Below are 144,179 nucleotides of genomic sequence, written 5' to 3'. Positions count from 1 at the left end.
GATTATGATTGTTATTGTCGTTATTATTGTTCTTATTATTATCGTTATTATTGTTAATATCCTTATTATCTTTATTATTAATATTATTATTATTGTTATTATCCTTATTATCGATATTATCGTTTTTTCTTTATTATCGTTATTATCGTTATTATTATTATCGTTATTATTGTAATTATTGCTATTATTACTATTATTATTATTATTATCGTTATTATCTTTATTATCGTTATTATCATAACCATTGTTATTATTATTATTATTATTATTATCGATATTATCGTCAATATTGTTATTGTTATTATCGATATTAGCGTTATTATCGTTATTATTATTATCCTTATTATCATTATTATCGTTATTATTGCTATCATAGTTATTATTATTATGATTATTATTATTGTCTTTATTATTTTTATTATGATTATAATTGCTATTATTATTATTGTTTTTCTACTTATTATCGTTATTATCATTAGAGCTATTATTATCATTATCGTTATTATAGTTATTATTGTTATTATTATTATCGTTGTGACCGTTATTATCCTTACATTCGTTATTATTAATATCGTAACTATCGCTGAAATCGCTTTTATCTTTATTATTAAGTTTATTATTATTATTATCGTAATTATAGTTATTATCGGTATTATAATTATTATCGTTATTATCGTAATTATCGTTACAATAGTTATTATTATTATTATTACCGTCATTATCGTTATTATTATTATCGTTATTATCGTTATTATGGTTATTATTGTTATTATTATTATATTATTATCTACATTATCGTTATTATCGTTCTTATCCTTATTATCGTTATTAATGTTTTTATTGTTATTATGATTACTATTAATATCTTTATTATCGTTATTATTATTACAATTATTATTATTGTAGTTATTATTATTATTATTATTATTATTATTATCGATATTAACGTTAATATTGTTAATATTATTATCGATATTATCGTTAATATCGTTATTATAATTAATTTTATTATTATTAATATCGTTATTAACTTTATTATTATTAGTGTTATTATAGTTATTCTCCTTCCTATCATGATTCTTATTATTACTATTATCGTTCTTATCGTATTTATTATTAACGGTTTTATCGTTATTATCGGTATTACTGTTATTATCGTTATTATCGTTATTATTATTATTGTCGGTATTATCGTTAATATAGGTATCGTATTTATCGTTGTTATCGTTATTATTGTTATAATTGTTATTATTACTATTATTATTATCGTTTTCATTGTAAGTATCATTATTATTATAACCATTATTAGTTACATTCTTATTATCATTATTACCGTTATTATCGTAATTATCGTTATTGTTACTATTATTATTTCCATTATAATCTCTATTATCGTTATTATTAATTATATTATTATCTATATTATCATTATTAGCGTTATTAATTTTATAATTATTATTGTTATTATCGTAATTATCGTTATTATCGTTATTATTGTTACTACTATTATAAGTGATTTTATCGTTTTTATCTTATTATTTCTATTATTATTTTGGTTATTTACGTGATTATCATTATTAATTATATTTTCATAATCGTTATTATCGTTTTTATCGTTATAATCGTTATTATTGTTAGTCTCTTCATCACTACTATCGATATTGTTGTAACTGTCGATATTCTTATTCTTATTATTATCGTTTTTAACGTTATTATTATTAACGCTATTATCGTTGTTATCCTTTTTATCGTTATTATTGTTATTGTTATTATTATCGGTATTGATATTATCGTTAACATTGTTATTATTATTATCGATATTATCTTTAATATTTTTATTTTTATTATCGATATTAATGATATCTTCGTATTTATTATTATCGTTATTATCGTTATTGTCGTTATTATCGTTATTATTATTATTATCGATATTATCGTAATTATTAATATTACAATTATTTTCCTTATCGTTCTTATATTTATTAGCGTTATTATTAATACAATTATTATTTTTATTATCGTTTATGTCCTTATTATTGTTATTATTATTATCGATATAATCGTTATTATCTTTATAGATGTTATTATTATTATTTTTATTATTGTTATTATTGATTTTATTTTTATTACTATTATAATTATTATCATTATTACCGTTATTATCGATTATAACCTTAGTATCTTTATTATTATTATTATTATCGTTACTATCTTATACATCGTTAGTATTGTGATTGTTATTATTATTATTATCGTTATCATCGTCATTATAGTTATTATTATTAACTTCAATTTCGTTATTATCATTATTATCAATATTATTGTAATTATTATTATTGTTATTATTGTTACTATTGTCTCTATTATTATTATTATCGTTATTATCGTTAATTGCGGTATTATATTTATATTTATTATTATTTTTATCGTTATTATCATTATTATTGTTATTATTATTATTAATATTATCGTTATTATAGTTATTAATATTATTGATATTATCGTTTTTATCGATATTATTTCATATAATTATCATGGTTATCATTATTATCGTTAATATTGTTATTATCATTATCGATACTGTCATTATAATCGTCATTACTGTTATCGTTATTATCGTTATTATTTTTATTATTGTTATCCTTACTTTTATTATTATTGTTATTATCGTTATTAACGTTAAAATATTTATTAACTTTATTTTTATTCTTAATGTTATTTCCGTCAATATCGTTTTTATCACTATTATTATTAACATTATATTCGTTGTTATCGTTATAATCCGTATTTTCGTTATTATTATTAATATTATTGTCGTCATTATCGTTATTATCGTTTTTATTATTATTATTATTGTCGTTATAATCGATATTATCGTTGATATCACTAAATCGTGAATATTATTATCGTTACTACCTTCATTATCTTTGTTAGTGTTATTATTATTATTATTATTATCGTCATTATCTTTTTATCGTTATTATTATTATTATTATTATTATTATTATTGTTATCATTATTATTATTATTATCGTTATTATCGTTATTATTGTCTCTTTATTATTGTAATTATCGTTATTAATGTTATTATTATTATTATTATCTTCATTTTAATTATTATCGTTATTATCGTTATTATAAATATTATTGTTATTATTGTTTTTATTACTCATATTATTATCTTTTTTATCGTTACGATCGTTATTATTATTACTATTTTTATTGTTATTGCTATAATCGTTATCATCGTTATTCTTATTATTATTATTATCATTATTATCGATATCATCGTCGTTTTCGATATTATCTTTCTTATCGTTCTTCTTATTACAATTATTATCTGTATTAACCTTATAATCATTGTTACTGTTATTATTATTACTATTATTATCATTATAGTTGTTAATATTGTTATTAATATTAACGTTATTTTCGTCAATATCTTTATAATTGTTATTATTATTATTATCGTCATTATCGTTATAATTACTACTATTTACATAGTTAATTTCGTTGTTATCGTTAGTATCGTTAATATCTAAATTTTATTATTATCGTTATTATCGTATATAATGTAATTATTATAATCGATATTATCGTTATAATCGTCATTATTGTTATTATTATTCCCGTTATTATTATCATTATTATTATTTTTATTACCGTAAATGACGATATTATTATTATTAATCTTATCGTTACTATCTTTGTTAGTGTTAATATTGTTATTATTTTTGTTAATTATATTATAATTAGCCTTACAATCGTTTATATTGTTATTATCGTTGCTATTGTGCATACTTAATTATTATTATCGTTATAATCGTTGGTATCGTTATTATGTTAATTGCTATTATCTTTATTATCGTTATTATCGTAATTATTGTTTTCTTTATTATAGTTTTTATCGCTATTATTTATAATATTATTATTATTATTATCGTTATTATGGTTATTAACGTTAATATTATTTTTATTATCGTTATTAGCGTTACTATCGTCATTATCGTTCTATTCGTCATTATTGTTATTATTATTTTTTTTTTAATATTGTCGTTATTATCGTTCTTATTGATATTATTCTTATTATTATAGTTATAATCATTATTATCGTTATTTTTGATATTACTATTATCGCTATTATCGTTAGAATCCTTAGTATCATTATTATTATTATTATAATTATTATCGTTATTATCTTTATTATTGCTATTATTATTATCGTTATTATGTTTATTATCGTAATTACTGTGATTAGTGTTATTATTACAACTATTCTTTTCTTTAATATCGTTATTATCGTAATTATCGTTATTATTTTTGTTATAATTATTATCGTCATTATCGTTATTATTATTATCGTTAATATCGTTATTTTCGTTATTACGTCATTATCTTTATAAATATTATTATTATCGTTATAATCGTTATTTTTGTTTTTATCGATATTATTATTATTATTATTATCGTTACTATCCTTATTTGCGTTATTACTATTATTATATATATTACTATCGTTATATTCTTTATTATTCTTTTTATCGATATTATTATTATTATTATTGTCGTTATGATAGTTATAACCTTAATTATCGTTATTATTGTCGTTATTAATGTTATTATTGTTTTTATCATTATTATTTTTATTATTACCATTATTATGGATTTTTAACATTGTTATCGTTATTATTGTTATTATTATTGTCGTTATTATCGTTATTATCGTTATTATCATTCTTATCGTCATTATAGTTATTATTGATGTTATCGTTATTATTATCGCTATAATGGTTATTATTGTTGTTATCGTTATTATTATCGTTATAATGCTTATTATCGTCAATATCGTTATTATAGTTATTATAATTATTATCGACGTTATCGTTTTATTACTATCATTAATACAGTTAATATCGTTATTATCGTTAGTATCGTTAGTATCATTACTTTTTTATTATCGTTATTATCGTTGTTGTTGTTAGTATTAATATAGATATAATCATTATTATCGTTATTATTGTTATCATTATTATTATTACTATTATTATCGTTATTGTCGTTATTTTTGTTGTTATTATTATCGTTAATATCGTTGTTAGTGTTAATATTGTTATTATTGATATTTATATTAATACTATTATCGTTATAATCGTTTTTATTGATATTATCGTTACTATTGTTATTACCATTATTATTGTTAATGTTATAATCGATGATATTTTTTTATATTTATTTTTATTATCTTTTTTATCATTATTATCTTTATTATTGTTATTGTTATTATCTTTATAATCGGTACTTTGTTATTATGGTTATTATTACTATTATTATTATCGTTATTATAGTTATTGTCGTTATTATTTTTATTATTATTGTAGTTATTATTTTTATTATTATTGTTGTTGTTTTCGTTCTTATTGTTATTATTATTATTATTATCGTTATTAATGTTACTATCGCTGATTGTGTTTTTATATTTATTATTATTATCTCTATTTTCTTTATTAACGTTAATTTTGTCACTGTTCTTATAGTAATTTTCTTTATTATAGTTAATATCGTTATTATTAATATTATTTTTATTATTATTACCGTTGTTATGGTTATTATCGATTATATTAATATTATTATCGTTATTATCGTATGATGGTTATTATTCTCGTTATTATCGTTATTATTATTATTATTATAATCATTAATATCGTTTTTATCGTTATTTTCGTTATTATTTGTATTATTATTATCATTATTATCGTTATTATTGTTATTCTTATTATCGTTATTTTCGTTAGTATTGTTATTATTATTATTATTATTTTTATCCTTATTATCGCTATTATCGTTATTAATTTTATTATTATTATATAGTTATTATATAATATTATACTATTTTATAGGCATATCTGTATGCTGGATACGGCTGGCAAGTTCCTGGAGAAGCTGCTTAGGCCAGAAGTTGCAGCCGTTAGGGTAGCGGGGGATCTTATTACCCGCCAGTATGGTTTTCGATCCGGCCTCTCCACCATCCACGCAGTTCAGGAGGTTGTCACCGCCGTTAAAACGACTGAACGCGGGAATCACCATTTTCGCCCTTCGTGTCTGCTGGCTACATTAGACGTGATAAATGCCTTCAACTCCGTCAGGTGGAATTTGGGAATGGAAGCGCTCGAATGTAATCTCAGAATTCTGGCGTACCTACTCCGAATTCTCGGGGATTATCTGAACGAGCTCTTCCTAGAATACAATACTGGCAACCGTCCAAGATGCTTGGAATTGACATCGGGGGCAGCTCAGGGTTCCATACTAGGACAGAATATCTGGAATATTTTCTACAATGATATCCTACGAATGGCAGTCCCTGGCGGCGCTTTCTTGGTTGGGTACGCAGACGACATTGCAGTTGTCATAACTGCAAGAGACACGGAGGAGGCACAGCTGCTAATCAACCAGGTCATGCGTAGAGTCATCTCCTGGATAGAAGAACACGGGCTATCCTTAGCAGCCCAGATAACAGAAATCATGCTACTCACGAAGAAGCGCATCAACAGCTTGCGCTGCTTCACCGTAGGAGACGCGAAGGTCCGGACTAAGCCGTCCGTCAGATACCTACGAGTAATGCTCGATTGAAAACTAAATTACGGAGAGCAAATAATAATGGCGTCCGACAAGGCGGCAAAAGTAGTAGCCACGCTGGGCACACTCATGGCCAATGTCCACAGTCCCCGGCCGTGCATTAGACGACTACTGATGCGTGCCGCCGACGCAGTGATGCTGTACGTCACGGAAGTATGGGCTGAGGGGATGCGAAAAGAGAAATATCGCAAGCGCATAGCCGCGGTACAGAAGAGGGGCACTCTCCGAATCGCGTGCTCCTACTGCACGGTCTTAGAGCCCGCATTGCTAGTTGCCGCCGGGGTAATCCCGATCGACCTACTAGCCAAGGAGAGACATTTCGTCCATCAGCAAAAGCCCGTTCTGGGGATGGAGGAGGCATAAAAAAAGCCAGGTATAACAGCATTGAGACCTGGCAAAGCAGATGGGAGCAGGAACCTAGGGGCAGATGGAATGCCCGACTCAACGTGATAAACCGATAGGCGTGTGAGGTCAATTTCTACCACACCCAATTCTTAACAGGGCATGGCCTGTTCCTCTCCTACCTCGCAAAAATGGGGAAAGTAGCAGACGGCAAATGCCCCTATGGGGACTCGATCAATGACGATGCACATAACACTTTTTTCATATATACCCGGTGGAGCGCCGAACGTTTTGTCTTGGAGCAGGAGCTCGGAGACATCTCGCCGGACATGTTTGTCGAGAAAATGCTGCGAGGGCAGAAGGAGAGTAACAGGGTTGCCTGTTATGTGAGGGCAATCATACGTAAGAAGAAGAAGGAGATGGGCGGCCCATAGACGTGCCACCAACGTTGCTCCTGGTTCCTGCCACGCAGAACCGAATTGAGGGAGTCAAATAAATTGGATATGATGAACTGGCACCATCACGAAGTAATGTCACATGGCGGTACCGGGATGATTTCACTATGCCACTAGGATGGACATGAGTTTAGTCGATAGTGCCTATTCCAACAGTGAGCCCGACACACCTGTGACTTTAATAGGGGACCCAAATGGGAAAGGGTTCCGATAGCGTGCAGGGTCACTGGTTCAGTGCGTAAAGTATGGCATTCTCAGACCATCAAAAAAAAATTATCGATGTTATCGATATTATTGTTATTATTATTATTATTATCGTTAATATCGTTATTATTGTTATTATTATTACTGTTATTATCGCTATTATTGCCATCATTATTATAATTATTATCGTTGATATCATTATTATAGATATAATCGTTATTACTATTATTATTAATATTATCGATATTATTGTATTTTTTTTATCGATATTATTGTTAATAACGTTATTGCCGTTATAACTGATATTATTGTAACTATTACTATTATTATTATCGTTATTATCGTTATTATCGTTATTATTATTATTATTATTATCGTTATTACCGTTATAATCGTTATTATTGTTACTATTATTATCAATATTAACGTTATTATTGTTACTATCGATATTCCTATTCTTATTATCATCGTTGTTAATGTTATTATTATTAACGCTATTATTGTTGTTATCGTTGTTGTCGTTATTATTGTTATTGTTATTATTATTAGTATTGATATTATCGTTAACATTGTTGTTATTATTATCGTTATTATCGTTAATATCCTTATTATCTCTATTATTAATATTATTATTATTGGTAATATCGTTATTATCGATATTATCGTTTTTATCGTAATCATCGTCATTATTGTTATTGTTATTATCATTATTATCGTTATTATTATTATCGTTATTATCGTTATTATCGATATTATTATTATTATTATTATTATTATTATTATTATTGTAGATATTATCGTTAATAATGTAATAATTTTTATCGAAATTGACATTGTTATCGTTATTATTACTATCGTTAATATCGATATTATCGTTATTATTATTAATATCGTTAATATTACAACTACTATTATCGTTATTATCGTCAATAAAGTTATTATTATTATTATTATTATTATTATTATTATTATTATTATTATTATTATTAATAGTGCTATTGACGTTATTATCGTTATTATCGATATTATTATTATTAATATTCCGTTATTATCGTAATTATCGTTATTATCGTTACGATTATTTGTTATAATTACCGTTATTATCGCTATTATTATTATCGCTATTATCGCTATTATTGTTATTACTATTATTATTATTATTATCGTTATTATCTTTATTATCGATATTATCGTTATTATTGCTATCACTGTTGTTAGGATTATTAATACTATCGATAATATCTTTATTATCGTTATTAATATTACTACTATTGTCCTTATTATCGTATTTATTGTTATTATTGTAAATGTCACCACGATTATTATCGTTATTCTAATAATTATCGTTACTATTATTATTTTTATTATTATTATTATTATTATTATTTTTGATGTTATCGTTATTATTGTTATTATAATTATTATTATTATTACTATTGTCGTTAATATCGTTAATATTATTATTGTTATTATATTTATTATCGTTTTTATCGTCATTCTTAATATCATTAACATCCCCATTAATGTTATTATAATTTATATTATTATTATTAGTATTATTGTTATTGTTATCGTTATTATCTTTATTATTATTATTTTTTATTCTTTATTATCGTAATGATCATTATTAAAGTTATTATTTTAATTATTGATAATATTAATATTTATATTATCGTTATTATCGTTATTATCGTTATTATCGTTATTATTGTCATTATTATTATTACTATTATCGATGTAATCGTGAATATTATTATTATTATTATCGATATTATCCTTAATATCATTATTATTATTATCGATAATATCGTTATTATCGTAATTATTGTTATTATTATAATCGTTATTATCGTTAATATCAATATTATCGCTTTTACTGTTATTATTGATATTATTACTACAATTATTACCGTCATTATCGTTATTATCTCTATAATTGTTATTATTGTTCGAATTAATAACATTGTTATCGTTATTATGGTTGTTATCAGTATTATTGTTATTATTATAAACATTAATATCGTTAATAGAATTATAATTGTTATTAATGTTATTATTGTCATTATTATTATCGTTATTAACATTATTATAGATATTATCGCTATTAATGTTAATATTGTTATTATTATTATCGTTATTATTATTATTATTATTATTATTAAATCGCAATTATTATTATCGTTATTATCGTTATTATCGTTATTATTATATCTTTTTTATTGTTATTATCGTTATTAATGTTATTATTATTATTATTATCTTCATGATAATTATTATCGTTATTATCGTTATTATTATTACTATTGTCAGTATTGTTGTTATTATTGTCGTTATTATGGTCAATAATGTTATTATTATTACCGTTATTATTATCGTTATTATTACTTTTATTACCGTTAATGACGATATTATTATTATTAATCTTATCGTTACTATCTTTGTTACTGTTAATATTGTTATTATTTTTGTTAATTATATTATGATTACCTATACAATCGTTAAAATTGTTATTATCGTTGCTATTGTGAATACTATAATTATTATTATCGTTATAATCGTTGGTATCGATATTATATTTATTGTTATTATCTTTATTATCGTCATTATCGTTATTATCGTTACTATCGTTATTATCGTTCTATTCGTCATTAATGTTATTATTATTATTTTTTTAATATTGTCGTTATTATGGTTCTTATTGATATTATTCTTATTATTAAAGTAATAATCATTATTATCGTTATTTTTGTTATTACTATTATCGCTATTACTGTTATAATCGTTAATATTGTTTCCTTTATTATAGTTATTATCGTTATTATTTAAAATATTATTATTATTATTACCGTTATTATGGTTATTAACGTTAATATTATATTTATTATCGTTATTATCGTTACTATCGTTATTATCGTTCTATACGTCATTATTGTTATTATTATTATTTTTTTAATATTGTCGTTATTATCGTTCTTATTGATATTATTCTTATTATTATAGTTATAATCATTATTATCGTTGTTTTTGTTATTATTATTATCGTTATTATTGTTATAATCGTTAGTATCGTTATTATTATTATTATAATTATTAGCGTTATTATCCTTATTGTTACTATTATTATGACCGCTATTATGTTTATTATCGTTATTACTGTGATAATTATTATCGTCATTATAGTTATTATTATTATCGTTATTATCGTTATTTTCGTTATTACGTCATCACCTTTATAAATATTATTATTATCGTTATAATCGTTATTTTTGTTTTTATCGATATTATTATTATTATTATTATCGTTACTATCCTTATTTGCGGTATAACTATTATTATATATATTACTATAGTTATTATCGTTATTATTCTTTTTATCGTTGTTATTATTATTATTATTATTATCGTTATGATAGTTATAATCTTAATTATCGTTATTATTGTCGTTATTAATTTTATTATTGTTAATATCGTTATTATTGTTTTTATCATTATTATTTTTATTATTACCATTATTATGGATTTTTAACTTTGTTATTGTTATCGTTATTATGGTCATTATTATTGTCGTTATTATTGTTATTATCGTTATAATCATTCTTATCGTCATTATAGTTATTAACGATGTTATCGTTATTATTATCGTTATAATGGTTATTATCGATGTTATCGTTATTATTATCATTATAAAGTTTATTATCGCCATTATCGTTATTATTGTTATTATTATTATTTTCGACGGTATCGTTATAATTACTATCATTAATACTGTTAATATCGTTATTATTGTTAGTATCGTTAGTATCTTTACTTTTTATTATCGTTATTATCGTTGTTGTTGTTAGTATTAATATAGATGTAATCATTATTATCGTTATTATTGTTATCATTATTATTATTACTATTATTATCGTTATTGTCGTTATTTTTGTTGTTATTATTATCGTTAATATCCTTGTTACTATTAATATTGTTATTATTGATATTTATATTAATATTGTTATCGTTATAATCGTTTTTATTGATATTATCATTACTATTGGTATTACAATTATTATTGTTAATTTTATAATCGTTGTTATTGTTATTATATTTATTTTTATTATCTTTTTTATCGTTATTATCGTTAATATTGTTATTGTTATTGTTATTATCGTTATTAATGTTATTATCGTTGATTTTGTTTTTATATTTATTATTATTATCTTTATTTTCTTTATTAACGTTAATTTTGTCATCGTTCTTAAAGTAATTTTCTTTATTATACTTAATATCGTTATTATTAATATTATTTTTATTATTATTACCGTCATTATGGTTATTATCGATAATATTAATATTATTCTCGCTATTATCGTTATTATCGTTATTATGGTTATTATTATCGTTTTTATCGTTATTATTATTATTATTATTATTTTTATCGTTATTATCGTAATTATCGTTATTAATTTTATTATTATTATATAGTTATTATATAATATTATACTATTATATAGGCCTATCTGTATTCTTGATACGGCTGGCAAGTACAATAATCACGTTAACTACGATAATAATGATAATGATGATAATATCGATAAAAATAAAAACAATATCCATGATAATTTCGATAATAATAATAATAATAAAAACAATAATACCGTTTATAACGATAAAAATTACTATAATAATAACTATAATTACGGTAATATTTATAATAATTATAACGATAATATCGACGATATTAATAATAACATAAATAATACTAACGATAAAATGATAATAAAGATAATAACGATAATAAAAATAATAATATTAATAGCAATAATAACGATAATAATAACAAAGATGATAACGTTAATAACGATAATAACGATAATAACGACAATAACGACAATAACGATAATAATAATAATAATAACAATAATAATCTCAACAATAATAACGATAATAACGGTAATAACAATTAAAATAACGACAACAACATTAATAAAAATTTTAATAACGATAAAAATGATAATAATGATAATTACGATAATAAACATAACAATATAAACGAATATAACGATAATAACGATAATAATAATAACAACAATAAAGATAACAACGATAATATCGATAATAACGATAATAATATTTATAATTACGATAATAACGATAATAAGGATAGCTGCTATAATAACATAAGGATAGTAAATATAATTACATAAGGATAGTAACTATAATATTATTGTCAACAAAAATATTAAAAAAAGGTAATAATGGTAATAATAATAAGAACAATAACGATAATAAAGATAATAATAATAAAATTAATAGCGATAATTACGTTAATAACGATAACAATAATAATAATAATGACGTTTATACGATAATAACGATAATAAATGTAGAAATAATAATTATAAAAACGATAATATCGATAATAGCGATAATAACGATTATAATATTAACGATAATATCGATAACAATAATAATAACACTACTAACAATAAAGTCGATAATAATAATAATAATAATAACAATAATAACGATATTTATGATAATAACAATAATAATAATAACGATAATAAGGATAATTTACATAATAATAGTAATAATAATAACAAAAATAACTATGATAACGATAGTAACGATAATAACGATAGTAATAACTCCAATTATAATAACGTTAATAACTCCAATTATAATAATACTAATAACTATGTCGATGATAATATCGATAATAATAAGAACGATAATAAGGATAGAAAGAATAATAATAAGAAGGATAAAATGGATAATACCGAAAATAACGATAATAAATATAATATCGATAATAATAGTAACGATAATGACGACAAAAGTAATAATAATAATAATGATTATGACGATAATAACGATAAAAACGATAATAATGATTAAAATAAAGACAATAATAACGATAATAACGCATAATAATAATTAGAATAATAAAAATAGTAATTATAAAAATAATAACGATAATAACGATAATAACGATAATAATAATTATAATAAAGACAATAAGAACGATAATAACGCATTATAATAATTACAATAATAAAAATAGTAATAATAAAAATAATAACGATGATAACTATAATGACGATAATAATAATAATAATAATAATAAATATAATGATGATGATTACAATAATGACGGTAGTAAAGATTATAATGTTAAGGAAGATAATAATATTAACAATAATAATATTAATATCGATAATAGCGATAATAACAGTAATAATGGAAGTAATAATAACAATATTGAGAATAATAATTACTATATCGATAATAACGATGATAATAATAGTAATAATAACAGTTATAACAATAATAACGATAATAACGATAATATCCATTATAACGATACTAACAATAAATATATTGACGGTAATAATAATAGTAATAACGAAAATAATAACAAAGATAGTAACGTTAATCTTGACAATAACGTCAGAAATAATCGTAGTAAGAATAATAATAACGATAATAACGATAAACATAATAACGATAATAACGATAGTAACGACAATAATAATAACGACATTAAAGATTATAAAGATAATAACGACAATAATAGTAATATTAATAATAGAGATACAATATTGGTAATAATAATAGCGATAATATCGATAATAATAATAATAATAATAATAAAAGCAATAATAACGATAATAACGGTAATGAAAATAACAATAATAACTATATTAACGAATAGAATAATATCAATAATTACGAAAAGAATGATAATAAAATTAATAATAATAAAAATAATAACGAAAGGAAGGATAATAATGGTAACAACGATAATAGTGATAACAATATTAATGATAATAACGATAATAACGATAATAATAAAAATCATTATAAAGCTAATAAAGATAATAACGACAATAAAAATAATAATAATAATAACGATAATAACGATAATAACGATAATAACGATAATAATAATAATAATTGTGTTAACAATCATAACAATAATAACGAAAATAACAATAATAATTATAACGATAATGACGATAAAAATGATAATAATATTAACGATAATAACGATAATTACGATAATAATAATAACAATAATAATAATATTAATAACAATAATAACGATAATAACGATAATAATGACGATAATAATATTAATAACAACCATAAAAGTGGTAATAAAAATAACAATAATAACGATATTAACGAAAATAATAATAACAAAAATGACGATAACATCTTTAATAACATTAATAGTGACAATAAAAATAACGTAAGTAAGGATAATAAGGGTGACAACGATAATAATAATAACAATAATAATGATAATAACGATAATAATGAAAATAACAATAATAATAAAAGTAATAATAAAGATTAAACGATATTAAAGATTCTAACGATAATAATATTAACATTAATAACGATAATAACGATTATAATGATAAGAACGATAATATTATTAATAAAAATAACATTACTAACGATAATAACGATAATAACGATAATAATAAGAGTAAAAATAACATTGCTAAGAAAAATATCTCTTATAACGATAATAACGATAATAATAGTAGTAATAATTACAGTAATAACAATAATAACGAAAAAACCGATTATAACGATAATAAAAATAACGATAATTACGACAATATTAATAAGAGTAATAACGATAATTGCGATAATAACGATAATAAAATTGACGATAATAACGACAATTGTAACATTAAAAGTAACGATAATAACGTTAATAACGATAATAACGATAATAATAATAATAATAATAATAATTTCGATATTAACTATAATAATGATGATAATGATCATTATAATAATAATAATAATAATAACAATTATAACAGAATATAACAATAATAACGATAAAAATAATAAAATTAAAAATGATAATTATGTTTATAATTAAAATAATAATAGCAATAATAACAATAAAACCGATTATAATAATATTAATATTAATAATAACAATAACGATTATAACGATAATAATAATAACAATGACGATAAAAAAAAAATAATTATAACAATAAAGACGATAATTAAGATAATAACGACAATAATAATTACGATAATAACGATAATAAAAGTAGCAAGAATAATGATAATTACGATAATAATGATAATAAAAATAATAAAGATAATAACGGTAATAACAATAATTATAATAAAATTAATAACCATAATTAAGTTAATAACAATAATAATGATAGCAATAATAACGATAATAACAATAATAACAATAATAATAATAATAGTAATAATAATAATAATAATAATAAAGGTAATTGCGATAATAACGATAATAATAACAAGCATAATAACGATAATATCGATAAAAATAATAATAATAATAATAAAAATAAAATCGATAATAACATTAATAAGAAGAACAACAATAACGATGATAAAGATAGTAACAATAATAATAGCAAGGATGGTAATGATAACAAAGATAAATACGATAATAATATTTTTGAAGACAATAACGATAATAACGATAAGAACGACAATAGTAAAAATAATAATAATGATATTAATGACAATAACGATAATAACGATATTAATAATAACGAAAATAACGATTATGGTAATAATAATAATATCGATAGAAACAATAATAAAGATAATAAAGTTAATAGAAATAATAATAATGACAATTACGATAATAACATTAATAATAACAACAATAATAACAAATAATGAAGAAAATAACAATAATAATAAGATTAATAATGATAACAACGATAAAATGATAACAGTAATATTAATAATAACGTAAGTAATGATAATAACGATAACAAGGATTATAATTATACTAGCAATAAAGATAATAACGAAATTGCCGATAATAACGATAATGACAAATATAACGATAATAATAATACGATTATAACGATTACAGCAATAATAATAACAATAATATTAGAAAGATAATAACAATAATAACTATAAAGGCGATAAAAATAATAATAACAATAATAATAATAACTATAATAACAATAATAACAATAATAACGAAAATAACGTTAATAATAATAATAATTAAAATAACGATAATAACGTTATACATGATAATAACAATAATAATGTTAATAACGATAATAAAGATAATACCTATAATATCTATTAAATTATTAATAATAAGATCGATAATAACGATATTAATAATAATAATAATAATAACAATAATAACGATAATTACAACAATAACGATAATAAAAATAATAGTAATAAAGATAATAAAAATATTAAAGATAACGATTATAATAACAATATTAACGATAATAATAATAACAATAATAACTATAATAAAGAAAATATCGACAATAATAATAATAATAAATATTAATTACAATGAAAATAACGATAATGATCATATCAATAATAGTAATATTAACAATCATAACAATAATAATGATAGTAACGATAATAATAATAGTAATAATAACAATCATATCAATAAAATCGATAATAACAGTAATAAATGTAATAATAATAACAATAATAATGACAATAAATATAATAACAATAATAATAGAACTAATAACAATAATAACAACAATAACGATAACAATAATGACCATAATAACGATAACAACGATAATAACAATATTAATAATAGTAATAATAAAGATAATAAAGATATTAACAATAATAACGATAATAATTGTAACAATAATAGCAATAATCTCGATAATAACGATAATAATAATAATAAAAATAACGATAATAAGGATAATAAAGGTAATAAATATAAAAATGATAATAATCATTATAATAATAACGATACTAACGATATTAATGACAATAATAACAAAAAAAATAACGATAAAAACGAAATATGAATAATAATAATGACAATAAGAAAGATAATAACGATAATAACAATATTATCGATAATAATAATAATAATAGTAATAATAATAAGGATAATAAGGATAATTACGATAATAACGATAATAACGTTAATGATAATAACAACAACAACAATAATAACGATAATAACGATAACAATGATAGTAAAGACAATTATGAGAACAAAAATAACCATAAAAACGATTTTAATAATAATAATAATAATAATAATAATAATAATAATAATAATAACGAAATAACGATAATTATAAGAACAATTATAAAGATAATAACAGTATTAAAGATAATAATAATAATCATAATAATAATAATGATAAGAATAATAACGATAATATCGTTAATAACGATAATAACGATAATGATAAAAATAATAATAACGATAATAGTGATAATAGCGATAAATATAGTAACAGTAATAAGAATAATATGTATGATAAAAATATTAATAATAACAATAAAAACGATCATAACGAAATAACGATATTAATAATAACAATAATAAAGACAATAATGATAATTACGATAATAATGGTATTAACTATTATAATAATAGTAATAATAAAGATAATAAAGATATTAAAGATTCTAACGATAATAATAATAACAATAATAATGATAATAACGATTATAATTATAAAAGCGATAATAAAATTTATAATAATAACAATAATATCAATAATAACGATAACAACGATAATAATGAAAGTAAAAATATCAATATTAAAATTATTAACGATATTAGCGATAATAATAGTAATATTAATTACAGGAATAATAATAATAACGATAAAACGATTTTAACGATAATAATAATAATGGTAATATCGATAATATCGAAAATAATAATTACAAAATTAACGTTAATACCGATAATAATTATAATAATACTAACAATTATTCCGATAATAACGATAATCATAATATTGATAATATGGATAATAATCATAACGATAATAACAATAATGTCGATAGTAATAATAGCAATATTAACGTTAAAATCGTTAATAATAATTATAAAAAAACAATAATATCGATAATAACGATAATAAGGAATGTAGTAAATAAGATAATAACAATAACAAAATAATAATAATATCAATAATAACGATAACAATATTAACGATAGCAACGATAATGTCGATAAAAATAATAACAATATTAACAATAATATCGATAAAAATTATAATTATAATAACAATAATAACGATAAAAAAAGTTAATATCGATAATAATCATTACGATAATAACGACAATAGTAAAAATAATAATAATGATATTAACGACAATAACGATCATAACGATATTAATAAGAACGAAAATAACGATTATGGTAATAATAATAATATCGATAGGAGCAATAATAACGATAATAACGATATTAGCAATAATAATAATGATGATAATAACGATAGTATCAATAATAATAAGAACAATAATAACGATAATAACGATAATAATAATAATAAGAATAATAATGATAACAACGATATTTACGATAACAGTAATATTAATAATAACGAAAATAAGGATAATAATGATAACAAAGATAATAATAATACAACTAAAAAAGATAATAACGATTACAGTAATAACAATAATATCGATAGTAACTATAAAAACGATAATAATAATAATAATAATAAGATAATAACAATATTAACGATAAAAGCGATAATAACAATAATAACAATAATAATGAGAACAATAATAAGAATAATAACCTTACTAACGATAATAGTAATAACAAAATAAACGACAAAACAGAAAATAATAATAATAATAATAATAATAAAAATGAGGATAATAACAATGTCAACGAAATTAATAATAAGAATAGTATCGATAATAACAATAATATCGAAAAAAACGTTAAAAAATAATAAAAACGATAATAACGTTATTCACGATAATAACGATAATAATAATAACAATAATAACAGTAATAACGATAATAATGACAATAACTATAATAAAGATATTAACGATAATATCTATAAAAATATTAACAATAAAATCGATAATAACGATATTAATAATAATAATTATAACAATAATAACGATAATTACGACAATAACGATATTAATAATATTAATAATAACGATAATAAGGATAAGAACGATTAGAACGGTAATATATTAACATTATTGACAATATTAAAGATAATAACGACAATAAACATAATGTTAAGTACGATAATGACGTTAATAAAGAGAGTAACGATAATATTAATAAAAATAATAAAGATAGTAACCATATTAAAGATAATCGCGATAATATCATTAATAATAATAACGATAATAACGATATTAACGGTAATAATAACAACTATAATAATAAAGATAATACCTATATTTACGATAATAACGATAATAACAATAATAATATTAATAGTAATCGTAATAAGCGATAATAACAATAACAATAATAACAATATAATAAATAATAACAATAACAATAATAATGATAATAACGATAATAACGACAATAATAATAATAATAATAATAACGATAATATCGATAATAGCGATAATAATAATAATAATAAATACTAATAAAACTAATAACTATAATAAAGATAATATCGATAATAAAGATAATATCGATTATTATAATAACAATAATAAATACAATGACGATATTAATAATAATTTTAATAACAAGAATAACGATTATTACGATAATAACTATAATAGAAATAATAAAAATAACGGTAATTACGATAATGACTATAATAATAATAATAATAATAATAACGATGATAACAATATGAACAATAGTGACGATAATAATAATAATAATAGTAACGATAACAACAATAATAATGATAATAACGATAATAATTATATTAATAATAACAAAGTAGCGATAATAGCGATAATAATAATTACAATAATAACGATAATAACAATATTAATAATAACAATAATAAAATCGATAATAAGGATAATAAAGATATGAATGATAATATTAATAACAATAATAACGATAATAAACAATAATAATGATTATAATATTGACGATAATAATTATAATGTTAAGTATAAGGATAATAATAATAATAATTATAACAATAAAAACGATAATAATGATAATACGGATAATAATAATAACGATAATATCTGTAATAATAATAACGGTAATAATAATAATAATAATAATAATTAGATAATAATAAGAAGAAGAAGAATAAGAAGAAGTAGAATAAGAATAATTACGATAGTAATGATAATAATAATAATAATAACAATAATATATATAATAACGATAATAATAATAACAATAATAACGATGATAACGATAATTACGATAATAACAATAATTATAATAACGATAATAGCAATAATAATAATAACGGATAATGACGGCATTAACGATTAAACTAATAATAATAATTACGATGATAAATATTATTTGAACAAAAATTATAATAATAATAATAATATTAACGACAATAACTATAATAATAATAATAATATCGATAATAACGATAATAATCATAATAACAATATTAGTAATACCAAAAATAACAATAACAACGATAATAACAATACTAAGATTAATAAAAATATTAACAATAATATGGATAATAGCGATAATAACGGTAATCGCGATGATTACGATAATTACGATAATAATAAAAATAATAATAGTAATATGACTAACAATGATAATAACGTTATTTTTAGCAATAGAAACGATTCGAACGATAATAACGATAATAATGATAATAATAATAACGATAATAAGTGTAATACCGATAATATTGATAAAAACACCAATAATAATAATAATAATAATAATATTAATAATAATAATAATAATAATAATAATAATAATAATAATAACGATAATAATAGTAGTAATAGTAACACTAATAACGATTAAGTGATATTAATAATGATATTAATAACGATAATAACGATATTAGTGATAATAATAATAATACAGATAAAAACAATATTAATGATACAAACTATAATAGTGATAATAGCGATAATATTAATAATAATAATAACAATTATAACTATAATGACAATAATAACATGAACAATAATAACAATAGTAACGATAATAATGATATTAATATTAATAATAATATCGATAATAATGATAAGAACGATTAGAACGATAAGAAAAATGGCAATAATAATAATAATAACGATAACAACAACAATAAAAATAATATTAATTACGATAATAACGATAATAGAGAGAATAACGGTAATAACGATAATAACGACAATAATAATAATAATAACGATAATATCGATAATAACGTAAATAATTGTAGCAGTATTTACAATAATAACGATAATAACGATAATAACTATAATAATGGTATTAATAATAATATCGTTTATAATGATAATAATAATAATAATATTAATAACAATAATAACGATAATAACAATAATAGTAATAATATTAATAACGATAACAAAGATAATAACGACAATAATAATAATAATAATAATAATAATAATAATAATAATAATAATAATAATAATAGTAATAATAGTAATAATAATAGTAACGATAATTAGTATAATAACGATAATTATAGTAGTAATGATAACAATAATAACAATAATAACAATAATAACAATAATAACGATAATAACGATAATATCGATTATAATGACAATATTATCGATATTAACAATAATAATATCATTATTATTATTGATATTATCATTATTATCCTAATTTCTATTATCATAAACAGAGTTATTATCGTCATTATCGTTATTATTGTTATTATCGTTATTGTCGTTATTATTGTTATTATCGTAATTATCGGTATTATCGTTATTATTGTTGTTATGATTATCGTTATTATCTTTTTTATCGGAATTATCGTTAATATCGTTAGTATATTTATAATAATTACTATTATTATCGTTATTATCACAATTATCGTTATTATTATTATTAATACTGTCATTTTTATCGTTAAAATTAACATTTTATACCTTTATAATCGTTATTATCGTTATTATTACTACTATCTTTATCGTTATTATCCTTATTAATGTTACTATAATTATTATTAACGTTATTATAGTTATTACCGTTATTATCGTTATTACTATTGTTTTTACCGTCTTTATCTTAATTATTAATTTCGTTATCATGGATATTATCGTTATTATCGTTATAATTTTTAATAATGCTAATATTATTACAATTATTATCAATATTATCGATATTATCGTTATTATTATTACCATTATAATCGTTATTATTGTTATTATTATTGAAATTATTATTATTATTATTATTATTATTATTATTATTATTATTATTATTATTATTATTATTATTATTAATATTATTATTATTATTTTCGTTATTATATTAATTATCGTTCTTATATAATTATTATTATCGTTAATACTGTTAATATTAATATCGATATTATCGTTATTGTCATTATGAATATTAATGTTATTATCGTTGTTATCGTTAATATTGTTATTTTCATTAATATTATTATCGTTACTATCGTTATTATCGTTATTAACGTTATTATTTTTTTATTATTATCTTTATTATTGTTATTATTTTTAATTTAAATATCGTTATTATCGTTATTATTGTTATAATTGCTATTATTATTATTATTATAATCATCATTATCATTATTATTGTTACTATCGATATTATTATTATTATTATTATCGTTATTTTCATTGTTATGATTATCGATGTAATCGTTATGATCATTGTGATTTTTATTTTTATTATTATTATTATCGATATTATCGTAAATATTGTTAATATTATTTTCGATATTATCGTTTTTATTGTTATTATTATTATCGTTAAAATCGTTTTAAACGTTATTATTGTTCTTACTGTTATTATTACTACTATTATTATCCTTATTATCGTTATTATAGTTAAAATTCTTAATATTGTTATTTTTGCTTCTATTATTATCGTTATTATCTATATTATCGTTATTATTGTTATTATTGTTAATATTATTATCGTTATTATCATTATTTTCGTAATTATTGTTATTATTGTTAATATTATTATCGTTATTAACGTTAATATCATTGATATATTTATTTTTACTATTATTATTATCGTTATTGTCCTTATTATCGTTAGTATCATTATTAATATTATCGTTACTATCGTTAATATTATAATCGTTATTATCGTTATTATCGTTTTTATTATTATTATTTATTTTCTCTTTATAATTGTTATTATCACTTATATGATTATTATTATTATCATTTTTATCGTTGTTATCGTTGATATCGTTATTATCGTTATTATTATTATTACTATTATCGTTATTATTGTTATTATTATAATTATTATTAGCAATATTATCGTTATTATTGTTATTATTATTATCTTTATTATCGTTATTATCGTATTTAGCGTTATTATCAATATCAATATTGTAGTTATTATCGTTGATATTAATATCGTTCTTATCTTTATTATTGTTAGTATTGTCGTTATTTCTACTAATATTATCATTATTTACTCTTATTATCGATATTATTATTGTCGTTAAACTCGTTTTTATCGTTATTATTGTTATTACTGTTATTATTACTACTATGATTATCCTCTTTATCGTAATTATAGATATTATTCTTAATATTATCATTGTTACTTCTATTATTATCGTTAATATCTTTTCTATAGTTATTATTATTATCTATATTATCGTAAATATTTTAATTATTATAATCGATATAATCGTTAAAATCGTCGTTATTACTAACGCAATTATCGTTATTACCGTCATTATCGTTATTATCGTTATTATCATTATTATTATTATCGATAATATCTTCATTATCTTTATTATCGTTAATATCGTTAATAACGCTATTATCTTTATTATTATTATTATTATTAATATCGTTAATATCGATATTATCGTTTCTATTGTTATTATTATTGTCGTTAATATCATTAATATTATTATCTGCATAATCGTTATTATCGTTATTATTGTTTTTTTTAATATTACCACCATTATTATCGTTATTATACTAATTATCGTTATTATTATTATTATAAATACTATTAATATCGTTATATTCGTTATTATCGTTATTATCGTTATTATTATTATTAATACTATTGTGGTTATTATCGTTAATATTATTATCGTTATAATCTGTATTATCATTATTATTGTTGTTATTAATATTATTATTTCGTTATTAAAGTTATTATTATAGTCGTTTTTATCGTTATTATCGTTATTATATTTATTATTACTATTATTATTATCGATATTATTGGTAATATTTTTATTGTTTTTAACGATTTTATCGTTATTATCGTTATTATTATTTTAGTTATTAGCGTTTTCATCGTTATCATCGTTGTGTTTAATATTATTATTAATATTATTGTCGTTATTATCTTTATTATCGTTAATATACTTATTATTATTATCGATATTTTCGTTGTAATTATAATTATTATTATCTTCATTAACATTTTTGTTTTTATTATTATTATTGCTATTATCGTTTTAAAGTTCTTATTATTGTTATTATCATAATAACCGTTATTATCGTTATTATTGTTAATTCTATTATTATCTCTTTTCTTATTACCATTACTATTGCTTTTATTATTATCGTTTTTATTAGTATTATAATTATCATTATTATTGTTATTATTATTATCGCTGTCAACGTTATTACATTTACCTTCGTTATCGTTATTATTATTATTATTATTATTGTCATTATTATCGTTATTATTATTTTCTTTATTATCTTCATTATACTTATTAGTGTTATTATTTGTAATCTTATTATCGTTATTATACTACTATCGTTATTATTATTATCGTTATTATCGTAATTATCTTTGATATCGTTATTATTATTAATATTATTATCGTCATTATCATCATAATTATCTTCGATATTATCTTTATTATCTTTATTATTGTTATTAATATTATTATTAATATTATCGTTATTATCGTTATCATCGATATTATTATTTAATTATTTACTTAAATATCATTATTAATTTTATTAATATTATCGCTGTTATTGTTAATTTCTTTGTTGTCCTTATAATCGTTATTATTATCATCGTCATTATCGTTAATATTGTTACTATTGATATTTCTATTATTATTATAATCGTCAATATCATCATTAATAAATTCGTTATTATCGTTATTATTGTTATTATTAACAATATTATCGTTATTATAGTTATTATTGTTATAGTTATTACAGTTATTATGGTTATTATTGTTATAATTGTTATTATTACAGTTATAATTATTGTTATTATTCTTATTATCGTTATTATTATTATTATTATTATTAGTGACGTTATTATCTTAATTATCGGTGTTATCGTTATTATCGGTATTATCGTTAATATCGTTATTATCGTTTATTATTATTTTCATTATTATTTATATTATTATCGTTCTTATGATAATAATCATCTTAATCATTAATATAGTTATTATTATTATAGATAGTGTCATCATCATAACAATTATTACACGTTATTATCATTATTATCGTCATTATTATCGTAATTATTATCGTTATCATCGTTGTTTTTATTATCGATATTATTATTATCATCGTCATTACGATTATTATAATTGCCGTTTTTAACGTTAGAATCGTTATAATTGTTATAATTATTATCGTTACTCTCGTTAATATCGTTATTATTGTTATTATTGGTATTATTATTACTACAATTATCCAAATTATCTTTATTATCCGTCTTATTAATATTATTACTAACGTTATTATCGTTATTATTGTTATTATGTTTATTATTATTATAGTTAATGTCGTTTATATCGTTATTAACTTTATTAATATATTTACTATTATCGTTATTATCCTTATTATCTTCATTGTTCTTTCTATTATTATCGTTATTATCTTTATTATTATTTTTATTTATATTAATATTCTTGTAATTATGATCATTATCCATAAAATCGTTATCATCGTTATTATAAATATTATAATCGTTCTTATCGAAATTATCGTTGTTACGTTTATTATTGTTACTTATATTATTGTTATTATCGTTATTTTCGTTTTTATTGTTACGTTTATTAACGTTATTATCAATAATATCGTTATTATCGTTATTCTAATTATTATTTTCGTCGTTATTATTATAAATGTTATTACTGCTATTATCGTTATTATCGTTATTATTATTACTACTCTTAACGTTATTATCGTTATTATTATTACTACAATTATCGTTATTATCGTTATTATTGTTATTATTAATATTGTCATTATCATAACTATTATTATGCGATATTATCATTATTAACGTCATTATTATTACTATTATTATCGTCATTACCGTTATTATTATTATTACTTTTTTTATTATCGTTATTTTTATTATCGATATTATTGTTATCATTGTTATTATGATTATTGTAATTGTCGTTTTAAACGTTATTATTGTTACTAAAGTTATTATCCTTAGTATTGTTGTTATTATTATTACCGTCCTTATCTTTATAATCCTCATTATCGTAATATTAATATTACTATTATCGTTATTAACGTAATTATCGTTATTATTGTTAATATTATTAACGTTATTATCGTTTTTATCGTTATTATCGTTATTAATGTTATTACCATTATCGTTAATATCGTTACTATCGTTATTAACTTTATTAATATAATTACTATTACCGTTATAGTCGTTATTATAATTATTATTATTGTCGCTATTATGGTTATTATTATTATCCTTATTATCGTTATTATCATTATTGTTCTTACAATTATTATCGTTATTAACTTTATTATTGTTTTTATCTATATTAATATTATCGTTATAATCCTTATTATCGTTATTATCGATATTATATATATTATAATCGTTATTATCGATATTATCGTTGTTATTTTTATTTTTGTTATTATTATTCTCGATATTATCGATATTTTCGTTTGTATTTTTATGTTTATTATCCTTATTATCATTAATGTCGATATTATTGTTTTTATAATTTTTATTATCGTTGTTTTCTTTATTATAATTGTTATTACTGTTATTTTCGGTATTATCGTTATTATTATTTCTACTGTTAACGTTATTATCGTTATTATTATTACTACTATTATCGTTATTAACGTAATTATCTTTATTATCGTGATTATTATTATTATTATTATTATAACCGTTATTATTGTTATTATTATTATCGTTGTCATCGTTATTATCCTTATTTTCGATATTATAATTATTATTATTACCGTTATTTTCGTTGTTATCGTTATTATTTTATTATTATTATCGTTATTATCGTATTATTATTGTTATTATTATTGCTTTTCTCGTTATTATTTTATTATTATTATTATTATTATAGTTATTATCGCTATTATATTTATTACTCTTTCCGTTATTATCGTTACTATTTTTATCGTTATTAGCGTTATTATTAACCCCTGTGCGTGTGGTGAAGTATAATACTCCCTCAGTACTCTCTGCTTGTCGTAGGAGGCGACTAAAAGGGATTGTGCGAATTGCATGTGAATGTTCTTGTACGGCTATTCTATACCTTTGTTCTTGTTTCATATCATTTTCTATTCTTTCTCTCACTCTCAAGCTTCCTTCCGTTCCTTTCTTTGCCTTTGGGGAGCTTGCCTCACAATATTTATATTTATTATGATGGATAGTAGAGAAAAAGTTTAAAGCGGGCGTTGGAGGGACACCCACGATACGGCGGTGCCAGGTGGTGTTAGGGCAGGCCATCCGCCGTTGTCATCAAACAACTGCCAGGAACTTGGGGTAGGCAATATGACCCCAGCTCTGAATATTGCATCGGTAAGAGCACCACAGTTTGGCGACCTGGCCATAACGCCAGGAAGAGTAAGATATGAGGAAAACCACTTGGAGGAGTGGCAGTTGATTGCCAGGGTCGTTGATATTAAGCGGTTCTCCGTCCTGACGTCACCTATCCAGCCTGCGAATGGGACACCACAAGATGGAGAGAGTGAGAAACTCGCGCAAGCAAAATTCCTCCTTGCCAAAATGAAGTTGGCTATTGCAAGACAGCCAAATGTCAACGACCTCCGGCCGTGCACTAGGCGAATACTGATGCGTGCCACCGAAGACAGGATGCAGTACGGCGCAGAAGTATGTGCGGAGGCCCTGCGAAAAGAAAATTGTCGCAAAAGCATAGCCGCGGTACAGGGTAGGGGCGCTCTCCGAATCGCTTGATCCTACCGCACGGTCTCTGAGCCCGCGGTGCTAGTGGGCGCGGGAGTAATGCCGATCGTTCTACTAGCCCAGGAGAGACAATTCGTCCACCAGAAAAGGTCCGCTTTGGGTAAGGAGGAGGCATCATGGCTCGCCAGGTATACCAGCATCGAGACCTGGCAAAGCAGATGGGAACGGGAGCCTAGGGGCAGATGGACGGCCCAACTCGTCAGTCGGCTGGACAGCTGGCAAAACCGGGAGGCGGGGGAGGTAGACTTCTACATCACCCTATTTTTAACAGGGCATGGTCTGTTCTGCTCCTACCTCGCAACAATGAGGAAGGTTGTAGACGTTAAATGCTACTATGGCGACTCAACCGTAGACGACGCCCACCACACGTTCTTCATATATGCACGGTGGAGCGCCGAACGATTTGCCGTGGAGTATGAGCTCGGAGACATGTCGCCGGACAACATTGTCGAGAAAGAGCTGCGAGGGCAGAAGGAGTGGAACAGGTATGCCTGCTACGTGAGGGCAATCTTACGTAAAAAGAAGGAGATGGGCGGCCAATAGACGTACCACCAACGTTGCACTAGGTTCCTGTCATGTGGAGACAAATTGTGGTCGTCCTAATTAATGGGACATGATGAAGTGGCGCGATTATGAATTAATATCATATGACGGTACCGGGATGGTTTCACTATGCTACTAGAATGGATATGCGATTAATCAGTAGTGCCTATTCCAACGATGAGCCCGACACTACAGGGACTTTAACGGAGTCCCAAATGGTAAAGGGTTCCTCTGGAGTCCCTGAGACAGTGAGTAAAGCTTGGCATCCTCAGACCATCAAAAAAAAATTATCGTTATTATTATTATCCCTATTATCGTAATTCCCGTTATTATCGTTATTATTATTAATATGATTATAGTCATTATCGTTATTATTATTATCTTTATTATCGTAATTATCGTTATTTTATTTATTATTGAAAATATTATTATCGTCATTATCGTTATTATTATTATCGTTATTATTGTTATTATTGTTATTACTATTATTATTATTATTATCGTTATTAACGTTAATATTGCTATAATTATTTTTTTAATTAACGCAATTATCCTTATTAATTTTATTATTCTTATCGATATTATTGTTATTATCGTTACTATCGCTATTATTAATATTATTTTTATCGTCATTATCGTTATTATTGTTTCCATTGCTTTATTATTATTACTATTAACGTTACTATCGTTATTACTATTATTATTAATATTATTATTATAATTGCCGTAACTATTGTTATTATCGCAATTAATAATATTATTATTATTATTATCGTTATTATTGTTTTTATCGTTATTATTGTTATTATTATTAACGTTAATATAGTTATAACCTTATTTTTGTTATTATTATGAATATTATTATCGTTATTATCGTTGGTATCGTAATTATTGTTATTATTATTATAATTATTATCGTTAATATCGTTATTATTGTTCTTATTACTGTATTTATTATAGTTGTTATTGTTAATATTATTATTATTATTATCGTTGTGATAATTAATATCTTTATTATCGATAATATCGTTATTGTCTTCATTATTATGATTTTTATTATCGTTATTATCGTTCTTATCGTTACTATTATTACTATTGTCGTTCTTATCATTATTATTAATATTATTATTATTATTATCGAAATTAACGTTATTATCTTTATTATTGTTATCGTTATTAACAGTATTGTCGTTATTATTGTTATTATTACTAAAATTATTAAGGTTATTATCGTTATTATCGTTATTATCGTTATTATTAGTGTTATTATTATTATTATTATTATTAGTATTATTATTGTTATTATCGTTATTGTCGTTATTATCATTTTTATTATTGCCGTTACTATCTTTATTATTGTTATTTCTATTATCGTTGTCATCGTTATATCCTTATTTTCGTTATTATTATTATTATTTTATTTAACATTATTATCGTCATTATTGGTCTCATTATTATTGTTATTATCTTTATTATTGTTATTATAATTATTATTATTATTGTATTTACCATTATTATCGTTTTTGTCATTGTTGTAATTATTATTGGTTTATTATTATTATTATCAACATTGCCATTATTATTCATATTATCATTATCGTTATTATCGTTATTATCGTTAATATTGCTAATATTATTATCGGAATTATCGTTATTATCGTTACACTTGTTACCGTTAATATAGTTATCATCGTTATTATTGTTATTACTAACTACTATTATTAACGTTGTTATTTTTATTATTACTATTATTGTCGTTATTATTGTTTTACTATTTCTATTATTGTCGTTATTATCTTTATTATCTTTATCCTCTATATTACCGATATTATCGTACTTAATATTATTTTTCTTGTTGTTAATATCGTTATTATTGTTATTATTGTTATTATTAATATTGCTATTATCGATTTTATTGTTATTATTATATTCGCTATTATCGTTATTACCGTTATTTTTGTTTTTTTAATTATCGTTATTAACGTTAATATCGCTGTTAACTTTATTCTTATTATTATTCTTATCGTTATTTTTGTTATTATTATTTTTCTATTATAGTTACCATCGTTATTATTATAATCGTTATTATCGTTATTGTCCTTATTATTGTTTTTATTATTATTATTATCGTTATTATCGTTAACATTGTTATCATTATTATCGATAATATCATTATTATCTTTTTTATTAGTATCGTTAATACCGATATTATCGTTAGTAACGTTATTTTTGTTATTATTACTACAATTATTATCGTTGATATCGTTATTATCGTTAGTACTGTTAATTTTGTTTTCATTATTAATATGATTATCGTTATTATCGTTATTATTGTTATTATTACTATTGTTACTGTCATAATTATTATTATATGTTATTATCGTTATTATCGTTATTATCGTTATTTTCGTTCGTATTGTTATAATTTATATCGTTCTTATCGTTATTATTATTTTCGATATTATCGTTAACATCGTTATTATTATTATTATAATTGTCGTTATTAACGTAATTATCTTTATTTTCGTTATGATTGTAAATATTCTTATTATTATTATATATATTATAGTAATTATTCTTATGATTATTATTGTAATTATTACTATTATTATTATCGTTATTATCGTTAATATCGTTCTTTTCGTTATTATCCTTATTATCGTTATTATTATTATTTCTATTGTCGTCATTATCGTTATTTTTGCGATTATCGTTAATATTGTAATTATTTTCGTTATTATTTATAATAACTTTATTAATCTTATTAAGATTACTATTAATACCGTTATTAGCGTTATAATCGTTATTATTAGTATTATTATTGTCGTCATTATCGTTATTATTAATATCGATATTATCGTTATTATTAATATTGATATTATCGTTATTATCGTTGTTATCGATATTATGTTTATAATAATTATGATAATTTGTCTTATTTTTGTTATTATTGGTATTATTATTATTGTTATTATCTTTATTATTGCTATTATTATTATTATTATTATAGTAGTCAATATCTTTGTTATCGTTATCACTATTTTTAGTGTTATTATTATTATGAATATTATTGTTATGCTTATTATCGGAATTATCTTTATTTTATTACTATTATTATTATCATTATCGTTATTATCCTTATTAGTATTATGATTATTATTATTATCGTCGATATAGTTATTATCGTTATAACTGTTCTTATAATTATAGATAATTCTTTATTACTGATATTATCATTATTATTATTATTATTGTTAATATCGTTTTTTGTTATTATTGTTCCTATAATTGTCTTTACTATCGTTATTATCGTTATTATCATTATTATTGTTGTTATTATTATTATCCTTAACGTCATTATCGTTATTATCGTAATTATCGTTATTATCCTTATTATTATTACTATTATTATTATTATTATCGATAATGTCGTCTTTATTGTTATTATCTTTATAATTGTCATTATTAATATTGATATTTCGTTTTTATCATTACTATTGTTATTATTATTGCTATTACCGTTATTATTGTCATATTTATTATTATTATAGATGTTTTCTTAACATCTTTATAATCGAATCTATAGTCATTATTTTTAACGATATTATCGTTTTTATTATTATTATTATTGTCGTCAATATCGTTAATATCGTTATTATTGTTATTATTATTATCATTATTATAGTAATTCTCTTTATTATCCTTATTATCGTTATTTCTATTATTATTATTATCGTTATTATCGTTATTATTATTATTATTATGGTCGTTATATACGTCCTAATTATTATCGATATTATTGTTATTATCGTTATTATCGTTATTTTCGTTATCATCGATATAATTGTTATTATTATTATCATTACTGTCGCTAATATCGTTATTATTATTATTATTGTTGTTATTATTACTATTATATTCAATATTATCGTTATTATCGGTCTTATTGTTATTATCATTATCGTTATTATCGTTATTTTAGTTATTATAATTATAGCTATTATAATTATTAACGTTTTATTGTTATTACTATTACCGTTATTATGGTTATTATTATTATTAATTTTATCGTTATTATCATTACTTTTAATATAGATATTATCGTTATTATCGTTATTATTGTTATCATTACAGATATTATCGATAATATCATTCTTATCGTCATTATTTCTTTATATTTATTATCGTCATTATTGTTATTATTGTTATTATTATTATTAATATTATCCTTAGAGTCGTTATTATTATTATCGAGTTTTTCGTTATTATTATTGTTATTATTATTGCTTTTATCGTTATTATCAATATTAACATTATTATTGTTATTAATATAATTATTATCATCGTAATTTTCCTTCTTATTAATATTATTATTTTCGTTATTATCGTAATTAGCGTTATTAAATTTATTATTGTTTTTATCGATATTAATATTTTTGTTATTATAGTTACTATCCTTATTGTTATTGTTATTAATATTATAGTTATTTTCGTTATTATTGTTATTATTGTTATCATTACTACTATTATTACCGTTATTATCGTTATTATTTTTATTATTATTATTATTATCGTTTATATCGTAAATATCTTTATTATTGTTACTATTTTTATCGTTACAATCGTTGCTACCTTTATTATCGTTATTATTGTTATTCTCATTACCGTTTTTATCGTTATTTTTATAATTATTACATTCACATTTATCGTTATTATTGCTTTTATTGTTAATATTATGATTGACAATAACGTTTTTATCGTTATTATAGGTATTATTATTACTAGTCATATCGTTATTATCGTTATTATGGTTATAGTTATTATCGTTATTATTATTATTATTATTATCGTTATTATCGTTATTAATATTATTATTATCGGCCTTATCCTTTTTATTACTATCGTTATTATCGTTATTAACTTTATTATCGTTACTATTGTTATTACTATTATTATTATTATTATCATTATTAACTTTATTATCGTTATTATCATTATTATTGTTAATATTATTATTATTATCATCATAGATATTATCGTTAATACTGTTATATTATTGTGTATATTATCATTATAGTTTTTATTATTATTATCCTTATTATCGATATTATCCTTATTAATGTTATTATTGTTATTATTTCTTTTATTATTAACTATATTTCCGTTTGTTATCGTTACTGTTATTATTATTGTTATTATTGTCGCTGTTATCTACATTATCGTTATTATTATTACCATTATTATCGTTATTATCGTTATTATTCTTATTATTACATACAATATCGTTATTATTAATGTCTTTATTACTGAGAGTTTCATTATAATCGTTATTATCGTTCTTATCGTTATAATTCTTATTATTATTATTATTAATTTTATAGATAATACCGTTCATACTGTTATTATTATTATCGATATTATTATATTGTCGTTATTATTATTATCGTTATTATCGATATTAGCCATATAATTGTTATTATTTCTATCATAATTATTATTAGTTTCGTTATTATCCGTATTTTTATTATTATTATAATTATTATTGTCGTTTCTATCTACTTTATCGTTAATATTATTATTACTATTATTGTTATTATCATTATTATGGTTATTATCGTTTTTATTATTATCGGTATTATCATTATTATCGTTATTATTGTTATTATTAACGTTGTTATCGTTATTATCCCTATTATTATTATTAATTATCTTTATTATTTATTTCTCTTTATTATATCTTTATAATAATAACAATGATAACCAAAATAACGATATTAACGATAATAATAATAACGATAATAACGATTATAATAATAACGATAACAACGATAATTACGGTAATAACGATAAGGAATAATAACAATATTAGTAATAATAAAGTCAATGACGATAATAACTGTAGCAATAATAGCAATAATAAGTACAATTACGATAATGACGATATTAACGATAATTAATAATAACGATATTATCGATATTAATAATAACAATATTAAAGATGAAATCGAAAATATTAATAATAATAATAACTATAATAACGATGATAACGATAAAAGCGATTATAAAAATAACGACAAGAACGATAATAATAATAATAAAAATAAAAATATTAACGTTATTAACGATAATAACGATAATAATGATAATAAGGATAATAATAATAATATTAATAACAATGATAACGTTAATAACAAAAATTAGAATAACTATAATAACGATAACAACGATAATAATAATAACAATAATATGAAAATAATGATAATAAGGATAACAATGAAAATAATACTAAAAATAACAACGTTATTAGCAATAATATCAGTAATAATAATGACAATAATAATGCTAATAACGATTATATTGATAATAACTTTAATAATAATAATAATGACAAAAATAATAACGATAAAAACGATAATAACGATAATAATATTATTAATAATAACTATCATAACAATAATAACGAAAGAAAGGTTATTAGCTAAAATAATAATAACAATAATAACGATCATATCGATAATAATAATAACAAATATTAGCAATAATATCGACAATAATAATAAAAATAAAAACAATAATAACGATAATAACGATAGTAACGTTAGAAACTATAATAATAATAACAACTATAAGGGTAATAACGATATTGACGTTAATAGGATAATTATAAATAACAATAATAACGATAATACGATAATAATGGTAATAATAATGGTAAGAACGATAATAGTTATAATAATAATAAGAGTAATAACGATAATAACGATAATAGATTTACAACATAAACGATAATAACTATTATAACGACAATAATCATAACAGTATTAACGGAAACAACGATATTAATGATAATAAAGAAAATATTATTTATAATAAAGGTAATAATGATTATAAAAAATAAAATAATAATGTTAATAACGTTAATTTCAATAATAACGATAATCTTGATAATAACTATATAATTAATAATGATAATATCGACAAAAATAATAATAATAATAATAACGATAATACCGATAACTACAATAATAACGAGAATGATAAAAATAATAAAGATAATAACGATATTAACGATAATAATGATAATATTGAAAATAATAATAATAATATCAATAACAACGATAATGAGGATAATATCGATAATAATAATAATGAATATATCGCTAATAGCAATAAAAACCATAACGATAATAATGAAAATAACTATATTAACGATAAAAATGATAGTTAAGATAAAAATAATTATGATTATAACGATAACAATAATAAAAATAATATCGATAGTAAAAATAATAACGATAATGATGATAATAATAAAAATAATAATAATAATAATAATAATGATAATAAAGATAAAAACGACAATAATAATAACAATGATGACGATAACAATGATAAAAGTAATAATAATAATAACGATAGTAACGATAATCATAATAACGATAATAAAGATTACAACAATAAAAATTATTGTAATAATGTCGTTAATAATATTAACAATAATAACGATAATAACGATAATAATAATAATGATAAAATCGATAATAATAATAACAATTATCACGATAATAACTATAATAACGACACTATAGATATAGTAATAATAACAAATAAATCTATAATAATGGTTATTACGATAATAATTATAAAAAAGTAACAATAATACCGGTAATAACGATAATAATAATAACAATAATATCGATAATGACTACGATAGTAATAATAGTAATAATAATAATAACAGTAATAATAATAATAATAATAATAATAATAATAATAATAATAATAGTAACGATAATAATGATAATAAATTTTAAATCGATAATAATAATAATAATAATAATAATAATAATAATAATAATAATAATAATAATAATAATAATAATAACTATAATAATAATAATAATAATAATTACAATAATGCTAATATTAACATTAATGAAAATAATAACGATAATAACGATAATAATAATACTGACGATAGGAATAATAATATTATAAATAATAACAATATTAACATTAAAATAGATATTAACGATAATAATAATAACAATAAATACATTAATAATGACACTAATAGAAATAATAATAAACATTATAACAATAATAACATTTTTAAAGGTAATAACGATGATAACGATAATAACAATAATAACGAAAATAATAACGATAATAACTATAATAACGTTAATAACGATAGTAATAATAAAATTAGTAACGATAATTACGATAATAACGTTTAAGACATTAATAATAAAAACGATGATAACGATTATAATATTGTTTATAAAAACGACAATAACAAAAACGACAATATATATAATAACGATTATAACGATGATTATAAAAATAGTATTAAAGGTAAAAAAATGATAACGATAATAATTATAATAACAATAATAATAATATCAAAAATAACAATAAAATTAATAACGTTAATTACGAATATAACGGTTATAACAATATTAATATTTACAATCATAACGATAATTATAATAATAAGGACAATAACGATAATTACGATATTAGCGTTAAAATAGATAATAATAATAACAATTCTAACGATAACAACGATGAAAACAATAATAATAATAAAGATAATAACGATAATAATGATAATAACGATAATGACGATGATGATAAAAATAGTAATAATAATACCATTAATAACGATAATAACGATAATTACGATAATAAGGATTGTACAATAATAATAATTACAATAATAACGCTAATTATAATAATAACGATAATAACGGTACTAACGATAATAAAGAAAAAATCTATAATCTCTATAACAATAATAACGATAATAACGACAATAATAATAATAATACTAATAACAATAATAAAGTTAATAACTATAATAATAGTAATAAAATTACCAATAATAACGATTATAACGATATTAACGTTAATAATAATAACAATAGTAACGATAATAACGATAATAAAAGTAATCATAATAATGATAATTATAATAAAAATAATAACGATAATAACCATATTAACTAAAATAATAATAAAAATAATAACGACAATTACGTTAATAAAGTTAGTAATAATAACAACAATAGCGATAATAACGATAATAATAACTATAATAAAAATAATAATAAAAATATTAACAATATTGAAAGTAAAAACGATAATAACGATAACAATGATAATAACAAAAATAATAACAATAATATTCATAATACTAATAAGGTTAATAACGATAATAATAAAAATAACGATAAAATATTAATAATAACATTTATAACGAAAATAACGATAATAATAACAATAAAAATAATAACGACAATAACGTTAATAAAGTTAGTATTAATAACAACAATAGCGATAATAACGATAATAATAACTATAATAATAATAATAAAAAAAATATTAACAATATTGAAAGTAAAAACGATAATAACGATAACAATGATAATAACAAAAATAATAACAATAATATACATAATACTAATAAGGTTAATAACGATAATAATAAAAATAACGATAAAATATTAATAATAACATTTATAACGAAAATAACGATAATAATAATAATAACAATAATAATAATAATAATAACGATAATAACAATAATAACGACAATAATAATAATAATATTGATAAAAAATATAATAACGTTAATAACGAAAATAATAATAATAATAAGGATAAAAACGATAATAACCACAATCATGATAAGAATAATAGCGATAATAACGATTATCATGATAACAATAATAGCCATAATAACGATAAAACGATAATAACGATAATAATAACGATTATAATTATAATAACGATAATACCTATAAAAAGTTAATAACGGTAATAAAGATAATAAAGTTAATAACGATAAAAATAATAACAATAATAACGATAATAACGATTGTTATAATAATAATAATATCGATAATAACAATAATAACGATATAAACTATAATAGCGATAGTAGTAAAAGTAATAATCATAATAGTAACAGTACTAACGTTATTAACGCAGGTAAAGGTAATAATGACATTATAATGATGATAGTGATAATAAAAATAAAGTTAATAACGAAATTAATGTTAATAATAAGAACGATAATAACTATAATAAGGATAGTAACAACAGTAACAATAATAACTCTAATAACGATAATGAAGATAATATGGGTCACGATATAACGATAATAATTATATAAAATAATAACGATAATAACGATAATAACGATAATAAAGACAAAAACGAATTTAACGGTAAAAGCGATAATAAGCCCGTGTTCTTCTATCCAGGAGATGACTCTGCGCATGACCTGTTTTAGCTGCTTTTGTGCCCCCTCCGTGTCTCTTGCAGTTATGACAACTGCAGTGTCGTCTGCGTACCCAACCAAGAAAGCACCATCAGGGACTGCCATACGAAGGATACCTTCGTAAAATATATTCCAGATATCTGGTCCTAGTATGGATCCCTGAGCTGCCCCCGATATCAATTCCAAGTTTCTTGGACCATCGCCAGTATTGTATTCTAGGAAGCGCTCGTTCAGGTAATCCCCGAGTATTCGGAGTATGTACCCCGCAACTCTGAAATTACGTTCGAGCGCTTCCATTGCCAAGTACCACCTGACGGAGTTGAAGGCATTTCTCACGTCTAAGGTGGCCAGCAGACACAAAGGACGGGAATGGTGTTTCCCGCGCTGGGTCATCTTAGCGGCCGTGACAACATCCTGAACTGCGTGGATGGTGGAGAGGCCTGATCGAAATCAATACTGACGGGCAACAAGATCCTCCGCTACCCTCACGGCTACGCGCAGCCGTGGCCTAAGCAGCTTCTCCAGGAGCTTGCCAGCCGTATCGAGCATACAGATAGGACTGTATAACGAAGCTGCATCTGCTGGACCCTTGACCTTGCTGATGAGTACAAGCCTCGCTTTCTTCCACGAGGCGGTGAATATGCCCTCCCTGCTGCCAGGGAAGCAGTATCGAGATCGCGTCTCTTCGTTTATTGTGCTAAACAGCGAAGACTTATGCACTACTTACGAAGATCTGCGATCTCGTTCGTCCACCAGTATGCAGGACCCCTCTGCCGTTTCGTGCCCTTCTTTGGCACCGCTATCGCGCAAGCCTTTTGGATGAGCTGCATAGTAGCTGCAGTAATCATCCTGGCTTGTGCTGGTGGCGATAGACTCGCGGATGCATTTTGAAGTGATCTCCATCCTTCTTCAATGACCGAAGACAGCCTCTCTCGGTCCATTCTTGGAATGTACCACCGGAGGTGTCGTTTTGCAATTGTCACGACTATCATCCTATCGTGTACATCGAAGAGTATGTACTGATGATCGCTCCCGGTATAATCCTCTATTACACGCCAGCCTGCGACCCTTGCCACAAGTTGTTTGTTCACTAGAAAGATGTCCGTGATCGTCTCTCTGTACCCGGGCCTACGGATGCTTTATGTCGAGGCTGTATTGAGTACTGATAGCTCTAGGCTCAACACCGACTCTATGATTCGCCTTCCTCTGGAGGCCGGTCTGGTCTCCCCCCATTCGAGAGCTTTGGCATTGATGTCTGCAGCCACAATGAGATCGCCTTGCATTTCCCGCAGTGCGTCTTCCAGATCGTTCAGTTTAGACTGGCAGTCGTCTATCCGATCGTTCGGGGTGTAATATACGCTGACATAAGTCGTCGAGTTGTTTCCCACCCAAACGTATCCGCATCCGGATCTTGGATCCGACACATGTATTTGACGGGAATCTAAGATCCAGAGGGCCGCGGTGCCCAATTCGTCTGCGTACCATCCTAATCCCGCTCTGTCCTGGTATTGTTGGCTGATTAAAACGATATCAGCTTATTTCTAAGAGCAGAGCCGGGATAGGAGTTGGTGCACCGTCCTGCTTCTATTGAGATTACCCTGCAGTACACTCGGCCTGTTTTCCTCTCTTCGGCTGTTGCATGGGCCTCTTTGAACGTTTTGCAGGCCCTTGATCCCGCCAAGTGCTTCTTAGTTTCAACAACGCTATTGGAGCATAAGAAGCAAGTCGGTTCGCTGACCTTGCAGTCTTTGATCGTGTGCCCCGTGCCGCAGCAGAAATAGCAGAACCTACTGCGATCAGAGCCATTGCACGTGGCGCTATAGTGACCAAAGTTGAGACAGCGGTAGCATCTCCTGACTTCTGCTCTTCGCCTGAACCTGCAGCTGACGATGCCGACCAGCACTCGGCCGACCTTTAAAAGCTTCGCAGCTGTTTCCTTTTCTAGTCTGATGAGGTGCAAGCGTTGTTGTCTCGCGTTGGGGTTCGTCAATTTAACCACTAGTTTCCCCGCGTAGTCTGGCAGGGTCCTCTTTAGGGCCACCTCGACTTCCACCACCAATGTGTAGCAATCGCAGTCCCGTATCTCCAGCGTACTTCTAGGGACCAGTTCTATGATGCAGCTCGTTTCTCCAACTTCTTTCCTCAGGTTTTATACAAATGAGGACCTGATATGCGCAGTGGTCTTCTTAAGTTCGCGGAGAACCCTTCCAATTCTGGTCTGCCGGAACGATCTAACGTGTACCCCTGTTCCGCTGGTGGAAGTCTCCGACTACGTCTGCATAAGATTTACCTTGCGCAGGTTTCAGGAGGATCGCGTCCGGCCTTGTTCTTTCTCGGCCTTTCCTCCGATTTGCTCGGTTTCTTTTTCTCCTGCTGTGTGTGTTTCATCACTTTCGTCGCTGGTTTGTCCTAATTTCATTTCTTCTTAACGACCTCCGACCTCTTGGTGGCTACAGTCGTCATCGTTTCTTGCCTTGATCTTTTGAGGCTTTCTTGATGCAACTGCGGCGGGCTTGTGGCTACTCTTTTAATTGCGCCTGCATCAGTTAGAAAATTTACCCAAGGGCTCTGCGATACTCGGGCTAGGGTTCTCGCTCGCTTAAGGACCATTCTTCGAGATTCATAAATGAACTCGAGGCTGTCTATGATGTATTCCATTTCTGGGAGCCCTTGCTTAATAGTGTTGTTTACGTTGGGCTTTCTAGTAATAGACGCCTTCATTTTGTCAATGAGTACTTTCGCTTGAGCGAGATTCTCACTATCTCCATCTTGTGATGTCCCCATCGCAAACTGCATAGGTGACTTCAGGCCGGAGAACCACGTGCTATCAACTGCCCTGGCAGCCAATTGCCACTCCTCCAAGTGGCTTTCCTCATATTTTAGCCAACTGTCGCCATAGACAAACCGCAGGGCAGGTCGCCTACCTGTGGTGCTCTTCCTGTAGCAACATCCAGAGATGGGGCCAGATTGCCTACCCCAAGCTCCTGGCAGAAGCTGGATGACGACGGTGGGTGGCCTGCCCTAAAACCACCTGACACCGCCGTGGAGTGTAAGTCCCTCCCACGACAGCATTTAACTTTTTATGTACTATCCATCATAAGAAATATAATTATTGGGAGGCGAGGTGCCCAAAGGAAAGGCAGGGAACGGAAAGAAGCTTGATAGTGAGAGAAAGATTAGAAAAAGATATAAAAGAAGAACAAAGGTAGGATTAGCCGTACAAGAACATTCACTCGCCTTTCACACAGTCCATGTTAGTCGCCTCCTACGACAAGCAGGGTGTACTAAGAGAGTATTCTAACTCCCTCTACCCACAGGAAGTAATAATAATAGTAATAATAATAATAATAATAACGATAATAACGATAATAACAATAATAGTAATAATAATGATAAAGATAACAAGGATATTAACAATATTAATGATAATAAAAAATAACAGTAATAACGATAATAACAATTATAATGATAATTACGATAATAATATTTATAATAATAACAATAATAATAATAATAACGATAATAACGATAATAGTAGTAATAATACCAATATTAACAATAATAACGATAATATTAGTAGTAATAATAACAATAATACCAATAATTGCGATAATAACGATATTACGAATAATTAAAATCGGTAATAACGAAAATATCCATAATAATAATAATAATAATAACTATAATAACGACAATAATAATTATAATAATAATAATAATAATAATAATAATAATAATAATAGTAATAATAATAATAATAATAATAATACAAAATACAATAACGATAATAACGATAATAACTATAAAAATGATAATAATGATAATATGTATAATAATAATAACAATAATAACAATAATAACGATAATATCAAAAATAATAAGAACAATAATAAAGATAATAAAGATAATAACATAAATAATAATTACAATAATAACGATAACAACGATAAAAATGATAAAAATAATATTAATATTATCCAAAATAAGGATAATAACGATAACAACGATAATAATAATAACAATAGTACGATAAAAATGATAATAATGAGAATACAAACAATAGTGATAACAATAATAATGATAATAACGATAATATTGATAATAACGAAAATAACGATAATAATGATAATAATAATAACAATAATAAAATTAATAATGATTGTAATGAGAATAACGAAAATAATATTCAAAATAATAAAAATAATAACGATAATAAAACTAATAACGATAATAACAGTATTTATAATAACAATAATAACAATAACAATGATAATAATGATTTTAACGTTAATTATAATATCTATATTAACGATAGTATCGATAATAACAATAACAATATTACGATAATATCGATAATAATAATAACAATATTAACTATAATATCGTTAATAATAATAATAAAAATAATAACAATCATAGCGATAAAAACGATAATAACTGCTATAATAATCACGATAATAAAGATAATAACGACAATAATAATAACAATAAAAATCATAATAATAACGATTATAATGATAATAACGATAATAATATTAATATTTATAACAGTAATAACGATAATAAGGATAATAACGATATTAATAATAATAATAATTATAACGATAATAACAATAATAACTATAATATCGATAACAATAACAACAATATTAACTATAATATCGATAATAACAATAACAATAATAACAATAATAACGATAAAAACGATAATAACGGTTATAATAGTAGTAATAATATCAATTATACCAATAATAACGATAATAACGATAATAGCGATAATAATAGTATTAATAATAACATTATTAAATATAATAACGATAATAACTGTAATAACGATAATAATATTAGGAATAATAACAATAATAACAATAATAACGAAAATAAGGGTATTAACTATAATAATAATAACGAAATTATAGATAATATCGATAATAATAATTACAATAATGATGATAATAACAATGATAATAATAACAGAAATGAGGGTAATAATTATAATAACGATAAAAATAATAACGGTAACAACGATAACAGTAATAATAATAATAAGAACAGTAAAGATAATAACAATAATAATAATAATAATAATAAAGTCAACAAAGATATAATCGATAATAACGAAAATAATAATAACAATAATAACGATAATAACGATAATAAATATAACGATAATAACAATAATAGTAATAATAATTAAAAAGATAGAAACGATAATAACGATAATAACGATAATAAAGATAATTACGTCAATAATAATAATTAAAAAACATAATAATTACGATTAAAATGATAATAACGATCATAATATTAATATTAATAAAAGTAAAAAAATTAATAAGGATAATAACGATATTAATAATAATAATAATAATAACAATAAAAACGATAATAACGACATTAACGATTTTAATAATAACGTTATTAACGATCGTATTGATAATAACAATAACAATATTAACGATAATGTCGATAATAATAATAATACGAATAATAACGATAGAAGCGATAATAACGATTATAATAATAATGGTAATAAAAACAAAAACGACAATTATAATAATATTATCGATCATAATGGTAATAACGAAAATAATATTAATAATAATAAGAATAATAACGATCATAAGGAAAATAAGGTTAGTAATAATAATAATAATAACGATAATGACGATAATAACGATAATATCGATAATAATAAAAACAATAATAATAATAATAACAATAATAACGATAATAACGATAATAACGATTATAATAATTAAGACAATAACGATAATAGTAATAATAATAATAACGATAAGAACGATAATAACGATAATAATAATAATAATAATAAAGCTGACAACAATATTAACGATAATAACGATAATACGAATAACAATAATAACATTAATAATAATAAAAATAATAATATCGAAAATAACGATAATAACGATGACACCGATAATAATAATAACAATAATAACGATAATATCGATAATAATAATAATAATAACAATAATAACGATAAAAACGATAATAAGGATTGTAGTAATAAAGAAAATAACGATAATAATAATAATTTCAATAATATCAATAATAATAATTAAGATTATTAATGGTGATAATATTAATAACGATAATGACGATAATAAAGATAATAATAATAATAATAATAATAAAGATTATAACGATATTAACGATAATATCGATAATAACGTTTGCAATAATTACCATATTAACGACAATAGTAATAGTAATATTAACGATAATAACGATAACAATGATAATAGTTGTAATATTAATAATAATGAAGATAAGAACGATATTACACATAATAACAACATTAATTATAATAATAATATGAATAATAACAATAACAACGATAATTACCATAATAACGATATTAATAATAACGATAATAATGATAATATTAATAATGTTAATAACGATAATAACGATGAAAAAAATAATAATAAAAAAGATAATAACGATATTAACGATAATAATAATAATAATGATAATAATAATATTATTAATAACGATATTAATGATAAAAACGATAATTATATTAACGATAATAACGACAATTATAGTAATAATCATAACGATAATAACGATAATAACGACAAAAATAATAATAAAAATAATAATAATGATAACAATGATGATAATAGTAGTAATAATAACAATAGTATCAATATTGACGATATTAACCTTAATAATAATAATAGTAATAACAATAATTAAGATAATAACGATAATAATAGTAACGATAATAACGATAATAGTATCAACAATAGTAACAATAGTAACGATAATAAAGATAATAATTATAATAATAATATATGCAATAACGAGATTATCAATAATAACGATAATGACGATAAAAACGATAATAATAGTATTAATAATAACAATATTAAAAATAATAACGATAATAAAGGTAATAACGATAATATTATTAGTAATAATAACAATAATATATATAATGACGAAAATAATGGTATTAACTATAATAATAATACCGATGTTATAGATAATATCGATAACAATAATAACATAAATAGCCTTAATAACTATGATAATAATAACAAAAGACGGTTATAATGATAATAACGATAATACTAAAAACAATAATAACGGTAACAATGAAAATAACGATAAAAATAATAACGTTAACAACGATAATAGTAATAATAAATAATAAAGGTAGAAACGATAATAACGATATTAATGATAATAATAATAAAGATAATTAGGATAAAAATGATAATAACAGTAATAATAATAATAATTATAACAAAATTAAGAATAAGAGCGATGACAACGATGATAATAAAACATTAATTGCGATAATAACGATATTAACGTAAATAATAATAATAATAATAACGATAATAATTATAGTCATATTATGGATTATATCGATATAAACGATAATAGCGATAATAAATATAATAATAATAATTTTAATAACGAAATTAACGATAATAATAATAACTACAATAACTATATTATCGATAATAACAATAACATTAGTATAGATAATATCGATAATAAAAGTAATATTAACAACAGTAAAAATATAAACGATAATTACGATTATAGTAATAAAGAAATATCGATAATAACGACAATAATAACAATAATATTTATAACAATTTTAATGATAATAACGATAATAATATTAAAATTACTAAAAATAATAACGATATTAACGATAATCGCGATTATAATAGTAGTAATAAAAACAATTTTAACGTTAAAAAGGATACAAACGATATTAACGATATTAATAATAACGATAATTAACATAGTATCGATAATAACAATAACAATATTAAAGATAATGTCGATAATAAAAATAATATAACAATAATAATGATAGAAACGATATTAACGCTTCTAAAAATAACGATTATTACGATAAAGACGACAATAATAATAATAATAATAACTATAATATCCATAACAATAATAACAATATTAATGAAAATAACGATAATAATTAAATAACGTTAATAACGATAATAACAAATATAAATAATAGTATTAATAAAAATAGTAAAGTTATTAACGAAATTGACGGTAATAGTAACAACAATAATTACGATAAGGACGATTATAATGATAATAACGATAATAATATTATAATAATAACAATAATATAGACAATAAAGATAATAACGGGAATAATAGTAGGAATAATAACATTACTTATAATAATAACGATAACATCGATAATAATAATAAAAATAATAACAATAACATCGACAATGGTAATAATAAGAATAATAAAAATAACGATAATAAGGATAAAGCTATTGTAACAATAACGATAAGAGTAATAATAATAATAAGGATAATAATGCTTTTAACGATAAAAATAATAATAATAATAATATAGATAACAACGATATTAATGACAATAACGATGAAAATAATAACAATAATAACGTTAATAACGATAATAATAATAAAATTAATAACGCAAATAAAGATAATAAGAATAATTATGTTATTAATAATAACGATAATATCGATCATAATGGTAATAATAATAGCAATAATAAAATCGATAATTACGATAATAACGATAATAATAGTAGTAATAATAACAATAATAATATTAATAATAAAGGTAATTACAGTATCAACGGTAACAACGATTAAAACGATAATAATAATAATGATTATTACGAGAATATCCATAATAATAATAACAATAATAACGATAACAACGATAATAATATTATATAATAATAATATTAATAACGATAATAACGATAATAGCTATAATAATAATAACGATAAAAAAGATAATAACGTTAATAAAAATAATTATTATAATAGCGATAATAACGAAATTAACGATAATAATTATAATAATAATAACAATAATATTGATAATAAAGATAATGACGGTAATTATATTAGTAATAATGACAATAATAACAATTATAACGAAAATAACTAGAATAACGACAATAACAATAACGATAAAAACGATAATAGTAATAATAATGATAACGATTGTAACATTAATAACGACAATGACGATAACAACGATAATAATAATAGTAATTATAACAATTATAACAATTATTGTGGTAATGAACATAACAACGACAATATCGATACTAAAGATAATAGTACTTATATTTATAAAGATAATAACGATAATAACGGCAATTATGATAATAATAATAACAATTATAACGATAATAACGATAAAAATAATTATAACTATAATAATAATAATAATTATAAAAATGAAAATATGGATAATAACTATAATACCGATAAAGATAATAATATTAATAGAAAAAATAATCATAAGAATTATAACGATAATAATTATAAAAATAATAACAATAATACGCTAATTACGCTATAAGTAATAACAATAATAATGATGATAACGATAATAATGATAATAATATTAACAATAATATCGACAACTACAATTATAATAATAATAATAATAATAATTTAACGAAAATAAAAATTATAACGATAAGTATGATAATTACAATAACAATAATAACAATAATAACGATAATAACATTAGTAATTATAATTATAAGACCGATAAAAACGATTATTTTGATAATAATAATAATAATAACAATAATAACAATAATAACAATAATAACGATAGTAACGACAACAACGATAATATTAATAGCAAATATAACGATAATAACAAAAATAACGATAATAACGTTAATAACGACAATTACAATAATAATAATAACGATGTAAACGATAATATCGATAATAACAATAACGTTAATGACGAAAGAATTAATAAGAAAAAGAACGATAATAACGATAATAACGATAATAACGATAATAACTATAATAATAAAAATAATAATGACGACAGTAACGATAATAATGCATAATAATAATTATGATAATAAGAATAGTAATAATAACAATAATATCGATGATAACGATAATGAAGATACTAAAAAAGATATTTATAACGACATTAAGGTTAATAAAAATTACATCGATAATAATAACAATAATAACTATACTATTGATAAAAACGATAATATTAATAATACTAATAAAGATTATTTAATACTATATATAATGCTAATATCTATATTAGCGATAGTAACGATGGTAATGATATTAACGACAATAACAGTAATAATAATAATAATAATAATAATAATAATAATAATAATAATAAAGATATTAACGATAATAATGGGAGTAACGATAATAATAATAGCAATAATAACGATAATGATGATTATAATGATAAGAATGACAATAATAATAATATTAATAGCAATAAAAACGATAATAACGACAATAACGATAATAACGATAATCATATTTATAATAATAAAAATATTAACAATAATAACGATAATAACGATAAGAAAGATAATAATTGTAGTAATAATAACAATAATAACATTACTAACGATAATAACGATATCAATGATAATAATAATGACGATAACTCTGATAATATCGATAATAATAATGACAATATTAATGATAATATCGATAATAATTATAATAGTAGTTTGTATAATAAATACAACAACGAAAATTAAGATAATAATATTAACGATAATAACGAGAATTCAAATAATAATAATATTGATAGTAACAATAATATCTATAATACTAATAATAATAATAATAATAAAGAAAAAAACTATAATAAAGATAATAACGATAATATCGGTAATAACCATAATAATAATAAAAATAATAACATTAATGACGATAATAACGATAATAACAATTATAATAATAACGATAATAAAAATAGTAATAATATTAATGAAGATAACGACGATATTACCGGTAATAACGATAATAATAATAACAATAATGTCGATAATAACGATAATAAATATAATAATAATAACAATAATATCAAAAACAACGACAATAACAATAATAATAATAATAACGATAATAACGATAATAACGATAATAATAATAAAAATTATAACGCTAATAGTGACATTAACGATAATAACGATAATAATAACAAAAATATTAATAGTAATAATGACAATAACGATAATAACGATAATAATAATATTAATAATAACAATAATAATGAAAATAACGATAATAATGACAATAACTATTATAATAATAATAATAATAACTATAATAACAATAATATTATTAAAAATAGAATCGATAATAAAGATATTAATGATAATAACTAATATAATAATACTAATAATAATGATAATTACAATAATAATAGAAAAATAATAACGATAATAAGGAAAATAACGGTAATAATTATAAGAATAATATAGATAACAACGATAATAACGAAATTAATAATAATAATAATAACGATGAAACGAATAATAATGATAAGAATGATATTAATACTAACAATAGTAACATTAACAATGATAATTACGATAATAACGATAGTAATAATAACAAAAATAACGCTAACAACGATAATAACGATATCAATAAAACGATAATAACGATATTAACGATAATAGTGATAATAACAATAAGCACGATAATAATGATACGATAAATACGATTAAAGTAATAATAATAATATCGAGAGTTTCAATAATAACGATAATGACGATAATAATAAGAATAATAATAAGGTAATAAAGATATTAACGACATAAACAATAATAATGATAATAACAATAATAATAATAATAATAATAACAATAATGACGATAATAATAAAAATAATAATAAGGTAATAAAGATATTAACGACATAAACAATAATAATGATAATAACAATAATAATAATAATAATAATAACAATAATAACGATTATAACAATAATAATGAAAAATAATAACGATAATAACGTTAATAACGATAATAATAACATCAATAATGAGGATAATGACGATAATAAAAATAGCGATAATAATATTATAAATAATAACAATAATATCGATTAATAATAATAACGAATACAATATTAAAAAATAAAGAAAAATGGAGATAATTTACGAGAATAGCGGAAACAATAATATCGATAATAACGATAGTAACGATAATAACAAATTTAAGGATAATAATAATAATAAAAATAACTTTAATAACAATAATAACAGTAAAAAGGTTAATAACGGAAATAATAAGAACAATAATAACGATAAAATGATAATAATAGTAATACTAATAACGATAGTAACGATAATAACGATAATAATAATAATACTACTAACGCTAATACCGATAATAATTATAATAGAAATAATAATAATATTGATAATAGCAATATAAGGATAATAAATATATTAATAACAATAATAATAACGGAAATAACGATAAGATTGATAATAGGTATACTAATAATAAAATTAATGACTAGTATTACGATAACAACGATAATAAAGACAATAAGGAAATCAATAATAAAGATAATAACGTTAATAATGTTAATGACAGAAATAATAATAACATAAATAACAAAAAAAGGTAAATAGTGATAATAATAATAACAACCATAATGATAATAACGATGATAACGTTAATAATAACAGTAATAATAACAATGATAATAATAAGAACTATTAGGACCATAATAACGGTGATAATAATGACAAGAGTAACGTTAATAATTATAATAATAATAATAATAATAATAATAATACTAGTATTATCGATAATAACGATAATATCGATAATAATAATAACAATAAGGATAATAACGATATTAGCGACAATAATAATAATAATAATATCAATAATAACGATACTAACGCTGATGAAGTTAATAACAACAATAACAATAATTACGATAATAAGAATAATAATAATAAGAAGAACAATAGCAACGATAATAACGATAATAATGATAATAACGATAATAATAATGACAATAATAACGATAATATCGATATTATAAGATAATGACGATAATAATAATAACAAAAATAACGATAATAACAATAATACTATTAATGACGATAACGTTATTGAAGATAATTAAGAAAATAACGGTACTAATAACAATAGCAATAATAATAATAATAATAATAATAATAACAATAATACGCTTATAATGATAATAACTGTAATAACGATAAAAATAAGAATAACGATAATAACGATAATAATTATTTCAAAAATAACGTTAATAGAGATAACAACGACAATAACGTCAATAATAATGGCAAATAATAAAGATAATAACGATAATATCGAAATAACGATTATAACGTTAATAATGTTATTAATAATAGCAAATTAATAATATCAACAGTAAAGACGATAGTAACGATAATAGTAGTTGTAATAATATCAATATTAACAATAATAAAGATTATAACGATAATAACGATAATAATTATAACAATAATAAGAATAATAATAGAAGCAATAATAAAGATAATAGCAATAATAATAATAATAAAGATAATAATAATAATAATAATAATAATAATAATAATAATAATAATAATAATAATAATAATAATAATAATGATAAGTACGATAGTAACGATAATAATAGTAGTAATAATTACAATAATGACAATAATAACTAGAATAACGATAATAACGAAAACAATAATAATAATTAAAACGACGATAATAATAAAAATAATAACGATTATAACGATAATATCGATTATAATAATAAAAATATAATATCTTAATTTTTTTATTTTAACTCGTTTTAATTAGGGTGAAGTGACAAACGGAAATATGTTTCTCTGTGAACAAAGAAACGACAATTCACGTTTATTGTTCACTCTGTTAAATTTTATATTTTATTCTCGCACTACTTCTCTCGTCTACGTTCTATTTCTTACTGCCAGTTTCTCTCCCCAAATTTAAACGGCTCACTTTGTAGGTAACAAAAGAATTTGTAGATAACAAAAACAAAGGAAGAGCGGGCCATGAGACGCGTGACAAATCTACCTGGAGAAAGTATACTTTCTTTACATCTCCCCCCCCGCCCGGATAAAGTATCAACAATTTTTAATCCTCTTCTCCATCCTCTGTAATCGGAAGTAGTTTTGTTATGAGGAAGAATCCGGTTTCTTGTTTCTGTTTCCCTGTTTTTATTTCGTATATAGACTCTGAAATTTTTTTTATTATTTGGAAAGGGCCAATTCTCAATTCGTCTAATTTCTTTCTATTCAACCTATTGCCATCTTCTATATACACCAAATCTCCTGTGTTAAATTGGTGATGCTTTCTATTCTTATTAAATATTCTTTTGTTATATTCATGTGATCTTTTTGTTCTTTCTAGGGCTAGTTCTTTATCTCTTATCCAATTTTCTTTATCATTTATTCTTTTTTTTATCTCTTCGGGTAGAATGCTGGTGATTGTGCCATCTAACAAATATTTAGGCGTGAAGATGGTTACTGTATGCTCTATTTCATTGTATTTATCCAAACATTCTCTAGCGATCGTTGTCCAAGCTCTTTTTTTCCTTTCTCGTTTATTCTGCATCTTATTTTGTTTACTAATGTCTGATTCAGTCTCTCGTTCAGAACGTTGGGAAAGGGCGCATTGACAGCCGTAAAAATCAGTTTCGTATCCTTTTTTATGAGAAATTCCCTAAATTCTTTTGAGTTTATTCCCGGGTATTGATCTGCGAGTATCACTCCTATTATGTCGGTTTCTAGTATTCCACTTATCAGCTTGATGAAATCCGTTGCACTCTGGGTTTTTGATGTTCTCATGAACGCGTATCTTGTAAAATGATCCACCAGTAGATCTTAGTATCTTTTTGTTCGTCTTTGTCCTCCGAAGCCTCCGATGGTATCTATTGACATGATTTCGAACGGTTGCGTTGCCGTTCCTAGTTGTGACATTCATCCACATTTTCCTTGCCCCCTGGATTTGTTCTTAATGCATATTTCGCAGTTTTGGCAAACTTTTTTTATATTTGCCGTTATTCCTTTAGCTGTGTAGTAAGGAGATATCCTGCTTATCATTTGTTTGATGCCTATATGACACCATTCAGAATGTATTTCTTTAATTAATTTTAAGCTTAGTTCTGTAGATAAGATTATTTTTTCTTTGTTTCTAATTTTTTTATAGAATATCCCGTCTTTTTCTATTAGTTTTGATTTGGTCTTTTGCAATGTTATATTTTCTTTTTGATCTGTTTTTATTTCTTTTATTTTTATTAGGTTGATTATTCTTAGTATTTCTTCCGTATTTTCGGATGATTCCAGTACTGGATTTCTGCTTAGACTATCTGCTTCAGCGTTATCTTTTCCCGGAATATATTTTATTTGAAAGTCATATTGAGATAAATAATATGTTAATTCTCCAAGTTCTTCATCTGTTGTAGCTTTTATATTTATACTTTCTAATGGTTTATGGTCTGTGAATATCGTGAATTTTCTTCCGATCAACCAATGTTGCCAATATTTTACCGCTTCCTTGATTGCCAGGCATTCTAAATAAATTGCCTTTTTTCTCTTTTCTGAATCATTTAACTTTTTCGAAAAGTATGCTACTGGCTTTTCTTTACCATCACTCTGTACTTGCTTAAATATCGCACCAATGACTTCCAGTGATGCATCCGTGTAAATTCTTATTGGTAAATTCCTGTCAAATATTTGCAACACTGGTTGAGAGCATAGTAGATTTTTTATACCTTTGAAGGATTTCTCACACACCTCAGACCATATGAACTTTTCATTTTTTCTTAAAAGTCTATGTAATGGGTTTAGTTGTATTGAGCTTTTCGGTATGTATTCGTGATAAAAGTTTATTTTTCCAAGAAATTGTCTAATGGTCTTTTGAGTTTTTGGAGTAGGATAATTTCGTATTGAAATTAGATTATCCTTTACTGGTCTTACTGTATTGTGCTCTATTATGTGTCCGAGATATTTCACTGATTCTGTTGCAAATGTACATTTTTTAAATTTTAGTCTGAAACCTTCGTTTACTATTGCCTTCATTACTCCTTCTATGTGTTCTATGTGTTCTTCAAATGATACTGAAAAAATTAATATGTCGTCTATGTAATTCTCTGAAAAATCTTTCAATTTGTGCTTTCTTAGAATATTCGATACTATTCTCTGGAAAATGGCTGGTGATGTTTTTAGTCCGAACGGTAGACATGTCCATTGGAAGTGTCCCTCTTGTGTAACGAATCCAGTTTTTTGTCTATCTTCAATACGTAATGGAATTGACCAGAAAGCGGAATTTATATCTTATGTGGTGAAGTATTTACAGTTTCTTGCTTTTAATATTAAATCTTCTATTAATGGAAATGGTTGAGCTTGTGGTGTAACTATCTTGTTTAATTCACGAAAATCTATACACAATCGTGATCGTTTGTTTTCATCTTTCTTGAATGCCAGAGTTACTGGTGCTGCAAACGGACTATAAGATTCTTCGATCAGTTTATTTTCTAATAGTTTTGCTACTTGATTTTCTATCTCTTTTTTATCTTCTACAGTGCACCTATATGGTCTCTTACTGCAGTATTTATAAACCACTAAGTCTATTCGCGCTTCGTAGTCCGAAACGGTGCCTACATCATATTTGTCTTTTGCAAATATAAAATTATATTTTTCTATTAGTTTTTTTTTGTATTATCCAAGTGATTCAGATCTGATCTAAATTCGTCCTCATTCACATGTTCGTTAAAGTTTATTTTAACTTCTTTTATTTCTTTCTTTGTATCCAATGTACTTATATTTTCTTTTGTCTGTGTTTCTCTCTTTCGAGATATTTGTAGATTTTCATTTTGGGTTAGTTTGAATTTCTTTATCATATCCAACCCAATAATAAAATCTTCAAAGTCATTTCTTTCTACGATAAATACGTCAACGTATTCTTCTTTATCGAAAATTTTTATTTTAATGGTTACTAAACCTTTTGTTTGTATCACACCATTGACCGTTTTTAAAAATATTTTATTTTTATCTTTTATCTCTTTTTCTTTTTTTTTATTTTAACTAGTTTCGAATTTATTAGAGAGACTTGGGAACCTGGGTCATATGTTCCGTTTACTTCTAACATCTCTTCTAATATCATCTTTACTTTGATCAATGGTGTGGTGATATGTTTTTTTGTTCCTTGCATAGGTCTACTTTTATCATCGAGTTGCTTTTGTTTATTCTGGTTTCTTTTCTAAACCAACAGGCGTCCTCTGAGTGATATCTAATACCTTTGTTTAGTTTTTCACAGTTCTTACATGGTCTTTTCTCTTCAAATTTCTTGTTGTTATCTTGTCTTTCCTCTTTCTTCTTTTTAAAATTGTTCTTACTTACCAGATTTTCACATTTTTTATCTCCTGTAATAGTTCTGTCGAATTTTCACACCTTTCTCTGTCTATCTTATTTCTTATAAATTCTGGTAGTCCTGCTGCTATAAGCATTATCAGGGTCTTCGTACCTATATTGTTGTCCATACCGAGTAGTAGTTTTTCCTTCTTCATAGCGTACTCCATCAGTGAACCTTCCTTATATCTGTAGGATGTAGCGTATATACCTGTATTCCATCCCTTGTCTGCAAATGATTTCAAGAACTTTTGTTTCCATTCGTTCCAACTAGCCTCCATTGTTAAGGCTGTTAATGTTGCTGAGGGCCAATCCACATATGCTCTGTCAAGGAATAATCTTAGGGTTTCGATTTTTGTGTTATCTCTATTAATTTTGAATCTTTGACACCCTCTTTCAAATGTCTCCAACCATTGTTCTGCATTTGAATGTTTGCACACAAATTTTTCGATGATAAATTGTCCCGATATACTCTTTAAATCTATTTGGTGTTCTTTTTCCTGTGCGGGTTCTACTATGTCTTTCTCTACTACTTCGTCTAGGTATAGATCATTGAATATTACGTTTCCATTTTCGTCGAAATACGTACTTTCCATTTCCTGTGTGCATTTAATCCATATTTTTTTCTCCTGGCTACTTTGATTGAGGCTTTTTTTCATTCTCTTATAGCTTTCCGTTTTTATTAGTTCGCTGTGATTACTTACCAAATTCTCGTTTTCCGGCAATATGTATTTTTCTTTATCCTCAGTTGTGATAGAGGTTATAGCAATCACGTTTGTTTTTCTGTCGCTTGGTGATGCCACACATTTAAACGCAAACCGTAGTTTTCTTTCCATTATAAACAAAGAATTATCGTTTTATAATATCTTAATTTTTTTATTTTAACTCGTTTTAATTAGGGTGAAGTGACAAACGGAAATATGTTTCTCTGTGAACAAAGAAACGACAATTCACGTTTATTGTTCACTCTGTTAAATTTTATATTCTACTCTTGTACTACTTCTCTCCTCTACGTTCTATTTCTTACTGCCAGTTTCTCTCCCCTGATCTTAACGGCTCGCTTTGTAGATAACAAAAGAATTTGTAGATAACAAAAACAAAGGAAGGGCGGGCCATGAGACGCGTGACAAATCTACCTGGAGAAAGTATACTTTCTTCTCGATAATAATAAAGATAATTACGATACTAACGACAATAATGATAATAATAATAATAATAGTAATTACGATAAAAACGATAATAACGATTATAATATTAACGATAACAACGATAATTACGGTAATAATGATAATGATAGTAGTAATAATAACAATATTAATAATAATTACTACAATGACGATAATAACTGTAGGATTAATGACAATAATAACTACAATTGCGGTAATAACGATATTAACAAAAAATAATATCGATAATAACGATAATATCGATAATAATAATAACAATATTAACAATAATATCGATAATAATAATAATAATAACAATAACAATAATAACGATAATAATGAAAACAGTAATAACGAAAGTAACGAAAATAATAATAATAGTAACAATAATAAAAATTATAATGATAATAAAGGTTTATAATAATATTAATAATAAAGACAAGAACGATATTAACGATAATAAAAATAATAACGATAATAATAATAACGTTAATAATGATAATAGTATTAATATTAATAAAGATAATAACGTTAATAACGATAATAATGATAATTATATTAAAAATGATAGTAACAATATTAACGATAATATCGATAATATTAATAATAATAATAACAATAAAATCTATAATAATGATAATTACGATAGTAATAATAATAATAATAAAGATTACATCTATATTAATTTTAATAACGATAATAACAATAACAATAATAACGATAATATCGATAATAATAATAATAAAAATAAAGATATTTACTATATTAACAATAACAATAATAACCTTAACATCGATAATAATAATAATAATATTATCGATAATAACGAAAGTAATGAAAATAATAATAACATTAATAACAATAATAAAGAGAATATCGATAATAGTAATAAAGATAATAAAGACAATAGTAATAATAATAATAACGATAATAATGATATTAACGATAAAAATAATAATAATTATAAAAAAGATAATAACGATATTAACAAAATAATGATAATAATGATAATAACGAATACAATAATAATAATAACAATTATATCAATAATAACGAAAATGTTGTTGATAATAATAACAATTATAACAATAATAACGAAAATGTCGTTAATAATAATAACAATTATAACAATAATAACGATAATATCGTTAATAATAATAACGATAATAACGATAAAAGTAATAACGATAATAACATATAAAATCGATAATAATAATGACAATATTAACGATTATATCGATAATTTTAATATAAATAATTTCAATAACATCAATATTAACGATTATGATGATAATAACGATAATAATAGTAATAAAAATGACAATATTACAATAGTAACGATATTAACGATAATAACGATTATAATAGTACCAATAATAACAATCATAACAACGATAAATATAATAACGATAATAATAATAACGATAGTAACGATAATGTCTATAAAAATAATAACAATATTAAAGATAATATCGATAATAATAATAATTATGACAATAAAAACGATAATAACGTCAATAATGATAATAGTAATTATAATAATAAAGATAGTAACGAAAATAATTATAACAATAATAACGATAGTGACGGTAATAATAATAATCGTTATAACGATGATAACGATAATTACGATAATAACAATAATTATAATAACGATAATAGCAATAACAATAATAACGGATAATGACGGTAATAACGATAAAACTAATAATAATAATTACGATGATAAATATAATTTGAACAAAAATTATAATAATAATAATAATATTAACGACAATAACTATAATAATAATAATAATATCGATAATAACGATAATAATGATAATAACAATGTTAGTAATACCAAAAATAACAATAACAACGAAAATAACAATACTAAGATTAACAAAAATATTAACGATAATATGGATAATAGCGATAATAACGGTAATCGCGATGATTACGATAATTACGATAATAATAAAAATAATAGTAGTAATATAAATAACAATGATAATAACGTTATTTTTATCAATAAAAACGATTCTAACGAAAAATAACGATAATAATGATAATAATAGTAACGATAATAAGTGTAATAACGATAATATTGATAAAAACGCCAATAATAATAATTATAATAATAATAATAATAATAATAATAATAATAATGATAATAACGATAATAATAGTAGTAATAGTAACATTAATAACGATAAAGTGATAATAATAATATTAATAACGATAATAACGATATTAGCGATAATAATAATAATAATAATAACGATAATAACGATATTAGGGATAATAATAATAATAATACAGATAAAAACGATATTAATGATACAAACTATAATAGTGATAATAGCGATAATATTAATAATAATAATAACAATTCTAACTATAATAACAATAATAATATAAACAATAATAACGATAATAACGATAATAATGATATTAATAATAATAAAATCGATAATAATGATAAGAACGATTAGAACGATAAAAATAATGACAATAATAACAATAACAACGATGACAACGACAATAAAAATAATATTAATTACGATAATAACGATAATAGAGAGAATAACGGTACTAACGATAATAACGACAATAATAATAATAATAATAACGATAATATCGATAGTAACGTAAATAATAGTAGTAGCAATTACAATAATAACGATAATAACGATAATAACTATAATAATGATATTAATAATAATATCGTTTATAATGATAATAATATTAATAATATTAATAACAATAATAACGATAATAACGATAATATTAATAATATTAATAAAGATAACAAAGATAATAACGACAATAATAATAATAATAATAATGATAATAATAATAGTAATAATAATAGTAATAATAGTAATAATAATAGTAACGATAATTAGTATAATAACGATAATTATAGTAGTAATGATAACAATAATACCAATAATAACGATAGTAACGTTAATAATGATAACAATAATAACGATAATAACGATAATATCGATTATAATGACAATATTATCGATATTAACGATAAGAATAATAATAATATTAAAGTAAATAACGTTATTAACATTATTTTTTTTGAAGGTCTGAGAATGCCAAACTTTACGCACTGACCCTTGGAACCTGCAGACTAGAAGAACCCTTTACCATTTGGGTCTCCCGTTAAAGTTCCTGGGGAGTTGGGGTTACCGTAGGAATAGACACTACCGACTAAACTCATATCCATCCTATTGGCATAGTGAAACCATGTGACATTACTTCGAGATGGCGTCACTTCATCATGTCCCATTAAATAGGATTCCCACGATTTGGCTCTTCGTGGCAGGAACCTGGTGATACGATGGTGGCACTTCTATGGGCCGCCCATCTCCTTCATCTTTTTACGTAAGATTGCCCTCATGTCGAAGGCAATCCTGCTCCACTCCTTCAGCCCTCGCAGCATTTTCTCGACTATGCTGTCCGGCGAGATGTCTCCGAGCTCCTGTTCCAAGGCAAATCGTTCGGCGCACAACAGTGCGCATATGAAGAAAGTGTGGTGGGCATCGTCGACGTTTGAGTCGCCAAAGGGATAGTTTCTATCAGCAACCTTCCTCATTTTTGCGAGGTAGGAGCAGAACAGTACATGCCCTGTCAGGAAATGTGTGAGGGAGAAATCTAATTCTCACGCCTCCGGGTTTATCCAGTTCACTAGTCGGTTGATGAGTCGGGCTTTAGTAGTTTCCTGCTTCCATCTGCTTTGCCAGGTCTCGATGCTGGTAGATTTTGCGAGACTTGATGCCTTCTCCTTACCCAAAACGGACCTCTGTTGGAGGACGAATTGTCTCTCCTGGCCTAGTAGATCAATCGGGATTTCCCCCACGACGACTAGCACCGCGGGCTCAGAGACTGTGCGGTAAGAGCACGCGATTCGGTGAGCTCCCCTCCTCCGTACCGCTGTTATACGCTTCCGATATTTCTCCTTTTGCAGCGCATCGGCAATAATAACGATATTAACGGTATCAACGATAATAATAATAATAATAATAATCATAACGATAATAACGAAAATAACGATAATAACAACAATAACGATTATAATAATAATAATAGTAATAACAATCATAAAAAAAATATCGATAATAACAATAATTATAATAACAATAATAACGATAATAACGATAATAAAGATAACAACGATAATAATAATGATAATAGGAATAACAATCATAAAGATAATAACGGTAATAATTATGATAATAATAGAAATAATAACGATAATAACTGTAATATAAGTAACAATAATAACGATATTAATGAAAAGAACAATAACAATAATAACGATAACAACGATAATAATATTAATAATAATAATAATAGTAATAATATCGATTATAAAAATAACGATAATAACGATAATAATAATGATAATTCTAACGATAATAACGATAATAATAATAATAAAAAAGGTCATAGTGGTACAATAAATATATATAAATTATATATAAATACCATATTATTGTTATTATTACTACTATTATAATCTTTATTATCGTTATTATCATTATTATTGTTACTATTATTATTGTCTTTATTATTTTTATTATTGTTATTAATATTATTATCGGTATTATCGTTATTATTATTAACGTTTTTATCGTTATTACCGATGTTATTATTATTACTATTATTACTATTATCATTAATATCATTATTATTGTTATTATCGACATTATTATTATTATTATTATCGCTATCATCGTAGTTATCATTATTAGCATTATCATTATTACTAGCGTTATTATTGTTATTTTTGTTATCGTTATTAACGTTAATTCTATAATTATTGTTGTTATTATTATCACTATTACCGTTATTATTGTTATTATTATTATCGATATTATCGTTAATATTGATATTATTGTTATCGTTATTATTGTTATTATCAATACTAAGTTTATATCGCTTTATTGTTATTATTATTATCGTTATTATTGTTTTTATCGTTATTATCGTTATTACTGTTATATTATTATCATTGTATTATTATCCTTAACACGCCATTATCAGTATTATCGATATTATCGTATTTGTTATTATAATTATTATCATTATTACCGTTATTACTGTTATTATTTTTATTATTTATATTATTACTATTACTACTATCGTTATTATCTTTATTAACTTTATTATCTTTATGATTGCTATTCCCGTCATTATCTTTATTAATTTTATTATTATAATTATCGTTATTATTGTTATTATTATTAATATTATTATTGTAAGTATCGTTATAATTGTTAATTTTATTATCTATATTATCGTTATCATTATGATTATTATTATTATCGTTATTATCGATATTATCGTTGTTATTTCCCTTATTACCGATATGACCGTTATTATTCCCGTTATAATCATTATTATCGTTAATATTCTTATCATCGTTGTTATCGTAATTATTGTTATTATGAATTCCTCATTATTGTTACTATCGTTATTATTGCTATAATTATTGTCGTTATTATTATTTCAAATATTATAATTATTATCCTTATTATCTTTATTAATGTAAATAATATTATTATTACTATCGATATTATCATTTTTATTATTATCGTTATTATCATTATTATCCCTATTAATTTTATTATTTTTATAATAATTCACTTTACTATTATTATTGTCATTTATAATATTATTATTTAAGTATTATCATCATTATCGTTATTTTTGTTATTATTATTATTATCTTTATTATAGTAATTATCGTTATTATCGAAATTATTGTTATTATTTTTATTACCGTCAATATCGTTATTATTAATATATTTATTACGGCTATAATCGTTATAATCGTTATTATTGTTATTACTATATTTATTATAATTATCGTTATTATCGTTATTATCGTTATTATTGTTTTTACTATTATTATTATTATTATTGTTATTATCGTTTTTATTATTATCGATATTTTCATTATTATCATTATTATTTTTATCATTTTTATTATTACTATTATTAGTATCGTTATTATCGTTATTCTTCTTCTTCTTGTTATTATTATTGACTTTTTTATCTTTAATATCGATATAATAATTATTATTGTTATCGTTAATATTGTTATCATTATTATCGAAATTATCATTTTCATTGTTTTTAATATTATTGTTATTATCGTTGTTATCGTAAATATTGTTTTTATCCTTATTATTTTTATTGCTATTATCGTTAATATTGTTATTATTATTATCGTTATTAACGTAATAATCGTTATTATTGTTATTATTATTATTATTCTTATCGTCATCATCGTTATTATTATTAACGTTATTATCGTTTATCGTTATTATTGTTATTACTATTATTATCATTATTATCGGTTTTATCGTTATTATTGCTATTATTATTTTTGTTATTAACGTTATAATCATAATTAATTTTATTTTTTATCGTTATTATCGTTATTATCGTTATTATTGTTATTATTATTATCTTGAATAACGTTAACATCAAAGTCATGTACCTTATTCTTATTATATTATCGATTTTATCATTAATATCGTTATTATTATTATTACTGTTATCGCTATTATCGATATTATTATGATCGTTATTATCGTTGTTATCTTCATTATTTTTATTGTTGATATTATTATAATCGATATTATCGTGAATATTGTTATTATTATAATCGATATTACCGTTCGTATCATTAATATTATTATCGCTATTATCGTTATTATCTTTAGTACCGTAATTATCGTTATTATAGTTATAAAATTATTATTATTATCGATATAATCGTTAATATTGTGTTTATTATAATCGTAATAATCGTTATTATCGCTAATACTGTTATTGTTATTATCTTCATTACCCTTATAATTATTATCTGTATTATCGTTATTATCGTTATTATTATTATTCTTGCGTTATTATCGTTAATATTATAATCGTTAAAATATTATAATCGTTAATATAATAATCGTTAATAATCGTAATAATATATTATCGTCAATAACGTTATTATTATAATTAATAATACTAATGGTACTATTGTTGTTATTATCGTTATTACCGTTATTATTATTATTATTTTTTCGTTATTATCGTTATTATCGTTATTTTTGTTATTAACATTATTATCGTTATTGTCGCTATTATTGTTATTATCGTAATTATAGGTATTATCGTTATTATCGTTATTATTACTACTATCTTTATCGTTATTATCCTTATTAATGTTACTATAATTATTATTATCTTTATTATATTTATTATCTTTATTATCGTTATTACTATTGTTTTTACCGTCTTTATCGTAATTATTAATTTCGTTATCATGGATATTTTCGTTATTATCGTTATAATCTTTAATAATACTAATATTATTACAATTATTATCAATAATATCGATATTATCGTTATTATTAGTACCATTATAATCGTTATTATTGTTATTATTATTGAAATTATTATTATTATTATTATTATTATTATTATTATTATTATTATTATTATTATTAATATTATTATTATTATTTTCGTTATTATATTAATTAACGTTCTTATATAATTATTATTATCGTTAATATTGTTATTTTCTTTAATATTATTATCGTTACTATCGTTATTATCGTCATTAACGTTATTATTTCTTTATTATTAATTTATTATTGTTATTATTTTTATTTCAATATCTTTATTATCGTTATTATTGTTATAATTGCTATTATTATTATTATTATAATAATCATTATCATTATTATTGTTACTATCGATATTATTATTATTATTATTATCGTTATTTTCATTGTTATGATTATCGATGTTATCGTTATGATCATTATTATTTTTATTTTTATTATTATTATTATCGATATTATCGTAAATATTGTTAATATTATTTTCGATATTATCGTTATTATTGTTATTAATATTATCGTTAAAATCGTTTTAAACGTTATTATTGTTCTTACTGTTATTATTACTACTATTATTATCCTTATTATCGTTATTATAGTTATTATTCTTAATATTGTTATTTTTGCTTCTATTATTATCATTATTATCTTTATTATCGCTATTATTGTTATTATTGTTAATATTATTATCGTTATTAACGTTAATATCTTTGATATATTTATTATTACTATTATTATTATCGTTATTGTCGTTATTATTGTTAGTATCATTATTAATATTATCGTTACTATCGTTATTATTATAATCGTTATTATCGTTATTATCGTTTTTATTATTATTATTTATTTTCTCTTAATAATTGTTATTATCACTTATATGATTATTATTATCATCATTTTTATCGTTGTTATTGTTGATATCGTTATTATCGTTATTATTATTATTACTATTATCGTTATTATTGTTATAATCATTATTATTGTTATTATTATAATTATTATTAGCAATATTATCGTTATTATTGTTATTATTATTATATTTATTATCGTTATTATCGTATTTAGCGTTATTATCAATATCAATATTTTAGTTATTATCGATGATATTAATATCGTTCTTATCTTTATTATTGTTATTATTGTCATTATTTCTACTAATATTATCATTATTAACTCTTATTGTCGATATTAATATTGTCGTTATTAACGTAATTATCGTTATTATCTTTAATACCGATATTATCTTTATTATTATTATTAAGCTTATTATTACTATTATCGTTATTATTTTTATTATCGATATTATCGTCATATTTGTTATTATTGTGTTTATTATTGATATTATTATCGTTATTATCGTTATTATTATTATCGATATTATCTTCATTATCGTTATTATTATTATCGTTATTATTGTTATTATCGTTATTATTGTTATTAACATTATAATTTTTTACGTTATTACCATCATAATTGCAATTATGATTATCGTTATTATTATTGTTATAAATAATCTAAATAATATAAATAAGTTTTTATTGTTATTTTTATTATCGTTGTCATAGTCATCATCCCTCCTTTCGTTTTTATTATTATTATCATTAATATTATTATTATTGTTGTTATCGTTCCAATTGTTATTAATATTTTGGATTTTATCGTTATTATTGTTTTTCTATTATCTTTATTATCCTTATAATTGCTATTATTAATATAATTATTATCGTTGTTAACATTATTATCGTTATTATCGTTATTATTATTGTCGTTAAACTCGTTTTTATCGATTTTATTGTTATTACTGTTATTATTACTACTATGATTATCCTCTTTATCGTAATTATAGATATTATTCTTAATATTATTATTGTTACTTCTATTATTATCGTTAATATCGTTTCTATAGTTATTATTATTATCTATATTATCGTAAATATTTTAATTATTATAATCGATATTATCGTTAATATCGCCGTTATTACTAACGCAATTGTCGTTATAACCGTCATTATCGTTATTATCGTTATTATCATCATTATTATTATCGATAATATCTTCATTATCTTTATTATGGTTATTATCTTTATTATCGTTAATATCGTTAATAACGCTATTATCTTTATTATTATTATTATTATTAATATCGTTAATATCAATATTAACGTTTCTATTGTTATTATTATTGTCGTTAATATCATTAATAATATTATCTTCATAATCGTTATTATCGTTATTATTATTATTATAAATACTATTAATATCGTTATATTCGTTATTATCGTAATTATCGTTAATATTATTATCGTTATAATCTGTATTATCATTATTATTGCTGTTATTAATATTATTATTTCGTTATTAAAGTTATTATTATAGTCGTTGTTATCGGTATTATCGTTATTATATTTATTATTACTATTATTATTATCGATATTATTGGTAATATTTTTATTGTTTTTAACGATTTTACCGTTATTATCGTTATTATTATTTTAGTTATTATCGTTTTCATTATATCATCGTTGTGTTTAATATTATTATTAATATTATTGTCGTTATTATATTTATTATCGTTAATATACTTATTATTATTATCGACATTTTCGTTGTAATTATAATTATTATTATCTTCATTAACATTTTCGTCTTTATTGTTATTATTGCTATTATCGTTTTAAATTTCTTATTATTGTTATTATCGTTATTATCATTATTATTGTTGTTATTATTATTATCATTAACGTCATTATCGTTATTATAGTAATTATTTTATTATCCTTATTATTATTACTATTATTATTATTATTATCGGAAATGTCCTGTTTATTGTTATTATCTTTATAATTGTCATTATTAATATTGATATTTCGTTTTTATCATTACCTTTGTTGCGATTATTATTGTAATTACCGTTATTATTGTCATATTTATTATTATTGTAGATATTTTTTTAACATCTTTATAATCGAATCTATAGTCATTATTTTTAACGATATTATCGTTTTTATTATTATTATTAATGTCGTCAATATCGTTTATATCGTTATTATTATTATTATTATCATTATTATAATTATTCTCTTTATTATCCTTATTATCGTTATTTTTATTATTATTATTATCGTTATTATCGTTATTATTATTATTGTTATTATGGTCGTTATTTACGTCTTAATTATTATCGATATTATTGTTATTATCGTTATTGTCGTTATTTTCGTTATTAGCGTTATAATTGTTATTATTATTATCATTACTGTCGCTAATATCGTTATTATTACTATTATTGTTGTTATTATTACTATTATATTCAATATTATCGTTATTATCGGTCTTATTATTATTATCATTATCGTTATTATCATTATTTTTAATATAGATATTATCGTTATTATCGTTATTATTGTTATCATTACAGTTATTATCGATAATATCATTCTTATCGTCATTATTTCTTTATATTTATTATCGTCATTATTGTTATTATTGTTATTATTAGTATTTTTATTATCTTTATCATCGTTGTTATTGTTATTATTGTTATTATTAGTATTATTATTTTCGTTATAATCGTTATTATTGTTATTAATGTTATTATTATTATCGTTATTATGGTTATTAATGATAAAATTTTTATCTTTTTATCGTTTGTATTATTATTGTCATTATTATTGTTATTATTATTAAAATTATTATCGTTATTATCATTATCTTTATTATTGTTGTTATTGTTACTTTTGTTATTATTTTTATTGTTCTAATCGTTATTATTGTTATTATTATTATTATTATTATTGTCGTTATTATAATAATAATCTCTATAATCTTTATTGTTGTCATTATTATTATCGATATTATCGTTATTATCGTTGTTTATATTATTACTATTATCCTTAGAGTCGTTATTATTATTATCGTGTGTTTCGTTACTATTATTGTTATTATTATTGCTTTTATCGTTATTATCAATATTATCATTATTATTGTTATAAATATAATTATTATCATCGTAATATTCCTTATTATTGATATTATTATTTTCGTAATTATCGTAATTAGCTTTATTAATTTTATTATTGTTTTTATCGATATTAATATTATTGTTATTATAGTTACTATCCTTATTGTAATTGTTATTAATATTATAGTTATTTTCGTTATTATTGTTATTATTGTTATCATTACTAGTATTATTACCGTTATTATCGTTATTATCTTTATTATCATTATTAATATCGTTTATATCGTAATTATCGTTATTATTGTGATTATTTTTATCGTTACAATCGTTGCTACCGTTATTATCGTTAATATTGTTATTCTCATTACCGTTTTTAACGTTACTATCGTTAGTATTGCTATTATTAATACCGTTATTATTGGAATTATTGTTATTATTGTTATTATCGTTATTATTTTTATAATTATTACATTCGCATTTATCGTTATTATTGCTTTTATTGTTAATATTATGATTGACATTAAGGTTTCTATCGTAATTATTGGTATTATTATTACTAGTCATATCGTTATTATCGTTATTATTGTTATAGTTATTATCGTTATTATTATTATTATGATTATCGTTATTATCGTTATTAATATTATTATTATCGGCCTTATCCTTTTTAATACTATCGTTATTACCGTTATTAACTTTATTATCGTTAATATTGTTATTACTATTATTATTATTATTATCATCATAGATATTATCGTTAATACTGTTAATATTATTGTCTATATTATCATTATAGTTTTTATTATTATTATACTTATTATCGATATTATCCTTATTATTGTTATTTTTGTTATTATTTCTTTTATTATTAACTATATTTCCGTTATTACCGTTACTGTTATTATTATTATTATTATTGTCGCAGTTATCTACATTATCGTTATTATTATTACCATTATTATCGTTATTATCGTTATTATTCTTATTATTACATACATTATCGTTATTATTAATATCTCTATTACTGATAGTTTTATTATAATCGTTATTATCGTTCTTATCGTTATAATTCTTATTATTATTATTATTATTTTTATAGATAATACCGTTCATACTGTTATTATTATTATCGATAGTTTTATATTGTCGTTATTATTATTATCGTTATTATCGGTATTAGCCATATAATTGTTATTATTTCTATCATAATTATTATTAGTTTCGTTATTATCCGTATTTTTATTATTATTATAATTATTATTGTCGTTTCAATCTACATTATCGTTAATATTATTATTACTATTTTCGTTATTATCTTTATTATGGTTATTATCTTTTTTATTATTATCGGTAATATCATTATTATCGTTATTATTGTTATTATTAACGTTGTTATCGTTATTTTCCCTATTACTATTAGTATATATCTTTATTATTTATTTATCATTATTATATCTTTATAATAATAACAATAATAACCAAAATAACGATATTAAAGATAATAATAATAACGATAATAACGATTATAATAATAACGTTAACAACGATAATTACGGTAATAACGATAAGTAATAATAACAATATTAGTAATAATAAAGTCAATGACGATAATAATTGTAGCAATAATATCAATAATAACTACAATTACGATAATGACGATATTAACGATAAAATAATACCGATAATAACGATATTATCGATATTAATAATAACAATATTAAAGATGAAATCGAAAATATTAATAATAATAATAACAATAATAACGATGATAACGATAAAAACGATTATAAAAATAACGACAAGAACGATAATAATAATAATAAAAATAAAAATATTAACGATATTAACGATAATAACGATAATAATGATAATAAGGATAATAATAATAATAGTAATAACAATGATAACGATAATAACAAAAATTAGAATAACTATAATAACGATAATAACGATAACAACGATAATAATAATAACAATAATACGAAAATAATGATAATAAGGATAACAATAAAAATAATACTAAAAATAACAACGTTATTAGCAATAATATCAGTAATAATAATGACAATAATAATGCTAATAACGATTATATTGATAATAACTATAATAATAATAATAATGACAAAAATAATAACGATAAAAACGATAATAACGATAATAATTTTATTAATAATAACTATCATAACAATAATAACGAAAGTAAGGTTATTAGCGAAAATAATAATAACAATTATAACGATCATATCGATAATAATAATAATAAATATTATCAATAATATCGACAATAATAATGAAAATAATAATAATAATAACGATAATAACGATAGTAACGTTAGAAACTATAATAATAATAACAACTATAAAGATAATAACGATATTGACGTTAATAGGATAATTATAAAAAACAATAGTAACGATAATACGATAATAATGGTAATAATAATGGTAAGAGCGATAATAGTTATAATAATAATAAGAGTAATAACGATAATAACGATAATAGAAATGACAATATAATCGATAATAACTATTATAGCGACAATAATCATAACAGTATTAACGACAACAACGATATTAATGATAATAAAGAAAATATTATTTATAATAAAGGTAATAATGATAATAATAAATAAAATAATAACGTTAATAACGTTAATTTCAATAATAACGATAATCTTGATAATAACTATATAATTAATAATGATAATATCGACAAGAATAATAATAATAATAACGATAATACCGATAACTATAATAATAACGAGAATGATAAAAATAATAAAGATAATAACACTATTGACGATAATAATGATAATATTGAAAATAATAATAATAATATCAATAACAACGATAATGACGATAATATCGATAATAATAATAATGAATATATCGCTAATAGCAATAAAAATCATAACGATAATAACGATAATAACAATAACAATTGTAGTAAAATTAACAATAATAACGATGATAATGAAAATAACTATATTAACGATAAAAATGATAGTTAAGATAAAAATAATTATGATTATAGCGATAACAATAATAAAAATAATATCGATAGCAAAATAATAACGATAATGATGATAATAATAAAAATAATAATAATAATAATAATAATGATGATAATAAAGATAAAAACGACAATAATAATAACAATAATGACGATAACAATGATAAAAGTAATAATAATAATAACGATAGTAACGATAATCATAATAACGATAATAAAGATTACAACAATAAAAATTATTGAATAATGTCGTTAATAATATTAACAATAATAACGATAATAACGATAATAATAATAATGATAAAATCAATAATAATATTAATAATTATCACGATAATAACTATGATAACGACACTATAGATATAGTAATATTAACAATAAAACTATAATAATGGTTATTACGATAATAATAATAAAAAAGTAACAATAATATCGGTAATAATGATAATAATAATAACAATAATATCGATAATGACTACGATAGTAATAATAGTAATAATAATAATAATAGTAATAATAATAATAATAATAATAATAATAATAATAATAATAATAATAATAATAACAATAATAATGATAATAAATTTTAAATCGATAATAATAATAATAATAATAAAAATTACAATAATGGTAATATTAACATTAATGACGATAATACCGATAATAATAGCAAAAATAATAAAGTGATTAAAAATAATGACAATAATAACGATAATAATAATAATAATAACAATAATAACGATAATAATGATTATAATAATAATGACGATAGGAATAATAATATTATAAATAATAACAATATTGACAATAAAATAGATATTAACGATAATAATAATAACAATAAATACATTAATAATAACACTAATAGAAATAATAATAAAGATTATAACAATAATAACAATTTTAAACGTAATAACGATGATAACGATAATAATGATAACAACGAAAATAATAACGATAATAACTATAATAACGTTAATAACGATAGTAATAATAAAATTAGTAACGATAATTACGATAATAATTAAAACATTAATAATAAAAACGATGATAACGATTATAATATTTTCTATAAAAACGACAATAATAACAACAGCAATATATATAATAACGATTATAACGTTAATTATAAAAATAGTATTAAAGGTAAAAAAATAATAACGATAATAATTATAATAACAATAATAATAATATCAAATATAACAATAAAATTTATAACGATAATTACGAATATAACGATTATAACAATTTTAATATTTACATTTATAACGATAATTATAATAATCAGGACAATAACGATAATTACGATATTAGCGATAAAATAGATAATAATAATAACAATTATAACGATAACAACGATGAAAACAATAATAATAATAAAGATAATAACGATAATAATGATAATAACGATAATGACGATGATGATAAAAATAGTAATAATAATACAATTAATAACGGTAATAACGATATAGCGATAATGTTAACGATATTAACTATAATGACGATACAAGGATAATAATAATAGAATTAATAACGAATAATTACGATAATAAGCATTATAACAATAATAATAATTACAATAATAACGCTAATTATAATAATAACGATAATAACGGTACTAACGATAATAAAGAAAAAATCTATAATCTCTATAACAATAATAACGATAATAACGACAATAATAATAATAATACTAATAACAATAATAAAGTTAATAACTATAATAATAGTAATAAAATTACCCATAATAACGATTATAACGATATTAACGTTAATAATAATAACAATAGTAACGATAATAACGATAATAAATGTAATAATAGCAACAATAATAATAATAAAAAATAATAAGAATAATAACGTTAATAATAATTACAATTATAACGATAATAACGATAATAATAATAATCATAATACTGATAATTATAATAAAAATAATAACGATAATAACCATATTAACTAAAATAATAATAAAAATAATAACGACAATAACGTTAATAATGTTAGTAGTAATAAAAACAATAGCGATAATAACGATAATAATAACTATAATAATAATAATAATAAAAATATTAACAATATTGAAAGTAAAAACGATAATAACGGTATCAATGCTAATAACAAAAATAATAACAATAATATAAATAATACTAATAAGGTTAATAACGATAATAATAAAAATAACGATAAAATATTAATAATAACATTTATAACGAAAATAACGATAATAATAATAATAATAATAATAATAATAATAATAACGATAATATCAATAATAACGACAATAATAATAATAATATTGATAATAAATATAATAACGTTAATAACGAAAATAATAATAATAATAACGATAAAAACGATAATAACCATAATCATGATAAGAATAATAGCGATAATAACGATAAAACGATAATAACGATAATAATATCGACTATAATTATAATAACGATAATACCTATAAAAAGTTATTAACGGTAATAAAGATAATAAAGTTAATAACGATAATAATAATAACAATAATAACGATAATAACGATTGTTATAATAATAATAATATCGATAATAACAATAATAACGATATTAACTATATTAGCGATAGTAGTAAAAGTAATAATCATAATAGTAAAAGTATTAACGTTATTAATGCAGGTAAAGGTAATAATGAAATTATAATGATGATAGCGATAATAAAAATAAAGTTAAAACGAAATTAATGATAATAATAAGAACGATAATAACTATAATAACGATAATTTACGATAATATAATAATAATAATAATAATAATAATAATAATAATATCGATAATAGCAATAATAACGATAATAACGATAATATCGGTAATAATAATATCGATAATAAAGAAAATAATTATAATAATAATAACGATAATTATGATTTAATAATAATAACAATAATAACGATAATAAGGATAGTAACAACAGTAACAATAATAACTCTAATAACGATAATAACGACAATAACGATTATAGCGGTTATTACGATAATAATATTCGTATTAGTAGCAATAATAACAATAATAACGATAATGAATATAATAAAGGTCACGATATAACGATAATAATTATATAAAATAATAACGATAATAACGATAATAACGATAATAAAGACAAAAACGAATTTAACGGTTATTACGATAATAATATTCGTATTAGTAGCAATAATAACAATAATAACGATAATGAAGATAATAACGGTCACGATATAACGATAATAATTATATAAAATAATAACGATAATAACGATAATAACGATAATAAAGACAAAAACGAATTTAACGGTAAAAGCGATAATAAGCCCGTGTTCTTCTATCCAGGAGATGACTCTGCGCATGACCTGTTTTAGCTGCATTTGTGCACCCTCCGTGTCTCTTGCAGTTATGACAAATGCAGTGTCGTCTGCGTACCCAACCAAGAAAGCACCATCAGGGACTACCATACGAAGAATACCTTCGTAAAATATATTCCAGATATCTGGTCCTAGTATGGATCCCTGAGCTGCCCCCGATATCAATTCCAAGTTTCTTGGACCATCGCCAGTATTGTATTCTAGGAAGCGCTCGTTCAGGTAATCCCCGAGTATTCGGAGTATGTACCCCGCAACTCTGAAATTACGTTCGAGCGCTTCCATTGCCAAGTATCACCTGACGGAGTTGAAGGCATTTCTCACGTCTAAGGTGGCCCGCAGACACAAAGGACGGGCATGGTGATCCCCGCGCTGGGTCATCTTAGCGGCCGTGACAATATCCTGAACTGCGTGAAAGGTGGAGAGGCCTGATCGAAATTAATACTGACGGGCAACAAGATCCTCCGCTACCCTCACGGCTACGTGCAGCCGTGGCCTAAGCAGCTTCTCCAGGAGCTTGCCAGCCGTATCGAGCATAAAGATAGGACTGTATAACGAAGCTGCATCTGCTGGACCCTTGACCTTGCTGATGAGTACAAGCCTCGCTTTCTTCCACGGGGCGGTGAATATGCCCTCCCTACTGCCAGGGAAGCAGTATCGAGATCGCGTCTCTTCGTTCATTGTGCTAAACAGCGAAGACTTATGCACTTCTTACGAAGATCTGCGATCTCGTTCGTCCACCAGTATGCAGGACCCCTCTGCCGTTTCGTGCCCTCCTTTGGCACCGCTATCGCGCAAGCCTTTTGGATGAGCTGCATAGTAGCTGCAGTAATCATCCTGGCTTGTGCTGGTGGCGATAGACTCGCGGATGCATTTTGAAGAGATCTCCATCTTTCTTCAATGACCGAAGACAGCCTCTCTCGGTCCATTCTTGGAATGTACCACCGGAGGTGTCGTTTTGCAATTGTCACGACTATCATCCTATCGTGTACATCGAAGAGTATGTACTGATGATCGCTCCCGGTATAATCCTCTATTACACGCCAGCCTGCGACCCTTGCCACAAGTTGTTTGTTCACTAGAAAGACGTCCGTGATCGTCTCTCTGTAGCCGGGCCTACGGATGTTTTGTGTCGAGACTGTATTGAGTACTGATAGCTCTATGCTCAACACCGACACCATGATTCGCTTTCCTCTGGAGGCCGGTCTGGTCTCCCCCCATTCGAGAGCTTTGCGTTGAGGTCTGCAGCCACAATGAAATCGCCTTCCATTTCCCGCAGCGCGTCTTCCAGATCGTCCAGTTTAGACTGGCAGTCGTCTATCCGGTCGTTCGGGGTGTGATATACGCTGACATAAGTCGTCGAGTTGTGTCCCACCCAAACGTATCCGCATCCGGATCCTGGATCCGACACTTGTATTTGACGGGAATCTGAGATCCAGAGGGCCGCGGTGCCCAATTCGTCTGCGTACCATCCTAATCCCGCTCTGTCCTGGTATTGTTGGCTGATTAAAACGATATCAGCTTATTTCTCAGAGTAGAGCCGGGTTAGGAGTTGGTGCACCGACCTGCTTCTATTGAGATTACCCTAAAGTACACTCGTCCTGTTTTCCTACATGGGCCTCTTTGAAAGTTTTGCAGGCCATTGATCCCGCCAAGAGCTTCTTAGTTTCAACAACGCTATTGGAGCATAAGAAGCAAGTCGGTTCGCTGACCTTGCAGTCTTTGATCGTGTGCCCCGTGCCGCCGCAGAAATAGCAGAACCTACTGCGATCAGAGTCATTGCACGTGGCGCTATAGTGACCAAAGTTGAGACAGCGGTAGCATCTCCTCACTTCTGCTCTTCGCCTGACCCTGCAGCTGACGATGCCGACCAGCACTCGGCCAACCTTTAAAAGCATCGCAGCTGTTTCCTCTTCTAGTCTGATGAGGTGCAGGCGTTTTTGTCTCGCATTGGGGTTCGTCAATTTAACCACTAGATACCCCGCGTAGTCTGGCAGGGTCCTCTTTAGGGCCACCTCGATTTCCACCACCAATGTGTAGCAATCGCAGTCCCGTATCTCCAGCGTACTTCTAGGGACCAGTTCTGTGATGCAGCTCGTTTCTCCAACTTCTTTCTTCAGGTTTTATACAAATGAGGACCTGATATGCGCAGTGGTCTTCTTAAGTTGGCGGAAAACCCTTCCAATTCTGGTCTGCCGGAACGATCTAACGTGTACCCCTGTTCCGCTGGTCTTGAAGTGATGGTTGAAGTCTCCGACTACGTCTGCATAAGATTTACCTTGCGCAGGTTTCAGGAGGATCGCGTCCGGCCTTGTTCTTTCTCGGCCTTTCCTCCGATTTGCTCGGTTTCTTTTTCTCCTGCTGTGTGTGTTTCATCACTTTCGTCGCTGGATTGTCCTAATTTCATTTCTTCTTAACGACATCCGACCTCTTGGTGGCTTCGGTCGTCGTCGTTTCTTGCCTTGGTCTATTGAGGCTTTCTTGATGCAACTGCGGCGGGCTTGTGGCTACTCTTTTAATTGCGCCTGGATCAGTTAGAAAATTTACCCAAGGGCTCTGTGAAACTCGGGCTAGGTTCCTCACTCGCTTAATGACCATTCTTCGAGATTCATAAATGGACTCGAGGCTGTCTATGATGTCCTCCATTTCTGGGAGCGCTTGCTTAATAGTGTTGTTAACGTTGGGCTTTCTAGTAATAGCCGCCTTCATTTTGGCAAGAAGTACTTTCGCTTGAGCGAGATTCTCACTATCTCCATCTTGTGATGTCCCCATCGCAAACTGCATAGGTGACTTCAGGCCGGAGAACCACGTGCTATCAACTGCCCTGGCAGCCAATTGCCACTCCTCCAAGTGGCTTTCCTCATATTTTAGCCTTCCTGTCGCCATAGACAAACCGCAGGGCAGTTCGCCTACCTGTGGTGCTCTTCCTGTAGCAACATCCAGAGATGGGGCCAGGTTGCCTACCCCAAGCTCCTGGCAGATGCTGGATGACGACGGTGGGTGGCCTGCCCTAAAACCACCTGACAACGCCGTGGCGTGTAAGTCCCTCCCACGACAGCATGTAACTTTTTATGTACTATCCATCAGAAGAAATATAATTATTGGGAGGCGAGCTGCCAAAAGGAAGGGCAGGGAACGGAAGGAAGCTTGATAGTGAGAGAAAGATTAGAAAAAGATATAAAAGAAGAACAAAGGTAAGAGTAGCCGTACAAGAACATTCACTCGCCATTCACACAGTCCATTTTAGTCGCCTGTTACAAAAAGCAGGGAGTACTATGGGAGTATTCTACCTTCCCCTACTCATAGGAAGTAATAATAATAGTAATAACAATAATAATAATAACGATAATAACGAAAAAATCAATAATAGTAATAATAATGATAAAGACAACAACGATATTAACAATATTAACGATAAGAAAAAATAACAATAATAACGATAAAATCTATTATAATGATAATAACGATAGTAATATTTATAATAACAACAATAATAATAATAACTATAATAACGATAATAGTAGTAATAATAACAATATTAACAATAATAACAATAATAACGATAATAATAGTAGTAATAATAACAATAATATCAATAATTGCGATAATAATGATATTACGAATAATTAATATCGGTAATAACGAAAATATCGATAATAATAATAATAATAATAATATCGATAATAAAGACACTAATAATAATAATAATAAATATAATAACGATAAAAACGATAATAAAGATAATAATGATAATAAGTATAATAATAATAACAATAATAACAATATTAACGATAATATCAAAAATAATAAGAACAATAATAACGATAATAAAGATAACAACAATAAAAATAATTACATCAATAACGATAACAACGATAAAACCGTTAAAAATAATATTAATAATATCCAAAATAAGGATAATAACGATAACAACGATAATAATAATAACAATAGTACGATAATAATGATAATAAGGATAATAAACAACAATAACGATAACATTGATAATAAAGAAAATAACGATAATAACGATACTAAAAATAACAATAATAAAATTAATAATGATTATAATGAGAATAACGAAAATAATACACAAAATAATAAGAATAATAACGATAATAACGATAATACCGATAATGATAGTATTAATAATAACAATAATAGCAATAATAGCGATAATAATGATTTTAACGATAATTATAATAACTATATCAACGATAGTATCGATAATAACTATAACAATATTACGATAATATCGATAATAATAATAACTATATTAACTATAATAATGTTAATAATAATAATAACAAATAATAACAATAATGACGATAAAAACGATAATAACGGTTATAATAGTAGTAATAATATAAATTATAACAATAATAACGATAATAACGATAATAACGATAATAATTGTATTAATAATTCCAATATTCATAATAATAACGATAATAACGGTAATAACGATAATAATATTAGTAATAATAACAATAATTACAATAATAACGAAAATAAGGGAATTAACTATAATAATAATAACGATATTATAGAGAATATCGATAATAATAATAACAATAATAACGATAATAACGATAATAAACATAACACTAATAACAATAATAGTAATAATAATTATAAAGATAAAAAACGATTATAACTATATTAACGATAATAAAGATAATTACGTTAATAATAGGAATTTTAAAAATTATAATAATTACGATTATAATGATAATGACGATAATAATATTAATATTAATAACAGTAAAAACATTAATACGGATAAAAACGATATTAAAAATAATAATAATAATAACAATAATAACGATAATAACGATAATATCGATAATAATAATAATAGTAACAGTAATAACGACAGAAACGTTAATAAGGATTATAGTAATAAAGAAAATAACGATAATAACGATAATTACAATCATAACAATAATAATAATTAAGATTATAACATTAATGATAATAATAATATGAATAATAGCAATAACAACGATAATTACGATAATAACGATATTAATAATAACGATAATAATGATATTATTAATAATGTTAATTACGATAATAACGATAATAACGATAATAACGATGATAAAAATAAAAATAAAAGAGATAATAACGATATTAACGATAATACTAATAATAATGATAATAATAATATTATTAATTACTATATTAATGATAAAAACGGTAATTATATTAACGACAGTAACGACAATTATAGTAATAATAAAAACAATAATAACGATAATAACGACAAAAATAATAAAAACAATAATAATAATGATAATAACTATGATAATAGTAGTAATAATAACAATAATAAAAATATTGACGATATTAACCTTACTAATAATAATAGTAATAACAATAATTAAGATATTAACGATAATAATAGTAACGATAATAACAATAATAGTAATAATAACAATAATAACAATAATATCCATAATAACGATAATAATAGTATTAATAATAACAATAATAAAAATAATAACGATAATAACGGTAATAACTATAATAATATTAGTAATAATAACAATAATAAATATAATAACGAAAATAATGGTATTAACTATAATAATAATACCGATGTTATAGATAATATCGATAACATTAATAACAATAATAGCGATAATAACAATGATAATAATAACAAAAGACGGTGATAACGATAATAACGATAATAATACTAACAATTATAACGATAATGACGATAATAAATATAACGATAATAACAATAATAGTAATAATAAATTATAAAGATAGAAACGATAATAACGATAATAATGATAATAATAATATAGATAATTACGATAAAAACGATTATAACAGTTATAATAATATTAATTGTAACAAAATTAAGAATAAGAGCGATGACAACGATGATAATAATAACATTAATTGCGATAATAACGATATTAACGAAAATAATAATAATAATAATAACGATAATAATTATAGTCATATTAACGATTATATCGATAAACCTATAGCGATAATAACTATAATAATAATAATATTAATAACTATAATAATGTTATTAACCATATTAATAATAACTATAATACATTACTATCGAAAATAGTAAGAACGAAAATAACAATAATATCAGAAAATAATAATAATAATAATAAAAATAATAATTATATTAATAACAATAACGGTAATATTGATAACAAAATAATATTAATGATAATAATAACGATATTAACGATTATAATAATAACAACGACAATAACTATATTATCGATAATAACAATAAAAATAGTATAGATAATATTGATAATAATAGTAATATTAACAACAGTAAAGATATAAACGATAATAACGATTATAGTAATAAGGAAATATCGATAATAACGAAAATAAAAATAATAACGACAATAATAACAATAATATTTATAATATTATAATGATAATAACGATAATAATATTAAAAATACTAAAAATAATAACGATATTAACGATAATCGCGATAATAATAGTACTAATAATAACAATTATAACGTTAATAACGATACAAACGATATTAATAATAACGATATTTAACATAGCATCGATAATAACAATAACAATATTAAAGATAATATCTATAATAATAATAATAGTAACAATATTAATGATAATAACCATAATAATTAAATAACGTTAATAACGTTAATAACAATAATAATTATAGTATTAATAAAAATAATAAAGATATTAACGATATTGGCGGTAATAGTAACAACAATAATTACGATAAGGACGATCATAATGATAATAACGATAATAATATTTATAATAATAACAATAATATAGACAATAAAGATAATAACGGGAATAATAGTAGTAATAATAACATTATTTACAATAATAACGACAACATCGACAATGATAATAATAAGAATAACAAAAATAACGATAATAACGATAAAGCGATTGTAACAATAACGATATGAGTAATAATAATTATAAGGATAATATCGCTGATAATGATAATAATAATAATAATAATATAGATTACAACGATATTAATGACAATAACGATGAAGACAATAACAATAATAACGTTAATAACGATAATAATAATAAAAGTAAGAACGCAAATAAAGATAATAAGAAAAATAATGTTATTAATAATAAAGATAATATCGATCATAATGGTCATAATAGTAAGAATAATAATATCGATAATAACGATAATAAAGATAATAACGATAATAAATGTAATTATAATTATAATAATAGCAATAATGAAAACGATTATTACGATAATAACGATAATAATAGTAGTAATAATAACAATAATAATATTAATATCGATATTAACAATAATAACAATAATAATAAAATTAATAATAATAATAATAAAGGTAATTACAGTATTAACGGTAACAACGATTAAAACGATAATAATAATAACGATAATTACGAGAATATCCATAATAATAATAACAATAATAACGATAACAACGATAATGTCATTAATAATAATAATTATAATAATAATAACGATAATAGCAATAATAATAATAACGATAAAAACGATAATAACGTTAATAATAATAATTATAATAGCGATAATAACGATATTAACGATAATAATTATACTAATAATAACAATAAAAACGATAATAACTATTATAAAGAAATAAAAAATAGTAATATTCATAATATAACAATAATATTGATAATAAAAATAATAATGGTAATAATATTAGTAATAATGACAATAATAACAATTATAACGAAAATAACTATAATAACGACAATAACAATAACGATAATAACGATAATAGTAATAATAATGACAACGATTGTAACATTAATAAGGACAATGACGATAAAAATGATAATAATAATAATATTAATAACGATAATTTAGTTAATAACGAAAATAATAACGATAATAACAATACTAACGATAAAAATAATAATCATAATAATGATAATATCGATAACAACGATACTAAAGATAATAGTATTTATATTTATAAAGTTAATAACGATCGGAACGGCAATTATGATAATAATAATAACAATTATAACGATAATAACGATAAAAGAAATTATAACTATAATAATAATAATAATTATAAAAATGTAAATATGGATAATAACTATAATACCGATAAAGATAATAATAATAATAGAAAAATTAATTATAAGAATAATAACGATAATAATTATAAAAATACTAACAATAATACGCTAATTACGCTATAAGTAATAACAATAATAATGATGATAACTATAATAAAGATAGTAATATTAACAATAATATCGACAACTACAATAATAATAATATTAATAATAATAATAATTTAACGAAAATAAAAATTATAACGATAAGTATGATATTTACAATAACAATAATAACAACATTAACGATAATAACGTTAGTAATTATAATTATAAGATCGATAAAAACGATTATTTTGATAATAATAATAATAATAACAAAAATAACAATAATAACAATAATAACGATAGTAACGACAACAACGATAATATTAATAGCAAATATAACGATAATAACGAAAATGACGATAATAACGTTAATAACGACAATTACAATAATAATAATAACAATGTAAACGATAATATGGATAATAACAATAACGTTAATGACGATAGTAATAATAAGAAATAGAACGATAATAACGATAATAACGATAATAACTATAATAATAAAAATAATAATGATGACAGTAACGATAATAATGCATAATAATAATTATGATAATAGGAATAGTAATAATAACAATAATATCGATGATAACGATAATGAAGATACTAAATATGATATTTATAACGACAATAAGGTCTATAACGATTACATCGATAATAATAACAATTAAAACGGTACTAATGATAAAGACGATAATATTAATAATACTAATAAAGATGATATAATACTATATATAATGCTAATATCTATATTAGCGATATTAACGATAATAATGGAAGTAACGGTAATAATAATAACAATAATATCGATAATAATGATTATAATGATAAGAATGATAAAAATAATAATATTAATAGCAATAGAAACGATAATAACGACAATAACGATGATAACGATAATCATATTTAGAATAATAACAATATTAACAATAATTACGATAATAAAGATAACAACGAAAATAATTGTAATAATAATAACAATAATAACATTACTAACGATAATAACGATACTAATGATAATAATAATGACGATAATAACGATAATATCAATAAAAATAATGACAAAATTAATGATAATATCGATAATATTTATAATAATAGCTTGTATAATAAATACAAAAACGAAAATTAAGATAATAATATTAACGATAATAACTAGATTTGAAATAATAATATTATTTATAGTAACAATAATATCTATAATAATAATAATAATAATAACTATGAAAAAATCTATAATAAAGATAATAACGATAATATCAGTAATAACCATAATAATAATAAAAATTATAACGCTAATGTCGATAATAACGATAATAACAATTATAATAATAATAACAATAATAACGATTATAACAATAATAATGAAAAAAATTATAACAATAATAACGTTAATAACGAAAATATTAATAGCAATAATGGCGATAACAATGATAATAAAAATAATAATAATATTAACGATAATTTTGATAATAACGATGACAACGATAATAATAATAACAATAATAATGATAATAACGATAATAACGATAACAACGATAATAATTATAATAGTAATGACGATATTAACGATATTAACGATAATAAAGATACAAATAATAACAATAATAACTACAATACCGATAATAATGATACTAATTATAATAACGATAATAACATTATTAATATTAATAATAATAACGAAATACAAGGTAAGAACGATGAGAACGATAATAATATTACCAATAATAACAAGTATAACGACAATAATGAAAATATTAATAATTATAATAATAATAATAACGATATTAACGATAATAACGATAAAAAAAATAGTAAATCTATATCAATAATAACGATAATAAAGATAATAACGATAATAACGATAATAATAATAAGAATAATAAATATAACAATTGTATTAAAGTTAATAACGATAATAAACATAACAATAATAAAGATAATAACGGCAATAAAATGAAGATAATAACGATAAGGACGATAGTATCGACAATAAGAATAACAATATTAATAATATTATCGACTATAATGATTATAATAATAACAATAATATCGATACTAATGTTAATAACGAAAAAATAATAATAATGACAACATTAATAACGATAATAACGACAATAGTTCTATTAACAATAATAATAATAATAATAATAATAATAACGTTATTGACGATTATAACGAAAATAGTTATAGTATTAATATTAATATTAACAATAATATCGATAACAACGATAGTAACGATAATAACAAATATAAGGATAATAATAATAATAATAATATCTTTAATAACTATAATAACGGTAAAAACGTTAATAACGGAAATAATAAGAACAATAATAATGATAAAAATGATAATAATAGTAATACTAATAACGATAGTAAAGATAATAACGATAATAATAGTAACAATAATAACGCTAAAAACGATAATAATAATAATAATAATAACGATAATTACGATAGTAACAATTATAATAATATTAATAACGATATGAACGATAATAACTATAATGTTAATAACACAAACAACGATAACAAGGATAATAATGTTAGTAACTTTAATAATATTAATAATAATAACAATAATAATGATGAAAACGTTAAAAATAATATTAATAAAGATAATGATGTAACAACGATAATAACGATAATCATAATAATAATAATATTGATAGTAACAATAATAACGATAATAATGATAATAATAATAATAAGAATATTGATAATAACGACAATAAGTATTAAAATATAAAAATTAATAATGATAATTACGATAGTAACGATAATAATAATAGCAATGATAGCGATAAGAACGGTAATGATAATAATAATACTAACGATAATAACGATAATAATAATAACGGTAATGACGATAATAATAATGATAATAATAATATAATAACAATAGTAGCGGTAATAATAATATTAATAATAATGATTATGAAGGCAATAATGATAATAATAATAATTATAATAACGGTAATAATGTTAATAACGATAATAACGATAATAGCAATGACAATAATAACGATAATAACGATAATAATGAAAATAACGATAATAATAAAAATAATAATATGAATAATGACGATCATAACGATAAAATTAAACAAAATTATAATAATAAAAATAATAACGATTGTAACGATAATAACGATAATAAGGATAATAATAACGATAATAGTAACGATAATAACGATAATAACGATAATAACGATAATAATGATAATAATAACGATGATAACGATAATAACGAGATTAATGATTTTAATAATATTAATAATAACGATAATATAGTTAATAATAGTAGTAATAAAAACACTAATAACAATAACAGCGATCATAACGATAATAATGATAATAACGATAATATTTTTTTTTAATTTTTTTTTGATGATCCTAGATGCCAATCTTTACGGACTGACCCAGGGACCCTTCCCGCTAGAGGAACCCTTTACCAATAGGGGCCCGCCGTTAAAGTCCCTGGAGTGTCGTGCTCATCTTTGGAATAAGCACTACTGACTAAACTCATTTAAATCCTAGAGGCATAGTGAAACCATCCCGGCATCGCCATGTAGCATTACATCGGGAAGGCACCACTGCTTCATGGTCTCTCTTTATCGGCTCTACGTTGCAGGAAACTGGAGCAACATTGGTAGCACGTGTATGGGCCATCCATATCCTTCTTCTTCTTGCGTAAGATTTCCCTCACGTAACAGGCTACCCTGTTCCACTCCTTCTACCCTCGCAGCATTTTCTCGACATCGTTGCCCAGCGAGATATCTCCGCGCATCTGCTCCAAGGCAAGTCGTTCGACGCTCCACCGGGTACATAAGAAAAACGTGTTGTGTGCATCGTCGTTGATCGAGTCCCCATAGGGGCAGTTGCCGTCTGCTACTTTCCCCATTTTTGCGAGGTAGGAGAGGAACAGGCCATGCCCTGTTAAGAATTGGGTGTGGTAGAAATTGACCTCACACGCCTATCGGTTTATCACTTTGTCAAGTCCACCGATGAGTCGGGCATTCCATCTGTCCCTAGGTTCCTGCTCCCATCTGCTTTGCCAGGGCTCGATACTGTTAGACCTGGCCTTCTTTGATGCCTCCTCCTTCCCCAGAACGGGCTTCTGCTGATGGACGAATTGTCTCTCCATGGCTAGTAGGTCGATCGGTATTACCCCGGCGGCAACTAGCACTGCGGGCTCTGAGACCGTGCGGTAGGAGCACGTCATTCGGAGAGTGCCCCTCTTCTGTACCACGGCTATGCGCTTGCGATATTTCTCTTTTCGCATCGCCTCAGCCCATACTTTCGTGACGTACAGGATCACTGCGTCGGCGGCACGCATCAGTAGTCGTCTAATGCACGGCCGGGGACTGTGGACATTGGCCATGAGTGTGCCCAGCGTGGCTACAACTTTTGCCACCTTGTCAGAGGCAATTATTATATGTTCTCCGTAATTTAGTTGTCAAACGAACATTACTCCTAGATACCTGACGGACGGCTTAGTCTGGACCATCGCGTCTCCTACGGTGAAGCTGCGCAAGGTGTTGATGCGCTTCTTCGTTAGTAGCACGATTTCTGTTATTTGGGCTGCTAAAGATAGCCCGTGTTCTTCTATCCAGGAGATGACTACGCATGACCTGGTTGATTAGCAGCTGTGCCCCCTCCGTGTCTCTTGCAGTTATGACAACTGCAATGTCGTCTGCGTACCCAACCAAGAAAGCGCCCCCAGGGCCTGCCATTCGTAGGATACCTTTGTAGAAAATATTCCAGATATTCGGTCCTAGTATGGAGCCCTGACCTGCCCCCGATGTCAATTCCAAGCATCTTGGACGGTCGCCAGTATTTTATTCTAGAAAGAGCTCGTTCAGATAATCCCCGAGATTTCGGAGTAGGTACTCCAGAACTCTGAGATTACGTTCGAACGCTTCCATTGACAAATTCCACCTGACGGAGTTGAAGGCATTTATCACGTCTATTGTAGCCAGCAGACACGAAGGGCGGGAATGGTGATTCCAGCGCTCCGTCATTTTAACGGCCGTGACAACCTCCTGGACTGCGTGGATGGCGGAGAGGCTGGATCGAAAACCATACTGGCGGGTAGTAAGATCCTCCGCAGCCCACACGGCTGCAACTTCTGGCCAAAGCAGCTTATCCTGGTACTTGCCAGCCGTATCTAGCATACAGATACGCTTATATAGTAGTATAATATTATATAATAACTATATAATAATAATAAAATTAATAACGAAGAAAATAATAATAATAATAATATCGTCAATAACGATAACAAATATAATACCGATAATAAAAATAACAATAACGATTATATCGATAATAACGATAATAATAACTATAATAATAACACTAATAACCATAATAACCATAAAAATGATAATAACAATAATAATGATAATAACGATATAAACGATAAATATAATAAGGATAATTTCGACAGTAACGACAATAACTATATTAACAATAATAATAATAAAATTAATAACGATAATTAAGTTAATAACGATAATAATAGTAGCAATAATAACGATAATAGCAATAATAATTATAATAATAATAGTAATAATAATAATAATAACTAATACAACGATAATAATTGTAGTAAAAATAACAATAATAAAAATATTAAGGATAATAACGATCATAACGAAAAAAATAATAAGGACAATAACGATAATATCGATAATAACGATATAGCAATAATCATAATATCGATAATAAGGATTTAGAACTATTAGAATGATAATACTAATAACGAGAATAAAAATTTTAACTTTAATAACGATAATAACGATAATAACGATAATAACGAAAACAATAATAACAATTAAAACGAAGATAATAATAAAAATAATAACGATTATAACGATAATATCGATTATAATAATAATAATATAATATCTTAATTTTTTTATTTTAACTCGTTTTAATTAGGGTGAAGTGACAATCGGAAATATGTTTCTCTGTGAACAAAGAAACAACAATTCACGTTTATTTTTCACTCTGTTAAATTTTATATTTTACTCTCGTACTACTTCTCTCGTCTACGTTCTATTTCTTACTGCCAGTTTCTCTCCCCAAATCTTAACGGCTCGCTTTGTAGGTAACAAAAGAATATGTAGGTAACAAAAACAAAGGAAGGGCGGGCCATGAGACGCGTGACAAATCTACCTGGAGAAAGTATACTTTCTTTACAATAATAATAAAGATAATTACGATATTAACGACAATAATGATAATAATAATAATAATAATAATTACGATAAAAACGATAATAACGATTATAATATTAACGTTAACAACGATAATTACGGTAATAATGATAATAATAGAAGTAATAATAACAATATTAATAATAATAACTACAATGACGATAATACCTGTAGGATTAATAACAATAATAACTACAATTGCGATAATAACGATATAAACGAAAAATAATATCCATAATAACAATAATATCGAAAATAATAATAATAACAATAACAATAATAACGATAATAATGAAAACAGTAATAACGATAGTAACGAAAATAATAATAATAGTAACAATAATAAATATTATAATGATAAAAAAGGTTTATAATAATATTAATAATAAAGACAACAACGATATTAACAATAATAAAAATAATAACGATAACAGTAACAATTATAACTATAATAACAACGAAAATTTCGATAATAACGATAATAATAATTACGTTAATAATGATAATAGTATTAATATTAATAAAGATAATAACGATAATAACGATAATAATGATAATTATATTAAAAATGATAGTAACAATATTAACGATAAAATAGTTAATATTAATAATAATAAGAACAATAAAATCGATAATAATGATAATTACGATAGTAATAATAATAATAATAAAGATTACATCGATATTAATTTTAATAACGATAATAAAAATAACACTAATAACGATAATATCGATAAAAATAATAATAAGAATAAAGATATTTACTATATTAACTATAACAATAATAACGTTAACATCGATAATAATAATAATAATATTATCGATAATAACGATAGTAATAAAAATAATATTAACATTAATAACAATAATAAAGAGAATAACGATAATAGTAATAAAGATAATAACGACAATATTAATAACAATAATAACGATAATAATGATAATACCGATAAAAATAATAATAATTATTCTAAAGATAATAAAAATATTAACGAAAATAATGATAATAATGATAATAACGAATACAATAATAATAATAACAATTATAACAATAATAACGAAAATGCCGTTAATAATAATAACAATTATAACAATAATAACGATAATATCTTTTATAATAATAACGATAATAACGATAAAAGTAATAACGATAATAACATATAAAATCGATAATAATAATGACAATATTAACGATTATATCGATAATTTTAATATAAATAATTTCAATAACAGCAATATTAACGATTATGATGATAATAACAATAATAATAGTAATAAAAATGACAATATTACAATAGTAACGATATTAACGATAATAACGATTATAATAGTACCAATAATAACAATCATAACAACGATAAATATAATAACGATAATAATAATAACGATAATAACGATAATGTCGATAAAAATAATAACAATATTAAAGATAATATCGATAATAATAATAATTATGACAATAAAAACAATAATAACGTTAATAATGATAATAGTAATTATAATAATAAAGATAGTAACGAAAATAATTATAACAATAATAACTATAGTGACGGTAATAATAATAATCGTTATAACGATGATAACGATAATTACAATAATAACAATAATTATAATAACGATAATAGCAATAATAATAATAACGGATAATGACGGTAATAACGATAAAACTAATAATAATAATTACGATGATAAATATAATTTGAACAAAAATTATAATAATAATAATAATATTAACGACAATAACTATAATAATAATAATAATATCGATAATAACGATAATAATGATAATAACAATGTTAGTAATACCAAAAATAAAAATAACAACGAAAATAACAATACTAAGATTAACAAAAATATTAACGATAATATGGATAATAGCGATAATAACGGTAATCGCGATGATTACGATAATTACGATAATAATAAAAATAATAGTAGTAATATGAATAACAATGATAATAACGTTATTTTTATCAATAAAAACGATTCTAACGAAAAATAACGATAATAATGATAATAATAATAACGATAATTAGTGTAATAACGATAATAATGATAAAAACGTCAATAATAATAATAATAATAATAATAATAATAATAATAATAATAATAATAATAATAATAATAATAACGATAATAACGATAATAATAGTAGTAATAGTAACACTAATAACGATAAAGTGATAATAATAATAATATTAATAACGATAATAACGATATTAGTGATAATAATAATAATAATAATACAGATAAAAACGATATTAATGATACAAACTATAATAGTGATAATGGCGATAAAATTAATAATAACAATAACAATTATAACTATAATAACAATTATAATATGGACAGTAATAACGATAATAACGATAATAATAGTATTAATATTAACATTAATAACGATAAAGTGATATTAATAATGATATTAATAACGATAATAACGATATTAGTGATAATAATAATAATACAGATAAAAACGATATTAATGATACAAAGTATTATAGTATTAATAGCGATAATATTAATGATAATAATAACAATTATAACTATAATGACAATAATAATATGAACAATAATAACGATAGTAACAATAATAATATTAATAATAACAATAATATCGATAATAATGATAAGAACGATTAGAACGATAAGAATAATGGCAATAATAACAATAACGATAATAGAGAGAGTAACGATAATAACGATAATAACGACAATAATAATAATAATAATAACGATAATATCGATAATAATGTAAATAATAGTAGCAGTATTTACAATAATAACGATAATAACGAATAGAATAATAATAATATTAATAATTATAATAACGATAATAACGATAATAACTATAATAATGGTATTAATAATAATATCGTTTATAATGATAATAATAATAATAATATTATTAACAATAATAACGATAATAACGATAATAGTAATAATATTATTAAAGATAACAAAGATAATAACGACAATAATAATAATAATAATAATAATAATAATAATAATAATAATATTAATAATAATAGTAATAATAGTAATAATAATAGTAACGATAATTAGTATAATAACGGTAATTATAGTAGTAATGATAACAATAATACCAATAATAACGATAGTAACGTTAATAATGATAACAATAATAACGATAATAACGATAATATCGATTATAATGACAATATTATCGATATTAACGATAAGAATAATAATAATATTAAAGTAAATAACGTTATTAACATTATTTTTTTTGAAGGTCTGAGAATGCCAAACTTTACGCACTGACCCTTGGAACCTGCAGACTAGAAGAACCCTTTACCATTTGGGTCTCCCGTTAAAGTTCCTGGGGAGTTGGGGTTACCGTAGGAATAGACACTACCGACTAAACTCATATCCATCCTATTGGCATAGTGAAACCATGTGACATTACTTCGAGATGGCGTCACTTCATCATGTCCCATTAAATAGGATTCCCACGATTTGGCTCTTCGTGGCAGGAACCTGGTGATACGATGGTGGCACTTCTATGGGCCGCCCATCTCCTTCATCTTTTTACGTAAGATTGCCCTCATGTCGAAGGCAATCCTGCTCCACTCCTTCAGCCCTCGCAGCATTTTCTCGACTATGCTGTCCGGCGAGATGTCTCCGAGCTCCTGTTCCAAGGCAAATCGTTCGGCGCACAACAGTGCGCATATGAAGAAAGTGTGGTGGGCATCGTCGACGTTTGAGTCGCCAAAGGGGTAGTTTCCATCAGCAACCTTCCTCATTTTTGCGAGGTAGGAGCAGAACAGTACATGCCCTGTCAGGAAATGTGTGAGGGAGAAATCTAATTCTCCCGCCTCCGGGTTTATCCAGTTCACTAGTCGGTTGATGAGTCGGGCTTTAGTAGTTTCCTGCTTCCATCTGCTTTGCCAGGTCTCGATGCTGGTAGATTTTGCGAGACTTGATGCCTTCTCCTTACCCAAAACGGACCTCTGTTGGAGGACGAATTGTCTCTCCTGGCCTAGTAGATCAATCGGGATTTCCCCCACGACGACTAGCACCGCGGGCTCAGAGACTGTGCGGTAAGAGCACGCGATTCGGTGAGCTCCCCTCCTCCGTACCGCTGCTATACGCTTCCGATATTTCTCCTTTTGCAGCGCATCGGCAATAATAACGATATTAACGGTATCAACGAAAATAATAATAATGATAATAATGATATTTTCGATAGTAACGATAATAATAGTAGTAATAATAAAAATAATAACAATAATAGCGATAATAACGAAATTAAAGATAAAATAATATCGATAATAACGATAATAAAGATAATAATAATAACAATATTAACGATAATATCGATAATAATATTAATAATAAGAATAATAACAATGAAGACGATGATAATAATAATAATAATATTAAAGATTACAACGATATTAACGATAATAACGATAATAATGAAAATAACGATAATAATAATATCGACAATAACGATAATAGGAATAATAATAATAACGATAATAACGATAATAACGATAATAACGATAATAATAATTATACTGATAAATATAACAACGACATAAACGATAATAACGATAATCCTGATAATAACGATAATAATAATAACGATAATATCGACAATAGTAATAATAAGTATAAGGATAATAACAATAATAACGATAACAATGATAATAATAATAACAATAATACGTTAATAATAATAATAATAAGGATAATAATAATAATAATAATAATAACAACAATATTAACGATAAAATCAATAATAGTAATAACAAATGTATCGATAATAACATAATAATGGTAATAATAATATCAATAATAACGATAACAACTATAAAAACGATAATAATAATAACGATAATAATAATAATAATAATAATAATAACAATAATAACGATAACAACAATAAAAACGATAATAATAATAACGATAATAACGATATTAATAATAATAATAATAACGATAATAACGATAATAATATTAATAACGGTAATAGAAATAATAAAGACAATAATAATAATAACAATAATAATGATAATAACGATAATAGAGATTATAATAGTAGTAATATTAACAATAATATAGTGTTTATATATAGTTTATATATATTTATTGTTAACATTATGACCTTTATTATTATTATTATTATCGTTATTATCATTATTATTATCATTATTATTATCGTTATTATTGTTATTTTTATAATCGATATTATTACTATTACTATTATTATTAATATTATTATCGTAGTTATCGTGATTATTGTAACTTTTATTATCGTTACATTCTTTAATATCCGTATTATCGTTATTACTATTAATACTGTTACCGTTATTATCGTAATTATCCATGTTATTGTAATTATTATTATTATTAATATTGTTATTACCATTATAATTGTTATTATTATAATCGATAATATCAATCTAATCGTTATTATCTTTATTATAGTTATTATTATTCTTACTATTGTCATTATGATCGTTAATATTATTATCTTTATTATCTTTTTCTCGTTATAATTGTTATTTTTATTAATCTTATTATCGTCATTATCGATAATATTGTTATTTTTATCGATATTATGGTTATTATTGTTATTATTGTTATCGCCATTAACTTTATTATCATTATTATTGTTATTATTTTTAACATTATTATCGTCATTATTATAATTGTTAATTTCGTTTTCATAGTTATTATAGTTATTATTATTATTATAATTATTATCGATATAATCGTTATTATTGTTAATATTATATCGATATTATCATTTTCGTTACTATTATTATCGTTTATATTGTTTTTAACGTTATTATTATTATTACTGTAATTATTACTTCTATTATTACCGATATTATCGTCATTAACGTTAACATAGTTACAATTGCTATTTTTATTATTACTATTATCGTTATTATCTCTATTACTATTATGGCTATTATCGTCATTTACGTTTTTATAGCTATTATTATTATTATTATTATTATCGATAAAATCGTTAATAATCTTATTAACATTATCGATATTATCGTTATTATCCTTATTATTATTATCGTTATCAATGTTATTATAGTTATTATCATTATCATTCTTATCATTATTAACGTTAATATCATTGTAATTTTTATTATTATAATCATTATTATCGGAACTATCGTATTTATCGTTATTAACATTACTCCTATTATCGTTATTATTGTTATTACTATTATATATATTATTATCGTTATTATCGTTATTATCGTTATTATCGTTAATATGATTATCATTATTATCGTTATTATAGGTATTAACGTTAATATCGTTATTATCTTTATTATTATTAATATTATTTTCGTTATTATCGTAATTATCGTTATAATTATTATTACATATATTGCAGTTATTATCGTTCATATTATTATCGTTATTATATTCATTATCGTTATCAATGTTAATTTCATTATTATTATTATCGTTATTATCGTTATTAATATTATTAATATTATCGATATTATCGTTTTTATCCTTATTATTATTATCGTTAACATTTTTATTATCGTTATTATCGTTATTATTATTATTTTTATAATTATTACTTTCGATATTATCCTTATTATTATTATTGTTATTATCTATATTATCGTTGACATCGTTATTATTATTATTTTTATTATCGTCATTATCATTATTATTGTAGACGATATTATTGTTATTATAGTTATTGTTGCTATTATTATTATTATTATTATCGCTATTATTGTCATTATCGTTATTACCGTTTAATCGTTATTATAATTAATATTATTATTATTATTACCTTTAATATGGATATTATCATTATTATTTTTATTACTATAGTTGATATTATCATTAATATTATTATCGCCAAAAACGTTATTATCGTTATTATTGTTATTATTGTTTAAATTACCACATTTATTATCGTTATTAAACTAATGATCGTCATTATTATTATTACTATTATTATCATCATTATTATCGTTGTTACCGTTCTTATCGTTATTATCGTTATTATTGGGATTATTATTATTATTGTTATCGCTATTATCGTTAATATTGTTATTATTGTTATCGATATTATCATTATTGTTATAATTATTATCTTTAAAATCGTTTTTATCGTTATTACTCTTATTACTGTTATTATTACTACTATTATTAACGTTATTATCGTTATTATAGTTTTTATTCTTAATATTGTTATTATTACATCTATATTTATAGTTATTATCGTTATTGTCGTTATTATTTTTATTATTATTAATTTTATTTTCGTTCTTATTATCACAACCGTTATTATCGTTATTATACTTATTATAATTATCATTAGAAACTTTAATATCCTTATTATCTCTATTATTACTATTATTGTTATTGTTATTAGTGTTATTATCGTTATTATCATTAATATCGTTGTAATCATTATTATCGTTGTTATTATAATCGTTTTTATCGTTCTTATTGTTAATATTATAATTATTATTATTATTGTTATTATTATCTTTATTATTATTATTATTGGTATTATTATTATCCTTATTCTCGTTATTATCTTTTTTATCGTTATTGTCATTATTATTGAGATATTGTTATTATTATTATAATTACGATCTTTACCAATCGCTATTATCGTTATTCTGTTATTATTATTTTTGTATATTATCGATATTATCGATGATATTGTTTTTATTGTTACCGATATTATCATTATTATCTTTATTATTATTATCGTTAATGTCAATATTATCGTTAATATTGTCATTATCGCTATTATTATTATTATTATTATCATTATTGTCGTTAATATCGAAATTATTCTTTTTCTTATTATTATTATTACCGTTATTATGGTTATTATCGTTAATAATATTGCCGTTTTTATCGTTAATATCGTTATTATTGTTATTATATTTTTCGTTATTAACGTTATTATCGATATTATTATTTTTATTATTATTATTATGATTATTATTATTATTATTATTATTATTATTATTATTATTATTATTATCGTTATTATCGATATAATAGTAATTAATATTATTATTATCTTTATTATCATTATTATTATTTTCGAGAGTATTTAAGTTATTTACTTTATTGTTGTTATTATAGTTATTATTACTACTATTATTATGGTTATATTCATTTATAACGTATTTATTATTACAATTATTATATGTATTATTAATATTAGTATCGTTATTATTGTTGTTATCCTCATTAATGTACTTACTATTATTAATATTAATATCGTTATTATCGTTATTATTCTTATTATTACAATCAATATTATCTTTATTATCGTTATTATTATAATCTTTTATATCGTTATTATCGTTATTATAGTTATTCTTTATTTACTGAAATTATTAATAACGAAATTATCGTTGTAATTGTTATTAGTGTTATTATTACTACAATTATTATCGTTATCGGTATTATCGTCATTATTATTATGGTTAATATCGTTATTTTCCTTATTATAGTTCCTACTATTATTATTATTATCGTTATTATCGTTATTATCGTTTTTATTATAATTATTATTATCGTTATGATCGATATTATTATTTCTATCGTCATTATTATTATTATTATTGAGATTATCTTTATTATCGTTATCATCGTTATTAACGTTATTATTTTTTTATTATTATCTCTATTATCGTAATTATTGGTACTATTATTATAATTGTCGTTATTACCTTTATTTAAGTTATTATCGTTATTGTTACTATCGTTATTATCGTTATTATCGGTATTACCATTAATATCGTTATTATCTTTATTATTAGTAATAATATTATCGCTATTATTGTTATTATCATCATTATTATTATGGTTATTATCGTTATTATCGTTATTATTATTATTTTCAATCTTATTGTTATTATTGTTATTATTATTATCTTGATTAACGTTATCATCAATGTCATCTACCGTATTCTTTTTTATATTATCGATTTTATCATTAATATCGTTATTATTATGATTACTGTCGCTAATATCGTTATTAATATTATTATTGTTATTATTAATACTACTATATTCAATATTATCGTTATTATCGATCTTATTATTATTATCATTATTGTTATTATCGTTATTATCGATTTTATTGTTATTACTATTATCGTTGATATAGTTATTATTATTATTAATTTTATCGTTATTATCATTATTTTTAATATAGATATTATCGTTATTATCGTTATTATTGTTATCATTACAGTTATTATCAATAATATCATTCTTATCGTCATTATTTCTTTATATTTATTATCGTTATTATTGTTATTATTGTTATTATTAGTATTTCTATTATCTTTATCATCGTTGTTTTTGTTATTATTGTTATTATTAGTATTATTATTTTCGTTATAATCGTTATTATCGTTATTAATGTTATTATTATTATCGTTATTATGGTTATTAATGATAAAATGTTTATTTTTTTATCGTTTGTATTATTATTATCATTATTATTGTTATTATATTTTAATTATTATCGTTATTATCATTATCTTTATTATCGTTATTATTGTTATTTTTGTTATTATTTTTTGTTATTATCCTTATTATTGTTGTTATTATTATTATTATTATTGTCGTTATTATAATAATAATCGCTATTATGTTTATTATTGTCATTATTAATATCGATATTATCATTAATATCGTTTTTATTATTATTACTATTATCTTTATAGTAGTTACTATTATTATCGTGTTTTTCGTTATTATTATTGTTATTATTATAGCTTTTATCATTATTATCAATATTATCATTATTATTGTTATTATTATAATTATTATCATCGTAATTTTGCTTATTATAGATATTATTATTTTCGTTATTATCGTAATTAGCGTTATTAATTTTATTATTGTTATTATCGATATTAATATTTTTGCTATTATAGTTAGTATACTTATTGTTATTGTTATTAGTATTTTTATTATTATCGTAATTAACGATATTATCGTAATTATCTTCTTTAATGTTATTATAATTATCGTTATTATCGTTATTATTTTCATTACCGTTATTATTGTTATTATTATTATATTTATTATCGAAATTAACGTTATTATTATTATTACTATTACTTTCAATATCGTAATAATCGTTATTATTGATCTTTTCATTATTATTAATATCGTTGCTATCTCTATTATTTGTATAATTATATTTGATATTATCGTTATTATAGTTATTAGTGTTATTATTAATACTATTATTATCGTTATTATCGTTTCTAACGTTATTACTATTATTATTATTATTTTTGGTATTGTCATTAACGTTATTTTCGTCATTATTATCGTTATTGTCGTTATTATCGTTATTATCGTTTTTATTAATATTAATGTAATAATCGTTTTTATCTTTATTATTGTTTCTATAGAAATGGATATTTTTATGATTACCGTTATTATCTTTATTTTTATTTTTATTATTATCGTTATTATCGTTTTTAATATTATCGTGATTATTTCTATTACCAGTATTATCGTCATTCTTGTTATTATTATAATCCTTATTGTCGTTATTATTTTTATTTTCATTATTATTAATATCGTCATTATACTTTTAATTATTATCGTTATTTTGGTTATTACTACTATTATCCTTATGATCGTTATTGTCGATATTATCGTTATTTTTTTTATTATTATTATAGTTACCCTCGTTAATATCGTTATTATTATTCATATTATTATTATTGTTATTATCGTTATTAACGATAATACCTTTATTATTATAATTATAATTATTATTATCGTTATTATCGTTGTAATCCTTATTTTTTGATTATTATTTTCGTTATTTCCTTTATTACCGTTATAATTGTATTTATTATTATAATTATTTTCGTAATTATCATTCTTATCCTTATTATCGCAATTATTTTAATTGTCATAGTTACTATCGTTAATATCGTTATTATCATTATTATTATTTTATTATTATCGTGATTATCGCAATTATTGTTATTGTCAGAGTTATTATAGTTAATATCGTCATTATCTCTATTATTATTTTTTTATTATCGTTATTACAATTATTATTATTATTATCGTTATTATCTTTATTATCGTAACTATTATTATTTTTATTATCGTTATTATCGACATTTTCGTTATTTTTATTTATATTATTATCGTTACTATCGATATTGTCGTTATAAATTTTTTTACTATATTATTTTTTACCGCAAATATTAATATCGTTACTATTGTTATTACTGTTAACATTAATGTCGTTATTATCGTTAATAAATTTATTATCCTAAGTATTATTATTATTAAAATTATAGTTATTTTCGTTATTATTGTTATTATTGTTAACATTACTACTATTATTACCGTTATTATCGTTATTATCTTTATTATTATTATTATTATTGTTTATATCGTAATTATCGTTATTATTGTTATTATTTTTATCGTTACAATCGTTGCTACCGTTATTATCGTTATTATTGTTATTCTCATTACCGTTTTTATCGTTACTATCGTCAGTATTGCTATTATTAATAGCGTTATTATCGGTATTATTGTTATTATTGTTATTATTGTTATTATCGTTATTATTTTTATAATTATTACATCCGCAATTATCGTTATTATTGTTATTATTGTTAATATTATGATTGACATTAACGTTTTTATCGTTATTATTGTTATAGTTATTACCGTTATTATTATTATTATTATTATCGTTATTATCGTTATTAATATTATTATTATCGGTCTTATCCTTTTTATTACTATCGCTATTATCGTTATTAACTTTATTATCGTTACTATTGTTATTACTATTATTATTATTATTATCATTATTATCTTTATTATCGTTATTATCATTATTATTGTTATTATTATTATTATTATCATAGATATTATCGTTAATACTGTTAATATTATTGTCTATATTATCATTATAGTTTCTATTATTATTATCCATATTATCGATTTTATTCTTACTATTGTTATTATTGTTATTATTTCTATTATTATTAACTATATTTCCGTTATTATCGTTACTATTATTATTATTATTATTTTTAAAGATAATATCGTTCATACTGTTATTATTATTATCGATTGTTTTATATTGTCATTATTACTATCGTTATTAACGATATTAGCCATATAATTGTTATTATTGTTATTATTTCTATCATAATTATTATTAGTTTCGTTATTATCCACATTTTTATTATTATTATTATTATTATTGTCGTTGTTATCTACATTATTGTTAATATTATTATTACTATTATCGTTATTATCTTTATTATGGTCATCATCGTTTATATTATTTTCTTTATTATCGTTATTATCGTTATTATTATTATTATTTATCTTTATTATTTATTTATCTTTAGTATATCTTTATTTTAATAACAATAATAACCAAAATAACGATATTAACGATAATAATAATAACGATTATAACAATAGTATCGATAATAACAGTATCAGTATTAACAATAATATCGATTAAAATAATAATAATAACAATTATTACGATAAAAACGATAATAACGATTATAATAATAACGGTAACATCGATAATTACGGTAATAACTAGAAGAATAATAGTAATAATAACAGTATTAGTAATAATAAAGACAATGACGATAAAAATTGTAGTAATAATAATAAAAATAACTACAATTACGATAATGACGATTTTAACGATAAAATAATATCGATAATAACGATATTATCGATAATAATAATAACAATATTAAAAATTAATTCGAAAATATTAATAATAACAAGAACAGTAATAACGATGATAACGATAAAAACGATTATAAAAATAACGACAAGAACGATAATAATAATAATAATAATAAAAATATTAACGATATTAACGATAATAACGAACATAATGATAATAAGGATAATAATAATAATAATAATAACAATGATAACGTTAATAACAAATATTAGAATAACAATAATAACGATAATAACGATGATAATAATAACATTAATAACGATAACGACGAGAAAAATGTTAATAATAATATTAATAATATCCAAAATAAGAATAATAACGATAACAGCGATAATAATAATAACAATAATACGAAAATAATGATAATAAGGATAACAATAAAAATAATACTAAAAATAACAACGTTATTAACAATAATATGAGTAATAATAATGACAATAATAATGCTAATAACGATTATATTGATAATAACTATAATAATAATAATAATGTCAAAAATAATAACGATAAAATCGATAATAACGATAATAATATTATTAATAATAACTATCATAACAATAATAACGAAAGTAAGGTTATTAGCGAAAATAATAATAACAATAATAACGATCATATCGATAATAATAATAACAAATATTATCAATAATATCGACAATAATAATAAAAAAAATAACAATAATAACGACAACAACGATAATAATGATAATAAAGAAAATATTAATTATAATAAAGGTAATAATGATAATAGTAAATAAAATAATAATGTTAATAACGGTAATGTCAATAATAACGATAATATTAATAATAACTATATAATTAATAATGATAATATCGACAAAAATAATAATAATAATAATAACGATAATACCGATAACTACAATAATAACGAGAATTATAAAAATAATAAAGATAATAACAATATTAAGGATAATAATGATAATATTGAAAATAATAATAATAATATCAATAACAACGATAATGACGATAATTTCGATAAAAATAATAATGAATATATCGCTAATAGCAATAAAAATCATAACGATAATAACGATAATAACAATAACAATTGTAATAAAATTAACAATAATAACGATAATAATGAAAATAACTATATTAACGATAAAAATGGTAGTTAAGATAAAAATAATAATGATTATCACGATAAGAATAATAAAAATAATATCGATTGTAAAAATAATAACGATAATGATGATAATAATAAAAATAATAATAATTATAATAATAATAATAATAATAATAACAATAATAATAATGATAATAAAGACAAAAACGACAATAATAACGATAACAATGATAAAAGTAATAATAATAATAATGATAGTAACGATAATCATAATAACGATAATAAAAATTACAACAAAAACAATTATTGTAATAATGTCGTTAATAATATTAACAATAATAACTATAATAACGATAATAATAATAATGATAAAATCGATAATAATAATAACAATTATTACGATAATAACTATAATAACGACACTCTAGATATAGTAATAATAACTATAAATCTATAATAATGGTTATTACGATAATTATTATAAAAAAGTAAAAATAATATCGGTAATAACGATAATAATAATAACATTAATATCGATAATGACTACGATAGTAATAATAGTAATAATAATAATAATAATAATAATAATAATAATAATAATAATAATAAAAATAATAATAATAATAACGATAATAATGATAATAAATTTTAAATCTATAATAATAATAATAATAATAATTACAAAACTGATAATATTAACATTAATGACGATAATACCGATAATAATAACAAAAATAATAAAGTGATTAAAAATAATGACAATAATAACGATAATAATAATAATAATAACAATAATAACGATAATAATGATTATAATAATAATGACGATAGGAATAATAAAATTATAAATAATAACAATATTAACAATAAAATAGATATTAATGATAATAATAATAACAATAAATACATTAATAATGACACTAATAGAAATAATAATAAAGATTATAACAATAATAATAATTATAAAGGTAATAACGATAATAACGATAATAACGAATATAATAACGATAATAACTATAATAAAGTTAATAACGTAAGTAATAATAAAAATAGTAACGATAATTACGATTATAATGATTAAAACATTAATGATAAAAACGATGATAACGATTATAATATTGTCTATAAAAACGACAATAAAAACAACGATAATAATTATAATAACAATAATAACGATAATAAAGATATTAACTAAAACAATAACAAAAGTAATAACGAAAATAACGTTAATAAAGTTAGTAATAATAACAACAATAGCGATAATAACCATAATAATAACTATAATAATAACAATAATAAAAATATTAACAATATTGAAAGTAAAAACGATAATAACGATAACAATGATAATAAAAAAAATAATAACAATAATATACATAATACTAATAAGGATAATGACGAAAGAAATAGAAATAACGATAAAATATTAATTAGAACATTTACAACGAAAATAACGATAATAATAATAATAACAATAATAATAATAATAATAACGATAATATCAATAATAACGACAATAATAATAATAATTTTGATAATAAATATAATAACGTTAATAACGATAATAATAATAATAACGATAAAAACGATAATAACCATAATCATGATGAGAATAATAGCGATAATAACGATTATCATGATAACAATAATTGCGATAATAACGATAAAACGATAATAACGATAATAATAACGACTATAATTATAATAACGATAATACATATAAAATGTTAATAATGGTAATAATGATAATAACGTTAATAACGATAATAATAATAACAATAATAACGAAAATAACGATTGTTATAATAATAATAATATCGATAATAACAATAAAAACGATATTAACTATAATAGCGATAGTAGTAAAAGTAATAATCATAACAGTGACATTATTAACGTTTTTAACGCAGATAAAGGTAATAGTGACATTATAATGATGATAGTGATAATAAAAATAAAGTTAATAACGAAATTAATGATAATAATAAGAACGATAATAACTATAATAATGATAATATCGATAATATCGGTAATAATAATATCGATAATAACGATAATTATGATATAATTATAATAACAATAATATCGATAATAAGGATAATAACAACAGTAACAATAATAACTCTAATAATGATAATAACGATATTAACGATTATGATGGTTATTACGATAATAATATTCGTATTAGTAGCAATAATAACAATAATAACGATAATGAAGATAATAACGGTCACGATATAACGATAATAATTATATAAAATAATAATGATAATAACGATAATAACGATAATAAAGACAAAATCGAATTTAACGGTTAAAGTGATAATAATCCCGTGTACTTCTATCCAGGAGATGACTCTGCGCATGACCTGTTTGAGCTGCATTTGTGCCTCCTCCGTCTCTCTTGCAATTATGACAACTGCAGTGTCGTCAGCGTACCCAACCAAGAAAGCACCATCAGGGACTGCTATACAAAGGATACCTTCGTAAAATATGTTCCAGATATCTGGTCCTAGTATGGATCCCTGAGCTGCCCCCAATATCAATTCCAAGTTTCTTGGACCATCGCCAGTATTGTATTCTAGGAAGTGCTCGTTCAGGTAATCCCCGAGTATTCGGAGTATGTACCCCGGAACTCTGAAATTACGTTCGAGCGCTTCCATTGCCAAGTACCACCTGACGGAGTTGAAGGCATTTCTCACGTCTAAGGTGGCCAGCAGACACAAAGGGCGGGAATGGTGATTCCCGCGCTTGGTCATCTTAGCGGCCGTGACAACATCGTGAACTGCGTGGATGGTGGAGAGGCCTGATCGAAATCAATACTGACGGGCAACAAGATCCTCCGCTACCCACACGGCTACGTGCAGCCATGGCCTAAGCAGCTTCTCCAGGAGCTTGCCAGCCGTATCGAGCATACAGATAGGACTGTATAACGAAGCTGCATCTGCTGGACCGTTGACCTTGCTGATGAGTACAAGCCTCGCTTTCTTCGACGGGGCGGTGAATATGCCCTCCCTGCTGCCAGGGAAGCAGTATCGATATCGCGTCTCTTCGCTCATTGTGCTAAACAGCGAAGACTTATGCACTTATTACGAAGATCTGCGATCTCGATCGTCCACCAGTATGCAGAACGCCTCTGCCGTTTCGTGCCCTTCTTTGGCACCGCTATCGCGCAAGCCTTTTGGATGAGCTCCATAGTTGCTGCAGTAATCATCCTGGCTTGTGCTGGTGGCGATAGACTCGCGGATGCATTTTGAAGGGATCTCCATCATTTTTCAATGACCGAAGACAGCCTCTCTCGGTCCATTCTTGGAATGTTCCACCGGAGGTGTCGTTTTGCAATTGTGACGACTATCATCCTATCGTGTACATCGAAGAGTATGTACTGATGATCGCTCCCGGTATAATGCTCTATTACACGCCAGCCTGCGACTCTTCCCACAAGTTGTTTGTTCACTAGAAAGACGTCCGTGATCGTCTCTCTGTAGCCGGGCCTACGGATGTTTTGTGTCGAGACTGTATTGAGTACTGATAGCTCTATGCTCAACACCGACACCATGATTCGCCTTCCTCTGGAGACCGCTCTAGTCTCCCCCAATTCGAGAGCTTTGGCATTGAGGTCTGCAGCCACAATGAGATCGCCTTGCATTTCCCGCAGCGCGTCTTCCAGATCGTCCAGTTTAGACTGGCAGTCGTCTATTCGGTCGTTCGGGGTGTGATATACGCTGACATAAGTCGTCGAGTTGTGTCCCACCCAAACGTATCCGCATCCGGATCCTGGATCCGACACATGTATTTGACGGGAATCTGAGATCCAGAGGGCCGCGGTGCCCAATTCGTCTGCGTACCATCCTAAGCCCGCTCTGTCCTGGTATTGTTGGCTGATTAAAACGATATCAGCTTATGTCTCAGAACAGAGCCGTGTTAGGAGGTGGTGCACCGTCCTGCTACTATTGAGATTACCCTGAAGTACACTCGTCCTGTTTTCCTCTTTTTGGCTGATGCAAGGGCCTCTTTGAAAGTTTTGCAGGCCCTTGATCCCGCCAAGTGCTTCTTAGTTTCAACAACGCTATTGGAGCATAAGAAGCAAGTCGGTTCGCTGACCTTGCAGTCTTTGATCGTGTGCCCCGTGCCGCTGCAGAAATAGCAGAACTTACTGCGATCAGAGCCATTGCACGTGGCGCTATAGTGACCAAAGTTGAGACAACGATAGCATCTCACTTCTGCTCTTCGCCTGACCCTGCAGCTGACGATGCCGACCAGCACTCGGCCGACCTTTAAAAGCTTCGCAGCTGCTTCCTCTTCTAGTCTGATGAGGTCCAGGCGTTGTTATCTCGCGTTGGGGTTCGTCAATTTAACCACTAGTTTCCCCGCGTAGTCTGGCAGGGTCCTCTTTAGGGCCACCTCGACTTCCATCACCAATGTGTAGAAATCGCAGTCCCGTATCTCCAGCCTACTTATAGGGACCAGTTCTGTGATGCAGCTCGTTTCTCCAACTTCTTTCCTCAGGTTTTATGCAAATGAGGACTTGATATGCGCAGTGGTCTTCTTAAGTTCGCGGAGAACCCCTCCAATTCTGATCTGCCGGAACTATCTAACGTCTACCCCTGTTCCGCTGGTCTTGAAGTGCTGGTGGAAGTCTCCGACTACGTCTGCATAAGATTTACCTTGCGCAGGTTTAAGGAGGATCGCTCCGGCCTTGTTCTCTTTCTCGGCCTTTCCGCCAATTTGCTCGGTTTGTTTTTCTCCTGCTGTGTGTGTTTCATCACTTTCGTCGCTGGTTTGTCCTAATTTCATTTCTTCTTAACGACCTCCTACCTCTTGGTGGCTTCGGTCGTCGTCGTCTCTTCCCGTGGACTTTTGAGGGTTTCTTGATGCAACTGCGGCGGGCTTGTGGCTACTCTTTTAATAGCGCCTGCATCTGTTAGAAAATTTACCCAAGGGCTCTGTGAAACTCGGGCTAGGGTCCTCGCTCGCTTAATGACCATTCTTCGAGATTCCTAAATGAACTCGAGGCTGTCTATGATGTCCTCCATTTCTGGGAGTCCTTGCTTAATAGTGTTGTTAACGTTGGGCTGTCTAGTAATAGCCGCCTTCATTTTGGCAAGGAGTACTTTCGCTTGAGCGAGATTCTCACAATCTCCATCTTGTGATGTCCCCATCGCAAGCTGCATAGGTGACATCAGGCCGGAGAACCACGTGCTATCAACTGCCCTGGCAGCCAATTGCCACTCCTCCAAGTTGCTTTCCTCATATTTTAGCCTTCCTGTCGCCATAGACAAACCGCAGGGCAGGTCGCCTAACTGTGGTGCTCTTCCTGTAGCAACATCCAGAGATGGGGCCAGGTTGCCTACCCCAAGCTCCTGGCAGATGCTGGATGACGACGGTGGGTGGCCTGCCCTAAAACCACCTGACAGCGCCGTGGCGTTTAAGTCACTCCCACAGCAGCATTTAACTTTTTATGTACTATCCATCAGAAGAAATATAATAATTGGGAGTCGAGCTGCCCAAAGGAAAGGCAGGGAACGGAAAGAAGCTTGATAGTGAGAGAAAGATTAGAAAAAGATATAAAAGAAGAACAAAGGTAGGTTTAGCCGTACAAGACCATTTACTCGCCATTCACACAGTCCACTTTAGTCGCCTCCTACGACAAGCAGGGTGTACTAAGGGAGTATTCTACCTCCCCCTACTCACAGGAAGTAATAATAATAGTAATAATAATAACAATAATAACGATAATAACGAAAATAACGATTATAATAAACAGAACAATAACGATAATAGTAATATTAATAATAACGATAAGAACGACAATAACGATTATAATAATAATAATAATAAAGCTGACAACAATATTAACGATAATAACGATAATAAGAATAACAATAATAACATTAATAATAATACTAATAATAATATCGAAAATAACGATAATAACGATGACACAGATAATAATAATAACAATAACAACGATAATTATCATAATAACGATATTAATAATAACGATAATAATGTTAATATTAATAATGTTAATAACGATAATAAAGATTATAACGATAATAACGATGATAAAAATAATAATAAAAAAGATTATAAAGATATTAACGATAATAATAATAATAATGATAATAATAATATTATTAATAACGATATTAATGATAAAAACGACAAAAATAATAATAAAAATAATAATAATGATATTAACGATGATAATAGTAGTAATAATAACAATAGTAACAATATTGACGATATTAACTTTAATAATAATAATAGTAATAACAATAGTTAAGATAATAACGATAATAATAGTAACGATAATAACGATAATAGTAACAACAATAGTAACAATAGTAACGATAATATAGATAATAATTATAATAATAATATATGCAATAACGATATTATCAATAATAACTATAATGTCGATAATAATAATAATAACGATAGAATTAATAGTATTAATAACAATAAAAAGGATTTTAACAATAATAATAATAACAATAATAACAATAATAACGATAATGACTATAATAACGATAATAAAATTATTCATAATAACAATATTAAAAATAATAAAGATAATAACAGTAATAACGATAATAATATTAGTAATAATGACAATAATAAATATAATGACGAAAATAAGGGTATTAACTATAATAATAATACCGATGTTATAGATAATATCGATAACAATAATAACAATAATAGCCATATTATCAATGATAATAATAACAAAAGACGGTAATAATGATAATAACGATAATACTAAAATCAATAATAACGATAACAATGATAATAACGATAAATATAATAACGGTAACAACGATAATAGTAATAATAATAATAAGTACAGTAACGATATTAACGATAATAATAAAAATAAAGTCAAAAAAGGTATAATCGATAATAACGATAGTAATACTAACAATTATAACAATAATAACGATAATAAATATAACGATAATAACAATAATAGTATTAATAAATAATAAAGATAGAAACGATAATAACGATATTAATGATAATTATAATAAAGATAATTAGGATAAAAATGATAATAACAGTAATAATAATAATAATTATAACAAAATTAAGAATAAGAGCGATGACAACGATGATAATAAGACATTAATTGCGATAATAACGATATTAACGTAAATAATAAAAATAATAATAACGATAATAATTATAGTCATATTATGGAGTGTATCGATATAAACGATAATAGCGATGATAACTATAATAATAATAATATTAATAACGATAATAACGATAATAACGATAATAATAATAGTATAATTAACAATAATAACATTAATAACGATAATAACGATATTAACGATATTAATAATAACTATAATAACGTTACTATCGAAAATATTAAGAACGGAAATAACAATAATATCGATAATAATAATAGTAATAATAAAAATAATAATAATATTAATAACAATAACTGTAATAATGATAACAAAAATTATAATGATGATAATAATAACGATATTAACGATAATAATAATAACCACAATAACTATATTATCGATAATAACAATAACATTAGTATAGATAATATCGATAATAATAGTAATATTAACAACAGTGAAAATATAAACGATAATAACGATTATAGTAATAAGGAAATATCGATAATAACGAAAATAAAGATAATAACGACAATAATAACAATAATATTTATAACAATTATAATGATAATAACGATAATAATATTAAAAATACTAATAATAATAACGATATTAATGATAATCGCGATAATAATAGTAGTAATAATAACAATTATAACGTTAATAACGATACAAACGATATTAACGATATTAATAATAACGATAATTAACATAGTATCGATAATAACAATAACAATATTAAAGATAATATCGATAATAAAAATAATATAAACAATAATAATGATAGAAACGATATTAACGCTTATAATAATAACGATTATTACGATAAAAACGACAATAATAATAATAATAATAACAATAATAACCATAACAATAATAACAATATTAATGTAAATAACGATAATAATTAAATAACGTTAATAACGATAATAACAATAATAATTATAGTATTAATAAAAATAATAAAGTTATTAACGATATTGACGGTAATAGTAACAAGAATAATTACGGTAAGGACGATTATAATGATAATAAAGATAATAATATTTATAATAATAACAATAATATAGACAACAAAGATAATAACGGGAATAATACTAGTAATAATAACATTAGTTACAATAATAACGATAACATCGATAATAATAATAACAATAATAACAATAACATCGACAATGATAATAATAAGAATAACAAAAATAACGATAAAAAAGACAAAGCGATTGTAACAATAACGATAAGAGTAATAATAATAATAAGGAAAATAACGCTTTTAACGATAATAATAATAATAATAATAATATAGACAACAACGATATTAATGACAATAACGATGAAAATAATAACAATAATAACGTTAATAATAATAAAATTAATGACGCAAATAAAGATAATAAGAAGATAATAAGATAATAAGAATAATTATGTTATTAATAATAACGATAATATCGATCATAATGGTAATAATAATACTAAAATAATATCGATAATAACGATAATAACGATAATAAATGTAATTATAATTATAATAATAGCAATAATAAAATCGATAATTACGATAATAACGATAATAATAGTAGTAATAATAACAATAATAATATTAATATCGATATTAACTGAAATAACGATAACAACAATAATAATAAAAATAATAAAGGTAATTACAGTATCAACGATAACAACAATTAAAACGATAATAATAATAACGATTATTACGAGAATATCCATAATAATAATAACAATAATAACGATAACAACGATAATAACATTATATAATAATAATATTAATAACGATAATAACGATAATAGCAATAATAATAATAACGATAAAAACGAAAATAACGTTAATAAAAATAATTATTAAAATAGCGATAATAACGATATTAACGATAATAATTATAATAATAATAACAATAAAAACGATAATAACTATTATAAAAATAAAAAAAAAAGTAATATTCATAATAATAACAATAGTATTGATAATAAAGATAATGACGGTAATAATAGTAGACAATAATAACAATTACAACGAAAATAACTATAATAACGACAAAAACAATAATGATAATAACGATAATAGTAATAATGATGACCACGATTGTAACATTAATAACGACAATGACGATAAAAATGATAATAATTATAATATTAATAACGATAATTATGTTAATAACGAAAATATTAATAAACATAATAACGATACTAAAGGTAAAAATAATAATCATAATAATGATAATAACGATAACAACGATAATAATACTAGTAATTATAACAATTATAACAATAATAGCGGTAATGAACATAACAACGATATTATCGATAATAATAATAAGATAAAACGATAATATCGATAATAATAATAACAATATTATCGATAATATCGAAAATAATAATAATAATAATAATGATAATAACGAAAATAAAAATAATAACAATAATAACGATTGTAACGACAACAAGGATAATATTAATACAAATGTAACGATAATAACAATAACGTTAATGACGATAGTAATAATAAGAAATAGAACGATAATAACGATAATAACGATAATAACGATAATAACGAAAATAAAAGCATTGATAATAATGACAATAACGATAATAATAAATATAATAATGACGACAGTAACGATAATAATGCATAATAATAATTATGATAAAAAGAATAGTAATAATAACAATAATATCGATGATAACGATAATGAAGAAACTAAAAATGATATTTATAACGACATTAAGGTTAATAAAGATTACATCGATAATAATAATAATAATAACGATACTAATGATAAAAACGATAATATTAATAATACTAATAAAGATTATATAACACTATATATAATGCTAATATCTATATTAGCGATAGTAACGATAGTAACGATATTAACAAAAATAACATTAATAATAATAATAATAATAATAATAATAATAACAATAATAATAATAATAATAATAATAATAAAGATATAATGATAATAATGGAAGTAACGATAATACTAATAACAATAATAACGATAGTAATGATTATAATGATAAGAATGATAATAATAATAACATTAATAGCAATAAAAACGATAATAACAACAATAACGATAATAACGATAATCATATTTATAATAATTACAATATAAACAATAATAACGATAATAACGATAACAACGATAATAATTCTAGAATTAATAACAATAATAACATTACTAACGATAATAACTATATTAATGATAATAATAATGACGATAATAATGATAATATCGATAATAATAATGACAATATTAATGATAATATCGATAATAATTATAATAGTAGTTTGTATAATAAATACAAAAACGAAAATTAAGATAATAATATTAACGATAATAACGAGAATAGAAATAATAATAATATTAATATTAACAATATTATCTATAATAATAATAATAATAATAATAATAATTAAGAAGAAAACTATAATAAAGATAATAACGATAATATCAGTAATAACCATAATAATAATAAAAATAATAACGTTAATGACGATAATAACGATAATAACGATTATAATAATAACGATAATAAAAATAGTAATAATATTAATGAAGATAACAACGATATTACCGGTAATAACGATAATAATAATAACAGTAATAACGATAATAACGATATTAGCTATAGTGGTGATAATAATAAAAAAGATATTAACAATATTAACTATTATAACGCTAATAGTAATAATAATAATATGGATAGTTACAATAATAATAATAATAATAATATAATAATCATAACAAAAATAGCTATATTAACAATAATAACAATAATAATAATAATAACGATAATAACGATAATAACGTTAATAATAATAAAAATATTAATAGTAATAATGACAATAACGATAATAACGATAATAATAATATTAATAATAACAATAATAATGAAAATAACGGTAATAATGACAATAACTATTATAATTATAATAATAATAACTATAATAACAATAATATTATTAAAAATAGAATCGATAATAAAGATATTAATGATAATAAATAATATAATAATACTAATAATAATGATAATTACAATAATAATTAAACAATAATAACGATAATAAGGAAAATAACGGTAATAATTATAAGAATAATATAGATAACAACGATAATAACGATATTAATAATAATAATAATAACGATGAAACGAATAAAAATGATAAGAATGATATTAGTACTAACAATAGTAACATTAGGAAAGATAATTACGATAATAACGATAGTAATAATGACAATAATAACGAAAAAAACGACAATAATGATAATAACAATAATAATAATAATAATAATAATAACAATAATAACGATTATAACGATAATAATAATAACAATAATAATGATAAAAACGATAAAAAAGATAATAATAATAATAACAAAAATAAGTTAATAACGCTAATAAGATAATAACGATATCAATAAAACGGTGATAACGATATTAACGATAATAGTGATAATAACAATAAGAACGATAATAATGATACGATAAATACGATTAAAGTAATAATAATAATATCGATAGTATCAATAATAACGATAATGACGATAATAATAAAGATAATAATAAGGTAATAAAGATATTAACGACATAAACAATAATAATGATAATAACAATAATAATAATAATATTAATAATAACAATATTAACGATTATAACAATAATAATGAGAAAAATAATAACGATAATAACGTTAATAACGATAATAATAACATCAATAATGACGATAATGACGATATTAAAAATAGCGATAATAATATTATAAATAATAACAATAATATCGATTAATAATAATAACGAATACAATATTAAACAATAAAGAAAAATGGAGATAATTTACAATAATAGCGCTACAATAATATCGATAATAACGATTGTAACGATAATAACAAATATAAGGATAATAATAATAATAATAATAATAACTTTAATAACAATAATAACAGTAAAAACGTTAATAACGGAAATAATAAGACCAATAATAACGATAATAATGATAATAATAGTAATAATAATAACGATAGTAACGATAACGATAATAATAGTAATACTAATACCGCTAATACCGATAATAATTATAATAGAAATAATAATAATATTGATAATAACAATATGAGGATAATAAATATATAACGATAAGATTGATAATAGCTATACTAATAATAATATTAATGTCGAGAATTACGATAACAACGATAATAAAGACAATAATGAAATCATTAAAAAAGATAATAACGTTAATAATGTTAATGACAGAAATAATAATAACATAAATAACAATAAAAAGGTAAATAGTGATAAAAATAATAACAACCATAATGATAATAACGATAATAACGTTAATAATAATAGTAATAATAAAAATAATAATAATAATAACTATAAGGACCATAATAACGTTAATAATAATGACAAGAGTAACGTTAATATTATAATAATAATATTAATAATACTAGAAATATCGATAATAATGATAATATCGATAATAATAATACTAACAATAAGGATAATAACGATATTAACGAAAATAAAAATAATAATAATATCAATAATAACGATACTAACGCTAATGTAGTTAATAACAACAATAACAATAATTACGATAATAAGAATAATAATAATAAGAAGAACAATAGCAACGATAATAACGATAATAATGATAATAACGATAATAATAATGAAAATAATAACGATAATATCGATATTATAAGATAATGACGATAATAATAATAACAAAAATAACGATAATATCGATATTATAAGATAATGACGATAATAATAATAACAAAAATAACGATAATAACAATAATACTATTAATGACGATAACGTTATTGAAGATAATTAAGATAATAACGGTACTAATAACAATAGCAATAATAATAATAATAATAACAATAATACGCTTATAATGATAATAACTGTAATAACGATAAAAATAAGAATAACGATAATAACGATAATAATTAATTCAAAAATAACGTTAATAGAGATAACAACGACAATAACATCAATAATAATGGCAAATAATAAAGATAATAACGATAATAACGAAATAACGATTATAACGTTAATAATATTATTAATAATAGCAAATTAATAATATCAACAGTAAAGACGATAGTAACGATAATAGTAGTTGTAATAATATCAATATTAACAATAATAAAGATTATAACGATAATAACGATAATAATTATAACAATAATAAGAATAATAATAGAAGCAATAATAAAGATAATACCAATAATAATAATAATAATGATAATAATACTAATAATAATAATAATAATAATAATAATAATAATAATAATAATAATAATAATAATAATAATGATAAGTACGATAGTAACGATAATAATAGTAGTAATAATTACAATAATGACAATAATAACTAGAATAACGATAATAACGAAAACAATAATAACAATTAAAACGACGATAATAATAAAAATAATAACGATTATAACGATAATATCGATTATAATAATAATAATATAATATCTTAATTTTTTTATTTTAACTCGTTTTAATTAGGGTGAAGTGACAAACGGAAATATGTTTCTCTGTGAACAAAGAAACGACAATTCACGTTTATTGTTCACTCTGTTAAATTTTATATTTTACTCTCGTACTACTTCTCTCGTCTACGTTCTATTTCTTACTGCCAGTTTCTCTCCCCAAATCTTAACGGCTCGCTTTGTAGGTAACAAAAGAATTTGTAGATAACAAAAACAAAGGAAGAGCGTGCCATGAGACGCGTGACAAATCTACCTGGAGAAAGAATACTTTCTTTACATCTCCCCCCCCGCCCGGATAAAGTATCAACAATTTTTAATCCTCTTCTCCATCCTCTGTAATCGGAAGTAGTTTTGTTATGTGGAAGAATCCGGTTTCTTGTTTCTGTTTCCCTGTTTTTATTTCGTATATAGACTCTGAAATTTTTTTTATTATTTGGAAAGGGCCAATTCTCAATTTGTCTAATTTCTTTCTATTCAACCTATTGCCATCTTCTATATACACCAAATCTTCTGTGATAAATTGGTGATGCTTTCTATTCTTATTATATATTCTTTTGTTATATTCATGTGATCTTTTTGTTCTTTTTAGGTCTAGTTCTTTATCTCTTATCCAATTTTCTTTATCATTTTTTCTTTTTTTTATCTCTTCGGGTAGAATGCTGGTGATTGTGCCATCTAACAAATATTTAGGCGTGAAGCTGGTTACTGTATGCTCTGTTTCATTGTATTTATCAAAACATTCTCTAGCGATCGTTGTCCAAGCTCTTTTTTTCCTTTCTCGTTTATTCTGCATCTTATTTAGTTTACTAATGTCTGATTCAGTCTCTCGTTCAGACCGTTGGAAAAGGGCGCTTTGACAACCGTAAAAATCAGTTTCGTATCCTTTTTTATGAGAAATTCCCTAAATTCTTTTGAGTTTATTCCCGGGTATTGATCTGCGAGTATCACTCCTATTATGTCGGTTTCTAGTATTCCACTTATCAGCTTGATGAAATCCGTTGCACTCTGGGTTTTTGATGTTCTCATGAACGCGTATCTTGTAAAATGATCCACCAGTAGATGAAGGTATCTTTTTGTTGATCTTTGTCCTCCGAAGCCTCCGATGGTATCTATTGACATGATTTCGAACGGTTGCGTTTCCGGTCCTAGTTGTGACATTCGTTCACATTTTCCTTGCCCCCTGGATTTGTTCTTAATGCATATTTCGCAGTTTTGGCAAACTTTTTTTATATTTGCCGTTATTCCTTTAGCTGTGTAGTAAGGAGATATCCTGCTTATCATTTGTTTGATGCCTATATGACACCATTCAGAATGTATTTCTTTAATTAATTTTAAGATTAGTTCTGTAAATAAGATTATTTTTTCTTTGTTTCTAATTTTTTTATAGAATATCCCGTCTTTTTCTATTAGTTTTGATTTGGTCTTTTGCAATGTTATATTTTCTTTTTGATCTGTTTTTATTTCTTTTATTTTTATTAGGTTGATTATTCTTAGTATTTCTTCCGTATTTTCGGATGATTCCAGTACTGGATTTCTGCTTAGACTATCTGCTTCAGCGTCATCTTTTCCCGGAATATATTTTATTTGAAAGTCATATTGAGATAAATAATATGTTAATTCTCCAAGTTCTTCATCTGTTCTAGCTTTTATATTCATACCTTCTAATGGTTTATGGTCTGTGAATATCGTGAATTTTCTTCCGATCAACCAATGTTGCCAATATTTTACCGCTTCCTTGATTGCCAGGCATTCTAAATAAATTGCCTTTTTTCTCTTTTGTGAATCATTTAACTTTTTCGAAAAGTATGCTACTGGCTTTTCTTTACCATCACTCTGTACTTGCTTAAATATCGTACCAATGCCTTCCAGTGATGCATCCGTGTAAATTCTTATTTGTAAATTCCTGTCAAATATTTGTAACACTGGTTGAGAGCATAGTAGATTTTTTATACCTTTGAAGGATTTCTCACACATCTCAGACCATATGAATTAACAGTCTATGTATTGGGTTTAGTTGTATTGAGCTTTTCGGTATGTATTCGTGATAAAAGTTTATTTTTTCAAGAAATTGTCTAATATTCTTTTGAGTTTTTGGAGTAGGAAAATTTCGTATTGAAATTAGATTATCCTTTACTGGTCTTACTGTATTGTGCTCTATTATGTGTCCGAGATATTTCATTGATTCTGTTGCAGATGTACATTTTTAAAATTTTAGTCTGAAACCTTCGTTTACTATTGCCTTCATTACTCCTTCTATGTGTTCTATGTGTTCTTCAAATGATACTAAAAAAATTAATATGTCGTCTATGTAATTCTCTGAAAAATCTTTCAATTTGTGCTTTCTTAGAATATTCGATACTATTCTCTGGAAAATGGCTGGTGATGTTTTTAGTCCGAACGGTAGACATGTCCATTGGAAGTGTCCCTCTTGTGTGACGAATCCAGTTTTTTGTCTATCTTCAATACGTAATGGAATTGACCAGAAAGCGGAATTTATATCTAATGTGGTGAAGTATTTACAGTTTCTTGCTTTTAATATTAAATCTTCTATTAATGAAAATGGTTGAGCTTGTGGTGTAACTATCTTGTTTAATTCACGAATATCTATACACAATCGTGATCGTTTGTTTTCATCTTTCTTGAATGCCAGAGTTACTGGTGCTACAAACGGACTATAAGATTCTTCGATCAGTTTATTTTCTAATAGTTTTGCTACTTGATTTTCTATCTCTTTTTTATCTTCTATAGTGCACCTATATGGTCTCTTACTGCAGTATTTATCAACCAATAAGTCTATTCGCGCTTCGTAGTCCGAAACGGTGCCTACATCATATTAGTTTTTTGCAAATATAAAATTATATTTTTCTATTAGTTTTTTTATCTTTGTTTTTTTTTTATATTATCCAAGTGATTCAGATCTGATCTAAATTCGTCCTCATTCACATGTTCGTTAAAATTTATTTTAACTTCTTTTATTTCTTTCTTTGTATCCAATGTACTTATATTTTCTTTTGTCTGTGTTTCTCTCTTTCGAGATATTTGTAGATTTTCATCTTGGGATAGTTTGAATTTCTTTATCATATCCAACCGAATAATAAAATCTTCAAAGTCATTTCTTTCTACGATAAATACGTCAACGTGTTCTTCTTTATCGAAAATTTTTATTTTAATGGTTACTAAACCTTTTGTTTGTATCACACCATTGACCGTTTTTGAAAATATTTTATTTTTATCTTTTATCTCTTTTTATTTTTTTTTAGTTTAACTAGTTTCGAATTTATTAGAGAGACTTGGGAACCTGGGTCATATGTTCCGTTTACTTCTAACATCTCTTCTAATATCATCTTTACTCTGATCAATGGTGTGGTTATTTGATTTTATGTTCCTTGCATAGGTCTGCTTTTATCATCGAGTTGCTTTTGTTTATTCTGGTTTCTCTTCTAAAACAACAGGCGTCCTCTGAGTGATATCTAATACCTTTGTTTAGTTTTTCACAGTTCTTACATGGTCTTTTCTCTTCAAATTTCTTGTTGTTATCTTGTCTTTCCTCTTTCTTCTTTTTAAAATTGTTCTTACTTACCAGATTTTCACATTTCTTTATCTCCTGTAATAGTTCTGTTGAATTTTGACACTTTTCTCTGTCTATCTTATTTCCTATAAATTCTGGTAGTCCTGCTGCTATAAGCATTATCAGGGTCTTCGTACCTATATTGTTGTCCATACCGAGTAGTAGTTTTTCCTTCTTCATAGCGTACTCCATCAGTGAACCTTCCTTATATCTGTAGGATGTAGCGTATATACCTGTATTCCATCCCTTGTCTGCAAATGATTTCAAGAACTTTTGTTTCCATTCGTTCCAACTAGCCTCCATTGTTAAGGCAGTTAATGTTGCTGAGTGCCAATCCACATATGCTCTGTCAAGGAATAATCTTAGGGTTTCGATTCTTGTGTTATCTCTTTTAATTTTGAATCTTTGACACCCTTTTTCAAATGTCTCCAACCATTGTTCTGCATTTGAATGTTTGCACACAAATTTTTCGATCATAAATTGTCCCGATATACTCTTTAAATCTATTTGGTGTTCTTTTTCCTGTGCGGGTTCTACTATGTCTTTCTCTACTACTTCGTCTAGGTATAGATCATTGAATATTACGTTTCCATTTTCGTCGAAATAAGTACTTTCCATTTCCTGTGTGCATTTAATCCATATTTTTTTCTCCTGGCCTCTTTGATTGAGGCTTTTTTTCATTCTCTTATAATTTTCCGTTTTTATTAGTGCGCTGTGATTACTTACCAATTTCTCGTTTTCCGGCAATATGAATTTTTCTTTATCCTCAGTTGTTATAGAGGTTATACCAATCACGTTTGTTTTTCTGTCGCTTGGTGATGCCACATATTTAAACGCAAACCGTAGTTTTCCTTCCATTATAAACAAAGAATTATTGTTTTATAATATCTTAATTTTTTTATTTTAACTCGTTTTAATTAGGGTGAAGTGACAAACGGAAATATGTTCCTCTGTGAACAAAGAAACGACAATTCACGTTTATTGTTCACTCTGTTAAATTTTATATTTTACTCTCGTACTACTTCTCTCGTCTACGTTTTATTTCTTACTGCCAGTTTCTCTCCCCAAATCTTAACGGCTCGCTTTGTATGTAACAAAAGAATTTGTAGATAACAAAAACAAAGGAAGGGCGGGCCATGAGAAGCGTGACAAATCTACCTGGAGAAAGTATACTTTCTTTACAATAATAATAAAGATAATTACGATATTAAAGACAATATTAATAATAATAATAATAACAATAATAATTACGGTAAAAACGATAATAACGATTATAATATTAACGTTAACAACGATAATTACGGAAATAATGATTATAATAGTAGTAATAGTAACATTAATAACGATAAAGTGATAATAATAATAATATTAATAACGATAATAACGATATTAGCGATAATAATAATAATAATAATAATAAGAATACAGATAAAAACGATATTAACGATACAAACCATAATAGTGATAATAGCGATAATATTAATAATAATAATAACCATTATAACTATAATAACAGTTATTATATTTACAATAATAACGATAATAACGATAATAATAGTAGTAACTGTAAGATTAATAACAATAAAGTGATATTAATAATAATATTAATAACGATAATAGCGATATTTGTGATAATAATAATAATAATAATAATACAGATAAAAACGATATTAATAATACAAACTATAATAGTGATAATAGCGATAATATTAATAATAACAATAACAATTATAATATGGAAAATAATAACGATAATAACGATAATAATAGTAGTAATACCAACATTAATAACGATAAAGTGATATTAATAATAATATTAATAACGATACTAACGATATTAGTGATAATAATAATAATAATACAGATAAAAACGATATTAATGATACAAACTATTATAGTGATAATAGCGATAATATTAATAATAATAATAACAATTAAAACTATAATAACAATAATAATATAAACAATAATAACGATAATAACGATAATAATGATATGAATAATAATAATAATATTGATAACAATAATAACGATAATAACGATAATAATAATAATATTAATAACGATAACAATGATAATAACGACAATAATAATAATAATAATAATAATAATAATAATAATAATAATAATAGTAATAATAGTAATAATAGTAATAATAATAGTAACGATAATTAGTATAATAACGATAATTATAGTAGTAATGATAACAATAATAACAATAATAACGATAATAACGTTAATAATGATAACAATAATAACGATAATAACGATAATATCGATTATAATGACAATATTATCGATATTAACCATAAGAATAATAATAATATTAAAGTAAATAACGTTATTAACGTTATTTTTTTGAAGGTCTGAGAATGCCAATCTTTACGCACTGACCCTTGGAACCTGCAGACTAGAAGAACCCTTTACCATTTGGCTCTCCCGAAATCTAATTCTCCCGCCTCCGGGATTATCCAGTTCTCTAGTCGGTTGAAGAGTCGGGCTTTAGTAGTTTCCTGCTTCCATCTGCTTTGCCAGGTCTCGATGCTGGTAGACCTTGCGAGACTTGATGCCTTCTCCTTACCCAAAACGGACCTCTGTTGGTTGATGAATTGTCTCTCCTGGCCTAGTAGATTAATCGGGATATCCCCCACGAAGACTAGCACCGCGGGCTCAGAGACTGTGCGGTAAGAGCACGCGATTCGGAGAGCTCCCCTCCGCCGTACCGCTGCTATGCGCTTGCGATATTTCTCCTTTTGCAGCGCATCGGCAATAATAACGATAATAAGGTTATCAACGAAAATAATAATAATGATAATAATGATATTTTCGATAATAACGATAATAATAGTAGTAATAATAAAAATAATAACAATAACAGCGATAATAACGAAATTAAAGATAAAATAATATCGATAATAACGATAATAAAGATAATAATAATAACAATATTAACGGTAATATCGTTAATAATATTAATAATAAGAATAATAACGATAAAAACGATAATAATAATAATAATAATATAGATAACAACGATATTAACGATAATAACGATAAAGATTATAACAATAATAACGATAATAACGATAATAATGAATATAACGATAATAATAATAACGATAATAGGAATAATAATAATAACGATAATAACGATAATAATAATAATACTAATAAATATAACAACGACATAAACGATAATAACGATAATCATGATAATAACGACAATAGTAATAATAAGTATAAGGATAATAACGATAATAATATTAATAACGATAATAAAAATAATAAAGACAATAATAATAATAACAATAATAATGATAATAAAGATAATAAAGATTATAATAGTAGTAATATTAACAATAATATAGTATTTATATATAGTTTATATATATTTATTGTTAACATTATGACCTTTATTATTATTATTATTATCGTTATTATCATAATAATTATCATTATTATTATCGTTATTATTGTTATTTTTATAATCGATATTATTACTATTACTATTATTATTAATATTATTATCGTTGTTATCGTTATTATTGTTAATGTTCTTTTCATTAATACAGTTATTATTGTTACTTATATTACCGTTATTATCGTTATTATTTCTATTATTATAATAATTATTATCGTTATTATCTTTATGATTGTTATTCCTATTATTATTATTATTATCGTTGTTATCTTTATTATCGTTATTATCGTTATTATTATTATTATTATTGTTAATAACGATATTTTTTTTATGATTGTTATTACTATTATTATTATTATAATCGTTATTGTTGTTATTATCGTTATTGTCGTTATTATCTTTATTATTGTTAATATTGTTATTATTACTACTGACAATATCGTTATTATCGTAATTATCGATATTATTAGTATTATTATTATCGTTATTATCGTTCTAATCGATATTATTTTTAGTATTATTTTTATTCCTATCGATATTATCTTTCAAATTGTTTGTATTATTTTCGATATTATCGTTGTTATCGTTTTTATTACTATCGTTATTATCTTCAATAAAGTTATTATTATTATTAATATTTTTAATAGTACTATTTTCTTTATTATCGTTTTTACCGTTATTATTATTATTATTTTTTCGTTATTATCGTTATTACAGTTATTATCGATATTTTTATTATGTTTATTAACGTTGTTTTGGTTATTAACATTATTATCGTTATAATTATTTTCGTTATTATCGTAATTATCGTTATTATCGTTATTATTATTATTATTATTACCGTCATTATCGTTATTATTATTATCCTTATTACTGTTATTATCTTTATTATTATTGTTAATATTATTATTATTATTTTCTTTAGTTACGTTATTATCGTTACTATTGTTATTATTATTATCATTATTAGTGTATTTATTATTTCGTTGTTATCGTTAATGACGATATTATTGCTATTGTTTTTATTATGTTATTATTAATAATATTTTTATACTTCTGATCATTATTATCGTTATTATCAATATAATTCTCATTATTAAAAATATTATTAACGTTATTATGATTATAATTGTTATTATCATTATTATCGTTATTATCGTTGTTATTATTATTATTATTATCATCATTATCGTTAATATCGTTGTTACCTCTATTATTATTACTTTTATTATAGTATTTAACATTATTAACCTTATTATTATTATTATTGTAATCTTTATTATCGTTATTATTGTAATTAATAATATTATTATTATCGTCATTATCGTTAATTTTGTTGAAATTATTATCGATAATATCGTTGGAATAGTTATTATTGTTATTATCGTTATTACCGTTATGACTGTTATCAATGTTACTATTACTATTATTATTATCGTTATTATCCTTATTGTCGTTATTATTATTATTATTATTATTATTATTATTATTATTATTATTATCATTATTATTTTCATTATTGTCTTTATTATCGTTATTATTATTACTATTATTTTCGTTATTGTCGCTATTATCGATGTTATTGTTATTATTATTATTACTATTATTATCGATGTTGTCGTTAATATTGTATTTATTATTATCGATATTATCGTTGATAACGTTAATATTATTGTTGTTATTGTCGTTATTAATGTTAATATCGATATTATTGCTAATATTGATATTATTATTACTACTATAATCGTTACTATCGTCAGTAACGTCATGATTATTATTAATATTATTAATAGTACTATTGTCGTTATTATCGTTATTACAGATATTATCGTTATTTTTATTAATATTATTATATTTACTATCGTTATTGACGTTATTATCATTACTAAAATTATCGTTATTACCGTAATTATTGTTATTATCGTTATTATTATTATTACCGTCATTATCGTTTTGATTATTATACTTATTAACTTTATTATCGTTATTATTATTGTTACTATTATTATTATTATTTCCGTTAGTTACGTTATTATCGTTACTATCGTTATTATTATTATCGATAATAACGATATTAACATCAATATTATAATTATTATATCGTTATCATCGTTCATATCGAAATTATCGTTATTATTGCTATTATTGTTATTATTAATAATATTATTATCCTTTGTATCGTTATTATCGTTATAATTATTATTCTTGTTATTATTACTACTATTAATATCTTCATTATCGTTATTATCAGTATAATTCTTATTGTTATAAATATTATTGACGGTATTATGATTATAATTGTTATTACCGTTATATTCGTTTTTTATGTTTATTATAGTAATTATCATTTTTATCGTTTCTATCGTTCATAAAATTTTTATTATCGTTGTTGCCGTTATTTTAATTGTTATTACAGTTATTATCGTTATTATTGTTGAGGTTATTATTGTTATTATTATAATTATTATTTTCGTTATTGTCGTTATTATTGTTATTATTGTTCTTATTACTTCTATTATTATCGTTATTTTTAATATTATTTTTATGATTATTATTATTATATATATTATCTTTATTATCGGTATTATTGTTATTATTATTATCATTATAATTGTCCATCCTGTTATTATCGTTATTATTGTTATTATATTTATATTCGTTATTATAGTTATTATTAATATTATTATTACCGTTATAATCGTCATTATCGTTGTTAATGTTATTATTATTACCGTTATTATCGTCATTATGGTTATTATTATTGATATTGTTATTATCGATTTTATCAGTATTATCGTTATTAGTGTTATTATTATAATTATTAACTTTATTATTATTATCGCTATTATCATCATTATCGTTAGAATTGTTATTAACGTTCTTATTATTATAATTATTATCGTTATTATCTTCATTACCTTTATTATATTTATTATCGTTATTATAGTTATTAACGTTTTCATCTTTGTTATTATTGTCGTTATTATCGTTATTATCGTTAATATTATTATTATTATTATCGTTATTATCAATATTATCGTTATTACCGTTATTATTATTATTATAATTTTTGTGGTTATTATTATTATTATTATCGATATTACCGATAATGTTTTTATTATTATTATCGATATTATCGTCATTTCCGTTATTATTCTTATCGTCCTTATCTTTATTATCGTTATTATTGTTATTCTTAATATTAATATTATCGTTATTATCGTTAATATTGTTATTATTATTTACGATATTATCGTTATTATCGATATTATTGTCATTATTGTTATTATTACTACTATTATTATCTTTATTATCATAATGACCATTATTATTTTTATTATTATTATTATTATCATTATTATAGTTATTATCGCAATTATTATTATTATTATTATTATTATTAAAATATTACCTTTATTTTCGTTATTATCTTTTTTTCCGTTATATTCGTTTTATTGTCATTATTGTCATCGTTCTTATAGTTATTATCTCTATTATCGTTATTGTTATAATTATTATTATCGTCATTATCGGTATTATCGTTATTATTGTTTCTTTAATTATTGTTATTATCATTATTATTGTTATCATTCTAATCGTTCTTATCATTATTATCGGTAGTATTATTGTATTTAATATCATTATAATCGATATTATTGTTCTTTTCGCCATTATCATTATCGTTATTATCGTTAATATCGTTATTATCGTTATTATTATTTTTATTATTATTATTTTTTATTTATTATCTATACTATCGTCATTATTATTATTACTATTATCGTCATTATGGTTTTTAGTATTATCGTTATTACTGTCATTATCGTTATTATTGTTGTTATTGTTATTGCTAATATCGTATTTATCGATTTTATTGTTATAATTTTATCGATATTATCGTTATTGTTGTTATTATTCTTATTATCTTTAATATCAATATTACCTTTATTATTAGTAATATTATTATTGTTATTATCATAATTATCGTTACTATCATTATTTTTGTTGTTATCGCTTTTACCGTAATTATTATAATTGATATTATCGTGATTATCGTTATTATTGATATTGTTTTTATTATTATAATCGATATTATAGTTAATATTGTTATTATCATTAACGATATTTTCGTTAATATTTATACTAATATTATCCTTATGGCCGTTGATATCGTTATTATCGTTATTATCTTTAATATTATCATCGTCATTATCGTTATTATTATTATCGTTATTATCGTAATTATCGTTATTATTGTTACTACTATATTTTTATTATTACTATTATCGTTATTGTCATCATTATTATTATCCTTATTAAAGTTATTATCGTTATTATTGACATTATTATTATAATTATTATCGATATTATCGTTATTATACTTATTGTTATTATCGTTAGCATTGTTATTCTCCTTATAACCTACTATTATTACCGTTATGAACGTTAATATCGTTGTTATCATTATTATTATTATTATTGTTGTCGTAAATATTGTTATTATCGTTATTAATATTACTACTATTAGCGTTATTATCGCTATTATCGTTATTATCGTTATTAATATTATTATTATCTACTTTATTTGTAAATGTTGTTATTATTTTTATGGATATTACCGTTATTATCGTTATTATTGTTATTAATATTTTTGTTTTTATTAACGTTATTATCGCTATTGTTATTTTTGTTATTATTAATATCGTCGATATTATCTTTATATTATTATTAATATTACCGTTATTATCATTATTATTATAGTATTTTTTTTCGTTATAATCGGTATTATTGTTTTTATTTATATTATTATTATCGTAATTATCATTGTTATTGTTTTTATTTTTTTCGATATTACCGTCATTATTATTATTATCGTAGTTATCGTGATTATTGTAACTTTTATTATCGTTACAATCTTTAATATCCGTATTATTGCTATTACTATTAATACTATTACCGTTATTATCGTAATTATCCTTATTATTGTAATTATTATTATTATTAATATCGTTATACCATTATTATTATTATTATTAATTATCGATAATATCATTCTAATCGTTATTACCTTTATTATAGTAATTAGTGAAATCATTAATACTATTATTATCCTTAATATCGGTATTATCAATTTTATTATTATTACTATTGTGGATATTATCTTTAATATTGTTATCGTCATAATCGTTATTATCGTTATTATCGTTATTATTATTTTTACTATTGTCGTTATGATCGTTAATATTATTATCTTTATTATCTTTAATCTCGTTATAATTGTTATTATTATTAATATTATTAACGTCATTATCGTTAATATTGTTATTTTTATCGATATTATGGTTATTATCGTTATTATTGTTATCGTCATAAACTTTATTATAATTATTATTGTTATTATTTTTAACGTTATTATCGTTATTATTATTATTTTTATAATTATTACTTTCGATATTATCCTTATTATTATTATTAATATTATCTATATTATCGTTAATATCGTTATTATCGTCATTATCGTTATTATCGTTAATATTGGGATTATTATTATTATTGTTATCGTTATTATCGTTAATATTGTTATTATTGTTAACGATATTATCATTATTGTTATTATTATTATCGTTAAAATCGTTTTTATCGTTATTATTCTTATTACTGTTATTATTACTACTATTATTAACGGTATTATCGTTATTATAGATTTTATTCTTAATATTGTTATTATTACATCTATATTTATTGTTATTATGGTTATTGTTGTTATTATTTTATTATTATTAATTTTATTTTCGTTCTTATAATCACAACCGTTATTATCGTTATTATACTTATTATAACTATCATTAGAAACTTTAATATCCATATTATCTTTATTATTACTATTATTATGATTGTTATTATCGTTATTATCGTTATTAATATTATTGTCGTTGTAATCATTATTATCGTTGTTATTATAATCGTTATTATCGTTCATATTGTTAATATTATTCTTATTATTATTATTGTTATTATTATCCTTATTATCGTTATTATCGATTTTATTGTTATTATTATTATTATTATTATTATTATTATTATTATTATTACTATTGTCGTTATTATTTTTATTATCGTTATTATTATTCTTATTATTATTATTGTCGTTATTATCGTTATTAGCGGTTTTATCATTAATATCGTTATTATCTTTATTATTATTAATTTTATTATTGTTATTATCGTTATTATCGTTATTATTATTATTAATATTGCCGTTATTACCATGATCATCCTTATTATTATTATCGTTAATCTTGATATTCTATTAACGGTATTTTCGTTACTATTGTTATTTTTAATATTATTATTACCGATATTATCTTTAATTTTTTTAATATTATTATCGATTTTATCATTAATATCTATTTTATAGTTATTATTATTATTATTATTGATATTATCGTTATTAATGTTATTATTTTTATCGAAATTATCGTTATTATCGTCATAATCGGTATTATCGTTGATATCGTTATTATCGTTATTGTTGCTATGATTGTTATTATTAATACTATTATTATCGTTTTTATCGTTATTGTCATTATTATTGTAATATTGTTATTATTTTTTTAATTACGATCTTTACCAATCGTTATTATCGTTATTCCGTTATTATTATTTTTGTATATTATCGACATTATCGATGATATTGTTATTATTGTTATCGATATTATTGTTATTATCTTTATTATTATTATCGTTAATGTCGTTAATATCGAAATTATCCTTTTTCTTATTATTATTATTACTGTTATTATGGTAATTATCGTTAATAATGTTGCCGTTTTTATCGTTATTATCGTTATTATTGTTATTATAATTATTGTTATTAACGTTATTAACGATATTATAATTATTATTAATATTTTTCTTAATATTATTATTATTATTATCCTTATTTTCGATATAATAGTAATTAATATTATTATTATCGTTATTAATTTTCTTATTATTTTCGTTACTATTTACGTTATTTACTTTATTGTTGTTATTATAGTTATTATTACTACTATTATTATGGTTATTTTCATTTATAACGTATTTATTATTACAATTAATATTAATATTATTTTCGTTATTTTCCTTATTATCGTTTTATTTAATATTATTTTTATCGTTGTTATTGTTATGATCGTTATTATCGTTATTATTATTATTATTATTAATATTATCTTTATTATCGTTATTATTATAATCGTTTTTATCGTTATTATCGTAATTATAGTTATTCTTTTATTACTGAAATTATTAATAACGATTTTATCGTTGTAATTGTTATTAGTGTTATTATTACTACAATTATTATGGTTATTATTGGTATTATCGTTATTATTATTATCGTTAATATCGTTATTATCCTTATTATTGTACCTACTATTATTATTATTATCGTTATTATCTTTATTATCGTTTTTATTATTATTATTATTATCGTTATGATCGTTATTATTATTTCTATCGATATTATTATTATTATTATTTTAATTTTTATCATTATTATTATTATTGGTATTGGTATTTTTATAGATTTTGTCGTTATTATTGTTGTCAGTATTATCGTTATAATCGTTAATATGGGTATTATCGTTACTATCGTTATTATCATTAATATTTTTATTATTGTTATTATTAATATCTTTCTTACATTTATCTTCCTTATTATCGTTATAATAATCGTTATTATTATTGTTATTTTCGTAGTTTTCGATATTAATGTTATTATTAATATCGTTATTATCGTAATTATCACTATTATATTTATCATTGTTTCTATTATTATCAATATTATCGTTATTATTGTTATTATTCTTATTATTATTATAATTATAATCTTAATTATCGTTATCATCATTATTATCGATATTATCATTAATATTATTAACGTTATTATCTTTCTTATCTTTATTATTATTATCGGTTTTATAGTAGTTATTGTTATTATTGTAATTGTTATTGTCGTTTTTGTCGTTATTATTGTAATTTCTTTTATTATTATTATCGTTATAACCATTGTTATCGATATTATCTATATTATTATTATTATTATTACCGTTTATATCATAAATATCGTTATAAACGTTAAAATTATTATCATTATTATCGTTATTACCGTTATTATCGTTTTTATCGTAATAATTTTTATTATTATTATCATTATTATCGTTAATTACTTTATTATTGTTTATATTATTATCGTTAATATTGTTATTATCGTTATTAACGTTATTATTATTATTATTATTATCGTTATAATATTTATTATTTATATTATTGTTATTATTTTTAATCTTTCCACCGTCATTATTGTTAATATGGTTATTATGACTATTATTATTTTCGTTATTATCATTATTATCTATATTATCGTTACTATTATTATGGTTATTATAGTTATAAAAGATATATTCGTTATTATCGTGATAATTGTTTTATAATTATGTATATTATCGTTACTATATTCATATATATTATTGTTACTATCGTTTTTATTTTTTCGTTATTATCATTATTATCGTTATTGCTGTTCATATTATTACTGTTATTACCCTTAATATCGTTATTACTGTTATTATTATTATCGCTATTATTGTTTTTAATATTATCGTCATTAACGTTTACTTATTTATTATCGTTTTTATCGTTATTATAGTTGTTATTGTTTTTATTATTATCAATATTATCGTTAATATTGTTACTATAGTTGTTAGTATCGTCACTAATAACTGTTGTTATTATTATTATTATTATTAACGTTATAATCATTAATAAAGTTATTATTATTATTATTATTAACGTTATAATCATTAATAAAGTTATTATTATTATAATCGATAATATCATTAATATGATCATCGTGATTATCTTTATTATCAATATTATTATTAACGTTTCTGTAATTGTTATCGTTATTATTGTAATTATTATTATTATTATTATCACCGTAATTATCGCAAAATTTATAATAAAGTTAAAATTATTATTACTTTCATCGTGATTATCGTTATTATCGTTTATACGTAATAATTATTATTATTATAATCGTTATTATCATAATTATTGATATTATCGATATTATTATTATTATTAATACAATCGTCATTATCGTTATTATTGTTATAATTGTTAGTATTATTATCGACATTATTGTTATTATCGTTATTATTATTATTATTATTATTATCATTATCGTTATTATCCTTATTATTGTTACAAATATTATCACTATTATCCTTATTAACGTTATTATTATTATTAATACTATTATTATTATCGATTTTATTATTATTATTATTATCGTTATTATCATTATTATTGTTATTATTATTATAAATTATTATAGTTATTACCGTTTATATCGTTATTAACTTTATTACTGTTATTCCTAATATCGTTATTATCGTTATTATTGATATTATTATTATTAATATCGTCATTATCATTATTATCGTTATTTATTTTATTATTATTATAATAATTATCGTTACTATTATGATTAATGTCATTAATACTATTATAATTATCTTTATTACCGTTATTATCGTTATTATTGATATTATTACTATTTTTAACATTATTATCGTAATTATCGTTATTATTGTTATTATTGCTATTATTATTACTTTTATCATCATTATTATAATTATTATTGTTATTATTATTATCCTTATTATTGGTACACTTTTTGTCGTTATTATTCTTATTATAGTTATTATTATTATTAATATTATTGTTATTATCGTTATTATCGTTATTATTGTTCAAATTATTATCGATAATATAGTATAATCGTTATTATTGTTATCTTTGTTATCGCTATTATCTTTATTATTATTATTATTATCTTAATTGTCATCCTTATAATTCTTATTATTATTATCGTTATAATCATTTATTATTGCCATTATTATTATTATTATTATTATCATTCCTATCTTCCTTATAGTTATTATTATTAATATTATTATGTTTATTACCGTTATTAACGTTAGTAGCGTTAAAATCATTATTATTGTTGTTACTGTTTATAGTACTGATATTATTATCTTTATTATCGTTATTATCGTTATTATAATTATTATTAATATTAGTTTTATTAAAATTATGGTTATTATAGCTATTATGGTTATTACATTTATTATTATTATTTTCCTTATTATCGTCATCATCGTTATAATCATTATTATATTTATTATGGTTATTGTTGTTATTATCCATATTATCGGTATTATTTTTATTATGAGTATTATTATTGTCGTTCTTTTAATTCTTATCATTATTATTATTATCGTTATTATCGTTATTATTGTTATTTCTTTATTATTATTATCGTTATAACCATTTTTGTCGTTATTATTGATATTATTATAATTATTATCGATATTAACGTTTTAATTATTATTACTATTATTGAGATCATCGTTATTATCGTGTTTAACGTAATAAATATTATTATTATTATGAGTATTATCGTTATTATTGTTATTATCGATATTATTATTATTATTCTTATCGTTATTATCGTTATTAATTTTTTATTGATATTTATATTATTTTTATGACCATTATTATCTTTATTATTATTAACGTTTTTATCGTTATTACCGATGTTATTATTATTACTATTATTACTATTATCATTAATATCATTATTATTGTTATTATCGACATTATTATTATTATTATTATCGCTATCATCGTAGTTATCATTATTAGAGTTATTATGATTATTAGCGTTATTATTGTTATTATTGTTATCGTTATTAACGTCAATTCTATAATTATTGTTGTTATTATTATCACTATTACCGTTATTATTGTTATTATTACAATCGATATTATCGTTAATATTGATATTATTATGATCGTTATTATCGTTATTATCAATACTAGGTTTATATCGCTTTATTGTTATTATTATTATCGTTATTATAGTTTTTATCGTTATTATTGTTATTACTGTAATATTATTATCGTTATAATTTTTTTTATCGTTATTATCGTTATTACTGTTATATTATTATCATTATATTATTATCCTTATTACGCTATTATCGGTGTTATCGATATTAACGTATTTGTTATTTTAATTATTATTATTATTTCCGTTATTACTGTTACTATTATAATTATTTCTATTGTTACTATTACTACTATCGTTATTATCTTATTAACTTTATTATCGTTATGATCGCTATTACCGTCATTATCGTTATTAATTTTATTATTACAATTATCGTTATTATTGTTATTATTATTAATATTATTATTGTAAGTATCGTTATAATTGTTAATATTATTATCTATATTATCGTTATTATTATTATTATTATTATCGTTATTATCGATATTATCGTTGTTATTTTCCTTATTACCGGTATGATCGTTATTATTCGAGTTATAATCATTATTATCGTTATTATCGTAATTATTGTTATTATTATTGCCTCATTATTGTTACTATCGTCATTATTGCTATAATTATTGTCGTTATTATTGTTTCAAATATTATAATTATTATCTTTTTTATCGTTATTAATGTAATTAATATTATTATTACTATGGATATTATCATTTTTATTATTATCGTTATTATCATTATTATCCCTATTAATTTTATTATTTTTATAATAATTCACGTTACTATTATTATTGTCATTTATTATATTATTATTTAAGTATTATCATCATTATCGTTATTTTTGTTATTATTATTATTATCTTTATTATAGTAATTATCGTTATTATCGAAATTATTGTTATTATTTTTATTACCGTCAATATCGTTATTATGAATATAGTTATCACAGCTATAATCGTTATAATCGTTATTATTGTTTTTACTATATTTATTTTAATTATCGTTATTATCGTTATTATCGTTATTATTGTTTTTACTATTATTATTATTATTATTGTTATTATTGTTTTTATTATTATCGATATTATCATTATTATCGTTATTATTTTTATCATTCTTATTATTATTATTATTAGTATCGTTATTATCGTTATTCTTCTTCTTCTTTTTATTATTATTGTCCTTTTCATCTTTAATATCGATTATTTTTTATTTTTTATTATTTAATTATTATTATTATTATCGTTAATATTGTTATTATTATAATCGAAATTATCTTTTTTATCGTTTTTAATATTATTGTTATTATCGTTGTTATCGTAAATATTGTTTTTATCTTTATTATTTTTATTGCTATTATTGTTAATATCGTTATTATTATTATCGTTATTAACGTAATAATCGTTATTATTGTTATTACTATTATTATCATTATTATCGGTTTTATCGTTATTATTGCTATTATTATTTTTGTTATTAACGTTATAATCATTATTAATTTTATTTTTTATCGTTATTATCGTTATTATCGTTATTATTGTTATTATTATTATTTGGAATAACGTTAACATCAATGTCATCTACCTTATTCTTATTTATATTATCGATTTTATCATTAATATCGTTATTATTATTATTACTGTTATCGCTATTATCGATTTTATTATAATCGTTATTATTGTTCTTATCTTCATTATTGTTATTGTTGATATTATTATAATCGATATTATCGTTAATATTGTTATTATAATAATCGATATTATCGTTCGTATCATTAATATTATTATCGTTATTATCGTTATCATCCTTGATATCGTTATTATCGTTATCAATATAATTAGTATTATTGTTATTATCGTTATTATCATTATTAATGTTATTATTGTTATCGTTGTCACCGTTAATATTCTTACTTTCCATATTATTGTTGTTACTATAATGTTATTATTGTTGATATCGTTATTATCTTTATTATCTTAATTATATTTATTATCACTATTATTATTATCATTATTATCGTTATTATCTTTAATACCGTTATTATCGTTATTATTGTTATAAAATTATTATTATTATCGATATAATCGTTAATATTGTGTTTATTATAATCGTAATAATCGTTATTATCGCTAATATTGTTATTGCTATTATCGTCATTATCCTTATAATTATTATCTGTATTATCGTTATTATCGTTATTATTATTATTATTCTTGCGTTATTATCGTTAATATTATAATCGTTAAAATATTATAATCGTTAATATAATAATCGTTAATATTCGTAATAATATATTATCGTCAATAACGTTATTATTATAATTAATAATATTAATGGTACTATTGTTGTTATTATCGTTATTACCGTTATTATTATTATTATTTTTTCGTTACTATCGTTATTATAGTTAATATCGTTAATAACGTTATTATCGTTATTATCGTAATTACCGTTGATATCGTTATTATTATTAATATTATTATCGTCATTATCATCATAATTATCTTCGATATTATCTTTATAATCTTTATTATTGTTATTAATATTATTATTAATATTATCGTTATTATCGTTATGATTACTATTATTATTTAATTATTTACGTAAATATCATTATTAATTTTATTAATATTATCGCTGTTATTGTTAATTTCGTTGTTTTCGTTATTATCGTTATTTTAATTATTATTAACGTCATTATTATTATTATTATTATCGTCATTATCGTTTTTATTATTATTACTTTTCTTATTATCGTTATTATTATTATCGATATTATTGTTATCATTGTTATTATGATTATTGAAATTGTCGTTTTTAACGTTATTATTGTTATTATTGTTATTATTACTACAATTATTAAGGTTATTATTGTTATTATCGATATTATCGTAGTTATTAGTGTTATTATTATTATTATTATTATTATTATTATTATTATTATTATTATTATTATTATTGTTATTATCTTTATTGTCTTTAATATTATTTTTATTATTGCCGTTACTATCTTTATTATTGTTATTTCTATTATCGTTGTCATCGTAATATCCTTATTCTCGTTATTATTATTATTATTGTCTTTAACGTTATTATCGTCATTATTGTTCTCATTATTATTGTTATTATCGTTATTATTTTTATTATAAATATTATTATTATCGTATTTATCATTATTATCGTCTTTATCATTGATGTAATTATTATCGTCATTATTATAATTATTATCAAAATTGCCATTATTATTCTTATTATCATTATCGTTATTACGGTTATTATCGTTATTATTGTTAATATTGTTATTGTTCTTATTATAATTGTATTATCTTTATTATTGTATTTTTTATTATTATTATTATTATTATCGTTATTACTGTAATTATCGTTATTATTATTATTACTATTGTCATTATTTTCTTCATTACTATTATCTTTTTTATCTATATAATCGTTATTATTTCTATTATTACTTTTATCGTTATTATCGTTAATATTGCTAATATTATTATCAAAATTAACGTTATTATCGTTACACTTGTTACAGTTAATATAGTTATCATCGTTGTTATTGTTATTACTACTACTATTATTAACGTTGTTATTGTTATTATTATTATTAATGTTATTGTCGTTATTATTGTTTTAGTATTTCTATTATTGTCGTTATTATTGTTTTAGTATTTCTATTATTGTCGTTATTATCTTTATTATCTTTATTCTCTTTATTACCGATATAATCGTACTTAATATTATTTTTCTTGACGTTAATATAGTTTTTATTGTTATTATCGTTAATCTTGTTTTTTTAATTATCGTTATTATCGTTAATATCGCTTTTAACTTTATTCTTATTATTATTCTTATCGTTATTTTTTTTATTATTATTATTACTATTATAGATACCATCGTTATTATTATAATCGTTATTATCGTTATTATCGTTATTATTTTTATTATTGTTTTCAATATTAACGTTAATATTGTTATTAAAATTATCGATATTATCGTTAACATTGTTATTATTATTATCGATAATATCATTATTATCTTTTTATTAGTATCGTTAATATCGATATTACTGTTGGTAACGTTATTTTCGTTATTATTACTACAATTATTATCGTTGATATCGTTATTATCGATATAATTGCTATTTCTATTAACGGTGTTATGTAGTTTACCTTATTATCGTTATTATTATTATTATTATGGTCGTTATTTACGTCTTAATTATTATCGATATTATTGTTATTATCGTTATTATCGTTATTTTCGTTATAATTGTTATTATTATTATCATTTCTGTCGCTAATATCGTTATTATTATTGTTATTATTATTACTATTACATTCAATATTATCGTTATTATCGGTCTTATTATTATTATCATTATCGTAATCATCTTTATTTTAGATATTATAATTATAGCGTTTATAATTATTATCGTTATTTTCGATTTTATTGTTATTACTATTACCGTTTATTATGGTTAATATTATTATTAATTTAATCGTTATTATCATTATTTTTAATATAGATATTATCGATATTATAGTTATTATTGTATCATTACAGTTATTATCGATAATATCATTCTTATCGTCATTATTTCTTTATATTTATTACCGTTATTAATGTTATTATTGTTATTATTAGTATTTTAATTATCTTTATCATCGTTGTTATTCTTATTATTGTTATTATTAGTATTATTATTTTCTTTATAATCGTTATTATCGTTATTAATGTTATTATTATTATCGTTATTGTCCTTATTATTGTGATTTTTACTATTATTATTATTATCGTTATTATAATAATAATCGCTATTATCGTTATTATTATTATCGTTATTATTATTATTTTTATTATCCTTATTATCGAAATTTTCGTTATTTTTATATATATTATTATCGTTACTATCAATATTGTATTTATAAATTTTTTTACTATATTAATTTTTACCGCAAATATTATTATCGTTACAATCGTTATTATTGTTAACATTAATATAGTTATTATCGTTAATATATTTATTATCCTTATTATTATTATTTTTAATATTATAGTTATTTTCGTTATTATTGTTATTATTGTTATCATTACTACTATTATTACCGTTATTATCGTTATTATCTTTATTATTATTATTATTATCGTTTATATCGTAATTATCGTTATTATTGTTATTATTCTTATCGTTACAATCGTTGCTTCCGTTATTATCGTTATTATTGTTATTCTCATTACCGTTTGTATCGTTACTATCGTTAGTATTGCTATTATTAATACCGTTATTATCGGTATTATTGTTATTATTGTTATTATCGTTATTATTTCTATAATTATTTCATTCGCATTTATCGTTATTATTGTTATTATTGTTAATATTATGATTGACATTAACGTTTTTATCGTTATAATTGGTATTATTATTACTAGTCATATTGTTATTATCGTTATTCTTGTTATAGTTATTATCGTTATAATTATTATTATTATTATCGTTTTTATCGTTATTAATATTATTATTATCGGTCTTATCCTTTTTATTACTGTCGTTATTATCGTTATTAACTTTATTATCGTTACTATTGTTATTAATATTATTATTATTATTATCATTATTATCTTTACTATCGTTATTATCATTATTATTGTTAATATTATTATTATTATCATCATAGATATTATCGTTAATACTGTTAATATTATTGTCTATATTATCATTATAGTTTCTATTATTATTATCCTTATTATCGATATTATCCTTATTATTGTTATTATTGTTATTATTTCTATTATTATTAACTATATTTCCGTTATTATCGTTACTATTATTATTATTATTATTGTCGTTATTATCTACATTATCGTTATTATTATTACCATTATTATCGTTATTATCGTTACTCTTATTATTATTACATACATTATCGTTATTATTAATATCTTTATTACCGATAGTTACATTATAATCGTTATTATCGTTCTTATCGTTATAATTGTTATTATTATTATTATTATTTTTATAGATAATATCGATCATACTGTTATTTTCATTATCGAAAGTTTTATATTGTCTATATTATTATTATCGTTATTAACGATATTAGCCATATAATTGTTATTATTGTTATTATTTCTATCATAATTATTATTAGTTTTGTTATTATCCGTATTTTCATTATTATTATAATTATTATTGTCGTTGGTATCTACATTATCGTTAATATTATTATTATTATTATCGTTATTATCTTTATTATGGTTATTACCGTTTTTATTATTATCGTTATTATCGTTATTATTGTTATTATTAACGTTGTTATCGTTATTATCGTTATTATTATTATTATTTATCTTTATTATTTATTTATCTTTATTATATCTTTATTATAATTACTATAACAACCAAAATAACGATATGAACGATAATTATGATAACGATAATGACAATAGTATCGATAATATCAGTATCAGTATTAACAATAATATCGATAAAAATAATAATAATAACAATTATTACGATAAAAACGATAATAACGATTATAATAATAACGGTAACAACGATAATTACGGTAATAACGATAAGAATAGTAGTAATAATAACAATATTAGTAATAATAAAGACAATGACGATAATAATTGTAGTAATAATAACAATAATAACTACAATTACGATAATGACGATATTAACGATAAAATAATATCGATAATAACGATATTATCGATAATAAGAATAACAATATTAAAGATGATATCGAAAATATTAATAATAATAATAACAATAATAGCGATGTTAACGATTATAACGAAAATAATGATAATAAGGATAATAATAATAATAATAGTAACAATGATAACGATAATAACAAAAATTAGAATAATGATAATAACGATAATAACGATGATAATAATAACATTAATAACTATAATGACGAGAAAAACGTTAATAATAATATTAATAATTTCCAAAATAAGGATAATAACGATAACAGCGATAATAATAAAAACAATAATACGATAATAATGATAATAAAGAAAATATTATTTATAATAAAGGTAATAATGATAATAATAAATAAAATAATAACGTTAATAACGGTAATTTCAATAATAACGATAATATTGATAATAACTATATAATTAATAATGATAATATCGACAAAAATAATAATAATAATAATAACGATAATACCGATAACTACAATAATAACGAGAATGATAGAAATATTAAAGATAATAACGATATTAACAAAAATAATGATAATATTGAAAATAATAATAATAATATCATTAACAACGATAATGACGATAATATCAATAAAAATAATAATTAATATATCGCTAATAGCAATAAAAATCATAACGATAATTACGATAATAACAATAACAATTGTAGTAAAATTAACAATAATAACGATAATAATGAAAATAACTATATTAACGATAACGTTTATAATAATAAAAATAATAATAATAATAATAAAGATAATAAAGAGAAAAACGACAATAATAAAAACAATAATGACGATAACAATGATAAAAGTAATAATAATAATAACGATAGTAACGATAATCATAATAACGATAATAAACATTACAACAATAACAAATATTGTAATAATGTCGTTAATAATATTAACAATAATAACGATAATAACGATAATAATAATAATGATATAAGCGATAATAATAATAACTATTATTTCGATAATAACTATAATAACGACACTATAGATATAGTAATAATAACAATAAAACTATAATAATGGTTATTACGAAAATTATTATAAAAAAGTATCAATAATACCGGTAATAACGATAATAATAATAACAATAATATCGATAATGACTACGATAGTAATAATAGTAATAATAATAATAATAATAATAATAATAATAATAATAATAATAATAACGATAATAATGATAACAAATTTTAAATCGATAATAATAATAATAATAATAATTACAAAAATGATAATATTAACATTAATGACGATAATACCGATAATTATAACAAAAATAATAAAGCGATTAAAAATAATGACAATAATAACTATAATAATAATAATAATAACAATAATAACGATAATAACGATGATAATAATAACAATAAATACATTAATAATGATACTAATAGAGATAATAATAAAAAATATAACAATAATAACAATTTTAAAGGTAACAACGACAATAACGATAATAATAATAATATTAATAACGACTACAACGATAATAACGATAACAACGATAATAACGAAAATAATAACAATAATAACTATAATAACGTTATTAACGATAGTAATAATAAAATTAGTAACGATAATTACGATAATAAGGATTAAAACATTAATAATAAAAACGATGATAACGATTATAATATTGTCTATAAAAACGACGATAATAACAACGATAATATATGTAATAACGATTATAACGATAATTATAAAAATAATATTAAAGGTAAAAAAATAATAACGATAATAATAATAATAACTATAATAATAATATCAAAAATAACAATAAAATTAATAACGTTAATTACAAATATAACGATTATAACAATATTAATATTTACAATCATAACGATAATTATAATA

The sequence above is a fragment of the Vespa crabro genome, chromosome 17, assembly GCF_910589235.1.
Source record: "Vespa crabro chromosome 17, iyVesCrab1.2, whole genome shotgun sequence".
In the NCBI taxonomy this organism is placed as follows: Eukaryota; Metazoa; Arthropoda; class Insecta; order Hymenoptera; family Vespidae; genus Vespa; species Vespa crabro.
This window is presented reverse-complemented; position numbering follows the sequence as displayed.